At 40.4% G+C, this 121,896-nt stretch overlaps 1 protein-coding gene across 1 annotated transcript; it reads right to left on the reverse strand.

Annotated features, from left to right (window-relative positions):
• Nucleotides 1–13,476: 13,476 nt before the first annotated feature.
• Nucleotides 13,477–109,551, reverse strand: xrn2 (5'-3' exoribonuclease 2). Its single transcript, XM_059648347.1, has 30 exons — nt 109,241–109,551; nt 96,114–96,241; nt 95,921–96,032; nt 94,387–94,498; nt 94,113–94,171; nt 93,921–94,010; nt 87,724–87,796; nt 87,592–87,642; nt 87,048–87,205; nt 84,880–84,957; nt 84,656–84,789; nt 82,859–82,916; nt 82,667–82,774; nt 82,069–82,113; nt 77,718–77,849; nt 66,840–66,952; nt 61,576–61,711; nt 60,863–60,970; nt 56,647–56,736; nt 55,506–55,578; nt 48,275–48,358; nt 46,058–46,152; nt 45,898–45,977; nt 45,276–45,332; nt 45,081–45,149; nt 43,423–43,554; nt 41,712–41,848; nt 31,668–31,731; nt 20,670–20,805; nt 13,477–13,903 (listed from the first exon to the last, which is right to left on the reverse strand). Exons 1-30 carry the CDS (start codon nt 109,313–109,315, stop codon nt 13,844–13,846), a joined length of 2,847 nt encoding a protein of 948 aa, XP_059504330.1. The 5' UTR covers nt 109,316–109,551; the 3' UTR covers nt 13,477–13,843.
• Nucleotides 109,552–121,896: the final 12,345 nt, after the last annotated feature.

The raw sequence follows: 121,896 nt of genomic DNA on the forward strand, positions 1-121,896 counted from the left end.
ACTTTGGAAGTCCAGAATTTAGTCCTTTCCAGAATCACACATCTTGCCAAACAGAAGGTGTGTGTTCAGAGTAAAAAATTGTCACCACCAAGAATTAATTATCCACTATGATGAGAAGGGTTGGGATCAAGTCACCAGGTGACATCATTGCTATAGTATCACATACTCCCTTTAAAAAGAACTACTGAAGTTATCTGATAATTTTAAACTGGCCTTTTATATTTCTATTCTCAAAACAAAATTTCAAGATTTCTTTGAGACCACCTTCAAAACAAGCAATGGGTGGAACTGGCAAAATATTTCTTATTCCTAATTCTGAGTTCAAATTATCTTCCAAAAGAGTTCATCTATGTTTTGAGAACAAACTAAATGTTTTATTTTCACAGCATCTCTTCCACAGCGGTTTAAAAGAATACATTTTAAACTTTTTGACTAAAATGATGCAAAAGACTTTTAAATGAGTAGTCTTTGTGGATTAGTGATGGGAAATGCAGGGTTACAGGGTGAGTTAGGGCAGGTGGGTCTGGCTGGGATGCTGTCCACAGGGTCAGTGTGGACTTGATGGCCCAAATGGACTGCTTCCATGCATTGAGGAGTCTATGACTTGAACTGATGATGTTTTTGGTATTACTCATTGTTTTAGTGCTGATTTCAGTCAAATGAAAGGGATAGTCTCATTGTAACTGTCATGGGAACTCTGTGTGAACTCAACATAATTTTTATAGGGGGCTCCTTTAACTTTACTGGGGAAAAGGGACTTGTTAACTTCTTTCTTAGCTGTAACTAAGTTCCTACTCCTTCTCCCACCACCTACATCACACAGATGATGTTACACACTGGCTTTGTTTCACTACATAGAGGTGGAACAGATGGAAACACTCAATTACATTCCAAGGTTTGTACCTTGTCGTGCAAGTTAACAGTCCCTGCTTCTGTCTGTTTACAGATTTCTACTTGCCCTGTTTTAATTTTTGTTCAATCAGGGAAGAAGTCTGTTTCATCATTGGTTTCAATGTCAATGTTCACTTAGAGCCCTGAGTCTACCTGCAGCCTTTTCCATGTATTACACATAATGGGTACCTTGCACTCAATGTTGGCAATCATTTTTATCCTGCAACTCCTTTACCAATTTTCACAGCTTTCTATTTTCCTTATCCAGTTGGATAGCACACAAATGGGCACCAGAGGCTTGTTTATTCTGAAATATTCTTAACTCATTTCATAGCCTCTTTTGAAAGCCCATCAATGGCACACTCATAATTATCATCACACATTGCTACAATTTCCAGAACAGCCCCTGATGCCGATGATCCAAACTTTTCCATTTAACGGAGAGTTGCATTTTAGAATATCCCAGTGACATGGTAACTTCAATCGAAGACTGCTGCTTCTGCCAGCTTCTCAAATATAAGGCCAATTAAACGCCAACTCCTACGGTCATGCTACTGACACCAATTTGTTGATTTGCTGGGGTTTGCAATCACAGTTAATTAGGCAGGCGATGATTTGAAAGTATTTTTCAGATAGTTTATTGAGTTTGTTAAGCAGCAGCAGTTTAGGTACTTGTCACTGTCATTGGCAATCACTCACTAGTGAGTGTGATTCTTCACCGAGAAAATTCCATTCACTGGACATGGATTCCGTGGGCCCTTGTATGGCTGATGAACCTGAAACTAGAGCCGCATCTCCATCTGCACAACTGACAGGTTTTTTTTAAAATTAATTGTGGGATGTTGGTGTCTGGCTGGCCAGCATTTCTTGCCCATCCCTAGTTGCCCTTGAGAAGGTGGTGGTGAGCTGCCTTCTTGAACCGCTGCAGCCCTCCAACTGTGGGTTGACTCACAATGCTATTAGGGAGGTATTTCCAGGATTTTGACCCAGCAATAGTGAAGGAACGGTGATATATTTCCAAGTCAGGATGGTGAATGGCTTGGAGGGGAATTTGGAGGTCGTGGTGATCCTATATTTCTGCTGCTCTTATTCTTCTAGATGAAAGTGGTTGTGAGTTTGGAAAGTGCTGTCTGAGGATCTTTGGTGAATTCCTGCAGTGCATCATGTAGCTAGTACACACTGCTGCGACTGAGCGTCAGTGGTGGAGGGGGTGGATGCTTGTGGATGTAGTGCCAATCAAGCGGGCTGCTTTGCCCTGGATGGTGTCAAACTTCTCTTCAGGAGGTGGAATTGGTCTTTGGCCTCAAGATCACTGGCATTCCCTTCTCCAATTCCTTTTCTGTACTCCCTCTTGCTAACAGGAATTCTCCAAGAGTTGTGCCCCCTCATACAACTTGTATTCAACTTGGTTTCTTCTGAACAAGGGTCTCTCCCACATTGACATCAATGTTGCATTTCTTGAGGGAAGCTTTCATGGACTCTTTGAAATGCTTCTTTTGTCCTTCTGACTTTTGAATTCCTTCCTTGAGCTGGATAAAGAAGATTTGCTTTGACAGTTGGAAGTCAGGCATTGTAAGCATGTGGCCAGCCCACGGGAGATGGATTCCCATGACCATGGCCTTAATGTTAGTGCTATTGGCTGCTGTTGTTGTGAGTACACCTGTCCTCTCAGCTGATGTTGAGAATCCATCTCAAACAGCATCGATGATACTTCTCAAGGGTTTTGAAGTGGTCTCTATACATAGTCCAAGTATTGGAAACATGTGGAAGAGTTGTAAGGATGACTGTCTTATGCACAAGTTTTTGATATCAGTGCAGTTACTGTGGTCATCAAGGACTCTCATCCTTAAGCTTCCAAAGGTGACACTCACAGATTGAATTGTATCTCTACACTGATGTCAGCCTTGGATGAGAGGTATCCTCTCAAGCTAGGGGACATTTTCCACATCTGGGATGTTTTCTCTGTTGGTCTTCATGGATGATGGACCAGAGCTTGACCTGGGATGAGTTCCTGGGATGATTTGATAAAGAATTGAGCTTTCTTGTGGTAGAGGCTGAAACCAATTCTTCAATATGCTTCCACAAAAGCATGAAGTGAGGCTTGAAGATTCTCTGGAACTTCAATACATGGGTGATAGTCTCTGCTCTCAGGTATACTAGGTTCAATCATTAGATAAAGAAAGTATGCAACAGTTCACTGATATCAAAGGACAAACAGGCTATTGGTGCAGAATGTATTGGTCTCATTAAAGTTGTAGGGACAGCTATCCTGCTCTTCCCTGTGTCTTCCTGCTCTTCTACTGGTCCATCTTCTGCCTGCCTGCTGCGGACTACTTGATGAAGATGGCTGTCTCAGGAACCCACCCACCATAAACTGCTGCCAATATCTGATTGATGAGGGCTCTCCAAAAAGAAATCACTCTGTCACTGAGCACTTATTGTTATATCATGTTACTAAGGGCAATTAACTTACACTGTGCCAATCAATTGTCTGAATTCTTTTGGCCAATAGATGTGGCACAGCCACTCATGATGTTGGGTGACCATTGTCCCCCTGTCCACCTTCATCTGAGGGTTAGTAATCATTCCTTCTACGAATAAAACCTTATTTTGAAAATGATACACAGATCATAGATACATCAGATAAACAGTTGACACTAGCTTACTACACATTATGACCCTTGTGTTTCTCAGTTTCTTTCTTTTGTTTTCTGGGCTGGAATTCTGCAAAGGTAATTACTGTTGTAATAGCTGTACAATGAAATCTCATACCACACGGTAACTACTCAGAAAAATCAGTTTTTAATGCACCCCATTATTCAACAGCTTGGAACTGCTTGTTGTCTGCTCAAATGCTAAAAAAAAAGTCTGAGAGAATAGTTCAGAGTTGTACAAATAACACTGTTCAAAATCTACAAATTTCAGTCATGTAACGGGGTCCTGTCAAACTAGCAAGGTGGTTTCAAAGTCTATTGACAAATTATCATGTGTAACAGGTGAGGCCATTAGCACCATTTCTGACATAATGATTATCCTTGTCTTTTTTCAAGCCAAACCCAACTGGGATGATGCAATATCTGTTGCTCTGTCAAGTAAGTTTCATTGCAAAGTTCACACAGTGGGGAGTGGGAAATTTCGAAGTGATGAGGAGCTTGTTTGTGCACTGGTAACTATTGGAAATTTCTACATGCAGCTTACTTGCCAATTATGTGCTCACTAGCAACCATTTTAAATTCAGAGAAAGTCCATTTTAATAATAAATGAAACAATATTAGGGAATCTTCCTTATCTTTAATTAAAAATCAAAAATTGTTCTTACATTCTAAAGTCACTTAATTATTCACATATCTACTCCAGTTTACAGAAGAAAATTCCAAATTTCTAACATCTTTGTATGGTATCTCCTGAATGGTCAACCATTTATTTTTAATATTACCTCAAGATCAAGACTCCCCAACTAGTGGAACAGTTTCCCCCAAACAATTATATTTGTTTCTCACAATATATTTGTACCTTAACCTTCTAAATTCTAGGTGAGTGCTCTCCAATATTTTACTAACTGTGACTGCTTATGCAATGAAAGTTTGAGCAATGCCAGAGTTGGACTAGGAAAGGGAGAGACTTGTTCAGATAGTACAGAAGGGTGATAAAGGTTTTGAGCAGGTGAGAGTCATTGAGGGAGCCAGGGAAGCTTGTTGCTGAGTGGAGTCCAATGGTTTTGTCCCCATTGTTTTGAACACCCAGAATAAGTCTCAGAGATGAGAGCAGCATTTGTGTACACAACAAAAGCCTCAGCACCAATCCCGGGGTTAATCCACTGAAGTGTCCGCTCAACAGCTGTGGCCATTCCGCAATCCCGGTTTTGAGAACCCCCATTCAATGGAATACAGCCTTGCCTTGCTTAAGCTTTATTTGTCGTTCAACCTTTGCATTCCTTCTAAGAATAAAACCTTATTTTGAAAATGGTACACTGATCATTGATACATCAGATAAACAGTTGACACGAGTTTATAGAAAACATTGTCTTGCACGGGTCTGAATCACCAAATCTGCCACTAAGGGTCAACCTAATTCCAAACTTCCATCAACAAATATATCATCAAAGTTTAATGAAAGCATAGCCTGGCGGATTCATTGTAATTGTAAATGCTACCCTGTGTGACAGTTAATACTTGAACAGTATAATTTAGTAAACCATTACTGATTTATTCAGCAGAGAAAGCAAATGAATGATCGCTTACAGTACCAGGTTGCAGAATTTTATATTTTTGGTTTATTCTCATGTACCATGCATAAGGCCAGTATATAAACAGGGACAGTAGTCTCCAGGGAACCTACCCCTCTTCTGAGCTAGAATTGTCTGACCTCTTCCCACTTGTCTGTGCCCTAGACATGGTTCCATCACGTAGTAATTTCTTGTAAGCAAGACAAGGCAAGATGACAAGAATAAGTGGAAAAACCAGTAATCAATAGTGATAATGTAAAATGAATCAGTAATATTTAGCAATGATCTTTAAGCAATGTTCAGCAACAAGGCTAAGTTTATCACTTATTTTGTAGTTATGTTTCAAGGATAAATCAGAAAAAGGTACAACATAATTATGTATATAACTATGGTAAAATGCAAAACCTCAGACTAAAAAAAGAACTTGATAATTTAAAAGCAAATCTTGGAGAAAAAGAAGCAAAGTAATTTGTATATAATCAGCAATTGATTCTGACATATGACAATCAAAGATTCAACCTACTTCATTAATTGTGCAGCACACATTATGCAAAACTCTCACAGAACCGTTGAAGAATTTTGCTTCCATAGATAGTATTTTTAAATTGCTATCTGCTTGAAGCAACACGGGGCCAAGTTTCAAATTATACTCTGGCTTTGTTCAAAATGAAACTTTGCTGGTATCCTGCTGATTAAAATTTAACATTATGGGCTAGAAATTAGTCTCAAGCGGTTGTAGAAACAGGTGATGTCACATCAGCTGCAGCTTCCCTGTCGCCCATGATGTTTAGTTTAATTGACAGCGACGGGGCTGAATATCGAGCAAAAAATATAACAAGCTTCTCCCTGTAACCCTGCACATTCGTCTGTTTCATGTAATAGTCCAATTCCTTCTTGAATGCCACAACTGAACCTGCCTCAACTATATTCTTAAGCAGAGCATTGCAATTCTATCAGGAACAAAGTTGCTGGAAAAGCTCAGAAAGTCTGGCAGCACCTCTGAAGGAGAAAACAGAGTTAAAGTTTTGGGTCCAGTGACCCTTCCTCAGAACTGCTGGTGGCTGGGAAAATGTCAGTTTATATGCAGAAAATAGGGAGGTGGGTGAGGTAGGGACTAAATGATAGGATAGAGCCCAAACAGAGAGAAAGACAGTTGGACAAAGGAGTTGCTAACGATCAGGCTGGGAGGGTGAGTAGTTGTTAATGGGGGCTGTTAGTGACTAACAACAGGGGGGTGTGTAGTGGCAGGCAATGTGGTAACAAGGCCTGGTGTGTGGAATGGGGGGCTGGGACACGGGAGAGTTTAGGCCCTAAAATTATTGAACTCAATATAGAGTCCGGGGGGCTGTAGGGTCCCCAGGCAGAAAATAATGTGTTGTTCCTCCAGCTTGTGCTGGGCTTCACTGGAATATTGTAGCAAGCCGGGGACAGAGATGTTGGTCAGGGAGGAGAGTGGTGCATTGAACTGACAGGCAACAGGTAGTTCAGGGTCTTTTTTGTGAGCAGAACATAGATGTTCTGTGAAGCAGCTGCCAAGTCTACACGTGGTTTCCCTAGTGTAGAGGAGACCACATTGTGAACAGCGAATGCAGGAGACTAGATTCTTGGAAGTGCAGGTGAAGTGTTGCTTCACCTGGAAGGTATGTTTGGGCCCTTGGATACTGGAGAGGGAGAAGGCAAATGCGCAGGTGTTGCAACTTCGCTGGTTACAGGGGAAGGTGCCGGAGGGCTGTGGGGAGGTGTTGGGGGCAAAGGAAGTGTGGACCAGGGTGTCCCAGAGGGAACTGTCCCTGCGGAAGGCAGACAAGGGGGGGAAGGGAATATGTGTCTGGTGGTGGCATCTTGGTGGAAGTGGCATCTAATAATCTTCTGGATGTGGATGCTGGTGGGATGGTAGGTGAGGATAAGGGGAACCTTATCGCTGTTGTAGGTTGGAAGAGAAGGGGTGAGGGCAGAAGTGCAGGAGATGGGTCGGACCCGATTGAGGGCCCTTTTGGCAACGGAGCTGGGGAATCCTCAGTTGAGGAAGAATGTGGACATTTCAGAGGCTCCCTTGTCAAAGTTGGCCTCATCTGAGCATATGAAATGGAGACAGAGGAACTGAGAGAATGGGATGGAGTCTTTACAGGAAGTGGGGTGTGAGGATGTATAGTCCAGGTAGCTGTGGGAGTTGGAGGGTTTGTGATGGATATTAATGGCCAGTTTATCCCCAGAAATGGAAGCAGAAATGTCGAGGAAGGGAAGGGAGGAGTCAGAGATCGACCAGGTGAAAGTGAGGGCAGAGTGGAATTTGGAGGTGAAATTAATGAAGTTTTCCAATTCTTGACAAGAGAGGGGAGCAGCAGATGATATCATTGATGTATTGAAAAAAGAGCTGTGGGTGGGGGCCAGAATAAGACTGGAACAAGAAATGTTCCACATACCCCACAAAGAGACAGGCATAACTAGGACCCAAGCGGTACCCATGGCAACCCTTCTTACATGAAGAAAATGAGAGGAGTTGAAAGAGAAGTTGTTGAGGGTGAGGACAAGCTCAGCCAAGCGGTGGTGGGTGGGGATGGTTCAGGACTTTGTCCCACGAAGAAGCAAGCCCCAAGACCCTCCTGGTGGGGAATGGATATGTAAAGGGATTGCACATCTGTGGTAAACAGGTGGTGGCTGGAGCCAGTAAACTGGAAGCTTTGAGACTGGCGCAAGGCGTCAGATGAATCATGGATGTATGTGGATAGGGATTGGACCGGGGGAGAAGACTGAGTCAAGGTAGGAAGAGCTGAGTTCTGTGGGGCATGAGCAGGCTGAAACAATGGGTCTAACTGGACAGTCCTGTTGCAATTCTATCATTGTGTGAAATAGATTTTCCTTGAGTCATCTTTAGACAATTACATTACCTTAAATCTGTGCTGTCTTGTTCTATATTCTTCAACTAATGGGGACAGTTTTACCCTCCACTCATGGTAAGAACCACGATGATTAGAACACCTCTATCAAACCTCCCCTTCTCTGATGAGAAGAGTCCACTCTGTAACTGAAGTTCCTCACCCCCGGAAATATTAGTATGAACCTTTTCTCTACTACCTCACATTCTTCTTAAAGGCACGATATCTAGAACTGATCTTAATACTGCAGTACATGAAAAACCACGACTCTATGACATATCCTTCTTATTTTTCAACTCCCTATGAATAAAGGACAGCCTGCTTTTGCCATTCTCTCAACTGGAGTTTAAAATGTTATTGACTGCACTGTCACCATGAGCCCAGGATGCTGCATGTTTTATAGCCACTCCCTCATACTGACACTAAAAATTAGCCATGAAAGATATGAAGTTTCATTTATTCAGGTATTGTTGGAGATTTTTAAAATATAGCTCTTTTCAAATAAAAGATTCTCCTTTCAAACCCCCTCAATGCAAATCTTTCCCTCCTTTTATGTATCAGATTTAACATTAAATTCTTCCACTCTTGCTGCTTATTCATCCTTGCTTAATTCCATAACCTTTCAGTTCAGTTCGTTTTGGAAATAGTTACCTGTCCTGTTTCCCTAGGTTCCAGACACCCTATTTGCCTTGTTAACAGCTTGTATTTTAAATAATTTGTCGCACTGAAAAACAGAATGGCCTAAACTTGCCTGGACAAATCCAATGAATGGGCTGACAGCATTAGATACCCTTCCACCAAATGTGGGCTAATATTTCTTGATTATTCAGCCCTGACCAAATTCATACCAAGTTTGGTTAAAGAGTTAGTTTATATGGTTGCTCTGCACAGATCATTTAAGGTAACCTGATTTTTGAACTTACTTAACTGCTTATTAATCAAAGGGAAATCTATCTCTAGCATTTGTTAATAGTGTAAAATGAAACAATTAACTGTTGCTCAGTGACACTATTACATATCTGCTATTTAACAGATTTTTCTGAGTCTTTGTTTTATTTTAGTAGAACTGCAGTCTAAGCATAGATGTGCTTGATGAATCAAATTCTATTTGAAGCATTAGATTTATCAAAGTTTTCAAACTTTATAAATTAGAATATAAAGGACAATGGCCAGTGTCTCTCGTCAAGTGTATGGATATTAAATTTTAGAAAACTGGGGAATTACTTTACCATTTTCTTTATAATTGTGACTTTCTGAATAGGTGATTTTATTGAATTGGGCATACATGTTGTGAAGAGGGAATCTTGTTACTTTATTGTTGATTATGGCCTAAACTTGAGGGAGGGAGGGAGTGACCAGCGTAGGATTGGAATAAAGGTATGTTTTACGTATCCCACAAAGAACAGGCACCTATGGCCATACTTTTGATCTGAAGGGTGTGAGAGGAGTTAAAGGAGTTCAAAGCAAGTTCAGCCAGTTTGAGGATGGTGAGTACGAATCAAGCTGCTCTTCCATGAAGAAGCAGAGAGCCCTGAGGCCATTCTGAAGGGGGATAATGTGTGAAGGGAATGTACAATCACAGTCAAGAGGTGGCTGGAGCTCACAAACTGGAACACGCACCATGGCCATGCCACCCCTTTACAAGTCCACCCCCACTCAGGACGTAATGCTGCAAGATTCTCATGGTCTTTATTTCATGGAGAGGATAAAGGGGAGTTTCAGTTCTTCCATGAACCTCAGAACCTTGAGCAAATTAGGAAGAAAGTTTAGTTATAATAATATGGGAAAGAAATGTCTAGCAGCATAGGATATCCATTTGCACCAATATCTTGTGATTCTTGTTAGGACACTGTCATTTAATCTTTCTTCAGCTCCTATGCATCTTCCAGATGAAGGATTGAGTCATATTACTAGTGCATGATTTTGACACCTAGTCTCAATTCCTAAGTGAGGATCTTATTCCCATTTGTTTATGGATTTACCACAGTGGAAAAATGAGGGCTGCTTAGAAGATACATCCCTCAAGTAAGAACAGATAGAAACCAATTTCCGTGCAGGTGCACGAGCTGTATTTTTAGGGAAATGCCTTTGTCTTGTGCTCATGGCAAACAAAACTGCATTTACCAGGCAATAAGTTGTAAGTGGTAGAGCTGAAATGGGGGCTTTAATTGTGCATCTGTAATTACCCTTGAGAAGGTAAGCTTTGCTCCTGTGTAAGGATTTAACCCAGTAACGAAGGCAACAAATTTTCAAGTCAACATGGTGAAAAATGGTATTCCCATACCAATTAGAAGGACATGGGTAAGTAATGGGTTTAAGAAGTGTTGCACAACTGACTCCTACAATTTAGAACAAATTTGACTGGTAAAACTAACACACAGGCCCACAGCAAAGGAAAAGGCACAATGTGGTTCCTCTATGCATATTTACTTTAAATAAATTTGCATAAAATAGAGTATAGGGCAGATAGGCGCTTACAGAAATGCCAAGGAAAACCAACCATGAAAGAGCTGTACAGATTTTTAGAAAGGATATTAAAAATTGCAGCTGCATCAGCCACAAAACGGCAGGAATCCCAAAAGGGGTAAGGATTAGCAACTACCGTAGAGGAAGACATTTTCGTTTTGAGTGCGAAGATGGCTGGACAGGATGGAACAGGGAATTGTACCAAGAACAGTTATCTAGGGACAAACGCCATAATAAACAGTAATGGCTTGAATTCTGAAATCCAATGCAACGATTTAGATCGGTAAAGGATACCGATTCGGATTAGAATGAAACTGAACCAAGAAGCAAGATATACAAAAATTAAGAGCAAATGGCCCAAATGACAATGAATGAAATTCAATATCAGTAGTCACAAGTCATACTGAAAGCAAAATTAAATGTTATAGTATGAAAATTAAAAATGGAGCAAAAAGTGATATGCCAATCATATTAGTAGAGTATTAAACAAAATGTAGAAGATACAAATAAGTAGAATAAATCAGAATATCCTGCTAATATTGAGCAGTACTCTGACCAAACTCACCTCAAAAATATTGTGTTCAATTTTGGCCATGAAGCCAACACTCATGCTGCTAGCAATAATTTATTTATAAAATGCTTTTGATGTTTCAAACTGATCAATGCATTTTCCATATAGAAATCAGCACCAAACATAATTAGAATGAAAGTTAGGGCAAGTGGCCAAAAAAAGGTTTTTAAGAGGGCTTCTGCAAAAGGGATGACATATAGCAAAAGAGAGGTTGGAGTGTGAGCATTCTAAAAAATGGGGTAAATGCTGAAAGGTACTGGAAAACCAGCAACTACAATTGATTAGCCTGACATCAGTATTATGGAAATACTGAATTTTTACTAAAGAATGTGGTAATTAGGCACCTAAAGAGAATTATCTATTTGGGCAGAGTCAACATGGATTAATGAAAAAGAAATCAAATTTAGGAGGCATTTTGAGGATTTTATCAATAGAGTAAAAAACAGGGAACCAGTGGCTTGTGGTGTATCTAGATCTTTAAATGGGTTTCAATAAAATACTACAAATATAGTGAACAAATAGTCCATGGTAGCACAGACCTTGAGAATGGCTGAAAAAGGCATTTATCAAAGCATTTTGCCATACACTCATCAGGATATTTGTAAGAATACCAATATATAAAGGGAACAACAATTTATATGAGAAAGTGCTAATTGTCTGGCAAGTGAACTCTGACTTATGCATCCTCTGCGACAGCACGCCTATAAATTTACGATGGATGTTAACATCCAAACTTTGATTATGTCTAAATGAGGCAAGTTGACCCTGACTGGTTAAGGCATCACCCTACAGAATAAGCCAGAGAATGAATGGCTGTCCCACATTTTGTAATGTTGAAATTGTCATGGTCCATTTACAGGTTCTTTTTGTCTGCAAAGCACAGAAGCCCTGTATATTCATACAGAAGAGATGATGCACACCAGAGTCTGAAATGACAACTTTAAAATCCTTAGCACTCTAGATTACTTGGCATTTGTAATTCAATTGTGGAATCAAATAAAATGCTAGACACTGTTTTGAGTCTTGCAATTACAGCCTGGGTGGATGCAATTAATACTTTGCCTGGTGTGAATTGTTGATGGAAATGCTGTTGGGAATGATCCAAGTCTTTGGGACATGTTGCCGATATGACTAATATCATGACAGCACTGAAATTCCAATATCATATTGCTAGTTTGTGTGACAGGCAAAATGGCTTTCTGATAGCATTGCATTAGAAGCAAACACCACTCATGGTCCTACTGAAAAGTAGCAGTGTGAAAATAGTGCTTCACCTGTTGCTCAAACTTGTGAAATATCTTATCCTTCAAATATAATCAAATTTTTCAGGACCAAAAGTGGCAGCCTATTCATAATGGAATAAATACTGAGAATCAATTTGATCAGGGTACCAAGATCTTAGGAAGGCTTGATGTGCCCCATTTCATCATCAAGCTTGGAGAGTGATCAATGGCTCAGGCTCTCTATACTATGTTACTGTTAAGGCCAATCTTGCAGTGCCTTGAACCATGGGAATGATTAGATTATAAGATTCTTTTGGTTCCATGTGTAGCATAAGATCTGCCTGATTGGCAACCTTGTAAATCCCAATGAGTCTACTGACCAGTGAAGATAGGCTTGTGACAGACAGTAATGCTGAACCTTGGCAGAGTTCTCAACTATGATGTCAAGGAAAGATAACTGATTTACTGCATCTCAAAGGTGAATTTGAGGGCATGATGGAACCCATTAAGACAGACAAGGAAATTCTGACATACTGCTGCCGATTTGGATATATCTAACATATCATCTGCATATAAGAAAGTGTGTAAGAATGTTTGGTGCTATTTCATCGAAGAAACATTTCTCATAAAACCCAAAGATGCTTGCAAGAGTTGGGTCTGGATGGGATCCCGAAGTAACACCATCTGTTTAGGCATACATGGTATTATTAAGACTGAACTCAACTACTTGAGGTAGGGAGTTCATACGCTCACTGAATAGAGTTTAGTATAATAGTAGCAAGTACACAGTACAATCTTACAGCTTTCTTGAATGGTGCATTGGTGAATAGGCTCACAATACCAAATGAGTACATGGACAGTGCACTGTCATTGATGTACAAATTCTGCATGGCCTTCACAAACGTGAAAGGATCTTTCACTGTGAATGTTAAAATAAAGTACAAGTTTGGACATGATAAATCCACCCCAAGCATTTGGCCAAATCATGTTGCGCACAACTGATCATAAATCATATTGGCACAAAGGGGTATAATATCTATCTTGAACAGCATGTATATATGTGGGTGCAGTGAACCATAAAGATAAATGCATACATCATCATCATACGACAGCTTTGCTCATAGAAAAAAAAATACATTGTTCGGGAGAATAAACTGCTCCCAACCGAAGTTGGGACTGGCTTCAAAAAAATTACAAAAGAAACAATGGAATAGGAGAGGAATAGTAAATCAAATATTTTAAAGCATTTACTAAAGATCACTTTTGATGTACAGTGTACAGGCATAAAAACTCAATTTCTCTAAACAGTTTTGAGATAGACTAACTCATTATGGTGTTAACAACTAAACCTGGCTGTATACATTCTGCAATATATTTATCACGCCCCATCTTGACAATTTAAAAGAAACGGAAACTGCAGAATCCATTTTACAGCAAGTGAAACATTAAGCACAAAAGTACATACAAACACGTTAAAAACTACGTCAGCACTCTTTACAGGTGTAATGGTTAAAATTCAGCTTGAGTGTACGCTGATCAGTTAACTGGACCCTGTAAGGCACAGCTTGTGTTGCAGAGCCAGATAAAGTTCTTAATTCCAGCTGTATCTTCCAGAATCTGGTGGCAATGGGTAACGTCTGTCAGGATACCCCTGAAAGATAAAATGTTGCCAGAGATTTAAAATGATTGAACAAAGGCTACAACTAAATACAATGCACAACACATGAATTTTGATCAAAGTACGTGTAATCATACAAAACTGCATACCGTCACAGAGCCTTAGTATTTTCTGACCATTTTTCCGTAGAAAGGATTTGGAAACAAGTTGTATATGAGTAAAAGCTCTTTATTCATCCACGGGATGAGGGCATCGCTGACTAGGCAGCATTTATTGCCCATCCCTGATTGCCCAGAGAGCAGTTCAGAGATAATCACATCGCTGTGGATCTGGAATCACATGTAGGCCAGACCAGGTAAGGATGGCAGTTTCCTTCCCTAAAAGACATCCGTGAACCAGATGGCTTTTTCCCCCACAATCAATAATGTTTTTGTGGTCATCATCTTAATTTCAGATATTTTAGTGAATTCAAATTCAACCATCTGCCATGGCTTGATTCAAATCCTGATCCCCAGAACGTTATCTGTGTCTCTGAATTAACAGTGCAGAGATAATAGCACCAGGCCATCACCTTCCCTTAAGCTGTTCAGAATTCTTTTGAATATCACACTGCTGCAGCATTTATCTAAGAGGGAATTGACATGTAAATGATTATCCAAAATGACTGGAGTCGACTGATTTGTTACCACAATTCAGAGTGCAAATAGATATTCACTTTGGATTATTCTTAGCAGGGTGCATGCTGAGAATGAGAGCTTCAGGCATAGCTAGTTTGGTTGATAGGCTCAGTGGTGAATCACCAAATTAAAAAAAAAAATCACAGTAAAAGCAGGTCAGCTAACAGTCCCATTCCAAATTAACTCAAAGAGAAAGAACAAGGGATCCAGCAGTTTTAATGTGTCAGGTTCTGTCACAGCTGCAAAACTGCTCAGGAAAGCTCAGTCAACTCAACTTGGATAAGTGTAATGGCTTTTACAGAAAGAAAATACAGGAAGGTATTTGAATTTACATGGAGCTGCAATTATAATTGTCACTTGACGATTCACATGTGATGCCACTTTGCATGTAATTAATTTCAGTCTACCTATTGAGAGATTAGGAAAGGAAATGAGCCTGGCCACGTGATTGAAGTTTCGAAGGTGGAGCATTTTGCCAACAGTGATCATAATTCCATAGGTTTTAAGACAGTTATAAATATGACTCGTCCTTGGGTGAAATTACTAAACTGGGGAAGGTTAATTACAACACTATCAGGCAGGAACTAGAGAAATTAGATGGGGGGGTCGGGGGTTGTTTGAGTGTAAATCCACACCTGCCATGCAGAAGTCATTTAAAGGCCAACTGCTGAGCGTTCAGGCCCAGCATGTTCCTGTGAGGATGAAAGACAAGGATGGCAAGATTTGGGAACCCTTGATGACAAGACATATTGAAAGTTCAGCAAAAAGAAAAAGCAGGCATATGTAATGATTAGGAAAATGAAATCAAACAAAGTCCTTGAGGAATATAAAGGAAGCAGGAAAGAACTTAAAACAACGTAGGAGGAGGGCTAAAAAGGACCATGAAATGTCCTTGGCAAGAAGGATAAGGAGAATAAAAAGACATTTTATACGTACATTAGGAGCAACAAGTTAGCCAGGGAAAGGGTAGACCCACTCAAGGGCGGAGGAGGGAATTTATGCATGGAGTCAGAGAAAGTGAATGTAGCTTTTAATGAGTAGTTTGTTTCTGTATTCACCAGGAAGAGAATGATGGCAAGATTAGGAAGCGATATTCTAGGGCGTGTTGATATTGAGGTAGTGTCCGATGTATTGAAAAATATTAAATGTAGATAAGTCCCTAGGACCTGATGGGATCTATTCCAGGATATTGAGGGACGCAAGAGAGGAATTGCTGGGATTCTAACAGAGAGCCCAGAAAACTACAGAAAAGTCAATGTCATTGCTTTGTTTAAGGAGGGCCACGGGGTAATCCAGGAAATTATAGGCCAGTGGTAGGGAAATTATTGGAAAATACTTTTAGGGACAGTGTTTACTCACAGTTGCAAAAGAAAGGGCTTATTAGAGATGGTCAGCATGGCTTTCTGCAGGGGAGGCCTTGTCTTACAAATCTGACTGAGTTTTCTGAGGAAGTGACAAAGATGACTGAAGAGGGTAGGGCAGTAGATGTCGTCTACGTGGACTTCACTGCAGCATTTGACAAGGTCCCTTACGTCGATTGGTCTAGGAGATTAAACCAAATGATCCACAATGAGTCGGTAAGTTGGATATGAAATTAGCCTGGTCGTAAAAAAGAGGGTAGCGGTGGAGGGATGTTATTCTGACTGGATATGTGTAACCAGTGGTGTTCCAAAAGGATTAGTACTGGGACCTCTCCTGCTCTGAAAAGGAAATGAAATGGATGAAAATGTAGATGGTCAGGTTAGTAAGTTTTCAGACGACATGAAAAATGGCGGAGTTGTGGATAGTGAGTAAGATTGTTGAAGGATGCATTAGGATATAGATCAGTTGGAAAGTTAGGTGGAGAAACAGCAGATGGAGTTTATTCTGAACAAGTGTGACGCAATGAATTCTGGAAGGTCAAATGAAAGAGCAAAGTATACAGTAAATGGCAGGACCCTTAGAAGCACTGAAATACAGAGGGATCTTGCAAGTCCATAGCTCCCAGTAAGCAGCAAAACAAGTGAATAACCATTTAGCTTGCTTGCCTTTGACATCGGAGGATCAAGTATAAAAGTTGGCGAGTCATGTTGCAGGTGAATAAAACTTTGGTTAGGCCACATTTGGAGTAATGTGTGCAGTATGTCAACACACTATAGGAAGAATATGGAGGCCTTGGACAGGGTGCAAAGCAGGTTTACCAGGATATTGCCTGAACTGGAGTGTTTTATCAAAAAAGAAAGGTTCGACAAACATGGAGATAGTAACAACTGCAGATACCAGAGTCAGCGATAATACAGTGTGGAGCTGGAGGAACACATTAGGCCAGGCAGCACCAGAGCAACAGGAAAGTTGACGTTTTGGGTCAGGATCCTTCTTCAGAAATTAGATGGGATCCTGACCCAAAACGTCAACTGTCCCGTTCCTCTGATGCTACCTGCCTGCTGTGTTCCTCCAGCTCCACACTGTTATCCCAGACAAACATGGATTGTTTGTGCTACAATGTTGGAGGCTGAGGGGCGACCTGAGAGAGGTAGATAAAATTATGACACATGTAGATAGAGACTGTTTCCCGGGGTGGAAATCTCAAATACAAGGGGGAATTAGTTTAAGGGAGGGGGAAGTTTAAAGGAGAAGTGTGAGGCAAGATTTTTTTTTGCACAGATGGAGGTACTTGCTTGGAATAATCTGCCAGGAAGGGTGGTAGAAGTACATATAAAAGTAAGAGGCATTTAAACAAAAATGAACAGTCAGGGAATACAAGGATATGGATCATGTGTAGGTAGACAGGATTAGTTTAGAAAGCATCATGGTTGGTGCAGACATGGTGGACTGAAGGTGTTCCTGTGCTGTATTATTCAATGTTCTAAGAGAGGGAAAATGGAACAGTGGGATGAAAGTGGGATCTGGGAGAGCGAGAGAATAGGAGGAAGGGCTCACAATGGTGAAACAGCAAGAGCAACATTCTGTATAAGAGGTGTATGAATGACATTGATCAGAAATTATCTGTTTATGCATTACTTGGATCTTTTCATTTTGTCTGTATCAGACACGATTTACACTTTTAATGCAGATGTATTTTTATTAGTTTTATTAATTAAAATTGTCAACACTGGCAAACTGAAGAGTGTTAAATGCTCCTTTCCAACAATGGACAAATGGAGTGGGGTGGAATCTCATAACCAATGCACCTTCTTTGCTTTCCAATTTATTCATTTTGCACAGCCATTTAAAAAAAACACTGCGATTGGCTCTTAGATTTCTTCATAAAAAGGACACCGTTGAATGGTCTCCTGTGCCATAAATTTTCTACGTTCCTATGCTGCACCATCTGATGTAACAATCGCATGAACAGAATTGATACTTCATTTAATTGAAGTACTGAGTCATGAGAGGCGGTATTCAAAATTTACCTTCCTAGTAACTTCCTAGTTAATTGGATATTACAATGTAAATTATGGAGAGTTAAGACAGATTCTTTTCCAGCATAATCTGCTTTGCTGGAGATCAAAGACATTCAACAAATAGCATTGGATGTGCAAGGTATAACTTCAAATTCTAGGGATGATGGTAAATTGGAAGCATTGTGAAACATAAAAAGTGTGAGTCTTCTAAAGGATATGGACAAGTACATGAATGGGCAGATAAAATTTAATGCAGAGGAGTGTGAAGTGACATTTTGCCAGAAGAACAAGAAAAGGTACTATAAAAAGAATATTTTTAAAAGATGTTTGGCAGCAAAGACCTCCAGTTGGGAGCTGGAATGCACTGCCTGCATTTGTTGTGGATGCAGATTCAATCAAGACATTCAAAAGAAAAATGGCTAAGTATTTGAAAGCAGTGGAGGAGGACTAGATGGGCTGCTGCTGCGATGAGCTGACAAGGACACGACAGACAGAACAACTATTCATACGATTGTTACAATGATGTAAGTCAGCCAGACGCACTGCTTCAACGAGCCTTCTACAGTGCACAGAATAAGACAAATATTTCTTTGCCCATCCTGTCATCCAAACAGCATGTTGTGACTTCTAAGGGCAGAGGATATCAGCTGTATTAAGAAAACACTTAACTCGTTTCTAAGCAGCACTGCGGTGGTTCAAAAGATAGCTCAACATGACTTTCTCAACGGCAACTAGGAACGGGCAATAAATGTTGATGCAACCAGCAATACCCATATCCCATGAATGAATTTGAAAAATATGAATTATCTGTATTTAGTACATTTATCAAGATTCTTCAGAACAGCTAATGGCACGACTCAGATTTAATGCAAAGTTAATTAGTCTGTCAATTTCATCACTTCTAAAGCTGTGCTGGACAATGTTTCAAGTTTAGCTTATCACTCTAAAGGTAGTGTTAGTACCAAAGCTGCCTTAAAAGTTTTAAGTTCCTACAATGGCGTTTCATGAAGGAAAGAGTGACAAAATAGACATCAGTTTTCAAAACAGGATTAAATAAAACAAAATTCAACATGTTTTGTGATTAATGTGAGCAAGATATGGAATATAAGTCACAGAAATGTGGTTCTGGATGTGAGTTTGCTCGCTGAGCTGGAAGGTTAGTTTTCAGACGTTTTGTCACCATTCTAGGCAACATCATCAGTGAGCCTCCGAAGAAGCGCTGATGTTATGTCCCGCTTTCTATTTATCTGCTAAGGTTTTGTTGGGTTGGTGATGTCATTTCCTGCATTGGTGATGTCATTTCCTGTTCTTTTTCTCAGAGGATGGTAGATTGGCTCCAAATCAATGTGTTTGTTGATGGAGTTCCGGTTGGAATGCCATGCTTCTAGGAATTCTCGCGCGTGTTTCTGTCTGGCTTGCCCTAGGATGGATGTGTTGTCCCAGTCAAAGTGGTGTCCTTCCTCATGTGAATGTAAGGACACTAGTGATAGCAGGTCATGCTGTTTTGTGGCTAGTTGATGTTCATGTATCCTGGTGGCTAGCTTCCTGCCTGTTTGTCCAATGTAGTGTTTGTCACAGTTCTTGCAAGGTATATTGTAAATGACATTCGTTTTGCTTGTCGTCTGTATAGGGTCTTTTAAGTTCATTAGCTGCTGTTTTAGTGTGTTGGTGGGTTTGGGGGCCACCCTGATGCCAAGAGGTCAGAGTACTCGGACGGACAACAAGCAAAACGAATGTCATCTACAAAATACCTTGCAAGAACTGTGACAAACACTACATTGGACAAACAGGCAGAAAGCTAGCCACCAGGATACATGGCCATCAACTAGCCACAAAACGACATGACCCACTATCACTAGTATCCTTACATACAGATGAGGAAGGACACCACTTTGATTGGGACAACACATCCATCCTGGAACAGGCCAGACAGAGACACGCACGAGAATTCCTAGAAGCATGGCATTCTAACCAAAACTCCATCAACAAACACATTGGCTCCAAATCAATCTACCATCCTCTGAGAAAAAGAACAGGAAATGACATCACCAACCCAACAAAACCTAAACAGATAAATAGAAAGCAGGACATAGCATCACGCTTCATTGGAGGCTCACTGATGATGTTGCATAGAATGATGATGAAACGTCTGAAAACGAACCTTCCAGCTCAGCAAGCAAACTCACATCCAGAAACTCAACCTGAGCTACAAATCTTCTCAAAACTCGCTAGAAATGTGGTTCCTAAGACATAAAGAGTATTATTTAGGCAACGTGCACAACGAATAAAAGTTTTGAGGAAAGCAGGTACAGAAGTAGTAGCTTTTCAGAACACCAAGACAGTGTCACAATTTATGGGAGAGAAACTCAAGTGTCTGGCAGCAATTGGTACAATTGAGCATCATAGGGCAAGAGGGAGACATTGGAGGATCTATGCCAAAAGCTTCAAAAGAACAAGTCTAAGATTAGAGCCTAATGGTTGCTATCAAAGAGCGGGTGCCATGAAAGTTTGGACAGCCATGATTTTCAATCACAAAGCGTGACGTCTGAAAAAAAGAAACTGCGCACAAGGGGAATGGAACAGCCACTGACTCAATACACAGAATTTGAAAGTTGGATTTTACACACATTAAAGTTCAGGTACTTCAAGTTATTTCGTTACACCAAAAGGATATTAATCCAACATCAAATAAACAATGAAAAGAAAACAATTTGTTAATATCATTGTTTGCTTTGTTACCTGTCGTCCTCTACGATCATGACTCTGGTAAGGGTTTGGTATTATTGATCCAAGCCTGTGATGATTCTGCTGGAACATACCAGTTTGAGACTGTATGATACGATTCCATGCTAACTGCTGCTCAATCCCCTGGTTTCTGTGAAGTAAATAAAAGTAGTCTTCCTGTTGATACTTTCTTCCAAAAACAGTGGATGATATTTAATTCACAAAACCAAACTTTATGGCCCATTAAAAGTACACATTTTATGGATGACTGGGGGGGGTCAATGGATAAATCAGAATGCAGACCTTCGCAGACAATCTCTAGCAGTTAGTCAGATTTGCGGACAGCAGAATAGGAACAGGCTATGGAACTGTCTTCCAATATTATGAGGCGTCGGCCGGTGTGCGTGTGCGCGTGTTGGCGGGGGGGGGGGGGGGGGGGAGGACAGGAAATGACCAGATATTCACATGAAAGACAGACAAAAGTAAAATATTTCAGACTTCTAGAATCAGCAATAAAAATCGAATATTCGAAAAGTGCTCAGCAGGTCAGACTGCATTTGTGGACCGAGAGAGTTAATGCTTCAAGATCTAGAACTTTTCATCATAATGCTGACTATTCCCATCATTTTCTGCTTTTGTTTTTTCCTTATGAAAGAGTTTCCTGAGAAAGAACTCACTGCAGTGGTCTGTTCCAGGATCTCCATCAATAAAATTCTAGATTATTCATTATATCTTCAAATAAATAGCAAGATAAACTTGAAAAATCTACATTCTCTTGCTCCAAAAAAAGTGACTCTGCAATGCAGCAAGAGACATCAGTAACATAACAGAGGGAAAGCTGTACCTTATACAGGGAAAACTGAATCTAAAACACTCAAAGGTCAAATTCTTGTGCCAACTGCTCAACTCTTCAAGAATATAACACTAGCAAAATGTACACATTTCACCCAATCCATGCTCTAATTTGTGACTGAAATGCTTTTCTGAATTCTGGCTATGTACACTATTATACCGTATAGAAAAATCCTTGAGCACTAATTAGTATGGGGCAGCATGGTGACTCAGTGGGTAGCACTGCTGCCTCACAGCACCAAGGACTCAGGTTCAATTCCAGCCTCGGGGAACTGTCTGTGAGAAGTTTACACATTCTCCCTGCACCTGTGTGAGTTTCCATCATATGGCCCGGTTTACCCCCACAGTCCAAAGATGTGCAGGTTAGGTGCACTGGCCATGCTAAATTGCCCAAGTGTAGGTTAGGTGGTTTAACCATAAGAAATACAGGGTTAGAGGGTAAGGGAGGGTGAGTCAGTGTGGACTTGTTATGCCAAATGGCCTGTTTCCACACTGTATGGATTCAATGATTCAAGCAGATAATATGTTTCACATTACACTCCAATCTTCAATTCCAGATTTTGTCTGAAAACATTCTTTCTGAACCACGCTGTGGTGCTGTGTGTTAAATCGCTATCTTTTCTGCAATCAAATAGCGATAATCAGTGTTTCATGAATGCTTAATTGCTAGTTTTCCAAGCACATGTCTCCCACACTCGAAAGCTTAGAGCCCCAAAAAAATACCAAGGACACAATTAGTCTAAACATCTCGGATAAAAAATATAAATTGTTGATCAAACTACTGAATTCAAACAGTAGCCTCCATAACAGTCTGATGAAAGCAGTGATATATGATTAAAGTAATAAAGCATATAGTAAAACTTTCACTTTGTCCAATAATTTTACATTAAATCCCTTGGATTAACATGTTAACATACATAATTTATAACTGATGAACTCAAGCCCCTTCTGATAGCTCCAAGAAAGGGAAAACCTTTTTGGGCCGAAACCAAAAAGGATGACAATCCTCACAAGTAGTAAACAAATCCAACCATAGAAGGGGGCTTTATTTTCCAAATAGCCAGACACTTTCATGAAGCCTATTCTTTCCAGTTAATTGCAGGTTGTAAATGAATCCTTACTGCTGAGTATTTTGAATCTAGGGTAGGGCCATGGCTGTATTTTCCCATCCATTATGCTACTCAATATGTCAGGAGGTCTGATCGGGAAGAAACCTTTTCAAGTCCTATTGATGCGGTTTCAATTGACCGTGGTGACCTAGCAACACAAGCACTAATTGGCACAGACTGACTGACATTAGGTGTACAGTTTATATGGGAACAAGAATCCACTTCAATTATAACCCAGTTTGTCAGCCGAGATTCCCAACAAGAAATATTTAATTGTCACCACCATCCTTAAGATGGATAAGGAACAGGTATGTAAGGCCTAGAAAAGCACCAATTGCAAAATAATTTAATTGCATCTATCTACAACATTAAAACTACCTTTTTGTTTTGTTTGCAAAAATTACACTGCAAATTCAAGACATTCAAAGCTACTGATTTTATATGCAAGTAATTGGTTGAAACATAATTCTCACATGCTTGTATCTCCAGGTTGTCTGAGCTTCCTCAGCTTATTTATGAACATAAAATATATATTGGTTTTGCACGTGTATAAGTTTAACATTTCTTAAGGGGTCAGAGTTCCACCCTCCTTGACAAAGATTCCTTCATTCAGAATAAACAGTTTCCCAGATTTCAAAAAGGTGCTGTATGTTCTGTACCCTCCCCCTCCACTTTATGGAGCTCATGCCAAGGAACCTCCCTTGTTCTCACTTCACGTACAACGAATGATAGACAAGTATTTCCTTTGAAAGAACTTAAAAAGCTTAGATAAAACTACTTTGGATCTGCAAATATCAAAAGTTCTTGAAATAACTGCAATTTGTTCCTTTATATTGTACTGAAACTGTAAAACTGCTCACTTTGGAAGGTGGGATTTGAAAAGGTACATCACTCATCAGGGTTCAGTAAATTCAAGTTGGCCACGTACAAAATGCATGTAACTGTGATGTGGTGACAGTGGCTACTTAAGTAATTTCACTGAACTTTAGAAAACGAGATCAATACATGATTTGTACATCCCTCAAAATAAACCTGATACATGCAAAACAAATATCCTCAGATTACAGCAGATAGAGTTAGGGATCACATTTCTTAAATTTAGGACAGACAGTCTCTTTTTATTTTGCAGTCACAAATCAACAAGACAGCAAACAAGAGTTGCTGGATTTACTTTAAAGACTCACAATGGAGTTCAAAGGTGGACCTATTTTTTAAATTACAAAGTGAAGAATAGCATGCAATCCTCCATTGAAGATATCTATTCTGTTTAGAAATATAATACTGCATGAACATCCTAATAGCATCCTAAAGCTGTTAACCTTAGTATTATTTACATGAATTCTTCAAAGTACAATATTAATATTCTGAAAATGAAGCTAGTAAAGGTGCATCACACTCAGGAAACATTTTCACTTAAATTTACAGAGTTAAAACAAATTCTAATACAAAAATTTCACATTCATGCAACATTCCATACAAAATCCCTTATTACAAAACCATGTCACATTCATTCTACTGCACAGTACTATTGAACTTTACAAATTCAGTAATCCTCCTTCAGGTTTCTTCTGTATTTAATTCAGTTCAAACTTAAGTAGTTAAAGAAACTGTTTTCGGTTGTCACTAATAACTACTGACCTACAGTGACACTGCTCCACAATAGGCTTGTCAAGCCTGAAAAGTTGTTCCAAAGAAGCTGATTAGTACTTGAAGAGGTCTGTAGCAAGAATCAATGGTTCGTCTGTACTAATACTGTGGTTCGAGCACAAAATGATAATGGCAGAACACATTAGTTATGCCTCATTAATCTTCACAATTCTCAAAAGAAATTTACTTAGCCTACCCACAAATCTCATGCAGATTTAAACTACCAATACTGAATTTTATAATTACACACAACATGGAATTGATATACGCAACAGGCCTTAAAATGACCAGCTTTCAAAGTAAGAGCAATGATTTTTGTCAAGTTTAGTATATAGCAGATGCATTATTTAACTTGCTTATTGAAATAAGACTAAGGAAGTTAATCTTTTCTTGTTGCATTTGGGAAGTTAAAGCAAATTCTATTTTAATTATGAAGAATTGGCCAAAACAAAAGAAAATGTTAGAGAGGGAAGCATGTACAATATAGAAGTGATTTTTGAAGAACACTCAAGTAAAAATGCATAAATATTAAAATAAAACTTAATGGTACCTACAGGAAGTACCAAACGTTAAATGTTTTATCTTTTTCAAAATAAATGATATCAACCTAATGTTCTTTTACCTTTAATTTATTCATGACTGTCCAGTTTAATAAATCCCCACAGTCAAGTTCATTAACCCAACAGATTGAAAAGATTCAAACAAAGCTGAGGTACTTTACTAAATTCATTCTCCACCAATGCTGCTTGCAAAATCTAAACAAAATGATGATCAAAGCAAGAAGCAGCAATTGTTGAATGAAAGGCCAAATCTAAATTATCTACATACATCTGACCATTTTATTCTTCAAACCAAACCTTAACTGAATGAACAAAATATAGAAATGAAGCATACTTAGAAAAAATAAATTTTCGTACACAGAATTATTTGACTTTAGTGTAGAGAAGTTCAGGGTTACTTAGTCTAAAATAGTCTCCATATCAGAAAGGAGCACTGGAAATTTCTTAATGGACGAAGAATTATTTTTCACAGAGCTGATGGCAATAATCAGTTGATCTGAGCACTGACTAAAACTAAGGAGCTCCTGAAGAATAGAAACTTGGGACGGGGGGGCGGGGGGTTGTAATTTGAGATTTTAATCAAAGAAAAGCAAACAATCTCCACTTTATATCAGGCAATTGAGAAACCTCAATCAAACATCTAGAAGTCAGGTAATGATATAAAAGGGAAGGTCTGTTTGCAGCATTTTCCGAAGCAACTGCAAGTGATGCGGATGCTGCCTTTTTAACTCCACTTTTCCCACCGTTCAACACTATGAACATTCCTTCCAAGTGAAGCTTTCCTTTATTTGCACTTTTCAAATTAGTATTCAATGTTTGCTGTTCACCATGTGGTAAACTCTACACTGGGGACAGCAAACAGACTGGGTTATTGATTTATGGAACATGTCCAATCAATCAGCACTATCCTCTCATGCAGTATTAATGGTGGCTGTCAGTCTGAATTGGTATTCTTGGGAATTGTCCTGATGAGTGCTAGACAAAAAGCCTTGATAAAATGTATTTTCTCAGCAACTCACTCTGTACTACCAAATGATTATTTAAAGAAATTTAGATCATAACCTCTTCGTCCATTTTACTTTCCTACTATTTTTTCAGTTACTGCTTAGTCTTTTTTACTTTGCATTTTGATGGTCGCTAGTCTACCAACTGCACTGATCCAATTAGACAAATCTTTTGTTTCATTTTGTCTTTTCCGCTCCCGTTGGTTTCTGTACCACGTAACCATTTTTTCCCCTCTAATCTGCCATGTCCTTCCCCTTATCACAGGCCTTCCTTTTTTGTTCTCCCACCACACCCTTTCAGCTGGCAAAATCTAATACAGGCAGTTCTCCTATAGCCCAAAGTTGCATTCTTGTGTGACCTAGTGTTATAGAAGATCATGCTGCAGGAAATCACCACACCTGTACAGCTGAAAATGCGTATTATCCAAACAGTGTCCACTATCCATCAATCATGTTACAGCCAATTCATGTTAACGAAATACATGTTATTGTGGAACCACCTACAGGTTCTAACACTCCACCTTTGTGATGCAAGATCACAAACTTAACTTGTTAACACAGCTTCTTTCCCCAAATGTTACCCGACCAACCAAATATTTTCTGTTTTAATCATTATCAAAATCTATGAAATTAAAAGCAAATTATTGACCTGATTAGATACAGGCATTTCAGTTGTGCAACTAGAAAAATATTCTACAAGTTAGGAATTTTGCTCTTTCGTCAACAAGGTAATGAATAGAACATCAATTATTACCAATTTTTTTGATTCACTTGTGAGACGTTGGTATTGCTGGCTAGCCACGATTTTTATTGCCAGTCCCTGGTTGCCATGAAAAGGTGGCAGTGACTGACAATATCCTTAGAATCACAGAGTCCCTATAATGTGCAGGCAGGCCATTCAGCCCATCAAATTCCCGCTGACTGCCCAAACTGCCCCATCACACTCCATCGCTCCCCGTACCCCACCATGACTCTAGCCCCATGACCCTGCATTTCCCATGGCTAATCCCCGGCTAAACCTGCACATCCTTGGACCCTGGGAGGAAACAGCAGCACCCAGATGAAACCCGCGCAGATACGGGAAGACGACAAACTCCACACAAATAGTTGCCCAAGGCTGGAATCAAACCCGATTCCCTGGTACTGTGAGACAGCAGTGCTAAATAATAATGCACCGTGCCACCCTTAGGTAGGGAATTACTGGATTCTGACTCAGGGACAATGAATAAATGGCAACATATTTCCAAGTCAGGGTACAGAGTGGTTTGGGGGGGAACCAACAGTGGTATTTCCATATATCTACTGCACTCTGAATCCACCCCCCCAACCCCACTTCCTGTCAGGTATTCACCATTCCTCCTAATCTTCTGCTCTCCAATGCTGAACATTCTGCGCTCAGCAAAGGCCTCAGCTTTATTCCTGTGTTCCACCTTAATGAACTTCAGGCACGATGCAACGTTTAACTCTTCTTCTGCCATCTTCACCTCCATGCCCATTTCTTCAGACAAGAGTCCTCTCCCTGTCCCACAGACCATTTTGCCTGGTTCCTACACTCTCCCTCCACATGGACCCTTCCCTCTGGATTTTTATCTGCACTCGATATGTTAATTGTGAACTGCCAACATGATACCGGTTGCCTCAATTTCTCTGTCCTCCCCCTCTCAAACCAAATCCAACCTACTTCCCTCCAAACTGACTGCACTCTGTGCGCTTAGATCTAACCGTAATTTTGTTATTAAGCCTGCTGATAAGGGTACATTGCAGAGGCTCAGTGCCACTCTCAGACACCTCCTCCTATCTTCCCCTGGACCATGACCTCACCATGACACGTCAGGCCACTGTATCAATTATGTTTTTCCAGCATCTTTGTTTTTGTTCCTGATTTACAGCATCTGCAGTTCTTTTGGTTTTATTTAGTAATCAACTACCGTAATTGATCTCATTTCATCTGGTGACGTGACCTAACCACCCCCACCCTCGGCCTCCAAGCTGTTAGTCCCACAGTCCTGCACAGCTCACTTCTACCTCCTCCCAAAAGTCCACAAGAATGGGCAGACCCACTGTTACAGCTTGCTCCTGCCCCGTACCTCCATGATTCCTCCAGTTTCAAAATTTCCAGTTTTCAGGCTCCAAATGCCTCCTCTTCTCCATGGATGTTGCACCACCAGACACATATTCCCCATCCCTCCCTTGTCCACCTTCCATACGGACCATTCCCTCCAGGACACCTTGGTCCACACTTCCCTTACTCCCAACACACCCCCACTCCGGGCCCCTCAGCATCCTCACCTACAACTGGTGAAGGTGCAACACCTGCCCATTTACGTCCTCCCTCCCCAGTATTCAAGGGCTCAAACATACCCTCCAGGTGAAATAACACTTCGCTAGCACTTTCCTAGTATCCAGTCTACTGCATGTGTTGCTCACGTGGTCTCCTCTACATTGGGGAAACAAAGCATAGACTGGGTGACCGCTTGACAGAACATCTACATTCTGCCTGCAAAAGAGACCCTGAGCTACCAGTTGCCTGCCACTTTTACATACCGCGCTGTTCCCGGGCCAACGTGTCTCTCTGGCTTATTTTGCTGTTCCAGCAAAGCTCAATGCAAGCTGGAAGAACACCACCTCATTTTGCATTGCAGCCCTCTGGTCTCAATATTGAGTTCAATAACTTTACAGCCTAACTCATCCATTTCCAAGTCCCCTACCCCACACACCAGGCCTTGTTATCACATAGAATAGGTAGTGTGTAATGGCAGACTAAATCACTAACAGTCCTCTTTAACAACTATTCATCCTCCTAGCCAGATGGTTATCAACTCCTTTGTCTATCCAACTGCTCTTCGCTCTCTTCAGACTCTCTATTCTTTATCCTATCCCGAATCCACCCCTCTCCCTATTTTCTGCATATACACTGATGTTTAACTAGCTACCATCAGTTCTGAGGAAGGGTCATCAGACCCAAAACGTGAACTCTGATCTTTTTTCCTTCATAGATGTTGCCAAACCTGTTGAGCTTTTCCAGCAACTTCTGTTTTTGTATCTGCTGCCCCTGTCCTTCTGGCTGGAAGTGGTTGTAGGTCCAGAAGATGCTATTGAAGAATGTGTGGTGAATTTCTGCAGTGCATCTTGTGGTTAGTACACACTGCTGCTCCCCAAAGTTGGTCGTGGAGGGATCGTGGATGCAGTGCCCATCAGGCCAGCTGTCCTGTCCTGGATGTGTCAAGGTTCTTGCGTGTTTTTGGAACTGCATCCAACCAAGTAGATGGTGACTATTCTATCACACTCCTGACGTGTGCTTTGTAGATAGAAGGCAGGCTTTGAGGAGTCAGGTGGGGAGACTTAATCGCTGCAGTATTCCCAGCCTCTGACCTGCTCTTGCAGCCAGTCACTGTGTTTATGTGGCGAGTTCCCGTTGAATTCCAGGTCAATAGGAATCCCAATCATGTTGACAGCAGGAGATTTAGTGTTAGTAACACCACTGAATGTCAAGGGGCAGTGATTAGATTGTCTCCTATTGGAAATGGTCGCTGCCTGGCATTTGTGTGGTGCAAATGTTCTTTGCCACTTGTCAGCTCAAGTCTGGATAGTGTCGAGATCTTGTTGTAGTTCAACATGGACTGCTTCAGTATCCAAGGAATCTCGAATGGTGCACTACACAATCATCAGCAAACATCCTCACTTTTGACCTTATGATGGAGGGAAGGTAATTGATGAAGGAGCTGAAGAGGGTTGGGCCTAGGCCACTATCAATCTAAACAAGCTAATTTAAAATTATCTATAGGGTATGAGAAATGAATCAAATATGGTAAATGGAATTAACTCTCAGATTAATTGTGATTTCACTGAACAAGCTCACAAACTTAAGGGGTCAAATTGCCGATTCCCACAATACTGCTAATTATCCCTGAAGTTGCAAACACCCATGTTCCAACTTCATAATTTGCATAAGTAACTGGAAGTTTCCAGTGTTTCTGCAAATTTGTGTCACTTATGTTCAGGTTTGAGCTGTTTATTCATACTAATGAAGTGGGAATCAGCAAGTTCAATAGGACATTCTCATTTTTACAACGATTGTTTCTGGGCTGCCTTTTGCCAGAACCATCAAATCTCACTGAAATACATTTGGTCAGGTTATCGGTGTTTCATTAATAAAAACATGAATGCAGTATTGTGCTACTAAATTTACAGAGGCAACTAGCACATAACTGAAAGTTACAAACAGCAATGGAAATATAGATACCAAAACCTGATATTAACAAGGTCTTGCTGGGCAAGTTGGAATAGGATTACTAAAGTTTAAAAAGTTTATGATTATGAGTAATGCAATGAGCATTAATTTTCATCAATATGCTTTCAATGCACAGGATCTTTAATAGCAGACTCTCAAAAACAAAAACTTTACTGTCATTAACCGGCCTCTGAATAGGTAGATACCCTGTTAGTGGCTTTGTTGTTTATTCCTGCACATCCAGGCCTAGTAACTGTGCAAACTGAAGAATGGGAACATTTTTGTGCTCTTTTGAGATCAACAAACAAACAGTCCAGGATATTTAAAGATCACTTTTATTCAGTCTTGTAAACAGGTTGCTCATGCAATTTCATATCCAGTTGAGCAGTGACACAAAGATCTATCTTTGACCATTCAATTCACAAAAGGGTGCATATATCAGAGATTTTAAAAACAATTTCAACCAATGCTTTGTTGCAAATAATTTAATACAAATTGTTTAGGAATTTAAAATAGTTTCTCGCAAGTAAGCACCTTGTCAAATGTTGCCCTGAATGCAAGCACAGCACAGATTACCACCTCAGTTTTATTGCACCCTAAATAATGTGCGGTGGTAAAGACATCGAGCACCATCAAGTAACTAATCTGAATGGTCATTGTTCATGCATCAGCCTCAAAAGGATATCAGGCCATTGAAGGCATCGCTGTTAGCATCTAAACGACCAGGCAAATGATATGGGTCTTTAGATAATTACTGGAACATTATTGGAAATCCTCCCAGGTTGTTTTGATATTCTGAGGTAAACAGCAATGACTTCTATGGTCAAGATCAACTCCTGAATCATGTCCAATTCACTGGATATACCTACTTAAAGTAAGCCTGGGTGATTATAATTCCCAACACAGCAAACCAGGTATCAGTACCTCTACCTACTCTGTGCTTGGAAAACAAAGAATTCAGGGTACCCGGAGTCAGACAAGACTGGTACACTCACCACCTGAATGCATCAGCAACATAGATATGCTTTTCTAAAATAAAAATGATGCACGATGACTTAAATGAGACACTGTTTTAAAGGAAACTTGGCTTGAAGTAGTATGATATAGATAACATACCCAAACAGTCAAACATGGCAAAAGAACAATTATCCTTGCCATTAAAAGACAACAGTGTTTCCTTTAAACACTGCACAGCATAACTTCAATAGTGGCAGGTTTCACAAGGACTAGTTGAAAAAACAGAGAATCAATGACTATAATGTACTTATCACATGTCATCACGTGCCCCACGAATGCTAGATCAAAATTAAATAAGGTTGATACGAGATACAGAAAAAGAACCTGAAAAACACATTTCCACTTATAAGGTGCTTTTCACACCTTCAGCACACAAGTGATGCAACATAACGGCCAATTGTGCACAGTAGGATTCCATAAAGAGGAATAAGAAAAACGACTAATTAATCTCTTTTTGGAGATATTGGGGTCGAGGGATTCTGGACAGCATAAAAGGCAAAAAAAAGGTAAGGAAAGGCAAATACCACACTCGTTACATTAGTTTCTGGGTAGATTGAATAAATAAAAGCTTTGAAATTATATGTTATTCTTACCTCTGAGGTATAAGCTGCTGAAAAAGCGGTTGTGGACCTCGCCATGAATCTTGTGGTCTCAAACCTGCGAATGATACAATGATGTTAATAGAATTAATATTTTTAAAAACATCACATTTTTGCATGAGAAATCTTCAATACTGGGGTCTTATGAAAAAGGACAACATAAAATCTATCAAGTCTTCACAAGGAGCATTACAATTAAACTTCACTTTATTCAACATAAATCAGTCAATTAAGCTTTCATGAAATCCCACATACTAAATAGATAATCAATGCCTTTTTACTGCCTGAGATTACCTTCTAATCGACTGCAAAAATTTGTTGCAAAAAGCCTTACTGTTAAAAGAATTTTTAAAAATCCATTTTCCCATCATGGCATGTCGGTATTGCTGACAAGGTCAGAATTTGTAGGCCTTGCCTAAATACCCTCAAGGTGGTGGTGGTGAACTGTCTTAAAGAACCACTGAAGTCCATTGACGCAGGTGTATTAACAGTGTTGCTGGGAAGGAAATTTTTAGAATCTTAACTGGGGCAGTGAAGAAACAAACGTACAGTTCCATGTCGGGCCAGCTTGTGGCTTCGAGGGGACCTTGCTGGTGGTGGTGTTCTCCCATGTTCCTGCTGCCCTGTCCATGAGTTAGGCAGGTGCTGTTGAAGGAGCTTTGGTAAGTTGCTGCAGTGAATCATGCATATAATACTTATTATCACGCATTCGTGGTGGAGGGAGTCAATGTTTAAGTTGATGGATCGGACACCAATCAACAAAGTATTTCATCAAAATCATTCCTTGTGCCTTGTAGATGGTGGGCAGGCTTTGGACATCAGTAGGTGAGTTACGTGCTTCAGAACTCCAAGCCTCTGACCTGCTTTTGAAACTGCAATACTTACATAGCTAATCTAGTTCAGTTTCTGGTCAATAGTGGCAACCAAGATCTTGGTGGTGGGTAGTTCAGTGATGACAGTGCAATGGTATGCCATGGGGAGATGGTGTAATTGTCTTTCACTAAAGATAGCAACTGCCTGATAAACATGAGGTACAAATGTTGTGTTACTTCTCCACTCAAGCCTGATTGTCGCCCAGGTCTTACTACTTATTGGCTTCCACATTTGAGAAGTGGTCAGTGGAACTGGTAATCGTCAGCAGTTATCATCAATTCTGACCTTATATTGGAAGGAGGATCTTTGATGAAAGTATTTGAAGATGATCAGTCCCAGTACACTATCAAGGAATGGGGCTCTTATGGTGCAGCGGTAGTGTCCCTACCCCTGAACCAGGAGGCCTGGACTCAAGTTCCACCTGCTCCAGAGGTGTGCACTGACACTTCTAAACAAGTTGATGAGAAAGCACGGTAGAGTGAGGAAATCCTGCTCAAATGACCTGGGACTGAGATTATTGTTTTCCAAGAAGCAAAACCATCTTGCTTCATGGAAGTGAGATTCTAACCAGTTGACAGGGGACACCCCCCTCCCCACCACCACAATGTCATTTTGTCAAATGCTGACTTGAGGTCAAGGCTGGTTCACTCCTGCTCTCCTCTCTTGGGTTCAGCTCGTTTCTCCACTTTTAGATCAAAGTTGTGATGAGCACTCTTGAAATTGCTGAAACTCTTTCTGTTCTTCATAATGCTATACTGCACTAGCTTGGACATGCTTGGTGCTGACTGCAGACTCCCAAAATGGCAAATGTTAAATTCCTACCTCAAATCATCCTCACCTTTGGGACAATATTTTGACAGAAGTTTCTAATTCAGTTTAGCTGACTTTATTGTGCTTTGCATTCATTTATGTCACCTTTATGGTCAGGCATATTAAGCACACCATTCAATTTTGTTTGATCTTGCCAAGTGAAAAGCAGTAGGAGCAATTTTAACTGAATGGGATTACATTCAGTAAATTATCTGAAGTTCATGCAGTTATTAAGCAATCTTGTCATTTACAAAATGACAATTTCAGGTTATATTCTCAAACACATTATAAATCATAAATTTTAATACTCTAAATCATCCATTAATCAAATTCAGTTCTACACTTAATGCTGGAATTCAGAAGTACTCTCAGATATATCTAAAGCTGCAATGCTTTCTTCTCCTTCACCCATTCCTTTCCTGTTTTGTGTGATAACACCTAACCTTGACTTCATTTTATCTATTGGGAGGTTTACCGTGGCGCAGACTAACAATCTTCTACCTTTGAGAGATACATGCCTTTCACTTAGCATTCATTACATCAATACTGCAGAAAGAACTCAGCACAAGGGTGTTGGGAGTTCCCACCATCCACTGTTGTGTCACTGCACATCGACACTCCAATATATCATGGCATAACAAGGCACCTTTTATGTAAGAGAAAATCAATGCAGTCAGAGGCAATCTGTACTGCGTCCTCAACTATTCACTGTATTTATTAATAATTTAGATGATGAAATAGTAATCGACATATCCTAATTTGACAATGATGCAAAGATAACAACAATGTATGTAGTGTAGAAGGAAGCATAAAATTACAAAAATAAAACAAAATGGGTAAAATTGTAGCTAATGTAGGCAAACATGAAGCCCAATACTTTCAATGTAAAAAGGATGGAATGGTATTTTTCAAAAGTAATAAAAAGCTAGAAACAGTGAATGCTTGGAAACGCACGGGTTCCAGCTACACAAATTAAAATTTCATGGATGGTTACTTGGTGTATCAAAAAACACTACAGAAATGCTGCCTTTATACCCAAAGGAACAGGATATATGTGGGTAACAGAGGAAATGGTAATGCTGTGGTAATGTCACTGAACTAACAATTCATACAATAGGACTAATGCCCTCGGGACACAGGTTCAAATCCTACCATCATAGCGGCTGGATTTTAAATTCTGGAAGATAAAGCTCATTCTCAGAAATGAAACTATCATTGATCGTCATAAAAACCCATCTGGTTCATTAATGTCCTTTAGGAGAGGAAATGTGCCATCTTTAGCTGGTCTAGCCTGTCCGAGACTTCGGACCCACAGCAATATTGTTGACTCTTTACTACTCTCTGAGCAATTAGGGATGGCGGATAATTGCAGACCTTACCTAAAGAAAATAAGTTATGCTTCAGATCTTTAAACCTCTGATTAGGCCACACCTGCACTACTTCAACCAATTTTGGATACCACACCTTTGATAGGATATAATGGTCATGCATGCAGTAGGTATATCATATCTAATCTTCAAGGATTAAATTTATATGAGAAATTACACTAGCTGAGATGGCATTCCCAGATGTTAGCTTATTAAGGGACAATGTAATCAAAGGTTTCAAAATATTCAGGGAGGCCTATGGAGGAGATAGAGGTAAATTATTTCTGCTGTTTAGGGGATCTAGGATTGTACGGCATAATCTAAAAACATAGAACCAGACCTTTCAGATGTGAAAACAGGAAACACAAAGGGTAATAGAAGTTTGGAATACTCATTAATAAATGACAATTGCTCCTGAATCGATTGTTAATTCGAATCTGAATTTTTTTCATTTAAAGGCTCAAGGGAAATGATGCAAGAGAAGGCACACAGGCACTTTCAGTGCAGATTAGCCACAATCCGATGAGAAGTCTGTGACCTTTTAATTGTGGAATGGTTGAATCCCATACCTTTGTTCCCAAGCAACAATATCAATCTGAGGAGGTACAACATAAATTACCTTCAATGGCAGCAATAGGATAACTCTGTGGAAACAAGTTTGAATAGTTTCATGCTGCAAATGGTATTTTGTTTTCAACATATTTTGTTCAAGTCACAGAAAAGTTCAGGAATTAAAAAATCTCAGAGATAACCATTTAACTTTAAGGTGTTTGTCTTTGACTACTTATGCTTGGAGTCTGAAACTGTTGGCTTCATTCCACCCACCAAGCTCGACAATCCCAAACGAAGACTTGAGCTTCAGAATCAAAGAATCCCTACAGTGTAGAAGCAGGCTGTTTGGCTCGGTGGGTCCACACCACCCATCCAAAGAACAAGCCACCCACAATGGGTGGAGCTCCAACAGTATTTAAGAAACTTGATAAAGACTGCTTGAATGGAACCCCATCGACCACCTTCAACATTCACTACCTTCACCACCAATTTTCTGTGGATTTGAGAAGTCCAAGCTCCTCAGTGTATACATGTAATAGATTTCCACATGCTGCCTGCCACACCCATTTGGGAGTTCTGCTCCTTCGAGATTCTGATTACACTTCAGACCCTGGTCCTGATCTTTGGCCAGGTATAGCAGACGACAATTTACATGACTATATTTAAAGCATTATTTCCATTTTGGAGACTGAATTTTGATGTGGTTTCCCTTTCTAAGTGGAATCTTAACTGTAAGAAAAATACAGTACCACTCATATTGCCAGTATGAATGAGAAGTCTGAAGTCTCCACCAGCTGCTTGGATTGTAACCTACACAATCCAGTTGTTTACAGCACAAACAACTGATTGGAGACAAAACACGTGGACACAAAAGAGAGATTGAAAAGCAAACTGCAACAGGGATACAAACAGTTTGCAGAGATATATTGCTGGTTCAGAACGTGGGCAAAAAAATTGACAAATGTGAAGTTTTCAACGGAGGGGAAACAAAAGACCAGGAAAACGGAAGCACAAAGGGAATTGGGCATACTTTCAATGTGCCCAAAACAGTGAAAGTCAGTGCACTGGTATAGCAGGCAATCAGGAAAGTTAGACTAAAAGACCATAAGACATAGGAGTGGAAGAAAGACCATTCGGCCCATCTAGTCCACTCCGCCATTTAAATCATGGCTGATGGGCATTTCAACTCCACTTCCCTGCACTCTCCCCGTAGCCCTTGATTCCTTGAGAGATCAAGAATTTGTCGATCTCTCCCTTGAAGGCATCTAACGTCCCGAACGTTCATTGAATGTTGCACCTTACTTCAAGGAGGTTGGAGTATCACAGTAGAGAAATCTTACTTCAACTGTACAGGATGTTGTGGAGACCACATCCGGAATACTGAGGGCAGTTGTGGCCTCCTTATTTAAAGAAAATATATTTCATTGGGCCCATTTCAGGGAAGGTTTATTAGGATGATCCTCAGAACGAGAGGCTGCTTTATAAGCAAAAGTTAAATAAGGTGAGACTTATTGGAATTTAGGAAATGAAAGGTGATCTCATTAAATACACAGGATTCTTAAGTGGCTTGACAGAGTAAATGCTGAATGTTTCCCCTCGTGAGACAAGTCTAGGATGGGAGGACATCATCTCAGAATGAAAGGTGCCCAAATTTATTTTATTAGAGGGTTGAGTGTCTTTGGAACTCCTTCCAACAGAGAGGTGTGGGGGCAGAGCCCTTGTGTAAATTTAACGCTGAGATAGATATCAGTTGGGGAATCAAGGACTACAGGGAAAGGGCAGGAAAATGGATGCGAAGGATGTTGGCTCAACCATTATACAATTGAATGGCAGAAGGGTCCAAACCTGTTCCTATTTCTTATGGTCTGAAGTGCTGAAGAACTTTGCTTCAAAGTCATAGAGCGTTTATATCAATAAACATTAGACTGCCCAAAATGGCTGGTGAATGGGATAGATTTTAAGTCGTGTTTTTGTAAGTGGGATGACAAATGGTTGCGAGAGGGACTGCCCACGATGAGTACAAGTAGTAGTAGTAGTAGTAAGGTCTATGTCCTAAAAAGATACAACACCACCTTTTACTTACGCAGAGAACTTAAAAACAATTGCTTATTAAAACAGTACTCTCTCCTCATCATTCAAAAAATTTTGGAGACATCCTGATCTGTAATCCTATCCCCATTCCCAGGCCTCACACTGTTAAGTGCAATCAATGAGTCACTGTGGGCAAAGTTAATTACAATTGGTATATGTCTCCAGATGGACTTTAAGCAGTATTCTGTTTGAATATACACTATACAGGAATGAATTTACCTCATGCTCGCAAAAAAATAATTCCAGCAAAGACCATACATTGAAATCTTGGTAATAAGGTATTATAATCCCCAACATACAGGAAGGACTTCCCAGTAACCTTACTGACATTGTACTATATCGCACAATGACAAACAAAGAAACGCAAATATATCTAATCCAAGTTCAAATGTATGAATATAGTATTTCTGGAAAGATGAAATTGCAGCAATTCCATGTTTAAGCGTATTTAAAACAGGCAACTGAGACTTGCTTTTTGAATGTTTGCGGAATTCTAAGAATATAGAAAGCACTGTTTCAAATTGAATATTTCCATAAATTTGCAACATGATGCTAAACATGCTGCTCCTATACAAGCTTCTTACCCATTCTAATAAGGATTCAAACTCAAAACTTTTCCATTACTCAAGACAGAGGCTGATTAGGTTTCAGGCTTATGAAAATCTTGGAACAATTACCCATATTTTTACAGGATGGGGGAATACAAATCAAGATACCAATCTGTAAATTGAAAATGCTGATTTAACTTCAGCAGCATAGGGTACATTACAGGAAAAACACACTGATTCAGCTGGTAGCAGTGTCAAGTTTAAAAAAAGCTTTATTTTATACAATTGAACATTAAATTGCAGAAAGAAAAGCTCATCACTGTTCAATGCTATTAGACCACATTTTTAGTTGTTTGTTAACATTTCCACTGTGAACTGAAGTCAGAACTCTTCCAATCAGTGTGACAATCAGTAAAAAGCCTTTGTGTTTACTGATTGCAATAATCAAAACCAATTTTCCAATGTAGTTAATTGGCAAGCTTACAGAATGAAAGCATGTCATAAATCAGATTCAATTTTGGATGGCAAAAACCAAATACGCTATTCACATTGAGTGCTTGCAGACAACACTTGACTCCCACAAGTTATCAGCACTCAGACAATTCATCAGCAGCATGCAGACTGAAATATCCCAGGAAAATCAAAGATTACTGATGGAAACACCCACATTATATATTTTTGGGTTGAGGGGGATAGAAAATAACACTGATTGAGCGTTCTGTCCTTCCAATAAAATTCTGAGCATCACAAGCCTATAATGCAATTTTCCAAAGGCAGTCAGAGGACTATTGGGGGGGGGGGGGGGGGGGCATGGAGGCTGCAGATAATAGAGGAATTATGATGATTTTATTGTGTTAACCATTTCAGATGAAATGTAGAAAATGGGAATTAACTGGTTGTGTTCTATGCAAATTTCAATGTGCACTGGTGACATAAAAAAAACACTATTACACCATTACTGAACAGAAACATAAAAGATGCACTAATGGCAATGACAACAATACAGATGTCATTGATTTGCACAAAATGAATGAAATGATAGCTGGAAAAGACAATGGCAAGATCACGTGACGAGATATTTATAATCTTCTTTAAAATGCAGTGAACATTAAAAACGAGTTCTCCTCAATGGCTACCAGAGAAACTGCAACATGTGGGTTTATATTTGTGCAATTTAACATTCCTGAATTCTGAAACTGCTTTAAAAAACACTCTTTCGATCTCTCCCTTCACCTTACTTCTTTGATCAGAGCTCATTTCTTTTTAGGTTGTCTGCATTTAATTCTTTATTTATCTGTGTAACAATTCCAAACAGCGAAAGAAACTGGGAGGTACAGAAGTCAAAAATCATCCTGGGCAACGAATCCCAGCTTCTTTTTGTGGTCAATTCTGAATATCAGACAGGAGTGCAAGACAGAAGACTAATTTTCCACAGATCATTTTCCATCACATGATTCTTACCATATCGTATCAATAAAAATCAAAGTGCCAGGAAAATGAAATATTGTTTGGTTTATGGTATATAGTCAGCTCTAATATAACACAATAGTTCTGTTCTTCTGTTATCTCGTGTTAGAAGAAAATTGTTCAATAGCTGCACGATTTAAACTAATGGTGCTGGAATTGCGTTGGAGCCAATATAGTTTAGGAAAGTTCACGTTTTTCAAATAGCTGTCTAAATTCTTCAATCGCATTAAAGCCAATTTGCGTTGAAGAAACAGGCGTTATGACAGAACAGATTATATTGCAGCATATTTTTAACTATCAGAAAGCCAGGCAAAGGTCTCCAAATTGCCAGGATGGGTAACAATCACACATCTTTCTCAGGGCAAAATACCAGAGTGAGAAGCACTGGCCTTTCAGTACACACAGGTACAAAGGCATAGAAAACTACACAATGAGGACCCGCTTAAGCATTATAGTTCAAAGACTGAATCAGCTGTTCAGCTGAAACCCTGACAGAGATACTGGATGAAGTATACGAAAGTGAGATTAGCGTGCATTTAAAAATGTCTAAAAACTTAAAACCCCAGCTTTTTCATTGTGTAAGCCCTCTCTGAAGTCGACTGAAAGATGCTTACACATTTAACTTCACACTTAAATGCAAATGACTTTTTTTTAGTAAACAAAATTTTTGGATGAACCAACAACTCTATTGCCACAATTCCCATCTCACGTCTGGTGTGCAAATGGGTCAAGAGGAGGTCAGGAGTCTTATGGATAAAACAACTGGATTCTGTGTGTATGGGATCAGATTAAGTAGGTCTCTATCAACACTCCACAGGCAAGAAAATGGCAAACCAAAGTGTCAGCCATGCTCAACAACTTGCCCTGAGACAGTACAACTGGCCCAACAAAACGCCTCAAAAATGCTTCAGACTCTAACCAAACAAACTTCAACTAGTCACTTAGGCAAAAGATCGGATACATGGTCAAAGGCTTCTTCAGATGCAGGCTTCAAGGAATGTCTTAAAAAGGAGAGAAAGATGGAGGGTCTTGCACAAAATTCTCCAGAGCTTACAGCCAGGGAGCTGAAGACACCGGCATGAATGGCACAGGGATCAAAACCGGAGATGTGCAGGAGACCAGAATTAACGGAACACAGATCTTGAAAGGTTGTCGGGCTGGAGGAGGTCGCAGAGGTAGGGAAAACAGAAAATGCAAATCTCATTATTATAACTTATACTTGCAGAATGTAATTAATATAGAAAAGCTCCTAAAATTGCTCAAGTGATACTGAAAGATGGAAATGGGGGCCACCTGAAAAACTGATTTTGGTTAAAGAACTGCATTTCAACAAAGATCGTGAGACAGAAAAGGGATAGGAAAGGATTTCCAGAACTGCAATGTTGCCACGTGATGCTCAAGTTGTAAACAGTGATGTAACCTAAGACAACGCGCAGTGAGGAGGAAGTTGTTCAAGGAAAAGGTGCAGAATCTGAGGTAGAACTGGATACATCTGTTGGCTCTTCTGAAAGCTTGGCTGTAATTTATTGCAGTTCATCTGCAATGAAGACTGTATGCAGGACAAGCAATCTGACAATACAGCAAGAATGCAATGGCTGAGATTTTACACAAATGAAGATATCACTAACACACGAGTGTCATGTGTTCAGATGCAGCTGTCTGTAGCAGAAAAAAAATTGAACCTCAAAGGATTCTAGAGTTCTTATACTGAGTTAGCAACAGAGGCATCTGCTCTAATATTGTATATAGAACTTGACAACTGAGAGTCAAATATATCAAGAGCAGCCCCAGTAAGACGGATAAGACAAAGGAAATTATGCTTGACTATGTCAAAACCTGTAGCACGGTTGAGCCACTGAGGTGGAATAAATACAAGATAATCACCATCTTAAGAGAACATTATTTGGTTAGGACAGCTTCAATGTTGTTGCAGGAGAAGATTCCAAGTAGAGTTCCAAACATCAAGATGCAAGAAAAGTGCATGTTCTTGGAAACCACCCAACATATACTAGCATTTGGAGGAGATTGGGTATTCACTTGCTAGGGCAGTGTGAATTTGTTGAGGTGAAACATTTCCTATTTCAGCCAGCATGGAGATCAGCAAGGAAAGTTTAAATAGGTTTACCAGTTTTTGCAACTCATTTTCAAAAGGGCCACTAACTAAAATGCCAAGAGGCCACAAGTTTACCACTGCTACCTTGAGTGCTTAACTATTTACACAAGTTTTATTTTTCATATGTAAAACAGAATCCTAGATTTGTCAATTTTAGGCCTTACTTTACATATTATTTACTACTTAATCTGTAAATCAGGTTTGTCAAATAACTTACTTGGCAATGGGACAGTAAGAGATGGTGGTGCTCTCATCAATGGGGGCCGAGAATTTTTCGCTTGTTGATAAAGAAGTGGAGGGGTGTAACTGTAAACACCACTTCCTCCTTGAGAGCGATCTTTTGACATAACATGGCTAAAACAAAATTAAAGAAACAATATGTACACTTGGTCCATATAATACAAACTAGGTTTTTTTAATGCTCAAACAATTTAACAAATAAGAATGTAGTTTGCTATGAGTGATTGGAACTGAAGCCAATAGCTTTCTCAATGATCCATATCCTGCAGCTTTGAAGGATGTGAAACATGGCTCCCAAAACTAAATATTAACATCTGAGCGTCCAAGTTCAATATCCAAAACAGTACTGTTGAATTTTCCACAAAAAAACTTGATAACGAAAGCCAAGTTTCTACTAATTTATGACCGCAAAACCAAACTGAGTGGCTAAGCCTGAAGGAGGGATTGAAAATTGAGTTATTTTCTCCAGATAATCACGGTAGGGAGATCGTAACGGAGGTCTTTAAAATTATGAAGTAATATGGCAAATTTGACACAGGAAAGATACTTCCAAGTGCAGAATTAGGGGCATAAATGTAAAACGTCACTAATACCTCCACGAGAGCTACACTGTATATTTATGAACCAGTCACAAATAAACACAATACAGAATTCAGAAGGCGTTGCTCTAGCCACAGAGTAGTATAAGGAGTAGTTGAGATGAATTGCACCTATGCATTTCACTGGAAGCTAGATAAACAAAGAATCAAAAGAATGTCACATGCTAGAAGGGAAGGAAGAAGCTCATGAAGAACACAAACACTGGCACTGTTCCATTGGGAATGTGATATGCAATGTCACACAATGTGACTTTTCAGTCTAGCTGTACCCACATAGGTACTGGCACATAGTCTGTACATTGCAAAATGTTAAAATTGCACAGGAGCCTGCAATGTGCAAGTGGAAAAAGAACTATTTTCATACCAAACACATCTAGGAGTTTGGGTGCTGCTTCAAGATCAACTAAAACCTGTATTAATACCACTACCTGGTTGGCAATAAAGGATTTATATATTCTGCTCCCTTGGCCAATCTCGCAATGAATTTGAGGAAAGGCTGATTTCTAACTAACGACGGAGAAAATTTATGTCCCTTGAGTATTTACAAGATCAATTTTGCAAACATTCCAACTCACATTCCAATTTCTGTTTAACCTGCTGTTGAAAATCAAATGCCAAGGTCGTTGTGCCCAAAACTATTAAAACAGCAAATGTATTGAACACATTATCTCAACTCTGGGTTGAAAACAATCACATCAAACTCTGCAACAGGTTTCACTGTGACAAAAAGAGCAATGGCTGCAGTGATGACACCTGATTGACTGACGGTTATCAGAATAGGTCATCATGTGAATAATCTGATTGCCACTTCACTCTTCAGAGAATAAACGTTCTTAAAAACAGGATGTTTAATTGTGGAGTTAGATCCATGATTAGGTAGGGGTGGTTACGCGTGAGTGCATGCATGTGGCTGGGAGCGGGTTTGGTCGTCAGTATTTTGGGACATAATTCCCGCCTTAACTCTGTATCCCAAGTGAATTAGGAAGAGACATCAAAGCAGCTGGGATAACACGAGAGTTGCTAAAATAATCCTGCTGGTCAAATTATTTCACTGAGCTCTTACATTTGCTGGCTTGGAATGTTACATACCCCAATGTTCTGAACGCTGCTTGGTCCAAGTGTACTTGATGCCGATTTGGGTTAAAGCCGAGTCGTGGCCTCCAAGGCTGCTTTGGGTTAGACTGCTCCCAATCAGATGGTTTCAACACTTTGGGAGGTTTTCTGAAAGAGAAAAGTAAAATGAAATGACTGCAGATATTGGAGATCTAAAATAAAAACAAAATGTTGAGAGAAATTCAGCAGGTCTAGCAGCATCTGTAGGACAGATACAGAGATAAAGTTTTGAGTCCAGTCCATTCTGACAAAGCATCACTGGACTTGAATGTTAACTGTTTCGCATTGGAGATGCTGCCCGAGCTGCTCAGTTTCTTCAGCATTTCCTATTTTTGTTCCAAATGTTCAATAATCATTGCACAGAAACATAGTACAGCTCAGATACAGCTCATTCAGCCTGTCCTGCTTTTGTTTGTAGAAAGGGCTCTCCAAATTTAGTTCCACACTCCAAATTTCTCCCTGTAAATTTACAAATTAATTCTCTATAGGCACATGCCAACTATCTTTTAAAATGTTCTTTTGATATCTAATTCTACCAGCCTTTCAAGCAGGACATTCCACAACATAATTTGTATGAAGAATTTTCTCATTTTCCATCTGGTACTTTGGTCAATAGTATTAAATCCGAGAGCTCTGGTTATCATCGCACTTTGTACGGGAATGCATTACTTCCTACTTGTTACGATGAAATCTCTAATAGTTTTGAGAAGCTGTTCCTGAGCTCTCCTTAACTTCGAGTGCTTTCCTCTTCAAATCACAAAATGTACCTCATCCTGGGCACCTCCATGCTAACATCCCGACTAAAATCAGGTCTCCAAAATAATACAAAAAACATCAGCCAGAGATCTGTAAAGTTGAAGTCAACTGCAAAGTACAAGTATGTTAATAATGCCCTCTGTCTGCAGAAGAATTCTGAAAGCAGTCCCAACAGTGACTTAACTATCCACCTTGGAGATAAGACCTTTAGAATCCTCTAATTAATCCATTCATCTTTCCTCACGTTCCCTTTTCTGTTCTGACATTTTTGCAATTGTTACTTGCACAGTGTGCATTTTTCTATTACTAGATCACTCACAACAACCAGAAATATGGCTATTAAATGAAAGAAAGCAACATTTCAAGCATCCAACATTTAGTTGCATCCTAAGTATTAACTTCCACTGACATACTTTTTGTTCCCTTCTATATGTTCTTTCCATAAATTAGGTGGTTAATAGTAGAGTATAGTTATGCAAGCAGCAGAACCTTTCTCACCGCAGCCCAGATAACACTGTATGATTATATGATTTCAAGAACTGAGGCATTTACAGGTGCCCCACAATAACGTTATTCAAAGAACTGTGGTTTCAACAGGTATAGGTGGACATTCAGCAAGCCTTATTTCTCCTTTCTAATCAAATCACCATGAGAAACTAAACTGGCTAACTCAATTTAGACCAGAGAAAGTTTTTGGTGGCTGAATGATTCTATGGTTTTCATAAGCAAGTGCACATTGACATTTTAACAGATTTCTCAATGCATAAAAACCACTGGCAGTCAAATTGTTTTCATGATGCAAAGCTTCTACCTTAAATGCTATATTTTTAAACAAAGTTCAAAAGTCAGAAAAGTTAGTTTTGAAAAATGCTACTTACACTGCTCCAGATAAGAAAGCAGCTTTGAATATATAGCCATCTTCAAACTGAGGATCCTGGAATAACATACTGCAAGGAAGGAAGTGAAAGTGTGCATAAAGCAGATTTCTTTTATCATGCATAACATCAACCAAAACAGAATAATTGGATCCCTAAAATCAAGAGTAAGTACAGTGAACAAAAATTTCCACTCACCTGCAAGTGTTATTCTGGGTAATGTCTTGCAATGCTGGTATAGTAGATGTCACTGTTCTAAAAGTAAATTTATATACAGAGATTTATAGATATACATATATACAAAATTCAGGCAATCATTTACAAAAGATGTAACTTCCCATGCTGATTTATCTTTTTAAGCTCAATTACTTCTCTCTGCATTCACATTCAGTTAAAACTGGAGCATTGAGCCAGTGACCTTCCAAATTCAGCAGAATTTATGTGCACAAGTAAATAGACCCTTTTGCCTAACTGTGCCAGCACCACCTTCAAAAATGCTTTTTCTTCCCAAGTAGAAAATTATTCAAGCACATATCCAAGAATACATACAAGCTTGTTCAAGCAACTATTAATTCTGATGCCAACTTTCTAGTCCAAAATCAAGCACTAAATTAGTCAGGGTGTCTTTAGAACTGAAAACAACTCTTTATAGCAAATTAGTCTTAAATGCATTAAATGATCCTTAAACATTTTGAAGACATAATTCTCCTCTGCAATTGTCAATACAGGCAACCATAATGGATTACAAAATTAGCAATTTTTTGATATATCTGTATATTATTAAGAAATCCCTGTATTTTAAACAAAAATGAAGACTTACTTTCCTGGCTTTATTACATCATTCTGTAATGTTAGAAGGCCTTTAATACCATGGCAAAGTTCAGGAGTTATCTCTACACCCTATAATTACAAATTCAATTTAGTCAGGGCACTTATTATAAAAAGCAGTGAGAAACAACAAAATTATACAAATTACCCACCTGAGCATCACTATTTTGCAATTCGACAATGAAGTCAAACAACTTATGGTGTTTTCCAACAAACAGCTCATCACTTCCAAGACTATTTCGTCGAACTAAAATCAAGATATTCAAAAATTCAGTTCTATTCAACTACTTCTAGCATCCATTGTTCAGGATTCAATCATAGCGTCATGTTTACTTATGAATATTGTAACTGGAGCAGAGATCCACAAGAGGCTTCTAAGCAATCCTTTAATTTCCATAAAAACGACTGCCATTTTTAAAATATCTCACACCTTACACAAAGAAGCTCAAGTACTGCTGAAAATAATACGTTTTGTCAAAAATTTACATCTCACACTCATCAGGACAATATATGAAAAATAAATATAAACAGAAAACAACATATATGTAGTATGACAAGAGTACTTATTGGATGACAAGTTGGCTCTGACTAGCATTACCATGGAAAATCTCAGTTACACAATGACACACAGTTAGTTGCCAAGTTTTGTTTAAATTTTAAAACAGGCACACTGACTGTTTGATAAAGGCACTGCCTGGAAAAATAAATCAAAATGGTCATCACCTATTTTAAGCTGAAACAGACAGTGTGCATATATATATTTTCTGCCTTAAAAAAAAAGACAGTCCTGCGTCTTCATTATGTAGCTTCTAGTACATTCAAGTGTGCCACACTGCGAGTCCAAGTGACAATTCTAAATGACAATCCCAAATCGGATGTCAATGTAATTCTTCGTGTATTCAGGGTTATTTAGCAAGTTTTGTCTGATCACTGAATCACATCGACTGCTTAACAATGTGTTGAGGGTTTACAACGACTAGCCAACTGGTGTGACCTTCACTGGCTAGTACACATCTGCAGTTTCTGCAAGATTGACCAGAGCAGAAAACAGGGTGTGAGCAAGCTAGATGCTGAAATAGACCACATCAAAACCAAACTGCAGGATAATGTCTACCCATAATTTCTCTACTGCACAAACTCACGAACAGATCCAGGGCCATCACATTAGGTCCGAGAAGTATGCAGGCTGACTCGGATAAACTTGGAGGGGTAAAATCTCAACGGTCTGAACAATGGGTAAAGTTAAACCTTTTGTATTGCTAACATGCACCACTAACAATGCTGCCATCAAGCCAAAAGGATGTCAACCCATCACACAAAAGATCAGTGAGGTATATGAATTTTAGCACTGGTGTGATGCTAGATATTGAGGTCATAAGTATCAAACCACACATCCCTTTAGCTGAACTGCTTGCTATACCCAACCAGTTTGTGCTTGCAAAACTCATTGTAGTGCCATCAGTCGACATGCTTCAGTGACTGGGCAACATGTGCTAAATAATCTTGTGTGTGCAAAGAACTGGCTGACAACCACTTTAGGACTGTTAGTCAGTCTCACAGTATGGCACATGTGTATACTAAAAGCTACGGACATTCATACTCTGGGCTCTTCTTTGCAACACAAAGAGCATGTACACTAACTGTGCATGCTTCAATTCAACAAAACAGATATCAGTGATTTTTTTGATTGACTTCTCAGTGTAATACCTTGACCAATCAGGATCAATTTACCTGGTTTAAAATTTAACCAAAGTTGGCAGTAACTGTCAGTCATCATTTAATTGGCATACTCTCCGTGGTAATGCACTTACCAATCAGAGTTCAGTTGATAAGCAAACAGCACCCTTCTCTTAAACAGTGAAAATATTGTAAAAATGTCCAAAGAACTGCAAATGTTGGAGATCAGAAGCAAAAATAGAAACTCAGCATGTCTGATAGCATCTGTGGAAAGCAAAATTAACATTCTGGGTCTCGTGACCCTTCTTCACAAAGGAGGCTCTGAAGAAGAGTCAAGGGACACTAAATGCTAATTCTGCTTTCTCTCCACAACTGCCAGATGTTTCCAACAAATTTGTGTGTATGTGTGTGTGTACACGGACACTTGTGTAAATCTGGTTTCCTCTTTACATTAGTTTTAGTCCTGACTAGTGCAAGATGAAAAAATTTGACAAAATGGGTCTTTTTACAGCAATGCTCAAGTACTGTGCTATCAAACAAAAAGTACATATTCAATACATCAAGGGCACATCAGTTATACTGAATCAAAGACATCAATCCATTATTGACTTTTGGAAGCATATTAATGCAAGCAAAACACATAAACCTCAACAACGACCCAGTAAATCCAATGCAGTTATTATAATTCTTACTTTCATCAGGAGTGAGATCAGGGTAAACTGTTTCCAGAGCTGCTCTAAGCCGGCGTTCATCAACAAATGGTAAAAGTGCAACACCTAATGGCAAATGAACAATAAATCAGTGCTGGAAAATAAACTAAGCCAGCTGAGCTTGAACAAACAGTTGAATTTCCAGTTAACATCTTAATTTTATAAATAATGGTCATCCAAGCTGAATTTAAGTGCTATCAAATGTACGGTATTTGCACATCCAGAGGGACATGTGTCTGAACTATGTAAATAAGTAGACGGTGATACTAGTATATAAGGCTAAATTAACATCAGCGTTGTCTTGTTGGAGCTCAATTCTCCAGCAACTGCTCAGCAACATGATTAGCAAGCCAGCAGTCGTAGCATTTAAAGAGGTCATTTAGTTGATTTAATTATCAATCATTTTCAATCATTTTCTCTCCTGCAATTGTGGGGGAATGGTTTAGTGGTTTCCAAGATTGACTAAAGGTGAAATCTACAAGGGAAACTTGCAATGTGTGAAGGGTGTTGGTTTGACATCAAGGATTATGCACGTCACTTGTTTCCAGACATGGCTTGGTATTTTGCACTACCTTTGACCTACAGTATTGATAAGGAGAATGAGCAGAGGACACATACTGAAAGCCAACCTGCCGCAAGAGGAATCAGGTGGGGAGGAAGTGTTCACATTCATGGTTATATCCATTTTGAATATTCTGGGAGTGATTCCTTGAGCAGTGCCTCAGTGAGAAGCAATCCACCACCATTTCACGAAGGACGTCCTCATTAAACTCTTCCAAGTTACAGCCTCTGAGCAGAGAATAAAAATGGCACTGCCAGTGGCTTACAGGTGACCTTGTCCACGAGCTATTATTTATCTGGAGCCCTTTCTTAGTCATAGGTCATCACAGATGCAACATTAGACCATACGACACAGGAGTGGAAGTAAGGCCATTCGGCCCATCAAGTCCACTCCACCATTTATTCATTGCTGATGGGCATTTCAACTCCATTTACCTGCACTGTCCACATAGCCCTTAATTTCTTGCGAGATCAAGAATTTATCAATCTCTGCCTTGAAAACATTTAACGTCCCAGCCTCCACTGGACTCCGTGGCAATGAATTCCACAGGCCCACCACTCTCTGGCTTAAGAAATGTCTCCTCATTTCCATTCTAAATTGACCCCCTCTAATTCTGTGGCTGTGCTCACGTGTCCTAGTCTCCTCGCCTGATGGAAACAACTTCCCAGCATCCACCCTTTCTAAGCCATGCATTATCTTCTAAGTTTCTATTAGATCTCCTCTCAACCTGCGAAACTCTAATGAATACAACCCCAGGATCCTCAGCCATTCATCACATGTTAGGCCTACCATTCCAGGGATCATCCGCTGGACATGCTCCAGTGCCAGTATGTCGTTCCTGAGGACATGTACTATTAAGCCATTCACTACTGCATACAGTTAGTCACTTACATTTCATTCTCTCGTCAGCAAGAACCCAGAAATGAGGATGCAATTTGATGAGAATGAAGGCTTCCCAATGATACAGAGCACCTTTTATTGCATGCTTACAGCTTTGCTTATGTTAGCCCTAAGCGCAACTGTAATATTCAACTTGAGAGTTATTAAAACAGAGCCCATCACTCAAATATCTTCACAGCAGTCATGGTGCTTGCACAGCTGCATTTAAACTACCCGAGAAACAAAAGGCTCACTCCCTTAAGCAAAAGTACATTCCTTGATGACACAAATCATAAACAATTATCCAACAGTCAAACATGGACAGTGTGCATACCACAAATGGGCAATTAGGAATGCCGAAATAGACTCACGTATGCGCAGACACAGGAGTGATGTCAGCTGGCTATGTGGAGAAGGTTTACTGGATTTGAAATGTTAACTCTGCTTTCTCTCTACAGATGCTGCCAGGCTGACTGAGATTTTCCAGCAATTTCTGTTTGTTTCAGGTCTTCAGTATCCATAGTTTTCTTTTATTTTAGGCTCAATGGGAACCAGTGGGGAGAAGATTCTCTGTTGGTTAGTCAGAAGATGATGGTTGTGGAGATCAATCAGCTCAGTCCAGGATATTTCACCTTCTGCTCCTGAAGAAAATGTCCTAGGGACAACAATCTTCAGTAGCTTCACCAATGATCTTCCCTCTAAAGGTCAGAAGTGGGAAAGCTTGCTAATAATTGACAACATTCAGCACCATTTATGACTCCTCAGATATTGAAGCAGCACATGTCCAAATGCAGTAAGTATACCCAAGACTTGGCTGTCAAGTAGCAACTGACATTTATGCCACACAAGGGCCAGGCAGTGATCATCAACAACGAGAGTGCATCTCACAACACTGCTCCTTGACATTACCATCACTAAATTCCCATTGTCAACATCCTGGTGGTTACCATTGACCAGAAACTCAACAGGACTAGCCATCAAAATATTGAGGCTACAAGAGTAGTTCAGAGATTGGGAATCCTGCAGCAACTGAAATGCCCTCTTGAAACCTCCTCCCCATCTACCATGCACGTGATGGAATACTCTCTACTTGTCTGGATGAGGGCAGCTCCAAAAACACTCAAGAAGCTTGACACCGTCCAAGATAAAGCAGCCCACTTAATTAGCACTCCATCCACAAACAGCCAGCCTCAAGATGACCAACGCCTAGTAGCACCAATGAGTACTATCAAAACAATGCGCTGTAGGAATTCATCAAGGCTCCCTAGACAGTCCTTTGGTACCCTTGGCCATTATCATCTGGAGGAGTGGCAGATACATGGGAAGCCATGACTACAAGCTCCCTCATGCCACTCAAAATCCTGACTTGGAAATATACTGCTATTCCTCCATAGTTGCTAGATAAAAAGTCCTCTAAGTTTCTTCCCAACAGCACTGTGGATCTAACTACACTCAATGGGAGATACGACAGATGGCCTTGCAGTAAGGACCTAGATTAGATCAGGACCTTTAACGATCCAGCTTCAGACTGCACCAGTTCAACGTAGGGAGCAGCAGTCTGGGCTGATCAGTAATAACAGAGACATTGGTAGAGTGGCAGTGGTAGTGAACAAATTCTGTAACCTCAAGAGAGCTCCATGGATTCATTGCCAAGCACAGTCAGCAGTCCATCAGCAAATATGGCAATAAACAAGAGTACAGACTGCTGGACTGCAATGTCTTCTTGAAAGCAACTCTGGTTTTAGTAGCCAAAGCTTGTTTGTCAGAAAGCTGGGTTTGCATAATGTAAACTATTACAACAACTTCCAGACATCAAGTGGCTGTTGTTTGTGTTCCAACTGAAGTTGAGATCATCAGCTATGAAACGATGCATCATGGAGTGATCCACAAGTCTTATCAAGAAGTTGACCACCACCCGACACGACAGAGATTGGGTTCTGAGCTCTGCACAAAGCTCAATACACAACGTAAAATGGTACCTAATTATCTGTACGAGGATAGGGAATATGATCAGTACGTCATTCTGCCCATTGCACCTGCCCCGCCATGTAGTACCATGATCAAACACTGTAATGCCTTTTACTTACCCCATCTCTACTAACATGTAAATAACTGGTAATCAGAAATCGATCAATCTCTACTTAAATGTACTCAAAGGCTGAGCTAGCTTCCAGAGTCCTCTGTGGTAGAGAGCTCCAAATGATCAAAATCCTGAGTAAAATGGCATCATGGTGGCTTAGTGGTTAGCACTGCTGATTCTCAGTGCCAGGGTTAAATTCCACCCTCGGGTGACTGTGTGAAGTTTCCTTCGGGAGCTCCATTTTCTCCCAGAGTCCAAAGATGTGCAGGCTAGGTGGATTGGCCATGCTAAATTCCCCACAGTGCTCAGGAATGCATAGATGAGGTGGGTTATAGGGAGATGGGTCTGGGTGGGATGCTCTGAGGGTAAGTGTGAACTTGTTGGGCTGAAGGACCTGTTTCTACACCGTAGGGATTCTTTGATCTATGAACCTAAGGACATCCCACTAATTTTTAAATAAGATCCCCATGGCGCTGGAGCTCCCCCAACCAGAGATAATATTTTACCCAAATGTATCCTGTCCATCCATTTAAGTATTTTGCTGGTTTTGATCAGGTCACCTCTCATTTTCAAAACTCAGAAAGCAGGCCCATTTTGCCCAAACTCTCTATCCTGCAAACGCCTGGTGAACTCTCTGACAATAATGGATTTCCTGAGAGAAGGAGACCCAATCTGCACATAACATTCCAGGTGTGGTCTAACCAAATTCCTATAGTTGCAGCAAGATCTCAACTCCAGCACTGAAATCCTCTTGCAATAAAGGCTAACATTTCATTAACCTCAGTAGTAGCTTGCTGCACGATAGCCTTCAGTGACTTACCAACAAGAATATCTAGATTCCAGATTACATTTGTACTGTCACGTTTTGCCATTTAAGAAATACTGTGCATATCTGTTTCTCCAAAGTGATTAACCTCATTTTCCTCTCATATTCCATTCTCTGGCCCATTCACTAAGTCTGTTCAAATCCTCCCAAAGGCACTTGACATTTTCATCACAACATACATTGCCACTTAGCTTTCTATCATCTGCAAATTTGGAAGTGTTATATTTGGTCCCCAACTCCAAATCACTGATATGAACAGCTGGTGCCCCATGTATTGATCTTTGCAGCATCCTATTAGCCTGTCAATGCAAGAATAATCTGTTTCTTCCTACTCTATTTTCTGTCTGTTGGACATCATTAATCCATGCCAATGCATTAGTTCTTATTCCACATGTTTTAGTTTTTCTAACGAATCTCATGTTGGGAACTTTACAAAAAGCCATCAGCTAATCTAAGAATACAATGTTGCCAAGTTCATTAAACATAGACTTCCCATTTGCAAATCCATGATGACTTTGTTCTATTAGATCTTTATAAACTAGGTGATTATTTATCCCATCCTTTGAAACGGATTCTAGCACCTGCCCTATTACTGTTATGAGGCTAACAGGTCCGTAATTCCCCATTTCCTCTTTTCTTAAACAGTAAGACGACATTTGGAATCTTCAAATTACCGAAATCATTCCAGAATCTATTGAATTTTGGAAGAGGATCATCAGTACAAGGGCTCTCTCTATAGCTAACTTCTTCAGTGATCCAGGATGTACATCATCAGGTCTTGGAGACACACCAACATTCAGTCACCATTCTTTTTTCCAGTATAATCTTCTACTGATGTAACTTGCCTTCCTCATTCTCCCTAGCCACTTAGATCTTTCATTCTGGGAGATTTCTGGTATCTTCTTCAGTGAAAACAGGCAAAAAGTAATCATTTAGCTTCTGTGCCATTTTCTATTCCCATGATTAAATTCTCTCTAAGCTTTTACAGAACATTTCTGCATTTTCTATAGATTGCATGCATTTGCTATTCTCCCTTTTCTTCAGTTTCATGGTCAATCCTTATTGTTTCTTATTAACTATCAATCCTCAGAATTACTGCTATTTCTGGAGACTTTACAGGTAGTTTATTTATTGTTATGCAATCTTGAACTCCTTTGGTAGGCACAGCTGACTGCCCTTTTTTTGAAAGTCTGCACATTGAAGGAATGTTAACCTGCTCTAACGCATGTAATAATTCTTTGAAGATTATCCACAGCTTACGGAAGAATCTGACTGTGTACCAGATCAACAATGGAACTGACTAGGAATCAATGAATATTGGTGAGGTAGCAAGATGGCACAGAATAAAAGAAAATTAGTTCACTTTTAGAAGTGTGTTTTGATAATCAGATGTTTCAATAATGCCTGCTCAGGAAACTGTAGATAAAGTCCTAACTGCCTTTGTAGTTTTTCACATTTTTAAAAAGTTTTCTACTCAGAAATTGCTACGTTGAAGTGCAAATGATAACCAAATTAAACTCGTCTAGTCTTTCCGAGTTTCCATGATGACGTCAGCGTAACCAAGTCAGGCAAGATTGTCAAGTATGCTTTGAAAATCAATTACAACAATGCAAAAACATACTGACATGTGAGAAAGCTCCATAAACACATGTTGAGTACAGGCTGTCATTATTGCACACAGAGACACGAGTTTGTCCATTAACTATCGTAACTGCAGCTCATTCCAATCAACCATGGAGAAGGAATGACACCATCATCCAAACCACTTTTGACTTGCAACAGGAAATAAGTTACAACAGAAACGCAGATTATGAAAAACTACTTGAACATTTTCAAGCATGTCTGTTGTGCATATTTCTTGAGATTTGCATACAATGAATACTTCTGCAGTACAGAAACAGGATGTTGAGTCCAGCAGGTCTGTGTAACTGTTTATCCGCTACTCAAACCCCCCTCACCTCCTACAGCCACCCCCAATAACATATCCTTGTCATTCTTGCTTCCTCTTGTATACCTAGATACCCACAAGTGTGCCAATGCTATTCAACTTAACTATTCCTTGTCATCGCAAGTTCCACACATGTTGTCTGCTGGATAACAAAGTTCTCTTTAGATCCTTATTCATTTTATCAGCAACTAAATTTATGAGCTAAAAAGTTCTGATCTTATCCATAACTACAAGCATCTTCTCTACACCCACTATTTAATCAATTGTGGAGACCTTGAACAGGTCCTATTTCAGTCTTGACTTTTCTCAAGGTGAGAACTCCAGAAAGGTCAATCTTTCTAAACAGGTAGAACATCTTAATTACTTAATTTTGCCAGCAATTTTTTTTTTGGAACCTTCTCTGTTGGCCCCACGTTTTCTTTTATAATTTGGAGAACAGAATTATTTACAGTACTCTGAAATCCCACCAAGTCCAAAATTTATAGATCTAAAAACCTAGTTCTGAATTGTGCATCAAGCAGCTTAATATTTATTTGAGTCTTTCACTAAATATCTAGATATAGAGAAAATAAAAGTATTTAAAAATCCAATTATAATAGCCCAGTCAAGTAAGGAACAGCAGAAAAAGAATTAGTCCATTACATTCTCAATCATCTGTCAATAATACCAGCCATAATCACCCTCTCATTGTTGATCCTTGTTCAGCTCATGAATCATAACAGTCAAATTACTTTCACAACTAGACACGTTGCCTCAAAGCTAGTTCTGGTTTTAATCTGAACACTGGGTCATGCATATCTTAATGCTTTCTCTACAAATGCCTGCAAAACACAGCTGTCTTCAATTTATATTTAATATCACAATACCCAGACAAGTATATTATGATAATAGACTATATGCTGAAATCCAAAGTCCTACCTTGCCAAGCATATTTCTTTCCATTTAAATCAATAGCAAAGTCATCTGGATAGAAGTCAATGATTGAAGAGTCCTATTTAAAAAAAAGGTATTTCTTTCATATGCTGTCTGTGAAATTTTAAATTATACAAATATACTCAGGAAATTCCACCTGCCCTCCCACCCCACGAAAGAGAAGCTTATATTAGTACATGGAGCAGATTCAAATAAAAATCATGGTCTATACATGTTAAATTTTAAGAGGAATCATTCAATATATTCCTGTCAGCCTGTCAAGCAATTAACAAGGATATGCATTTACAACTACTATTTATACGAATCCTCGTTCTCATTAGGACACATTAGCATTTTGTCCAAAAGATCTATTATTTTCTTATGAAAATTAAATGACTGAAGATTTGCAAATCACAGTTAAGATTAAAACAGTGTTTCACATGCAAAAAAAAATTCAATGTAATGGTAATTAGGATAAGAACGATCATAGTTCAAGGGATATTACATATTATACTTGCAGTAATGTCCTTGAGGCTTTTTGAACAAAACTCAGCATTAATTGTGTTACACTTAGTTAGCTTTGAAACGAGTGACGGTTAGCTGCAAGTCGTGCAATTGTTAAAAAAAATGTACAAATCTTATTTATACATTGTTTGGGTTTCCTTTACTGTATACGTTAAATTTTATTTCAATCAAGTCATGTCAACATTTATTTTTGATGAGCTGCATGTTAGTGAAAGCCAGGTTACATAACCCCTCTAAGAGAAGTACAATAAGTACATCACTTTTTGTATCATCTAAACCTCTCATCTCACAATACGCTGCAAGCTATTATTTGGTTTGACTATTCCCACAATTGATTGATTACATTGTACACTTAACCTTAATGTAGAGGGAAAATGAAAATTTTAATTTGGACACAAAAGTCAAGAAATGAAATAAATGTGTTTTAATGTGATCGCTGTGAGAACACCAAATTCTGTACTTCACATCACAAATTAGTCAATTTTAAAATCTGTTTATAAATTTGAAATATTAATTTTCATCACTGACAGTATCTATGTATACATTTACATAGGCAGATCACACAAATTATCCATTCTGAACTACACTCATGCCATAATTTCATTATTTGAAAAAAACCTACCGGATTCTCCATCAGGGCCCGCCATGTCTTTGGGAGAAAGTTGCCACTTGCTGCAGGAAACACTCCCATCAGTTGTTCCAGTGGTTTGAACTGCATACAAAAGATTCATGCACGTTTAAGTGTAAACATTCAGAACACCACAGCTTATATTCACAAGACAAAACGTTCCGCTTAAAAATATTAATCTTCTGTATAGAAAGAGAAGCTGGGCAAGTGAAAAGAAAAGAAGAAACGAACGGAGTAGAGAACAATAGAGAGCAATGGTTTAACAAATGCTGAAACTTGGCTCATCGATTCTTGGGGGTAGGAGAGGTGCTCGAAGAGGCTATGAAAATGTAAAGCTTAAATTAGGACTGAAGATAGACATCTGTGGTGAACAATCTACCAAACCATGCATCAAACTTGTAAGCTTATGTAGCTCTGAATATTCACAGACACTAGGTAAATGAACGGTTAGAAAATCTGTAGTAACAGGATATGAATCCAGCTTACTTACAAATCAGTTAAAAATTATATGCCTTGCATACAGAGTTTAAAAAATTTATTCACAAACAGATTAATAAAACGCAGCTCCATAGCAAACTTCCCTTGAATCAGATTGGTCAAGACCAAGTTAACCTTAAAGTTTTCAAAGGAAAGGTGCATCAGGCAAAAATTAAGGGAGACTGGTACATTGTCAAAGGAAGAGAGAACTAATTTTACAAGTGTTAAATTAGCATTTAAAAATTCACACTTATGGATCCTGAACAAATTTACTGGTACCACTCAGGAGGGGGTCTAGGGCCAACTGCAAAACACAAGACAGTCCAAGGAGGTGAAAGGAAAATGATATCTCATTTCAAATTTTTCAAAGAGTGGGAAAGGTGAAGAGAACAAAGGGGTTTCTGGGCTCGACAAACGCTGTTATTAACAATTTACAAAAAAGTTGACAAAAAAAAAGAAAAAATAATTAATCTGACATGAGAGGAAAGACAGATCACTCTTGCCCCTCCCACCAATGGAGTATCTCTCTCTTGATTCTATTAATCCCAAGCTGGAAGAACAGCACCTCCTTTTCCACTTGGGGACCCTGCAGCCTTTTGGACTCAATATCAAGTTCAATAATTTTAGGGCTAGAACTCTCTCATGTCTTTGCCTGTATCCCCTTACACCAGGCCCTGCTATCAGAGTTTGCCATTATACACAGCCCATTGTTTGCCACTAACCATCCCCGTTAATAGCTATTCACCATCATAGCCAGATCGTTATTCATTCCTTTGCCTATCTAACTGCTCTTCTCTCTCTTTGGGCTCTGTCCACACCTTTACTCGTTTACTCCTTATGCCCCCCTCACACCATATCTTCTGCATATCGACTGACCTTTTACTTGCTACCATCAATTCTGAGGACCTGAAACGTTAACCTCTGATTTCTCTCCACATTAAGTATTGTTAAGTCCAATGTTAGGCTGCTGAGAGGTTAGTATGCTTGCTGGGAAGTTCATAAGCCAGATAAGTAAATTACAAAATGGGTAAAGGATAGGATGTCAAGTGTGTAGTGGCAAGGTGTCATGTGGGTAGGATACCAAGTAGGCAGGATGCGATAGTGCAAGATGGCAAGGGTGAGTGATGAGGTTGTCTGTAATTTTTTTTCCTGTATTTTTGGTTGTGGACTTAAATGAGGAAGTATTACTGTGTTTTGAAAGTAAGTAAAGTTACACATACTGCAAGCACCATTTACTCAGCTACATATTCCAGCAGTAGTTGAAGCTTGTGGACTTCATTGCCGCAGAGTGCAGTGGAGGACGGGACGTTGGATGCCTTCAAGGCAGAGATCGACAAATTCTTGATCTCAAAAGGAATCAAGGGCTATGGGGAGAGTGCAGGGAAGTGGTGTTGAAATGCCCATCACCCATGATTTAAATGGCGGAGTGGACCTGATGGGCCGAATGGCCTTACTTCCACTCCTCTGTCTTATGGATATCTTTAAGAGTACCTGGAGCTAAAAGATGCTTACAAACAGGACTGTAAGTCAGCACAAGTAGTTGATTGATAACCGGTCACTAGACCACAAATCTTTGATAAAGGCCTTCTGCTTGCCAACAACTATATGATTAGGTGGTAGCTGAACAGCTTGGGGCTGCAAACAAGACATTGAGAAGATGTGAAGACATGGTGATAAAAATCAAGCTGCCAGATTGCAAACCAGCAGACGTCACTCTGGACATTAAAGAACGCTTTCTTGCTCTTCGATCACCTGACTAGTAAGTGAGAGACATTGCTGAAGTAAGGCCTTCCTGTGAAATGTCAGGAAGTCTGCCCGAGGCTGTGGGTGAAGAGACACAAGGCAAGACCTGCTTTCTCAACTTGCTCTGGTGACCACAGCTCAAATCTGACAAAACGTCACTCACCCTCTCGTCAAGTTAACACATTCAGATACTCGATTCTGATAATGGTTGGTTAGAAAATAAATTGGTTTACCAGTGTAATGGAGCTGGGCTTCTTAAGATGCAATGTTGAGAATTTGAATGAATCCAGCATTTATCCTTGTGATCGAAGCATATCCTTGTGTACAAGATGATGAGAGGCAAAGATAGAGTGGATAGTCAGAGACTTCTTCCCAGGCCGGATATGACTATTACAAGGGGGCATAATTTTAAGGTGATTGGTGGAAGGTATGGGAGAGATGTCAGAGGTAGGTTCTTTACACAGAGAGTGATGGGTGTGTGGAATGCGCTGCCGGCAGTGGTAATGGAGTCAGATTCATGAGAAACTTTTAAGCGAATCTTGGATTGGCACATGGAGGATAGTAAAATATAGGGGTATGCAGGGTAGTTTGACCTTAGTAGGATAATAAGTTGGCACAACATTGTGGGCCGAAGGGCCTGTACTATGCTGTACTATTCTATGTTCTATGTTCTATATCCAGTCTCCATCAGCTCAGTGGCTCTTTCTGGTATGTGCGGTAAAAGCCCTTCGAGCCTGAAGAAAACCAGTTTTCCTTAGGCAGTTGCTTTAAGTTGTGACTTTTAATTAATTAACATGTCATAGAACTTGAATAAATTTTTGAACCAGCCACCAGTGAAAATATCCAGAGAAGGAAGACCAAGAGCTGCATTCTGACCAGGACAAAAATCATCTTAGCAGATCCTGTGAACAGGGACCACTAAACTGTTTTCCTTTTGTCCATAACACCCATGTGTTTTTCCTGTCCGTGTCTGATTATAGCCATGTTTAAGGGAAGCAAGTAAGAGGATGAGTGTTTTAACCAGTAGTTATTTGCTGACAGTTCATAATCATTTACCTGCAGCTACAGTCTAATTATTTGTACTAAGTAGTAATGCTTGTTATGTTCAGAAGCCTGTGCTTTCTGTCAACCTGTATTGGGGAAATAAAATTAGCTAAACTGGAGAATTACTAACATTTTTTTAAACTTCTGTGACAATTCTGGAAATATCAGGCCTTGATTACCAGCACCCTAACCCAGTGAGATATAACAAAGGGTTTAAGGTAGGTTGGGAAAAACCTGGTCTTTTGGGCGGGAGAAATCTGGTCTGTTGATAGAGCAGGGAATGGTGTCAAATCACATGTGTTGGCTGTCTCAGGAGATATAGTTGGCTTGCAAGACATAAGAATGGGGAGAGTTCAACAGTTACCCTGGAGCTAGACTAAGTATTTAATTGCCTAACATTACATGAGTAACAATTTATTTAATTTCATCAAAATCTTCTAATTGTCAGATTAACTTAGATCCTCTGGAAGAGTTCTAAGAATGGTGCGATTGCCCAGTGTAATCTTCAATTTCATAGGTAATTCGTTTTGGAGTCTGCAATGATGGGGATTCTGCAGGATCCCCGTTTGCAACTCCAATATACACTGAAATAACTACTGTCTGGTCAGCAGAATATCCATGCCCACTTCTCAAATATAATGAGCCACTGTAATAATTCTGCAACCTCTAGCTATCAACACTATACATACAATAATGGAGAGACAATCATTTTCATTCCTGTATATAGAGGTGATGAAATAACCAGAAAAAAGTTATCTTAATCTTTATGTGGCAATACTAGGAATTCCTTCAAATCACACTCAAAGACCAAGTGGTTACCAGTGGTAACTCAAAGTTCATTAACTTGCATATCGTGAGGCTATAACTTTTCAGAAAGCATTTTAACACAGTACACGATACATTACCATAAAGTGCAGCACTCACATTTCTGAGAGTTGAATCTTACCGGTTTTGTTCCTTTCTCAAATGTGGAAGGCATGTCTTTAATGTCCGAGAAATCTGAAGCAAATGGTGCATAATGGAATGGATAGAACCATTTCCAGGAAGCACACCCCTGTTAACAGAATTACACGCTATCAAATAGAATCATTCACCACATTTAGCTTCTCTAGGGGCATATGTTCCAGAGCATGCACTGAATTGTTACATTGCAAACAGGAGTTATCACAACCTTAGAATGTTCCGAAAGGCAAAAACATCCAGAAGAAATTGTTTTAATAATTGAGAATGCAGACTTTCCAGCCTGGAGTACTTTTTCCTGGCTGGGTTACTCTTGGTTGCTTTTAAATCTCTTCTTATCCATCTCCTGATGTTTGCAATGAAATGTTCTGGGACACTTCCTGTACCTTGGATTATCAGAGGAACATAGGAGAAAGACAGTGTCCAATCTGACAGTGCCCAGTTCTGAGGAAGAGTCACCAGACCCCAAGCATTAACACTGTTTTTTCCTTCACAGATGTTGCCAGACCTGCTGGGCTTTTCCAGCAACTTTGTTTTTGTTCTTAGTCTGATGAGTTATTTTATAAGGGAAAGATAAATGCTCAATTCCACAATACTATTCCCTCCCCTTTGATGTCCATCAGAATTCTCAAGTTGGAATCTATTACATGCTGCAATTTAACTCTGATAAAACAGATCACAAACGAATAGGTTACATACCTGGTAATAATATTGAAGAACCCAGCACAGACCTTCAACATATGATGCCACAACTTTTCTGCGGAACTTATCATCAGAAGCATCAACGTCAAATTTGTTTTTATAGTAACGTTGCTTCCAGCCCTCTTCCCAAAGCCTGCATTGTAAAAACAAGACTTTTTTGATGAAATGAAGCACACCAAATTTGCTGGAAACAACCCAATTTAAAAAGTTGACCGAAATGTAGTTATGTTTCAGCTTCCCTTACTCTTCAAATGCAGTTTATCCTCAGCATATGTTAAAGCAAGATCAAGATGCATTCTCTAATAATCTAGCCACTGAAACATAGGCAATTTGATCCTATTTCATTCATTTCTTATTTGTTCGTGCATCCTAAGACAATTGCTGCCTGGAACTAAACACATCATTTAACACAATCATGTCATCAGTAAACCAGTCATATTTAGACAAACTAGGATCAACGACTTGATATCTATAAAAACCAATGGAAAGATTTGTTGAAACCTCACTCGCTCCCCACACTGCGCCGATTGTATGGTCACACCAAAAGTTTTCGAAGTACAAAACTATTGCCCACTCCACCTTAAAGTAATCAACATAATTCAGTTCAGTCAAGTGGATGGAGACAGGGAAGTATGTTAAAATAATGCAGCATTTTGCTTTCATTAAATGGAACAATTTCTCCGTTTCAGGAACTAAACACTCATACAAAATGCCCCTAGGTCAGATACGGCATAGAAATTAGAATGGAACCGAACAGAAGTCAGATTCTCTGTTCATGCTCCATAATCACTGCTACATTCAGCTACCATGCTGGGGGATTGCAAGAGAGGCAGAAGTACTCATTCTGCCTTCCCTCCCGCTGCCCAGTTGTTGCCACTGACGTACACGAAGCAGGCCTTTTTGGGTTGCATGTAGACTACATGAGGAAAATTCCCAATTGCAATCCAAGTCAGAATGCCATGGGAAAAGCAGAAATCACACATGGAAGGGGAACCCCCAAATGAAGATCACACATCCAGTCATACTGGCCTACTGTGCACTTAGCAAGACGCATGTCAGAAATGTCTATCAGGTAGGAGATCTTAGGGTGCTGCTAATAATAAAGTTGTGCCCACTCTTTTAAGGTAAATATACTTAACCCCAAGATTTGTGTCAGTTGTGGCATAGGCAAAGTAGTCAGAAGTTCCAGCCTGTTGCACATCTAGCAGTTTAATGGCTCTCCAAGGAAGATATTGCAGCAACTCTTAGAAAAAGCCCCAAGAAACCAATCACTTATCTAAACACTGGTCTAAAAGAAAGCCAGTCAGTACAAACAGCACTCTATACACATTCCAGATACTTACTTCAAGTCAAACAGATGGTGACCTTTGTGCTGACAAAACCTTCAGTTTATTGATTTGTTTTGTGTGTTTTCTATCCTCACAAAAACAAACACTCAAGGTCTGCAACTACTACTGTGAGAGTGCACAACTGACTGGAACAATCTTTCCAGAAAGTGACAAAGAAACAGGATAAAGAAAACATACAAGAACAAAATAGAGAGCACAAGCTGGTCTCTTGAGGGAAGCAGACGGCAACAAGGATAAGAAAAATTAAACAGGACGATAACTTGAACCTGCTATTTTTATTTGCACCTTCCACATCTACAAGAATTCTTAAGTTGTCCTGGTCAATGAAATACTTTTAATGTCACTCATGTAGAAACTGCAACAGTAAGATGCACACTGTCATCAAACAGACCAGCGTGCCAACTATACAGTGTGGAGAGACCCCAGTGCCATCTGATGGCAAGAGATGCAGGGGAAGGTCATGAAGAACTTTCAAGTGATAATAACCTGAAACATGCCACCACAATGATTTCAAAAGGAAACTCGATGGGCCCTTGAAATACTGCAGAAATCAAGCGTAGGAGCAGGACAAACTGGATTACTATGGAATTATGGACTCTACAGGCAGAACGGCTTCCTTCTGTTTCATAAATGACACCGACTATATCCATTTTTTCCTTGATAATACAAAATGAGTACAGTTCAAAACAAACCATTTCTCAAATATGTAGGACATACAAAGCAGATCCTCATTATCTAAACTGCCCGTGATTAAAGAGTTAAGAACATCTTTTGGATTAGACAGAGAAGTTCAAAGATGCCGAAGGCTTTAACTTGTCCTCAATTTACCAAATGAAAATTATTTCTAGAATTATCTTCAACCTCAACTCACTCAATATTTTACAAAAAATGTTTGAGGTACAAAACCTTTTCTACAAGTTGGTAAGACACCTGTACCTATGCTGCTCTAAATCAAATTGTGGTGTTCTTGCAAGATTTGGTCCGTGTGCTTAATTATATCTCGTCGCTCAATCAGAATTTCAGCTCCAGGGTAATCACAGAAGATTAAGAATTAAAATACTGACCACATAATAGACAGGTATAAATTAGTTGGATCTCTAATTTGAGATTAGCATCATATTCATAGTGATAAGCATACGAATGTTCCATCCAGCTCATTTGATATTGGAAGGTAAACAGAGTAAAAATTATTTTAAGTGTGTGAATATCAAAAGTAAATGTAGAAAATGGCAGACAAAATGTTTCACGGATGTATCCCCAACTCCCAAACAATATCTGCTTCAACTTTCAGAGATTTATAAAAATACATAGAGGGAGTCAAGTACCCTTTAGAGAGAAATCAGGAGGTCTAAGAGGAGACTTGGAGTGGCTTGAGCAGATAAAGGTGAAAGAGAATCCAAAGGGATTCTACGAGTACACGAAGACAAAAGAGAAACTCGGGAGAGAATAGGATCTATTAAAGGTCAACAAGGTCATCTATGTGCAGAGCCACAAGAGATGGTTAAGATCCAAAATAAATATTTTTTGACAGTATCTACCATCAAGAAAGGCATGGATGCTACAGAACTTAGTGAAATAAATAGTATTGTCTTGACAACACTCCACATTTCAGAAGGGGTGGTGCTGGAAGTCTGAAAAACACACTGAAGGTAGATAAATCCCAGAACCTGAAGAAGTGTATCCCAGGACTTTTGAGAGAGGCTAGGGAGAAAACTGCAGGGCCACCTGTGGACAGGTGAAGTGCCCAAAGATCAGCGGGTGGTTACTGTTGTCCTATTGTTTAAGAAAAGCTGCAGGGAACTGCCTGGCAACTACAGACCAGTGAGCTTAACATCTGAGGTGAGTAAGTTGTTCGATTGGATTCTGACAGACAGGATCGACAAGCATTCATTTCAGACAGTCAGCTTGGCTTTGTGCACGGGAAATCATGTCTCACAAATTTAATTGGGTTTTGTTTTGAAGGGATGACCAAGAAAATACATGAAGCCAGTGCCTTCTTGCATTTTAGCAAAGCTGTTGTCAAGGTACTGTAAAGTAGGTTGTTGAGCAAGGTGACATCTCACGGGATCCAGGGAGAGCTAGCCAACTGAATACAAAACTGGCTTGACAGTATAGACAGATGGTGGTGGGAGAGGGTTGTTTTTCAAACTGGAGGCCTGTGACCAGCAGTGTGCCACAACGACCGGTGCCGAATCCACTGTTATTCATTATTTACTTGAATGATTTGGATGAGAATTCAGGAAGCATGGTTAATAAGTCTGTGGATGACACCAGAGCGAAGGCGGTCATCTGGGAATATAGCGAGATCTTGATCAACTCGGCCAGTGGACTGAGGAATGGCAGATGGAGTCTGAGATAAATGCAAGGTGCTCCACTCTGGGAGGTCAAACCAGGGCAGGTCGTACACATTCAACAGTGGGGCCCTGGGTCATGTTTTTGAACAAAGAAATGTAGGGGTTCAGGTTCATAATTCCTTAAAAATGGAATGACAGGTAGACAGGCAGTGAAGGTGGTTCTCAGCATGCTTCCTCTCATCAGTCACAGCACTGAGTATGGGAGTTGGGACATCACGCTGCAGGTGTAAAGACATTGGTAAGCCACATTTGGAGTAACGCGTGCAGTCCTGGTCTCACTTCTATAGAAAGGATATTATTAAACAAGACAAAGTGCAGAAAAGATTTACTAGGATGCTCCCTGGACTTGAAGGTTAGAGTTATAAAGGAGAAGCTGGACAGGCTCAGCCAAATTTCCCCGTAGCACAGGAGACTGACCTCAAGAGATATATAAAATCATGAGAAGTATTGATAAGGTAGATAGCCAACAGCTTTTCCTCATGGTAGGGGAGCCTAAAACTAGACAGCAGAGATTTAAGGTGAGAGGGGAGAGATACAAAAAGGTCCAGAGGGGTGGTTTGTTTTACACAGAGGGTGGTGACTGAACAGTTTGCCAAAGTTGGTTGTGGGGTCAAGTACAATTTAATCATTCAAAAAACATCTGGACAGGTACATGGATGGGATAGGTATGGAAGAATATGGACCAAGTGCTGACAAATTCAAATAGTTCAATTGTGAAAACTGTGCAGCATGGGCAAGTTGGGCAAAAAGGCCTGTTTACATGCTGTAAACCTGTAACTCCATCACTCAAACGCAGACATAAAACGTACAATAGCAAATTTCAGACAGCAAAGTTTGTAACATGTCTTAATAGATTCCTTTAAAAGTAGAGTGTGATATATTTTAAGAAATTATCAGGTTCATTTGCAATAATGTCTAGTTTGGAATAATCAGCTCAGAAGAATCTGTGCAAATCTCTGTACGTGTATAGTACTGGTGATAAAATAACAAACTACAAAATAAGCCATCGGTATACAATGACACCACTGTTTTTATTCCAGCCATTAAAGCTGTCAATTATTTTAAACTAAAGTCAATGCTGCCGCTTAAAAGGTCAACTACAGTTCATAATACTTAGTCTTAAAGTATTCTCCACCAAACTCCAGCCAAGCCCCTTCCACCGCCATGCAAAAAAATGGTGCACTATATGCATTTTTGTAGTACCCAGTGACAACCACAAAGATGAAGTGGAAGGAATGGGTTAATGTCAGTACTAGCACTCAAATTGAATACTCATATATTTACATAAAAGAGGGAAATGTCTAATTGACAGTTTGATCTCAAAGCGAGAAGGGACTTTTAATAGAACAACCTACTTGATTGATAAATTTGCTCCTCAATCAACAGCTCCAATGTCTCAAAATGCTTTGCTAAGTGTTCCTGTGCCTCCACATTAATTACTACTCGATAAACAGAAAAGCTGTTGATTATTTTCCTTCAAATTAAGTGGTATTAATTAGTGCGGCTATTTTAGGAATTTGCTGAACAGCTAAAGAAAGCAACCAGCCAATAACAGCACCTGATATTATCTGGTGGTTCATCGTCATCATCATCATTATCCCCATTCTTCCTCTTCGTTCCTAGAGGTACTGGGCTTCCATCTGAATTAGAACTGTTATTGTGAGCTGAAGTCTACAAAATTAAAGAGAAATGAAAATTTCCTTCATAAAACTGTAAATGTAGCAAGTGACATGACTGGCACAAAAATCACAGCTCATGATGAAATGTTACCTGCCATATTAGCGTCGTATGCACTTATTAAAGCTATAAACCAGCAAGTCACAAATGCACCTCAACATGAAATGTCACTGAGCCTGATGGATCAAAAAAAAGGCCTACAAGCCCACAATCAAAACTATGTCTAAAAACGATAAGCATCACTTCAGTTAGTGAAGTGAACTGCTGACTTCTTGAAATAATGAAGAGGCGCCTGATTTCAGACAAAGACTTGTACAACATTTTTTCATTCTGGAACATTTCCTTTTACGATATTTTGTAAAGGGAATCATCACTTTGAGAATATAACGTTTTATCAATTTTATACATCCATGTGTGCACTTTTGTTTTTAAAAAATGTGTTGAACTCTGGATGAAAGCAAAGTTTCTTCCGTTCCACCGATATCCGCCAGATCCAAGTCAGCAACAGGTGTGTGCAGTTTAAAAAAAACGCAAAAGTTGGAGGAAAGATACTCTAGTAATTGTTTCAAGTACATCCTTTAATAATGAAGTGCCAGCATTGATTTCTTCTCCTGAGTGAAATGCAGTCTGACTCAATAAATAAGAATGTTTTAAGTGTGCCCATTTGAATTGTTTGAATTAGATATGCATACCAATGACTTGGCAACATTGCTATTTCCAAGATGAAATGGCTGAAACCAACACTATTAAACTGCTGATTAGCTGGCAGTATAAAGCCAATTAGAACCAATTGGGGTTGTGGGGGGGTGGGGGGACGCAGTTTCAATCCATATATTGTGTTGAGTTTAGATGATCTCGAATGCATCAGCACAAACAATTTTAACACCAAGTGTGTGGAGAGAGTAAACAAATCTCTTCAGGTAGGAATTCCAATGCATATTACAAGCATGCCCAGTGAGTTAATTTAAAATTCAACAATGAATTCTTTCTGTGTTAAAAAAGAAATGAATGAAACAACAGGCCATGGACACCATTAATTTTCCCTCTGAGGTGTGCATGGCTATGCAACAATCAGAAATGTACAGATGCTAAAATAAAAAGGCAACTTGCTGAAAGGAGCTCAAGTGGTTGGGGAGGCTGAACAGCAAACCCCAATGAGAAAAGTCTGGGCAGCCAGACAGAGTGGAAAACAAACAGCTACAGCGTTTAAAGGTAGTGAGTCTGGAACCAAATATAAAGTCTGATTAGCATCAATTGCTCTCAGTCAGGATACAAGCTATTCTAATTAGGCCTTAAACAGATCTGTGCTTCTAACTCTGATATCCAAAACCAAGAAGAACTGTGAGAAAACAAGGTGTCGAGCTGGATAAACACAGCAGGCCAAGAGCATCAGAGGAACAGGAAGGCTGACGTTTCGGGCCTAGGCCTTTCTTCAGAAATTCTAGGTCCGAAACGTCAGCCTTCCTGCTCCTCTGATGCTGCTCGGCCTGCTGTGTTCATCCAGCTCTGCACCTTGTTATCTCAGATTCTCCAGCATCTGCAGTTCCTACTATCTCTAGAACTGTAAGAAAGTTGGGATGTAATCAGCTGCAGGAGAAACGGAGTTTCAGAAAATGAGAACACTCTAGATTCATCATGTCAAGGGGTGTAGCACAGGGATAGAGGTTCCTACTGCAGACTGGACTGTGTGCAGTTGTTAGTCCCAAAGTGAAATGCGCTTCATTTCGCAGTTCTCAAGCGCTCTAGACACAGTCTGGATTCAAATGATCCAGAAAGGCGCTCAGCAACAAAAAGTCAAAGCTATTGGGTACAATTAGTCATGTTAAGATAAACACAGTCCTGGGTGAAATGGATCAAAGGATTTCATCTTGATGAACACAATGCACAAGTTTATTGAACCTCTCCAGGATTAGGAATATTGCACAGGAAATCAGATTTTGTGAAATTTACTTCATAAATAAATGAATGGCGATATGACAGAATTAATTTCCAAATCCAACTTCCAAGTTGTTTATATATGACATCAAAAATACATCAGAAACAGCAACCACACTCCTTAGACCCCATAACATCATGACTGCACACAAACCTACATCAACACTACGTCAAATGCTATCAAGGACTAAAGATCCCGTACAGACAGGAAACAGGACTAACATAATATACAGAATCCCACGCAGTGAGTGCAATAAACAATACAGTGGGCAAACCTGGAGGAAACTGACAACCAGGATACATGAACGGCCAGTTGGTAGTAAAAAGACACGACTAATATTCAACTTGTCTCAATACACAATGAAGGCCATCAGTTCAACTGGGACAAAGTGACTATAATGGGACAAGTGAACAATAGACATGCAAGGAAATTCCTGGAAGCCTGGTTCTCAACACGGGACTCCATTAACAAACACATACAAACAGACCACATATACAGGCCACTGCTAAAAAAACAGAACTTGAAGTGACAAATCTCACCACACCAGAGGATCATATAATTTCAGAACGGAACAGAACACCAACGCTTCAATGAGGGGCTGCACTGATGATGTTGCTGAGAACGGTAATGAAACATCTGCACGCCACGGAACAATTGCACCCACAATGCAAGCCACAAATTTTTGCTAAGACCTTGAAAAAAAACTCCTTTTATTTTGCAATTGCAGCTATCCACCTCAAAGCCTAAACCCTTGTCTCAGGAAAGGGAAGTTAATCTCCCAGGAGAGGGCAGAGAGGAGAGCGAGTGAGAGCACATGACAGTGTGTGCAAGAGCAAATATGCAACCTCTGGGAGAAGGCCAATATTTCCCCAAAGGTGCAAATACATTCAACTGGTAAAGTGAAATGTACTTGTTAATTGAACTAAACAGGTATCTCACAAGTGAATAAAAACAAAGTTGCTAGAAAAGCTCAGCAGGTGTGGCAGCATCTGTGAAGGAGAAAACAGAGTTAACTTTCCAGGTTCGGTGACCTCCTTCAGAACCAAACTGAATGCCAGTTGGCTGAATTTTATAATGCGAGCGGCCTATGGGCAGGAAGTGGTGCTCAGATTAGATGCTAGTTACTAGTGTAAATAAAATTTCAAGGTAAGATTCTTTACTAGCAACCAGTATAAGTAAAATCATGAAACTTTGATAGGGAATTCATTTCCTGCTTAACTACCTGGCTGCCCATTTTAAATCAGATTACTAAAATACATTTACTCTTCAAGTGACTACAGATTATCAATTATTAAATCTGCAAAGTGACTTGGGATCCTTGCTAGAAGCTAGTGGAGTTTTCTAATTTCAGACACACTATCTTCCACATTAAGTACTGCAAGTTCAGGTGGTGGACAGTGAAGTGCAAGACCTCTACTCTCACAAATGAGATTGCCAGATTAGTGTGAAACGAAGTACAATATTAGGAAACAGCCTGCTTAAGGGGACTGGATTGAGTCTTCCTAAACTCATCTGCTCTTCACAGCCTCAAAAAAATTAATCCCACTGGTCCAGAAGTGAATTGAAATCTTAAAAAGTGAACCATCCACTCCCAAGCTTTCAAAATCTGAGCATGACACCAGCAACTCAGTTGTTTCATCAGACCCTTTTGTGCCACTCTGCATTCAAAACTAATCTTCTCCATTATTTTTGAAACAACTAAAAACCACTTTCAAGGAGCTCCTGAATAAAATCTACATTACAATACATGTATCTGGCTAGGTCAGGCCACCACATAAAATCTGTTTTCATATTAAGCAGGTGAAATAATGGCGGTCTTATTTCTTATTTTTGTTTTGATTTTGAAGTGTGTAAAGTCAACTGGCACAGGCTAATACTGAAGAAATTTCATATCAACACCCAGACTCTTGGCCTCATGAAACATCGATTAAAGATTTCAAGTTGTACAAAATTCCTTCATCGATCTCTGTTGTAACTCAAATGGAACGAGGGCAGTAACAATCAAGTCCCATTATTCTACAAGCTGTTATAAGTATGTAAATCACCAATTAAACCACTACGATGAAAACAACAATTGCTGGAGATCCCAGAGGGTCAGGCAGTATCTGTGGAGAGCGCAAACTAACTTTTTCAGTCGAGATAACTACATTAGAGCTGAAGTGAAACATGTAGGGGACAGCATTTATGCTATAGTTTTGAGGGACGGGGGGGGGGTAGTAGGAGTAGGGCACTGGGGGAGAAAAGGTGTTAATAGTTCAGATCAAATTGATTGGAATGAGAGAATGGCAGAACAATGGTGTGTTGCCTGCCAGACTCGAAAGGACAGCAACTGAGATGGGGGGTGGAGAGGAGGGGAAGACACGAAAAGAAAAGGAAGAAACGGTTCATAATTTAAAGGTGATTAATTCAATTTTAAGTCTCGAAGGCTACCCCCACACTAGTCCTCATCCAAACTATAGCATAAATGCTGACCCCTTCACACATCACTTCAGCTTTGATGAAGGGTCATCTAGACTCGCAACATTAGCTTGTTCTCTCTGTGGATGCTGTCTGACCTGCTGTGCTCTCCGGCATGGGCAGTAACTTGTTCCTATGAGCCACTATGACATTCAACTTATCTGACTTCAACTGCTTTCTGTAACAAAAATAATTCACATCAGGTTTCAATCACAAGAAAACAATGCAATTGGTAGGAACAAGGCCAAAAAAGTACTAACTGCTATGCAACTCCTTTAAAACTTCAAACACATATACACAAATACAACAGAAAAAGAAGTGTCTTATACAAATTCTGAGAATAGTAAAACAGAGAGAAACAAACTCTAAAGTTCATGAGTCCAAGTATAAGAAAAGTTGACTTTTGCAGATTTTTGACGTTTTAAAGCGATGTTTCAATAGCTGACTGGGTTGGCCTAGGTCCTGTCTTGTGCTAGAATTCTCTTCTTCCATCTTCCTCAAGTATTGTCTTTTTCATTCACAGAGAATGAGCGAGAGACATTTCTTCGCTGCAGCCACCCAACAGGTCTGTGAAAACTGCAGCTTAAAAAACAAATCCATCTGCCATTACAAAGCATTTTTTCTCCTTAACCTCAAAAGACTCCTGATAGAAACCCATTCTGTCAAGCAAATTCATTGCTTTCAAAGTAACAAGCAGTGAAAACATACACCGCACAATGCCACTTGACTGTGAATTTGAAACAGGATTTACTTTTTAAGCTAGATAACTGTGGTCAACTTCCATTTTCCAGTGTAAAGCCCAAAACTTAAATTACAGCACCTAAACTCCAACTGGAGAGGGTGAGAACACAAAATTTATTCTGTAGCTTTGTGTCCCTTAAATCAGGTACCTGTATGATATCCTACCACAGACGTTATACATAAAAATCTACAATCAAGGCAAGTCTCCAATTATGCATCTCCTCTGGAAGAAGTTTAGACTGATTTCAGGAAGAAAAGCAATACAATCACTAAGGTGGGAGTTAAAAAAGGACACTTGGTTCATCAAGTTTGCTTGATCTATTATATGCACCACAACATTTTTACCTCTGCTATTTTGTTGAAGTCCTCTTCTGTTTATTTAATGTATGATCAAAAATGATATGATATTTTCTTTTTAAATGCTTCAATCATTGATAAGGATAGATGCAAACACAGGACCACAATGGTACAGACTTAAGGGCTAATCAGGAAATGGGCCTGAAAACTTATAACAAGCTTCATTGTGATCTAAAAATTAGTGCAACAATTATTACAACATATTCTTCTTCAACCTCAAATCTCATTATCTTGGGGTCCATGGCAACCTCAGACTTGTTTATAGTACATACAAATGCAACACGTTTCCACTAGACTGAAGCATTAATGTTTTAAAAAGCCAGGGGTCAAATGAAAAACAAATCAAATGTAATAAGTTATTAGTCTTTTGAGGACCATACGAAGTGTTTCTGATAGACAGCATCTACTAGTCTACAAATGACCGGAATTCTTCTGGAAACAAAAATTTACGTACTATTCATTTCTCAGAAAGCTATGATAGCCTATCTCAGTTACATTCAACAGTCTTTCTCATCAAGGATGTCAAGCTAACACAGTTATAACATTCTTTGACCAGTCTTTTATAAACTGGAACATATTAGTCAACAGCATGGTACTCAATAGTTTAAAAATTATTTCACCCTGACTTCTTTGCATTGTCAATTTTTTGCTGCTTATACACAAGAACTCAATTTTCCATTATGGCTTTACTACTGACTTATTTTCTCCACACATTCAGATGTACCTAGTACAACGCCAACTTCTATTTATACAGTGCTTTTCAAGTAATGCAAAATCCCAAGGTATTCATAGAGGCATTGCGTCATTCAGTACAGAAGTAGACTCTTCGTTCTAATGCATCCATGCCAACCAAGTTTCCCAAACTGAACTAGTCCCACTTGCCTGTGTTTGGCCCATATCCCTCTAAGCCATACCTATTCATATATCTGTCCAAACGTCTTTTAAATCTTGTACGGGCATCTACCATTTCTTCTGGCAATTCATTCCACATATTCCACATTTCTCTGTGTGAAAAAGCTGCCCCATGAAATCTTTTTCCTCTTACCTTAAAAATATGCCCAGAGATTTGAACTGCCAGTCTTAAGGAAAATATCTTGGCTATTCACCTTATCTATGCCACTCATGATTTAAAAAGCCTCTGTAAAGGTCACCCTCAATCTCCTACACTCCAGTGAGAAAAGTCTCAGCCTTCCAGCCTCTACTTATAACTCAAACTTTCCAGTCCCAGCAACATACTGGTAATTCTTTCTTGAACCGTCTCCAATTTAATTTCTCATTTGGAAAGGATCAGTGTACACTTCTTCAAAAGTGGCCTCATCAACATCCTGCACAACCTCAACATGACATCCCAACTCCATACAAAATTGTTTGAGCAATGTAGGCAAGCGTACTAAATGCCTTAACCACCCTATCTACCTGTAATGCAAATTTTAAACAACTATGTACCTGAACTCCTAAGTTTGTCTGTTCAACAAGACTACCTATATGACAGTTGATATTATAGCAGACAAACAAAATCTTGAAGAGAAAGATGTTCTCTGGACTTTCTTAAAAAGCAAAAATGAGATACAGAGGGAGAGTGGTTTAGGTAGGGAATTTCAAAGTCTACTATCTACTTTGGAATCTAATTGAAAAGTATTAAATCATCTCACACTTAAAGCATTTCCCCTGGCTTTTCTAGGAAATGTCAATTTCTCATAGCTACAATTCACTAAGCAAACAAGTTTCTGAATTTGCAAACTACAAATTTTAGTGTGATCAACGACATTATCCCCAGCTGGCTGACAGGGATATATACAGGCTAGGTCAAATGCTCACAATTCCTTCTCCTGTCTAGTCAGGTATGCCAAATTGCTCAAGTTTTTTACACCGGAAAACATGTCATGCTTTGCAAAGATGATCTATCCACATCAGTTAAGCCAAAATCACATTAAAGACATCAATATTACCATGCCAGAGGCAGGTGTCACAACTAATTATAACATTTCCAGACATTTATAGTTAGTTTTTTACACAGTGAAAAGACAGTATAATAAACTCTGAATTCACAGCAATTTCAACACCGCCACTTATCAAATTTCCATGTTGACAGAATACCTCCATTCAATTTCATTATCCCGTTTTAAAAAAAACACATTCAATGTACATTCATGCTCTTTTCCTGACATCAAGGCTTTTGTTAATATAAATGAAGCAGTTTAAAGAAGCGACAGTCACAAATTACAAGTCTACATGATGTCTTTTGATCAGGTGTTTTCCAAGCAGTTTTTTTTTGGTGCAGGGAGGTTTGGTGAAGGAGAGGTGTTGAATGAGAAAGTGAGTGGGAAGGAAGGAATACTTGATACAGAATCATCCCTTCCGCCTAGCCTTTCAAATTCCTTCAAATACAAACTCTTCATCCATAGCAGTTTACTTTTTCCAAAATCTGATTTTTTCTAAATTCTGAGACTTTATCAAGCTCTAGTTAGGCCCCATTTAGAATACTGTGTCCAATTTTGGGAACCACATCTCAGGAAGGACATACTGGCACTGGAGCATGTCCAGCGGAGATTCACACGGATGATCCCTGGAATGGTAGGTTTAACATACGATGAACAGCTGAGGACCCTGGGATTGTATTCATTAGAGTTTCGAAGGTTGAGGGGAGAGCTAATAGAAACTTACAAGATAATGTATGGCTTAGAAAGGCTAGACGCTGGGAAGTTGTTTCCGTTAGGCAGGGAGACTAGGACACGTGGGCACAGCCTTAGAATTAGAGGGGGTCAATTTAAAACAGAAATGAGGAGACATTTCTTCAGCCAGAGAGTAGTGGGCCCGTGGAATTCATTATAACAGAGTGCAGTGGAGGCCGGGACATTTAATGTCTTCAAGGCGGAGACTGATAAATTCTTGATCTCACAAGGAATCAAGGGCTACGGGGAGAGTGCAGGGAAGTGGAGTTGAAATGCCCATCAGCCAATGATTAAATGGCAGAGTGGACTCGATGGGCCGAATGACCTCACTTCCACTCCTATGTCTTATGGTCTTAAATAATCCTGTGATGCATTAGCTCAAAGTATGCAATGTACCTTTAGGGGAAAGACGTATTCTGTCTTTCTGCCAGAAGTAACTTTTAAACATCAAACAAAAGAAATTTCAGATTTGACATTTAAATGATCAAATAGGTTTTAATCAGAAAACTGAAGGATTCCAACATGCATGTTTTAACAGTTCTGAAATCTATGCTCAACTCCAAATCAAGTGTCAAATGCAAGATGCTCAAGGCAACATTTTTGAACTCCAAATCTGGATTCATAAATGGTGTGGCACCAGTATCTGTAAAGGTGTATCAGTGTAAACGGAGCCAGGTTTTGTAACAAAATAACACAGGTATACTTATTGCTAGAAATTCAGACACTAGAGTAATATCTGTGGTTATTCTGTGCACAAATAACCACAACTAGAATATGAATAGACTTGAAAGGCGAAGTTGAAGTTAATACATTTGCAAATCACAAAACTGTTTTAAATACCAAATGACAGAACAACATACAAATTAACAGCAGCCAAGGTAGTTGGCCTACGTAAATAATCAGAAGTTACTTGCAAATCTTCAAACTCTCACAAAGACACAAAACGAAACATCAATGAACTTCTCTAACTGAAGTTTGTGGGCCAGGGGAGCATAATCAGACCGACAATGTACAACTACACTTTTTTCTGAGATAGCACTACTTTTTTTTAAGACTAAAAATCAGTTGTCAAATTGAAGAAACCAGAAGTCTTGCATCAGGCTGCATCACAAGAAGAGTACAGACCATCAAGCATTGACATTGAGGGAATTTGACCTGGATGTCATGAGCAATTTTCCACTTTAGGGAGTTACCTCATTTGAGGTCACAAAGAGCAGATAGCAGACAACAGATCTTCAAAAGCAAACAATGCATCCAGAAGACTCAACAAATCGTGTAGTTTCAGTGCATAGAACAAATTCAGTATACAAAAGTCACAGCCTTTATCATTATGTTCTATATTGCAGAGTCATTGGTTCTGTGGTATTGTCATTTACATCCCCTACATTGTTTCCATTACCACTGCCTCTGCCACATCCTCAAGATCTACTAATAAGACTAATTCACAAACACCGTACTCTCGGAAATAGCTTACATCAGCATCAAGGGCATCCTTCTGCACTGAGTGGGTCACATTAATTGCCAAAATTGGGTTGTTCAAATTGAACATTCGTAAATGAAACAGAGGGACTCTCTGAAAACTTTTTAAAGACACCCTGAATAAGATCCATTCGTGTGCTAAATCAATTGTCACCAGTGGGAACGGTGTATACCATACAACATGATTCCAGAAACATTTATATCAGGAGAGTCAGAAACATCTTTGAGACTGAGCAAAAAGCCAGCATGAACGAGAAAAGGATAAGAATAGATCTAATTACCCACAGGAGTAGATACATCTTCAACTACGGCAGAACCAACCAACCAGATAGGTCTCATTAGCCCACTGATGGGTCTGCAACTGATAAACAGTCTTCTTGAAATTTCACGTGGGGAGAAATGCCAGAAAATTTCTGTGATATGGTCAAAGTAAAAGATATACCAGAGGGAAATAATCAGAACCTCTCATAGCCAGGCATGTTACTTGGTGAGAGATAAAAATGAAAAGGAATTTGTTGCTGTAAAGCCAGCGGTTTAAACTAACAAAATTATTAAATAGAAAAATTATGAGTCAAGGATTCATACTCTGTTCGGATTCCTCTCCCCAGGTTTAGAATAACCTTGCCTGACAGCCTTCAAAAAGCCCTGTAAAGCTTTCTTACAAGCTACGGAATGAAATAAATGTATGGAAATAGCGTGCAGCTAGAGGAAGTGGCCTTCAATGAGAATGCTGTATAAAGGGCAATATGGAACAATTTTCAAAAATGGCAGACACGCTTAAAATTTGAGATCAGCAAACAATAATAGCCTATTCTAGGATGCTCCCAGAAGCTTGTAAAGGAACTTTTATAATTAAAATCTAAATGCTGGTCATGGGGGTACATTCGCTTATAAAATATAGCACTGCTTTTTAGGAACAAAAGCAAAAACATTTTCACAACATCATACTTAAACTTGAGGCAGCTTTGTAAACCATAGAAGAACTGCAGCATCTTAGAACATGATTATAAATGTGATCTTTTGATTCAACAGTTCTATCATTAGTTAATAAAGAGACATATATTTATATCTGGTCATAATCACATCTTTTGGCACCTAAAATCTACGACTGTCTCACCTTATTTTGTACTCTCATTTCATAAGCTGTTTGCCTTGCATTCTGCAGGGGCTGTGGTTTGCCTCCATCATTCCGTTGACCTACAGGCTGTGGGGCAAGCTGTCCACCAAGAACAAAAGATGCTGCTTCTGTCTAATGAAAGAACAAAAATGGCAGAGTTGCAATGGTTAAAAAGTGAAAAGACTCTAATTTATGCAACAAACTACAAATCAAGAAGTGTCTCAAGATACTTCAATAGGATACAACAGAAGGAAAAATAACAAACTACTTCCATGACAAATCAAGAGAAAAAACTGACGCAAAATGTAAAAGTTTTATTTGAAACAAAAATCAGGTAAGCTTGCTATGGACAATTGTGTGGGACTTTGATTTATATAAACAATGGACAAATCAAACCTTCACAACAGTTTCCTGGTACATATTGAGAAACTAACTAGGAATTAAATGATTTTAGATTTGCTGCTCTGCAACAAGGCAGGTCTAATTATAAACCCCAATTTAGTATAATTCAAATCCATGTTAAGTTTGAAAGCAACAGGCTCCAACCCCAAAAGACTCCAAAATTTTAACACAGCCAACTACAATTGATGTAAACGGAGAACTGGCTAACATTAACTGGGCAATTAAAGTAGAAAGTACGTCAATAAAAAAAAAGTGGGTGATACTTAAAGAAATAACCTGAAACATTTAACAAATATACATGCCATTAAAAGTAACAAACTCAGAATGATATATCCAAATTGGGGCTTCCAAGGAAATTTAAAAATAGCATTACATTTTCAAGATAGGCTTAAATTGTCAAAAAATTGTCCCAAGTATAAGCATTAGGATAGTTTAACAAACAGCACCAAAGTTATTTAAGAAAAGAAAGAATTGAAGGAACGTTTCTATTTTAATTGGTCATAGGGTGTGGGTGTTGCTGAGTAGGCTAGGATTTAATACCCACTCCTTAAATACCCTCCAGAAGGTGATGGTGAACAGTCTTCTCGAACTGCTGCACTCTGTGGGCTGTACTTATGCCCATAGTGCTGTTAGGAAATGAGTCCCAATGGCCATGAAGGAACAGAATCCCAAAATGAAACTTGGTTCACAGATCATATGCTTAATTGTTGCAGTTGGTTACCATGGTAGACAGCCACCGAAACACATTCACAGGACTAGATATTCTTAAACCACAGGAAGAACGTTTATCACACAAAAGAAAAAAATTATGTAATTTAAGACTGTTGGAAAGATGCTGCAACATACAAAGTTTCAATGCGTTCTCCAATACCATCTTTTCACAGATACTCCTTTCCAGAGAAACTTCACTTCTATCTGAAATTTATACTAAGGAAAAACTGACCACTCCCAGTTTCTTTTCCTTGAACTGTACAGACAAATTTAAGATTCTCAGTCCACTGTCATGAACCCCTCTCAATTCCGATGGTCTAAACTTCATCAATTCTAACAACTTAAAGACTTCTATGCAAAATCTCCCAGCTCAGAAGCTGCACAAACTCACTATACTTTGGTTTAGGCAATTGGTTCATCTAGGCAAACAATTTCTCTTGTGAGAAGAGACCTTTCTCCTTTTTGAAACATAATCTTGGTTCTCCTGAACAGAGATCCTGAAACTTCTGTTCTGAAGATAAATATAAAGTAAAAGTATTCCAGTCTGTTGTAGATGCTACAATAGAAGCATTCCGTCTATAAACAGCAAAAGGGGTTCACTCAGGCATTTGACTGTAGTCACATGCTTTCTTGATATTGGTACATGTAAACTACTCATCCAGAATACTTTCTGGCAAGTTTAAAAAAAACACAGAAATGAACCTCAGCCATCTGCTTCTATTTTAAAAGGCAACTTGCATAATATACATTTCATCACAAAGTATGAGAAAAGGATGGGAATAGTATAAGTAAGCATTGGTCCAATAGAGACATTATTACAGGAACCAAGGAAATGAATGAGAAGTTGAACAAATTTGGGGCTGCCTTCACAGCTGAGAATACAAACTGCAAAGGAGGAAAAGACAGGAATTAAGGAACAAATAAGAACGAGAAAAAGTAAGAAGAAACTTAAGGGATTAAAAACTATCAACTCTCTGTGAACTAATGCTGTATATACAGTGGTTCGAAGTAGTTGCAGGGACAGTGGATGCACAATTAGGATTTTCCAAAACTGCCTGGATTTAATTATGGCTCCAACAGATTGTAAATTAGCATATGTAATACCACCATTTAAGAAGGCGTTCATGTTTTTTTTTGGGGGGGGGGGGGTGTTTGGCGTGGAGACGAGAAAGAAAAGGGGAACTCCAGGACATTTAGCCTGACTTGGCTTATCCGGAGAATATTATTAAAGAATGCTTAATCATGCGCTGAAGCAAAACAGTATAATCAAAAAGGGAAATAGTGTTTTAACCAATAAAAAGTAAATAAAGGGGAGTCAGTAAATGCAATACACCTCGACTTCCAAAAGGTATTTCAAAAGGTTTCTCACAAAACATGAATAATAAAGATAGTGGCTCCTCAGCTGAGATAATAATCAGCATGGAAAGGGGAACTGCGAACAGAAAGGAAGCAGAGAGTAAAGATGAATAGACATTTCCAACTTGGCTATGAACAGTAGTCTCCAGAAAGATTAGTACTGGGGCTTCAGCATTAATAGAACAAGAATAATTTATGCAAATTTTTTGACAATACAAAGTAGCTGAAAATGCAAGCCATGAGAATGACAGAACCTGTAAAGGCAAACCAAACAGGTTAAGCAAATGAACAACAAGGTGGTATATGGTAGTACAGAAAACTGAAGGGTTAACTATTTGAGCCATTTATATTTCTGAAGGGGATTGACAAGGTAAGAACTGGGGCACTATTTCTGCTGGCTTGGGAAAGTAGACCATGGCAGTAAAACCATTTTAGGACTTAGATTGAAATAAACTGTTCCAAACAGAAGGTTGAGATTCTTTCCCTGAACATCATGACTGAATTCTCTATTGTTCAACATATTCAAGACAAACTTAAATTTAAATGATCTTTAAGGGAATTCAGGGATATGGGGAGCAGATAGAAAAGTGGTATTGAGGAAAATCGAGTTGAGTGTGACACAAGGCTTCAGAGGGATGGCATGGTCTACTCCCACTTCCTGTGTTTGTAATGGGCAGACAGATCGGACTAACACAGAATAATCAATGTTTCAGAGGCAAATTTTGCCCCCAGGCCTCCATTTTCAGATTTAACCCAAATAAAATTAAATCAAAATTTGTGTTTCTAGATATTCTGGATTAACAGAGCAAATCTATATACTTTGTTACTTCAATAAAAATTAACAAATTTTAAAAATGTATCTCTGCAAACTGAACTTAGTTCTTTTACAGAGCTCATGTTCTGATTTTTTCCAACACGTTAATTTTGCCTTTCATATTACTATGGTACAAATCATTTCAGTTTGAAACTAGCATATTATAAAGTACAGCTTGTGATCCTGTGCCTACCAGGCGAATAACTAGTGAAAGTGCCAGTTCATCTGTTGACTGGCTCCTACCTGTTACTCTCCTTTCTCTTCTGAAAAAAAAACACCCAGCGAACGAGCCAACTGTTGTTTTCCCGTGATTTTCAATTTAAAATTAGTCATGCTGGGGGACAGGGGATATTTCTTAGGTTAATTGATGTTTAGTTTATTTTATATGGGAAAGTAGACCAAATAAATTAAGTGAAATTTCCACAGAAATGACTTTTGAAGGCATTTGCAGAAACAATTTATGAAACAATGGAAACTTGGGGCCTCACAGCCAGTCAATTGCAGCATCACTTTCAAATTACACCTCGGAAATGAAAACACTGCCATTTTTACACAAGTCCCAACATTTCTCTTGAACTGTACATTATCTTTTAAAAAACTGAAACAAATAAAGTATCAAACTTCTCAAAAGTAAAAGCAGAAACGATGCACGATAATATCCAAATTACAGATATGGATCCTGACCTCCTAACTGCATTTTCTTTTGCAGACCAATTCAAACACAGACATTCAATAAAAATCTGAGAATTGCCTTGCATCAACCTTACAAAAAGGCAGAAAAGGACAATGGCATTCTACTAGCAAGTGCAAGTTTGGCAATGTTGAGTATCACTCTCACTTTTCCTCTTATATGAATGTAAATATCTGCTGAAAAAAATTCTACCAATTCAATCGTATGGTACAGAAGCAAGGTGATGAATTTTTGCTCTGATAAATAAACAAAAATCAATTCACCTCCAGATAGAAAGATTTGAATGAAAGTTTGTCCTCACATTAAATGAACAAAATACTGGACACTCCTACAACTGTTAAGATTCATCTCTATAACAGAATTAGGGAATGACTTACTTTCATCCTTTTGTTTTTTTCCTTTTGCCTTTTTCTAAATGACACCTGTGAAAGAAGTAGATGCCAATCGTCTTACTTGCATGTTTAAAAGATCATTTAAAAGCAGCTATTTACTGTAGCTTCATGGAGTACTATTCCATAAGGGCTCACTCACTATAACTATAGTGTGGAACATTTCCTGTAGTTTGACTCCACACTGTAATTAAAACACAAATACAAGCCTGAATTCAGGTGGAGAGCAGAGAGGAGTAAGACTCCCTTGAAATAGCAGTCTCAACTAAACTGTGAAGTTAGTTCAGCCTTGACAACCTTTCACACTCCACAATTTTAACAACGTGAAACTAGATAGACAGCAAACTTGTAGCGTAAAAGCAAAATTTACCTCGCCAGCATTAAACAATTTGGCTGTTTCATATGGCCTTCAACAAGTTTAAAGTGTGCTTTTAGTTTTGAATGGAAAATGGATGTTTACTTGACAATTTTACGGTAAAATAACTTACCTGGAGTATTTAATAAGAATATAAATAACTTTATCTTTTACTAATAACACAGTATTAAATAACACATACTTTAGGCTGCAAAACCAGAGACAGCTTACATCATCATCTCTTCTCTTCTTAAAGATGTTATCTTCAGCTTCTCCAACTGCGACCATTATCATCTGCACTCGTTCTAAGTTGACAAAACCATTCTCGGTAAGATAACCCTAAAGGAAATAAAAGCTTTGCAGTTTATCATATTTCTTTTGCCATTAAATACATAGGTTGGCAAGGCTATTCACGTCACTTACCCCTGTCTTGTGTACTACGTTCTTGTAAATGCCAACGAGTCGATCAATTGCACCCTCCCTGAGAAAGAGACATAGTGCCCAAGAATGAAATGTTAAAGTCAAAATTTTTTGTCATCAGTTCAGTTCATATGGAACTACAGTATTTTATGAGTTCTTGCAATACACAACAGTTACACTTTCAGTAAGACAATGCAGCCTACAAAATACTGCACAATGTATGCAGAATCAGTATGACAAATGGTCATCTCTCTCAAACACTTAGTTGCATAATTATTAAAAAACTTGCTGTGATTCATCCTATATCAATAAGCAACAACTACTGTAAAAACAAATTTGAAACATCTTAAAATTTACTCTCATTGCACAAGAGAGTTTTTCTCAAAGTTTTTGGAAGTATTATTCATTGCTCTGCACAATTCCTACTCTTTAATGATTGACTGCAGCTGAGTTCAAAATAAGTCAGTGAATGCATTCCAAACCCAGTGGGTATGCTGCTGTGGTCATTTTTACAGCTCCATATCATGAGGGGGACAGACTTCATGTCATTAACAGAAAGAACTCTTTTGTTATTAAGTGTATACAAATCAGGTTCGTGACATAACTAAGAGCCTCCACACAAGTTTCATTACAAGCTCCTGAAACTCAAAAGCAAAAGGGAAGGCAGAGCTAACAGACTTCAAAAATTACTGCAGTTTAGAGTGACTCCCTTTGGCCTTCAGCCTCCTTCCTGCCAATTACTGCTGTTTCTCATTGATGTGCTCAGTAGCCCAACAAATGATGAAGCCCACACAAATCCCTGGGCTTTACAGATTCTACCATGCAAGTAATTCATAACTATCAGGGACTGGAATTTTTTTCTCCACGTCTCACGTCTTAACAAATCTAAACACTACTTATAGATTATAACAGCAGTTTCAGTCCAGTAAAATGCTATTTCACACGTGTACAAGCATTAATTATTAATACATTTCCGAACAAAGTTTGCCACTTAGAATCTTGAAATTTCAGGGTAATTAAATTAAATTATTTGTGAGAACTTACTAAAGTCACCTCAGATCTAATTATCACAAGGTAGTGCAATTGCACTGCTAGCCTATGCGCCTATTACTTGAAAATGTCCAGCTTCCAGCAAAATGCGGCCCTCGCAGGAAATGAGCCAATATTGACTTTGTTTCCTCCTTAGAATAATAAGAACTCTTGTATATTTCAGATAACAAGGTGTGGGGCTGGATGAACACAGCAGGCCAGGCAGCATCAGAGGAGCAGGAAAGCTGATGTTTCAGGTCTGGACCCTTCTTGATGAACACAGCAGGCCAGGTAGCATTGGTGGAACAGGAAAGCTGACGTTTCGGGTTTGGACCCTTCGTCATTTCTGAAGAAGGGTCCAGGCCCGAAACGTCAGCTTTCCTGCTCCTCGGCCCACGTGCATCCAGTTCTACACCTTGTTATCTCAGATTCTCGAGCATCGGCAGTTCCTACTATCTCTTGTAAATTTCAACTGCTTTTCATCAAAACATCAAACAAATCCAACAATCTGCTCTGTAACTCTTTTCAGCAAACTTTCCAGAATTTATCAGAACTTACTGAATAACACCATTTTAATTTAGCAAGATCAGGATAGCTACAATTATTTACTTACCTAAAAATGAAACAATGAAACTGAAAACTCATAAAAGTTAAAGTGAAAAACTGAGGCTTCCAGAAAAGTACAAACGATCCTGACAATATACCTTCAAGTATTCCAAGAATACAGAGAAAAGTCAAACAATATTGAAATAATTAATTGAATTAGCATACCTAATTTCCAGCGATGGTAGATGAGGCAAGAAATCATTTCCCACAAAAAAACACATAAACACCCAATCATCAATGCTCCTCTCAAAATCGAACTTGAAGGGGAGGCTTGCCATAGTTAATTCTCTTTCCAAGTACTAGATAAAACGATTTAAAACAAAAACTATGATTTATGTTATATGCCAAACAAACATTTTAAGAGTCTTAATATTTTGAGATCAACCCACCTCGCGCAAGACAGCAAGTCGAATAAATATGAATTCCACTTCTGAGCCAATTGGAGGATTACTTCCTAATTGGTCAAACTAAAGGCAGAAAGACAAAATAATAATTTTGACAGTGAAAAACCCACTAATCTTATCTCAGCAACCTTTTTACTAAAACTAAGACCACACTTATGGTTATTAATATATGTATGCCCAAGGAAATATCTTCACTGTATAGCAGCAAACTATGGCGGTCCCCAGTATATGAACATCCGGCTAATGAACGCAATCCTATACTGAAATTTAATTTTAAAGATCTCACGTACGAACATTTCCTGTATATACAAACAGCTACTTTAGACTGTCCTGCATTGTGTTCAGACTTCCATATGGACTCAAAAACAGAACTTGTTCACAACCCAGTACAGCCTGTACAGGTTATCACACCGTGACTTTTCTTATCTCCATCACTTGATGTTGTTTTCAGCTGCGCAGTACCAAGCTCTTGGAACATCCTTCTGAACATCTGGAACTCACTTAAAACTTTTCTTAAAGCCTACCACATTGAATAAGTTTTTGGACATCTGTCCTCATCTCTTCTTATGAACACAGTAAGCATTGCAAGTTTATTTGAGGGCACTTCTATGTTGCTATATTGCTGAAAACAGACAGCACATTGTCAAAGGTTTTAAATTGGACTCATCAGGACAATTCAGAAGATGACCAATTCAACTGGAAACCAAAGTTTATACAATATATGAGAGGATAGTGCTAAATGGATAGAAAGTGGATCCTAATTGGTATAGCTGTTGCCATGGCACTGTTCACTTAGCAACCAATTGGCACGTCGCTCTCATCATCGGTATAAACAGTGGTTTTCTCCTTGATCTGGTATTCTTGCAATTTGTAGATGAGTGCAAGTCAAAAAGCTTTGACAAAATGCAGATAACACAGTGGAGACCTGGATGAACACAGCAGGCCAGGCAGCACCAGAGGAGCAGGAAAGATGATGTTTTGGGTCTGGACCCTTCTGATGCTGCCTGGCCTGCTGTGTTCATCCAGCTCTACATCTTGTTATCGCAGACTCCAGCATCTGCAGTTCCTACTCTCTTTGACAAAATGCACCTTTTTTCAGTAATACTCAAGTTCTGAACTACCAAGTGGCTATGTGGTTGGTGTTTTATATCTTTTGTGCCGCTTGTCACACAAAATTAACAATGTAAACCATATGTCAAAGAATCGCTACTTTTGGAGTAATGGTAACAGGGCAACATCACTATAATAAAATGAATCTTTTGGAAAGCTGCACTGTGTGGCACGTAAAGTTTAACTTCCAGGCTGTAGTACAGCTATCTCATTCTCATTGGCAGAGGAGTAGCAAACGTAAATTCTGAAACCAGCATCGCCGTCTTAAGAGTGGCATTTAAGGAAAACCACTCTTAAGGAAGTAATAGTAATGTGCAATGCACTCCAAACTTTTTTTTTAAAGCAAGCATTCAATTTACAAATAAAAGTATCAGTGTTGAGTCAGCATTCTCTGTAGGAGTAAACGGAAATGTCATTAGTGTGAAATGATAGTCAGAAAGCATCAGCGATTTAAGCAGTTAAATCTGGCAATGCTGCAATGAATAAGGTTGAAGTGATGTGCTTCAAAATATGGGTTGCTGCTGATAATAGGCTGCAGGGATTCAGGTTTAATAGCACTAATAAGCTGAAAAACCTTTGCTTATCAAGCCTTTCTCAGGTATAAAGAGGGTTTTTTGGGGAAGAGGTGCAAGGAAAATTAAGAAGTGAAATCATGCAGAGTATATGAAACACGTAATTTTGCCCTTGCACATTAAAGCCAAACTTTTATTTGTGTTGTCCACATCCATGAACTGAGGGTGAAATGTCTTAAAAATGAGTGTCAAGTTGAATGTAGGAAACTTGTGGCTGAAATCAACTGAGACACTGCTGCTAATCGATTTGTACATATGAATAAAAAACTCTCTGTATAAATGTTTTTATTGCTCAACATTTCAATATCTAAGGGATAAAAGAACCAAGCTGCTCTTGTCCTGTAAAGTAATATACAAGTGAAATCCTTTCCCGTTTGACCAATGAAAGAAATTCCACATTTTATTTTCTGCAGATATTAATATTCGTGAAAGTAGTTAACAGCAATATTTTACAGGCTTTAATTACAGTACCTCTCCTTGCTTTTCTTTCGGCAAACCCTGGCATTCTTTGATTTCATGGCCAACTTGATTACAAAGAGCACATGGCTTAGGCTGGTTGGGTTTGAACTCTTCCCTGATTATAGTGAAGTTTGGTTCATGAGTTGCCAATCCCAACATGATAAGATCAGCTGGTGGAAAAGAAACAGGTTTAGTAGCAGAAAAATAGGCATTTATATAATCTACATTATTGCAGTATAGATTCTGAAACAAAAGCAATCCTTAACAGGTTACAAGATACTGAAAGCTAATTTTCCTAAGAGCTACACAACTCATAGAATCTCGACAGTGTGGAAGCAGGGCATTCGGCCCAACAAGCCCACACCACCCCTCCGAAGATCATCCACCCAGATCCATTCCCCTGGTCTAACCCAGCTAAGCTAAACATCCCTGGATACTATGGGCAATTTAGCATGGCCAATCCACCTATCCTGCACATCTTTGGACTGTGGCAAGAAGCCAGAGCACCTGGAGGAAACACACACACACACACAAAGACAATTAGATAACTCCTCACCATCAGCTCCACATAAACAATGCTGTGTGTTTGGATCGTGGTGTGGCTGAGCTGCAAAGTAAAAATGAACATTTTAAAAAATGACCTCCTCAGCAGCCCAATCTATCTTCCAATCAAATATCGCACACATACCTCGTTGTCTTCTTATAAAATCCATGATCTTGTGTTCACCCTCACCAGGAGCACTTGCATCTGACAAAATAACCTAGTATTTTTTTTAAAAAAGGCAAATTTTAATTACGTTATTGTGACTGAAACTAATTCCATATGAACATTATAAATATCACCACTCCAAAGAGTGTTTTCCACTTAATAAATGCCAATATTTTTACCTGTAATTTCCTATCTAACATGTAACACTGTTATCTTTCCAAATTTGCCCAAGTCAGAAAACTAGCAGCACTAAAGACAGAAGAGAATTTTTTTCATTTGAGGACCATGAGTCTTTGGAACTCTGCTCCTGGAAAGACACTGGAGGCAGAAGCTGAAAAATGTTTTAAGGCAGAGGTAAATAGATTCCTATGAACGAAACCAGGAGAATTTTGTCAAGGGCAGGCAGGAATGTGGCATAAAAAGGTCAATCATGATCTTATTAAATGGAGCACAGTTTTGATGCACTCTGCTCCTAATTTGGACATACTTAATGTGGTGATAATATTCAAATTGATGAAGAAGAAAAATGCAGACCGTTGCTGAATAAAAGTGGACTGGGCAGAGGGAGCAGACAAGTTGAAAGTGAAATTGATCCAGAGAATTAAATGAAGCAAAGTAATGCAGTTGGAGGCGGGTGGACTAACAGAATGGAACACACAACAGAACGGTGATCTTGAGAAGAGTAAACAAAGGCTTTTGAGCATATGCACTCAGACCACTGAAGGCAGTCGTACAGTTAGACAAAGGGATCAGGAAGCATAGACAATAGGTAGGTCTCCTATAACGTGGTAGTTGCATTCTTGCATGAACTGCACTATAGAAAATCGTGTTATAGGGAAATTGCTATAGAAAACTGCTATACCTGTACCTCAGAGTTTGTGTTATCCAAACAGGGTCCACTATACATTGATCGTGTTACAGCCAATTTGCATTAACGAAACACACACTATAGCAGAGCTACCTGTAACTTCCTTTATTTACAGAGGCTAGTGAGTACAAAAGCATGAAGTTATGCTAGAACGTACAGAACTCTAGTGATGTGGTCACCGCATAACAGGAAAGATGTGATTTCACTTGACAAGAGTACAAAAGGAGATTTATAATGGTATTTTCAGGGATAGAGAATTTTAATCAGAGAAAGATTGAACATACTGCTGTTGTTCTCCCTTGGAGCAAGAGAGGCTGAATGAAGGTTTAATTAAAGTGCGTAAGATTGAGGCAGCTATGTAGATCAGGAGGTGCCTATTCCTATTACCAGAAAGATCAATAACTGGGGTCATAGATGTGAAGTAATTGGTAAAGAAATTACAGAGTTCCTCATCTTGCTGCTGCATCCTTTTGTAATTCCACTTGTTGCTTGATTGGAATCAGAAATTTGATCGGAGATCAATTTTCCTGTCAGCCAGGGAACTACATTAAATTGACGACAGACACCAAAACTATTTCTCCAAGTTATGTATTAATTATTTGGAATTTAATGATTTTTTTTAAAAAACCCTTTATATTCCTATAATTTGGTTCTACATCAGACCAGGTTTTGAAAGTCAAGTGGCCTTCATTAATCTTGCAATGTTTCTAGAATTATATACGATGCTTGATTAAATTTTCAGGAGTCAGATATATTAGTTACCGATTTAAGCTGCTAGTTTCCAAGTTCCTTCTGCTCAGAATAATTGCTAACTTGCTGAACTCACAAACAATCTGCTCTCCAAAGCTTTTCGTATTTTAGGTTCTTAACCTGTACGATAGCAGCTTTGAAAATGTAATTAGGTGCTGGGTCACAGATGTGGCCTCTGTTGAGCTGAATAGATATCTTGTGTTAAGTGGTTAATGCTCATAGTAGTTAGGGAATAACAGTCAGTTCCTTCTCTTGCTCTCCATCTCAAGTTTGTACTCTGCGTAAGCACACTAAGTGAAAATGTATTCTGTTGTCAGTAATGGAAATCAAATCCAACTCTCATTGCTACATTAGTTTAATTCCATATTCCTCTTTACTAAAAGAAAATCACTTTTGTTTTAAGTTTCCATCTTGGATTCCTGCCCTGCTGTCACCACCCACAGTCTTGCAGTCCTCCGATTTCTGTACTCTTCCAACTCTTGCCCCTTGCTCATCCCCTCACATTCCATTGTGTCTGGTTGTGCCTTTAGGTACCTAGGATACAAGTGCTAGACCACTCCTACTCTTCCCTGGATCTTACCATCTCTACCCTATCAAAGGAAGTGGTAGAGATGGATATGATTAAAACATTTAAAAGACATTTGGACAGGTACATGAATAGTAACAGTTTTGAGAGATATGAACCAAACATAGGCAAATGTGATGAGTGAAGTTTGGGATACGTGGTTAGCATGGACGAGTTGGACTGAAGGGTCTGTTTCCATACTGTACGACTATGATTTCCCCAACCAGTCTGAGGCACAAGGTGCACCACCATCCCCCACCTAGTCAAAGCAATTCAGCTTCATGCTACAACTCCAAGAACAACACTTATCAAGTTCTCTCCAAACCAGATACCTAAAACATGCAGCACAATAACTTTTTTTTTACCACGTTATTTTAAAATAATGATCCCAATTCTAGAATTCCCACAAGATAAGACATCGACTCCGCATCAACCTTGTCAAGGGCCCCCCCCGCCCCAAATCAAGTCACTTCTTGCCCTTCTAAACTTCAGTCAGTGAACGAAGCCTAGCCTGTCCAATCTTTACTAAGTCAGCCTGCCAATTCAAGGTACCAGACTAGTCAGCATTCTGAACTGCTTCTAAAGCACTGATGTCCTTCCTTAAATAAGGAGACCACATCTATGCAAAGTACTCCACATGTGACCTCATCAGTGCCTTTTACGGCTGAAGTATAGGGGATTTGAGTAAGGAAATAAAGATGTCTTGCTACAGCTATATAGTGTTTTGGTTGGACATCTCCTGGAGTATTGAGGCGAGTTTTGGGTCTTCTTATCCAAGGAGGGCTATACTTGCCAGAGAGAAAGTACAATGATGGCTCACCAGATTAATTCCTGGGACAGTGGGATTGTTTCAAGAGGAGAGGTTGAGGAAACTCTCAAATGTTATGAAAAATGACAGTAATCTCATTAAGATAACCAAGTGTGAAGCTATGTGAACACAGCAGGCCAAGCAGCATCTCGGGAGCACAAAAGCTGATGTTTCGGGCCTCGACCCTTCATCAGCGAGTAATCTCACTAATATTTCTTTTTTAAAAAGCCATGACAGGTTTGATATAGTTACGCTGCTTCTTAAAACTGAGGTGAGGAGGAATTCTTCACTCAGAGGTGGCGAGTCTTTGTAATTCTGTACCTGAGAAGGCCGTTAAAGCTGTGAACAGATTCAAGGCAGGAGTTGAAAGGTGACTTTAATGTTAAGGGATCTGGAAATAATGTGACATTGAGGAGATGATTAGCATGATGTAGAATGGCCTGACAGGTCAGATTCAATTGGTTGAATGGCCCACACCAGATCCTATCCTGTCTCCCCCCCACCCCATGGCTTGTGCATTCAATTCTATTTGCAAAAAGCAATAACATTATATCTTTCCTAATTAATCTCTGTACCAGTCTTCTGCAATTCACACACTCATCAATCACCTGCTAATGAGTATGATTGCCCACCATGGAAATTCGTTGTGTAGCTTAACCAATTCCAAAACTACGTCTCTGATCACACATTTGGCAGGCATTTCCAAATGGTGGAACTGATCTGTAGCCTTGAAATCACTGGCATTCCTTGCCCCGGGTCCTTTTCCATACGTCCTCTAGGCAATGGGCATTCTCAAAGTATTGTGCCCACTCGTACGGAGGTCCCTCCAGAATGAAAATCTCCCACATGACGACGTCTATATCATATTTCAGGAGGGAAGCCATCAAAATGCTTTCTTTGTCCTCCTCTCATTCGAAAACCTTCCTTGAGCTGGATGAAGATGATTTGCTTTGATTGTCAGAACTCATGCATCATAGTCAGCCAAGCAAAGTTAGTTTCAGATGATCAAGGCCTTGATGTCTGTCCTCCCAGATGATGCAGAGAATCCATCTCAGTGAATATATTTCTCAAGGGTTTTGTGGTGGCTTCTACCTATAGTCCAGCCATATAGAAGATTTGGCATGATGGCAGCCTTATACACAAGGATCTTGATTTCAGCAAGGATGTCACATCTTTAAATACCTAAAGGTGCCATTCAGATTAGATGTGTTCTGGATCTCCACAGAGGTCAGTCTTAAACGAAAGATGCTACCCAGATCAGGGAAATGTCCCAAGTTTGAGAGGATTCTCTTTTATCTTAACAGAGGATGGACTGGAACTTGGGTAGTCAAGGGTAATCTTCTTGATGTTCTTTGGTATGCTTCTGCATCTTCAACGAGATTTGAAGATCCTCTTCCAACAGTAGAAGGGTTGACATGGTCGGCCACATACTCAAGTCCAATGAGTGAGGTTGGTGTCATTTTCTTCATGGGTTTCAACCATCTGAAGTCAACAGTCTCCAGCTATTCTATAAACAACATCCACACCACCCGGAAGCCTGTTCTTGATCAGAACAAGTATGGTGGTGATGATAGTGGGACAAAGGGCAGGAGCAATGACATACACCAGGTTGACTCCTGTCTTAACTCAAAGGATTGTCATTTTATTCCCCATTGGTCACGATCATCACCAACATCACGTCACAGAGGAGACAGGATACTGATGAATTTCTCTGCACTTTCGGCCTTTGACGGGGTGTTCCGAAGCATTTCCCTAAATGACTGAGTCAAAAGCCTTGGTCAAATTGATGAAGGCCATTTAGCCCTGTTGGTGTTGTTCCTTGCATTTCTCTTGGGAATTGCAAAACAGTGAAATTCATGTCCACAGTTCTACAATTTGGCTAAAAGCCACAGTAGCTTCCAGGAAGGATTTCTTCAGGGCATGGGGAAGGTATCTTGCGAGGATTTGGTGATCTTCTAGGTGGTGGTGAGTAGGGAAGATTATTCCATAGTTCCAGAACTACCAAAAATTCATACATTAGGCTGTAATCTCCACAATTTTAATCATAGGTTAATTTTTTACTCTTCCCTAAATTAAAACAATTTCATACTTTTCACACTATCACTCCACTTGCCAGATCTTTGCCCACTCGCTTAACCTATGAATATCTCTAGCTCCTATGCCCTCAAAAGAATAAAACTTATTTTCCCATCTGTCTTCATATCCTCAGCAAATTCAGCTACCTTATCTTTGGTCCCTTCATCCGCTTCATTTAAATAAAATGCAAAAAGTTGAAACCTCAGCACAGATCCCTTGAGGACACTATTCATTACAACCTTCCAACTAAAAAATGACCCACCTTGTCTATTGTATCCTGTTAACTAGCCAGTCTTTTACACGTGACATTAGCCCTTGTATCATGAGCTCCTAATTTCTGCAGTAACCTCTCATGTGATACTTGATCAACCTCTAATGTAATATTTTATCAACTTCTGGAAATCTATATGCAGTCCATCCATTGGTCTCCTTTAACCACAGCAAATACACTTCTGCAAGGAACTCCAATAAGTTGGTAAAACATGATTCTCCTGTGTAAAAGCTTGTCAACTCCGTTCAATTACCTTGTATTTCTCCAAGTGCCCTGCTATGACATCTTTAATAATCAGCTCAACGTATTTCTTGTAAGAGATGTAAAGCTGAATGCTCTATAGTTTCTAGCGACTTCATGTTTTGAATAAGAGTTGTATTCACTATTTTCTAATTGAGTGGAACCTTCTCCAGTTCAAGAGAATTTTGGAAAGTTAAAACTAATGCACCAACTACATCACTAGCCACTTCTTTTAAGACATGATATTTCTGTTAACATTTTTGGTAAAACACGACACCAAATTTGAGAAAAAAAAATCATTGACAGGAATACAGAACATCATTCCTACATTCGGGAAGAATAGAGCAATTTGTACAAATAATAATCTGAGGGCATGATTCACAAAACAGTTCAACATCTAACGCAGTCGATGCTTGGATGGGTGACGAATTCAAAGCAGGTAAAGAGAAAAAGATTCATTCCTGACTAGAGAAACAGTAGAACAATGCAACCGAAACAGCACCTAACATCCGAATTAGTGAACATGACAAAACAAACAAAATAGGTTTTCCCTCACAGTTCTCTAAGTACGAAGCTCGAGAAATGAACTGACACTTACAGTCAGGTTTTTCCATCCGGGGTCACTGTTTAAACGATCAGCAATGTAGTACCTAAGACACTTTGCTAAGTTATCCATGAATTCAGTTCCCTGGAATAAATCAAAAGGAGTAATTCAAAAGTAATACTTTGCAACAAGAGAAACAACACAGATTGGAATTTCAAATACCATTTACAAATGATTAATACTTACTGGAGTAATGCAGTTGCTATCAAACCGTTCTTTTACTTCTTCTGGAGGTAGGCATCCACCTGCAAAATAGGAAAGCCAGTTTCGCTCAGAGTGGAGAATAAGCACAGAAGCAAAGGTAATCTATACATTATATCTTAGAAATGCTACATCATTCATGTTAAATTTAGTCAAACATTTGACGCATGATTTACCAATAGCAGATATCCATCAAATGTCACTTTCAACATTATGAATTGGGAATGCAAATAAATGTCATAACACAAATACACCATACCTTTAGAAAGCACTTCTTCCCTCATTTGTCTCTTCTCTTCAACCAGTTCCAATCCTTCTTTAGATGCACGAAACCGTCTGGATCGCTGCTGGTTCATTTTGGCACGAGGAGCCTAGAACATCGAGTTCACTAGTTGCTTATATGCTTGACTTAAATTAGGTTCACTTCTCCCAACCATTACGTGCAACTGTGGCTATATTTTGGATAATATTTACATAGCCCCGTTTTTATCTTTACTTCTAATTACTGGTATGCATTTTTGACCATTATGAGAATTATTCCATGAATGTGTTCACTTATATAGTCTTTCACACATATTAGAAATGTAACTTTGACAGCCAACATCTTGCAAGGTAATACATTTGCTAAAAGGATCAAAAAACTGTTAAATTGCTGTTTCTTTGCTAAAATCATTCAAGAACAGGTCAGAAAAATACCAATGTGCAATGCCCTCCACGATCAATACATGTGCAAAGGTAAGTAAAAATGGCAATTACGGTTTATTGTGTGGCAGGTTAGTATTTATGCAATGATATCTTAGATTTATGGCAATGGAGGATTTCTTTTTAAATGACTGAACATGAATAATGAGATATTCCATTTAAAATATGAACTAACTAGTTGCAACTTCAAGAAGCCACAATACTACTAAAAACTTGAGAACATGTTATGACCACTTTATACTTGCCATTTTGTTTTGTCATTTGCACATTTCTGTGGCAACATCCAGTCCAGTAAAAGATATTAATTATGTTTTCATGCTTTGCACTCTTATTTGGTATTGTTAAGCTATACAGAGCAAAGAATCTACAAATCTCAGTTGGCCATTTTTCCACAAAGGTGTACTGATTTGTAATGTGGCTGAAGTTACAAACCTACAATATTATTTTTATTCATTTGTGGGATGTGGGTGTCATTGGTTGACCAGCATTTATTGCCCATCCCTAGCTGGCCTCGAGAAGATATTCACGAGCTGCCTTCTTCAACACCTGCAGTTCACCAGCTGTGGGTTGACCCAGAATGCCATTAGAGAGGGAATTCCAGGATTTTGGCCCAGCAGCAGTGAAGGAACTGTGATTAACTTGCAAGAAAGGTGTGAGTGGACAGAAACTTGAAGGTGGTGCTGTTTCCACCTATCTGCTGCCCTTGTCCTTCTAGATGGAAGTGGTTTTAGTTAAATCAATAAGTACACATTCTGGTTAACAGGATAATTAAGCTACTGGCATTCGTAATAATAAACATTTCAGTGACACAGTGTTTACAAAATTTAAAATCCCACCTAAATGTTCACTTCCTACCACTCACTACAATTTACAAGTAAATATACTTTCGAGGACTGTTGACATCCACAAAAACACAGCCAACAAAATCATCATTTTACAGAATGGTCCAAAAGGTTTCTTTTTTCAACAAAAAAGTACCAAAATTAACACAACTGTACACGTCACCTAAAGGCTATGACATCCAATGACCCTATTAAACACCCTAAACTTTCATCTGACTAACTTTGATGTATATAAAAACAGAGACTTACCACTCCATCTATTGCCATATAAAGAAGACGCCTTGGTCTAACTATATTAAACAATCGATCAATATATTCGAATATGGCCACCATCATTTCATCCTCATTCTTAGGAGCTGGCCTGCAAAGTTCATTCAAAATTGAATCAGAATTTTGCCCTAGTTGACAAAAGAATGAAGAATTATTTTAAGAGAAATATTACTTGTTTTCTGGATGTGTGCATGGATGAATAATGCCATTCATGTCCAAGTACAGATTATCAAACTCCACTTCATTTGGATTAGGTTTGCTGCTGTCCACAGGAACTTTAACTCCATTGACTTCTTTAGCCTGCATAGGGTCGAAAATAAAAAAATAAATAAGTTCTTACAACTGATCCTTAGTTATCCCTAAAAAAAACTAAATAGGAAATAAACAGTCTGCAAAGTATCGTTTTAACCACACAGGCAATGTATCACAACCATGGTGCAATGACAGCAAATGTGCAGGCTACATCCACTACGTACTTGCTAATCATTTGACCTTGGCACATAGATACCAGGAAAGATATCCTGACATTTTTTAACCAGAGATTGGGAGGAAGGGATATAGCACAGATTTACCAGAATGAGACGATGGCCAACAAAATTGACTATAAGAAGAAACAGCATAGATTAGACTTTCACCTATATTCCCTAGAGCACAAAATGATTCCAAATAGAAATGTTTTGAAGGTGGATAGACAAGCTATTTCTTCTGGTCATGTCGAGAACAAGTAAAACCTAAAAATTAGACCTGTGCTACCTCAGTTACAGCTGTATGTACTATTTCCATTTCGCCCAATTCCCTTAGTAACCAGTCTGATGAGATCTCACCTGAATGTACTCAACGGCTGAGCATCCATAGTTTCCTGTAGTACAGAATCAAAAAGGTTCGCAATCCTCTCAGTGGGAAATAAATATATTTTGTCTCAGTCCAAAATGGCCAATTTCAACCATTTATAGTCATCACTTATTCTGCTCTGTAACCTTGAATTCTCAACTTCAAACTGAAGCAAACAAATATTTTGTCGGGGCCATTAATAATTTGGTATGCTGAGAAAAGATTCTCATTCTTTTATTTGAAGAGAGTTAGTACGTTTCCGAGAATGCTGTTCACAAGTTAAAAAACTTGGCTTTTAAGGAAGAGGTCAATATAATGCAAACTAAAATAAGAGTAACAAGTCCTTTTAAACCCAAGCTGTGCAGCTGCTCTGCATTCATAAAATGAGTGGTGGTCTCAAAGAACTTGCATTTATGTATTACTTTTCATGATCTCTACTATTGCGATGTAGGAAATGAAGCAGGCAATTAGTGTACAAAAGTCTCAAAAATACCATGTAACAAATAATCGGATCATTTGTTTTCACGATGCTGATTTGAGAAGTAATTATTGGCCTAGATTTATTGTATTTCTTCACAGTCTGAAAAATACACAATTTTTTGACATTACAGGTAGTGGCAAACTGTCCCACAACTCTCCAACATTAAAATTAAAACAGTATTCTGATTAAATACCTGCATTGATACATTCATGTACGAAGAGGTAGAATCAGAGTCACCAAGTCAAAGTCATACAGCACGGAAACAGAACCTTCGGCCCAACTCATCCATGCCAACCAGATTTCCTAAACTGAATGAATCCTATTTGCCTCTGTTTGGTGCACATTGCTCTAAATCTTGCCTATTCACGTAATCTGTCCAAATGTCTTTTAAATGTTGCAACTGTACTCACTTCCATCACTTCCTCTGGCAGCTTGTTCCCTCTATGCACCACCCTCTGTGAGAAAGAAATCGCCCCTCAGGTCCTATTAAATCGTCTCATCACCTTAAACCTATGCCCTTTGGTTCTGGGCTACCCTACCCATGGGAAAAGACCTTGGCTATTCGCCTTATCTGTGCTCTTCATGATTTTATAAACCTCAATGAAGGTCACCCCTCAGCCTCCTGTGCTCCAGGGAAAAAAGTCCCAGCCTTTCCTTACAACTCAAATCCTCCAGTCCCAGTAACATCCTTGCAAATATTTTTGCACCATTTCCAGTTTAATAACATCCTTTCTTCAGCAGGACAACCAGAATTGTATGCGGCACTCCAAACATGGCCTTACCAATGTCTTGTACAGCCGTAACATGACATTGCAACTCCTGCACTCAAAGTTCTGACCTACGAAGGCAAGCATGCCAAATGCCTTCTTCAACACCTTACCCGTGACGGCACTTTCAAAGAACTGCTTACCTGCACCTCTAGGTCTCTCTGTTCCAACAACACCATTAATTGTATAATTCCTGCCCTGGTTTGTCTTACCAAAATGCAAAAACTCACATTTCTCTAAATTACACTCCATCTGCCATTCCTTGGACCACTGGCTCAGTTGCTCAAGATGCCACTGTACTCTTAGATAACCTTCTTTGCTATCCACTATACCACCAATTTTGGTGTCATTGGCAAACTTACTAACCATGCATCCTAAAATCTCATCCAAATCATTTACATAAATGAACACCAGTGGATCTTGCACACATCCTTATGGCACATCGGTCATAGGCCTCCAGGCTGAACAATGAACCTCTACCACCACCCTCTTCTACCATCAAGCCAACTCTGAATCCAATTGCTTAGGTCTACCTGGATCCCATGTGATCTAATCTTACTAACCAATTTACCATGCAAAGGCCATGTCCATGAACACAATGTCTTCTGCTCTACCTTCATTATTCTCCTCTTCAAAAAACTCAGGCAAGTTTGAGAGACAATTTCCCATGCACAATGCCATGCTGACTACCCAAAAGTTAGTCCTGGCCTTTCCACATGCAGGTAGATCATGTCTCTCAAAATCTCCCTCAACAACCTGCCCACCACTGATGTCAGGGTCACAGGTTTGTAGTTTTTCCTGACAGCATTTCTTAAATAATGACACAACATTTGCCACCCTCCAGTCTTAAGGCACCTCCCCCATGGCTATTGATGATACAAATATCTCTGCTCCAGGCCTCCAATTTCTTTGCTAGTTTCCCAAAATGACCTGAGATGCATTTGATCAGGTTCTGGGGATTTATCTACCTTTATGCATTTTAAGACCATCAGCACCTCCTCTTCTGTAACGTGGAGTCTTTTCAAGATCTCAGTATTTATTTCCCTGCATTCCCTAGCCTCTATTTCTTACCCCACAGAAAAACATGGACATGAAGTATTTGTTAGGATCTCACCCATCCCTGTGATTCACACAGAGATGGCCTTATCTATTGCTAGTTACTCTTTTTTGCCTGTAAAATTTCTTCAGATTTTCCTTACCCTTATCTGCCAAAGGCTATCATGTCCTCTTTTTGCCCTCCTGATTTCCCTCTTAAGTATACTCCCACAGCCCCTCCATTCCTCAAGGGATTCACTTGACCTCAGCTATCTACATCTGACTTATTCCTCCTTCTTTTTCGTGACGAGACCCTCATCATCCAGTGTTCCTTACTCCTGCCAGCCGTGCCCCTCACACTAGCAAGAACACGCTGTCCCTGAATTCTCAGTATCTCGACTCTGAAAATCTGCCATTACCAGATGTTCCTTTACCTGCAAACTGCCTCTCCCAATCAACGTTTGATAGTTCCAGTCTAATACTATCAAAATTGGCCTCTCCCCAATGTACAGCTTTAACTTGTGGATTAGGCCTGTTTATTCCTATAATTATTTTCGAAGTAACAGAACTATGTGAACTGATGTCAACGTGCTCCCCAGCTAACACCTCAATCACTTGTCTTGCCTTATTTCCCAACAGGAGGTTGCATCTTGCCCCTTCCTACGTAGGTCCATCTGTACAATGAATGAGAAAATTTTCTCATACTTAAATCCCTCCCCATCCAAGCCCTCAACACTATGACAGGCCCAGTCTATGTTTGGAAAGTTAAAATCCCCTATTACAAGCTTATTATTCTTAAATTTATCTACGATCTCCCTGCCCATTTGTTTCTCAATTTTCCACTGACTATTGGGGGACCTATAGCACAATCCCATCAAACTGATCACCCCCCGTTATTTTTTAATTACTTATTAATCTTTATTTACGAAATCATTTTGCCTAAACTTATGAGTATTGGTTCACAAAGAAAATTGTAAGTACAAGGCTATTTTCTTACGATGTTGGCTTCAAGCCATCACTGCAAGGTAATTCAGGCTTATCACTTTTTAAAAAGCTTGTTGCAAAAAATAATTTTGAATTTCTTCAACACTTATGAAATCAAAATTACTTTAACACCGAAGATATAACAAGCACTTAATCTAAAATTTATCAGCAGCACACAGGCAATTGGCTTGCGTGCTCGGGGTCAAGAGACATTTTTACGTGGTTGCAAACATGGCGGATGAATGGGGCAGATTTGGGGGACAACCTCGCCACAATCTTTCGGTTGCTAAATAACACAGAGGAACACTGGCTACAGTAATTCAAAAAGTAATATTCTCAGTTATTAGTAACATTGATAACCAAATCACGGTTATATCAATAAAATATCTCTATCAAGTACAAACTTAAATTCAAACCGCAGATCACATTTGGACTTCATACTCCAAATCAACTACACAGTTAAACCAAATAAAACGCCCAGTAAGTGTTGCATGTGTAATTGCCTGAATCTCCCAAACACAAGATGCTTTGTCCAATGGTGACACGACCTAAAATGTTCAAACACTACAAATGGTGCAAACAATTCTGTCTTGATCATTTTCTATGGCAATGTGTGCCCTGCCCCAACAGTTTGCCATGAAAAGAAATTTCTCAACACTCTCTCTGTACTTGTTATTCGTGTCTCAATTGTGTTAGTAATCAGGATGGCAGCTGCAAGGTGCTAGGTCCTGACAACCCCACCCAAGTTATATACTGAAGCGTGATTCATGCCTACCAGTTGTACCTAAACCGATGCCAATTTGCCAGATGCCAGCATAGTAAAACAACCTTTTAACTGAATAAAAATCCTTCACGATTCTAACATGAATAAACAGATAAACAAATTAACAGAAAATGCAGGAAACACTAAACAAGTCAGAAAGCAATAATTCAGATTGATTATATTTCATTTCAACTCACAAATTTTGGAGACATCATGAGTTTTAAGCAAGAGCCAGGAAGCTGAGGTAATGTAAGAAAGATGAAAAAATGAAGCGGTGCTTCCGAAATGTTTTTCTGATGTGACCTCAATTTAATGCCCCATCATGCATTACTAAGAAATTGAAAGGTAGTCAGGGCACATATTTCTGAAGCAGGGGAAGGGGTTCCTAACTGTAGATGAGAAAGTGGGATTTCAGATCCTACGCAGTGGAAGAGGGAGACATTCAGTGCGGTAGGAAAGGTTTAAACTGCTAGGCACAGGCTTTTCTTGTTGCAGGAGCAACTGATCCACAAAAAGCTGAGAGGCCAAGCCCACCATTAGAAATAAAACAAGTATTTAAAAAGGCCTTACAACTAGCATTCAGTCTGGCCTTTACGATAGGCAATGCTGTCCCGGAGGTCAGGAGCCCAAGGTTCAGTCTGGGTCATAGCCCACAGCTTGGGAAGTCCCGGTCTAGTGGTTTAATAGTAATTGTATAATCAACAGCTGGCAACTCAAAGAAAAATCTCAGCTCTGAGCCCATACAGCTGTAATTTAGTTATTCAAAAGATAAAGCTCCTCAGCAGTTCAGTGAGCTTCACCAAACAAAGTGGGAAGTAGAGAAGTTAAGAGCCAGGGAGAGAATCAAAATGCCAAGCAACTGAAAACTCAAGGCTAAACAAGGACTGAATGGGGTCTTACCACAAAGCCCAATTTGCAACTGGTTTCCCCAATTTAAAGGAGATGCCATTTCCTGCACTTGTTTAGGAGGAGATGCCATTATAGGAGGTGACTGAAGAATGTACCACGGTTACAGTAAGTTTGGAATTCAAAAAGGGGACAGAAAGACACAATTAGTACATTATTACATGGAAAGCTGTTGACTGAAGATGTTCAGAAGATATAGTCAGTGCCAGGCTTGGAAATAATGGCTCAACGTTCGGTAGAGGGGTCACTGGTTTGAAATGATAATGGTGAGGATTGGATCCTAGAAAACAGAGTACGTGAAGTTTATTCCTTCCCAGGATCACAATGAAGTTCCACCGCCGTTTCAAGCCTCTCTCAACATTTATTACACCTACATGATGTCACCACCAATCATACTCCAATATTCCATCAGACCTTTTAGCATGTTGCAGAACTGTGGTCCACTCCACCAATACCACTTCCCATGCAAGTGCATGAAATGAAAAGTCAGCTTTCTTTCAAAAAAAACACTCACCTCTGGCCCTCTAATCATCAAAGAACACATGGGAGAGATATTAACTGAATATTTCACATCAACTTTTACTGTGGAGAAATAAATGGAGGCTAGAGAATGCAGGGAAATAAACATTGATGCTTTAGAAAACAGTTCATGTTACAGAAGAGGAAGTTCTGGAAGTCTTCGAGAATATGAAGGTGGATACATTTACAGGACCTAATTTAATGTATCCCTGAATGCTCTTGGAAATTAGGGAGAAAATTGCAAGACCTCTTGCAGAAATATTTGCATCATCTAAAACTACTGATGATGTGCCTGATGACTGGAGGATGGCTAATGTTGTACTTTGCTTTAAGAAGGGTTGTAAGGAGAAACTGGGGAACTATAGGCCTGTAAGTCTGACTTCAGTAGTGGTAAATTGTTGGTAAAATTTTAAAAGACATGCTATATAAACATTTAGAGGTTTCGTGCAAGGAAAATCATGTATAACAAACTTGACTGAGTTTTTTTTGAGGAAATTACCAAAATGTGTAGATTAGGATATGTGCAGTGGAGTTGACATACTTTACTTGAACTTTAGTAAAGCCTTTGACAGGTCATGGTAGACTAATTAGCAAAGTTCGGTCAGATGGGATTCAGGGGGAGCTTGCTCACTGGATACATAATTGGCTTAACAGCAGGAGACAAGAATGGTGGTGGACGGTAGGTTTTTGGAATGGAGGCCTGTCACTAGTGGAGCTAGGTGCTCTTTTGTTTCTCATTGACATAAATACTTTGGACAAGAATATAGAAGGTTTGGTAAGTAAATTTACAGATGACACCAAATTGGTGTCATCTGTAGACAATGAAGAAAGTTTTCTGAGATTACAAAGGGATCTTGATCAAATGTGTTAAAGAGCTGTAAAATGGCAGCTGGAGTTCAATCTGGATAAACACAATATTGCTCTTTTTGTTGTACCAAATTGCAAGATTTGTACAATTAATGGATAGTGTTGTAGAACAGAGGGATCTCGGAGTTCAGGTATATAATTCTTTAAAGTTTGCATCACATATAGACAGGTTGGTTAAACTGGCATTTAGTGCGCTTGCCTTCACTGCTCAGATCCTGGAGTATGGGAGTTGGGAAATCATGTTCAGGTTGTACAGGAAACTGGGGAAGCCTCTCCGAGAGTAGCATGCCCAGTTCTGATCACCCAGTTATGGGAAGGATATTATTAAACTGAAGAGGATTCAGAAGAGATTTACCAGGATGTTGCTGGATAGGCTAGGATTTTCTTCACTGGAGAGTAGAAGGTCGAGTTTATAAAATCAGGAGCATAGATACAGTTAATGGTAGGTGCCCTTTCCCTGGGATAGGAAATTTCAAGGCTAGGGAGCACATTTTTGAGGAGAGAAATTTGAAAAAGACATGAGGGGCAATCTTTTTACACAGTGAATGGTTCATGCGTGGAATGAGCTGAAGTAGTGAACGTGGACACAATTACAATGTTTAAAAGACACATCAATAAGTACATGAATAGGAAAGGTTTTGAAGGATATGGGCCAGGAGCAGGCAGGTGGGACTAGCTTAATTTGCGATGGTGTTTGGCATGGACTGGTTGGACCGAAGGGTTTGTTTCCATGCTGTATGACTCTATAAATTAAATACTCTTTCCAAAGAAAAGCAATCTATTTGAATTGCTTTCAATCTTGTATATTCTCACGATAAAGTCTCTTATACTGTGTAGACCAAATGCAGCTTACATCACTTGGTTAAGGTGTGTACTCGTTACGGAAAGTCAGCATGGACCCCTTAAAGATGAACCATGTTTGATTTTTATCAAGTTTGGATGACATAATGGTCAACAAGGGTGATGTAGTTGATGTGATGTGTATGGATATTCAAAGGCATTTGATAGAAGTGTCAAAGAATGTGCTTGCAGCCAAGTTTTAGCCTATGAATAAAAGGGACAATGACAGCATGGATAAAAATTCAGAGCATCGATTGGAAATAAAGCACATGCAAAGAATGGTCCCACAAGAGTCATGACACAGACTACTGATTATCTCGATCTATATTAATTACTTATACTCTGTGCATGCAATGATGTGCAGATGCCAAAACATTGAAGAACTGTAAACTGAGATTTAAGGGCAACATCAGCTGCTGGAACTGAAGTACATGTGACAGATGGAATTTAATGCAAAAAAGGTTGAATTGACGCATGTGACTGTGAACAATAGGGTATGATCCTAAAGGAAATGCAAAAGCAGACTCCCTGGGGTAAATGGGGACAGATTGTTGAAACACACAGGGGATATTGCGAAAATGGTCAAAAACGCCCAGAATCCAGGTTTCTTTTATTCATTGACAGGATGGCTGGGCAGCATTTATTGCCCATCCCGAAATTGCCCAGACAGGAGATCAGAGTCAACCACGTTACTGTGGGTCTAGAGTCACAGGTCGGCCAGATTAGGTAAGGATGGTTGTTTCTTTCCCGATAGGACATCAGTGAACCAGATGGGTTTTTACAATTGACAATGGATTCACAGTCATCATTAGACTTTTCATTCCAGATATTTTACTGAATTCAAATTCCACCATCTGCTGTAGCAGGATTCAATCCAGGTCCCAGAATACTGTGTGGTCTCTGGATTAACAATCCAGCAATAACACTATTAAGCCATCATCTCCCCTGTCATTGATAGGTGATTCACCTGTAGCTTTCAAAAGGAACTGGATAAGCCCCTGAAGGGAAAAAGGTGCAAGGTGATGAGGTATAAATAGGGAACTGACACGTATTAGGCTGCTCTTCTAAAGAGTTGGCATTAATGACAGCTGAATGGCACCCTTCTGAGTTGTACTGTGACTACTGATACTTTTCTTTGTTCTTTTTCATGACACATGAACATGGCAAGCCAGCATTTGTTGATCATTTCTATTTACCTTGAACCTGGAGGAGCTGGGCCATTTCATAGGCAGCTAAGAGTCAACTCATTACTGTGGGTCTGGAATCACATGTATACCCAACTCTCTAAGAATAACAGAGTCCCTTCCTGAATGTGAGAGTGATAATGGGAACTGCAGATGCTGGAGAATCCAAGATAATAAAGCGCGGAGCTGGATGAACACAGCAGGCCCAGCAGCATCTCAGGAGCACAAAAGGTGACGTTTCGGGCCTAGACACTTCTTCAGAGAGGGGGATGGGGTGAGGGTTCTGGAATAAATAGGGAGAGAGGGGGAGGCAGACCGAAGATGGAGAGAAAAGAAGATAGATGGAGAGGAGAGTATAGGTAGGGAGGGGATAGGTCAGTCCAGGGAAGACGGACAGGTCAAGGAGGTGGGATCAGGTTAGTAGGTAGGAAATGGAGGTGTGGCTTGGGGTGGGAGGAAGAACAGGTTAGGCTGGTTGCGTGGTGCAGTGGGGGGGGGGGGGGGGGGAGAGAAGGGGACGAACTGGGCTGGTTTTGGGATGCAGTGGGGAAAGGGGAGATTTTGAAGCTGGTGAAGTCCACATTGATACCATTGGGCTGCAGGGTTCCCAAGCGGAATATGTGTTGCTGTTCCTGCAAGCTTCGGGTGGCATCATTGTAGCACTGCAGGAGGCCCATGATGGACATGTCATCTAAAGAATGGGAGGGGGAGTTGAAATGGTTCGCGACTGGGAGGTGCAGTTGTTTATTGCGAACCGAGCGGTGGTGTTCTGCAAAGCGGTCCCCAAGCCTCCGCTTGGTTTCCCCAATGTAGAGGATGCCACACCGGGTACAGTGGATGCAGTATACCACATTGGCAGATGTGCAGGTGAACCTCTGCTTAATATGGAAAGTCATCTTGGGGCCTGGGATAGGGGTGAGGGAGGAGGTGTGGGTGCAAGTGTAGCATTTCCTGCGGTTGCAGGGAAAGGTGCCGGGTGTGGTGGGGTTGGAGGGCAGTGTGGAGCGAACAAGGGAGTCACGGAGAGAGTGGTCTCTCCGGAAAGCAGACAAGGGTGGGGATGGAAAAATAGCTTGGGTGGTGGGGTCGGATTGTAGATGGCGGAAGTGTCGGAGGATGATGCGTTATATCCGGAGGTTGGTGGGGTGGTATGAAAGAACGAGAGGGATCCTCTTTGGGCGGTCGTGGCGGGGGTGGGGTGTGTTGCGGGAAGTGCGGGAGACGCGGTCAAGGGCGTTCTCGACCACTGTGGGGAGGCAAGTTGCGGTCCTTGAAGAACTTGGACATCTGGAATGTGCGGGAGTGGAATGCCTCATCGTGGGAGCAGATGCGGCGGAGGCGGAGGAATTGGGAATAGGGGATGGAATTTTTGCAGGAGGGTGGGTGGGAGGAGGTGTATTCTAGGTAGCTGTGGGAGTCGGTGGGCTTGAAATGGACGTCAGTTACAAACTGGTTGCCTGAGATGGAGACTGAGAGGTCCAGGAAGGTGAGGGATGTGCTGGAGATGGCCCAGGTGAACTGAAGGTTGGGGTGGAAGGTGTTGGTGAAGTGGATGAACTGTTCGAGCTCCTCTGGGGAGCAAGAGGCGGCGCCGATTGTCAATGTAACGGAGCAAGAGGTGGGTTTTGGGGCCAGTGTAGGTGCGGAAGAGGGATTGTTCCATGTAACCTACAAAGAGGCAGGCTTAGCTTGGGCCAATGCGGGTGCCCATGGCCACCCCCTTTGTCTGTAGGAAGTGGGAGGAACTGAAAGAGAAGTTGTTGAGGGTGAGAACGAGTTCAGCTAGGCGGATGAGGGTGTCGGAGGAGGGGGACTGCTCGGGCCTGCGGGACAGGAAGAAGCGGAGGGCCTTGAGGCCATCTGCATGTGGAATACAGGTGTATAAGGACTGGACGTCCATGGTGAAAATGAGGTGTTGGGGGCCAGGGAATTGGAAGTTCCGGAGGAGATGGAGGGCGTGGGTGGTGTCACGGACGTAGGTAGGGAGTTCCTGGACCAAAGGGGAAAAAATGGAGTCCAGATAGGTGGAGATGAGTTCGGTGGGGCAGGAACAGGCTGAGACAATGGGTCGACCAGGGCAGGCAGGTTTGTGGATTTTGGGAAGGAGATAGAAACGGGCCGTGCGGGGTTGGGGAATAATGAGGTGGGAGGCTGTGGGTGGGAGGTCCCCTGAGGTGATGATGTCATGAATGGTGTTGGAGATGATGGTTTGGTGCTCGGGTGTGGGGTCATGATCAAGGGGGCGGTAGGTGGTGGTGTCGGAGAGTTGGCGTTTGGCCTCAGCGATGTAGAGGTCAGTGTGCCATACTACCACTGCACCACCCTTGACTGCAGGTTTGATGGTGAGGTTGGGGTTGGAGTGGAGGGAGCGGAGGGCTGCCCGTTCTGCAGGGGAGAGGTTGGAGTGGGTGAGAGGGGTGGACGGGTCGAGGCGGTTAATGTCTCGACAGCAGTCCTCCTCTTGGACACCACCCGCAGGCCTCCTACCCTCCCTCGACCTCTTCATCTCCAACTGCCGCCGAGACATCAGCCGCCTCAAACTCTCCACCCCTCTCACCCACTCCAACCTCTCCCCTGCAGAACGGGCAGCCCTCCGCTGCTTGGCCTGCTGTGTTCATCCAGCTTCACACTTTATTATCCTTTGTGAATGTGTTCAGTTTCTACAACTGTCGATGAAAGCTTAATTCATAAGCTTTAATTAAATTTAAATTCTATCAACTGTTGGATACAACATGATGTCAACAAATCATTAGTTAGCCTCGGCCTCTGGAATACAAGTCCAGATCTTACAATCAGAGAAAAAGGTCCCACGTTCCAATTAAGCAGCCCTGTACTTCCTAAACTGAACACCAAGTTCCACAACTTCAGATCATACTCTGTCAATATTATTTTTCACTAACAATTGATGATTCTTCTATTCCTATCTACAGTCCTGCTAGACGTAGCTTTTCATTCATGTATCCCCTTATCGTCTCATCCCACCTTCGTCATTCCTCTTATCATTAAATCTCACCTGATTTTGACTCAGTCACAGAACTCCCCTTTTGTTCTTTTCCTGATCCCTTTTCCACTTTTCCGTCCTTGTTCAAAACCTACTCAACTTCCCCTTTGATAATGGGAACTGCAGATGCTGGAGAATCCAAAATAACAAAGTGTGGAGCTGGATGAACACAGCAGGCCAAGCAGCATCTCAGGAGCACAAAAGCTGACGTTTCGGGCCCAGACCTTTCATCAGGGAGGGTCTGATGAAGGGTCTAGGCCCGAAACATTAGCTTTTGTGCTCCTGAGATGCTGCTTGGCCTGCTGTGTTCATCCAGCTCCACACTTTGTTATCTCAATTTCCCCTTTGACTGGCTACCTGTTAACTGCTTTTCTACACCTCCTTGTAGACAGGCTGCTGTCAGCATTTGCACTTCAAACTACCAGCAGCCTACGAGCCCTTTTGCTTCTGCCGCAAACAAAATACAAGGACCGTAAGATATAGGAGCAGAATCAGGCCTTTCAGCGCATTGAGTCTGCTCTGCAATTCGATTGTGGCTGATGAGTTTCTCAATTCCATTCTGCTGCCTTCTCCCCATAATCCTTGATCCCCTAATGAAGAATCTCACCCTTACCAAAGTTTTTTTACGTAAGTAGAGGTATTGCTAGCAGAAAGAGTTACGCCAGTCTGCTACAGAGAGGATCACAATACTTGGAAAATTTCGGAGTAATCCTGGACTCTCAAACTCTACCTTTACAGACAGTTTAAAAACAATGGGTCAGAAACGATTTACCAACGTTGATGCGTGCCAATATGAAGATTTGAATTTGTAAAAGTCACCAACTGAGCACCACGGGAGAGAGAAAAGACACTGGCTTTCGCATTCTCACTTGACTCAATCGCTTTCACGGGGAGGGGAAAACACAAACCTTACTTTTGAGGTTTTCACATTTACCCTCTCCCTCTGTACACTTGGGGGAATCGGGGGGGGGGCAAGAGCGACGGACAGGAACAGTGGGAAGGAAGGGAGGATTTGAGGGTAAGCAGCGGGTTGGCTTCAGGCCTAGTCTCTCATATATATACACACACACACACACACACACACACACACGGCCCAGCGCGCAGCCTCGGCCATCACGCACCTTCTCCTCCGTGCAGTTCACCACGATGGACGGATATTTGCGGCTCAGCCAGCGAAAGAAGGCCGGAACTCCCATCCTAGTACTTTGGATCGGTTAGCTAGGTGGGTGGGCACAATTACTGTTGCTTCTCCCGAATGTTTTTTTTCCTTCTCCGTCCGTCTGTGTCTCTCTCTCTCTCTCTCTCTCTCTCCCGGGTCCGGCAGCGTTGGGTGGGGGAAGGGGAGAGAGCGAAGGGGCCGCCTCTCGCGCGGCTGGGCGAAATCCGGGCACCGCGCACGCGCCAAGGCCTCCGGGTCGTCTCGCGCCCACTTCCAACCAATGGGAGGGCAAGCGCCCCACACGACCCCACCCCACTAACACACCCGCCCCTGGTAACCCGCGTAGTCACTTCCTGATGGCGTCACCGGGAGGTCAGAGGTTATTCCGACCGGAAGTCACCGTCCCCATGCGCTTCCTCCCCACCCCCACTTTGAAAGGACCACTGACAAGAGTAAGTTCTGCTTTTTCGGTCTCTGCAGAGTCTGCCAGACGTGCTGGATTTCTCCAACAATCCCGTTCCTCCCACCCTCCTGCAAAAATTCCATTCCCAATTCCTCCGCCTCCGCCACCAAGACAAGACACTCCACTCCCGCACATCCCAGATGTCCAAGTTCTTTAAGGACCGCAACTTTCCCCCCACAGTGATCGAGAACGCCCTTGACCGCGTCTCCCGTATTTCCCGCAACACATCCCTCACACCCCGCCCCCGCCACAACCGCCCAAAGAGGATCCCCCTCGTTCTCACACACCACCCCACCAACCTCAGGATACAACGCATCATCCTCCGACACTTCCGCCATTTACAATCCGACCTCACCACCCAAGACATTTTTCCATCCCCTCCCCTGTCTGCTTTCCGGAGAGACCACTCTCTCCGTGACTCCCTTGTTCGCTCCACACTGCCCTCCAACCCCACCACACCCGGCACCTTCCCCTGCAACCGCAGGAAATGCTACACTTGCCCCCACACCTCCTCCCTCACCCCCATCCCAGGCCCCAAGATGACTTTCCATATTAAGCAGAGGTTCACCTGCACATCTGCCAATGTGGTATACTGCATCCACTGTACCCGGTGTGGCATCCTCTACATTGGGGAAACCAAGCGGAGGCTTGGGAATCGCTTTGCAGAACACCTCCGCTCGGTTCGCAATAAACAACTGCACCTCCCAGTCGCAAACCATTTCCACTACCCCTGCCATTCTCTTGATGACATGTCCATCATGAGCCTCCTGCAGTGCCACAATGATGCCACCCGAAAGTTGCAGGAACAGCAACTCATATTCCGCTTGGGAACCCTGCAGCCCAATGGTATCAATGTGGACTTCACCAGCTTCAAAGTCTCCCCTTCCCCCACCGCATCCCAAAACCAGCCCAATTTGACCCCTCCCCCCACTGCACCACACAACCAGCTCAGCTCTTCCCCTCCACCAACTGCATCCCAAAACCAGTCCAGCCTGTCTCTGCCTCCCTGACCTGTTCTTCCTCTCACCCATCCCTTCCTCCCACCCCAAGCCGCACCTCCATCTCCTACCTACTAACCTCATCCCACCTCCTTGACCTGTCCGTCTTCCCTGGACTGACCTATCCCCCTCCCTACCTCCCCACCTATACGCCCCTCTCCACCTATCTTCTTTTCTCTCCATCTTCGGTCCGCCTCCCCCTCTCTCCCTATTTATTCCAGAACCCTCACCCCATCCCCCTCTCTGAAGAAGTGTCTAGGCCCGAAACGTCAGCTTTTGTGCTCCTGAGGTGCTGCTGGGCCTGCTGTGTTCATCCAGCCTCACATTTTATTATCTCCGTTCCAACATCTGCAGTTCTTTCTCTCGTTTAAGGCTGGCAGGTTACCACAGTCGTGAAAAATGTCCCGCGGGTAGTTCTTGGCAACAATTGTTTTGCTTCTCGTTTACAACTTTCTTCGTTGGCGGGGCAGCTGCACCAATACATAGCAAATGTGATTAACGTCTTCATGAATCTAGAAGTGAGAACATCTTATTATGACAAGCAGGAATGCGTACGAAATTGCCACATGGCCATACAGATGCAAGAGTTGGAATAGAAGCAATACGATGGAAAATAAAGGCAAAGGATATGCAGTTTCTGAGATGTAAGATAAAAATGAGTTAGAAAACGCGTACAAATAATGATTAAATTCTGTGGAAGGCAGGCACACCCGAAAACCTTCGTGGCTGGTTCAAGAAATGGCTAGTGTTTTGGGCGTGTACATACCAGAGATAAACTCAACCCAATATTCATGCCACACAACTGCCAGGCAACGATCTCCTCAAACAAGAGAGAATCTAACTCACCAACTATCCAATCCGTGACATTGAATGGCATTCTCATTGTAGGTGTAGTGTAGGGGGGTGGTCTTAGATTAGTTCACAGATTGTTGCAACGTCAAGGGCCAAAGGACAGTTCTGTGCCGTATTGTGATATGTTGTATGACTCCTTAGGCAGCACCTTCCAACTCACAGTCAGTAACATCTAGAAGAACAAACGCAGAAGATGCATGACAACATGACCACCTGCAAGTTCCCTTCCATGTCAGACACCATCCTGAATTGGAAATACAAACCTTCACTGTTGCTTGGTCAAAATCCTTGAATTCCCTCCAGCACCGAAATCCCAAGAACAGCAATGCTTTCAGAAGGTGGATCACCACCATCTTCTGAAGGGCAGTGAGGGATAAGACAATAAGATGTAGGAGCAGAAGTAGGCCATTCAGCCCATTGAATCTGTTATGCCATTCGGTGAGATTATGGCTGATTTGATAATCCTTAATTCCACTTTCCTGCCTTTTCTCAATAACCCTTAATTCCCTTACTAATTAAAAATCTGTCACTGTCAGCCTTTGATACATTTAATGACCCAGCTTTCACAGCACTCTTGTGGTAAAGAAATCCACAGATTCAGAAACCTCTGAGAAAGGACAATTTCCTCTTCATCTCTGTTTTAAACGTGCAACCCTTTAACTGGGCCCTCAAGGCGGGTAACTTGTTGCAGGATTCCTAACCTGTGACCTCCTTTTGTAGCCTCTGTATCTATATGAGTAGTCCAGTTCAGTTTCTGGCCAATGGTAGCCCCTCAGGATGTTGACAATGGGGCTTTCTGAGAAACGTTCAACTCTCAAAGCCTACCAGTTATGCATCAGAGTAAATTTCCTTTCTCCTGTCAAGAAATGTCAGTGTTTCCACAGCTGGGTTAGATCACCCAGTCAAATCAGTCTGAGACAATTTGCCAAGAAACCCACAGTCATTTGGTTTAGAGGGATGGGGGCCAAATACTGACAGATGGGACTGGATCAGTTTAGGATATCTGGCCGGCATGCTCGAGTTGGACTCAGAGGTCTGTTTCAATGCTGTGTGACTTGTAGATAATCCCTGTGACTTTCAGATTTCATTCAGTCAAATCTCTAAATCAAAACAGAATTTTTTTTATTTTAGTTCCTTTTTCTTTTCTAATCCAATTTTGGAATGAACCTTTGTTTCACTGTGGCAACATACATCACCAAGAAGATGTCGATTTTTAAACACAACCTTTGAACTGTCAGGTTTAGGTTCTGACTTCAGATCCCCATTCTCTTTCATGATTCTGGTCTTTTAATTGTCCACGTCAGGAGCAATCTGTGAAGCAGCCAATTTCTCAATCAGCTGCATACATGGAAGATTATAGTTCTCTTTTACTGCTTTAAAAACCCCAGTGAAGTCTTGTGAGGTAAAAAATGGGAAATATGTTTCACAACCCTGTCTTTATATATGAAGCACATATCTGGCAAGGTAAATTCCTTTTAAGCTACAAAGAGCATAAATGTTTTCTGTTACTCGACTCATCCATAAGCAAGGTTCTTTCCATAATTACTTTTTAGGAGTGAATATCTCCGTTCTCAGCAGTCTGATATGTTGTAAAAAAAGTGTTAGGGAGGTTACCTGACTGGACGAACAAACTTGCCCAAGAGAGGAAGTCACATTAGTTGATGTCAACAAACCTAGTTAAGCCAGCAAAGTTGCCTGAATTCATAACGGGGCTCACTTCAAAAGGCCATCTTTTGTGGCTGCGTCCTTGTCCCATCAAGTCATTGATGAACAGTTATTAGGTGTCTACAGTCTCCTGGTTGTGATGAAAGGTTGGTGACCTGGTGGTACATGAGCTGCTGAGATTTATACCTCTTATGTTTAAATAGTGAATGCAGGCAGATGTGCGAGAGGTAGTATGTTCATGGTGCTGTTTTATCACTGATGAGATAAGGAGTGCACTTTCAACTGTGAATATAATCTTCTAAACAGGTAATTGGGTAAGGGGCCTGCATTTACAACTGGGACCTTTCTGTACTCTGTGTAGATCTGGTTGAGGCATTGAGGCACAGTCATGATAGGGGAAGGTCAGTTATTCTTGATTCAGTAAGGTGTTTTTCCAGCTGCCTGTGATTCTCAACTCTATGGAAGTTGAAACTGAGGAGAGATGAGTCTGCATCTGGTGAACATTCTCAACATATATGGACCCTCTAGCCATAAATATCCTCAGGGACAGTCACCCAAAGGTCATCCAGAAAACAAAATCCCTCCACCCAGCTGTGGATCTCAGGACTTTACGTAGATATAGTGGGAGGGTAAGGATGAAAGCCCCTCAATGAGGCCATATAGATAGCACCAGAGACCTTCACATCTGTTCATGTATATATGCATTTCCCATCTTCATGTTTGCTTAACTGTCAATTTAGCTGTAAGACCTGGTTAAGTGGCTACCACGTCAGAGTTGAACAGCCTCTTCATATATCCCAAGGATGATAGGAGTTGTACTGTTTGAAGCAGTGCTTATTTCTGAAAGCATCCAAGATGGCAACAGATGTCAGGGTTCCTTCGGCCTCTACTTTCATGAACGCCAAGGTTTTATAGTGTGAATGCATTATAATAGGGCCTGGCCTGTATTTATGTTCCATGCTTAATACCAAAGTTTATTTTTCACTGTGTGATCATTCATAAATGCGAGCACCTCCATATGAAAAGGCTAATTTTACCAAACAGTTTTACAAGAGAGTGTAACATTATTCAAGGTTGGATGATATCCAGTGCTCTATTTATTTCCAAACTCTGCCTCATGAGACATTTCTCGGGTGGGAAAAGATGCTAAATACGTAGCCTCTACCAGGTTACATGTTGTAATGAAGCATACTGAAGCCCTGAACTTTGGACATCTGAGGAAACTACAGCATAGGCAGCAGATTCTGGGTCTCCTCATTCCTCCTCCATATCCCGTGGGGCCCTTTTGCTACTTCTTCCCCCTCAGGAAGCTGGAAGTTGTCACTTTTCCTGGTCTTGCAGATACCTTTGCCATTGCTGCCTCCAGCTGTATTATTTGCGTAGGGCTGTGACAGGAACCATGGCAGCAATTGTTACTGGATCCATTTATGATAAGTGCATCAGTGTTTTTTTAGGGGATATCAGAACAAGGACAACTTCTCAGTGATGTGTTTGTTCAGCAGTCCGACCAAACAGAAATGATGCTTCTTCATAGACCATGATACACTATGGCATGGAGGCCTCTCAGGAGGACAATTTAATCCTGTAAAGCCAACTCTTATTTTTTGGAGTGTGGACTAGGAAATGGAGAACATTACTGCTTTAAACCAAATGACTGTGAAAGATGTTGCTTCTTCTGAAAAAAAAGTTACCAGAATTCATTGTGTGTTGTATCTACAATTTTGCTTTATTCAAGAAATGGGGTAGCATACTGGACACTCACCTGCATAGGTGTGAGACCAGGCCAATTTTGCCCGGTGACAGACTTCTGATTGGTTTTTCAACCAGGACCAGTTATGCATGTGCAATTGTACTCAGCCGGATAACAACTAATTGATTGGTTCTTGGGCAAACATCTACAGCTTTCTGTATGGACAATCCAGTAAGAACATCCAGTCAGTGAAGGAGAACACATCTTTCTCCTTCTCTCAGAATACAAGGTGCAGAGCTGGATGAACACAGCAGGCCAAGCAGCATCAGAGAGCAGGATGCTGCTTGGCCTGCTGTGTTCATCCAGCTCTACACCTTGTTGTCTCAGATTCTCCAGCATCTGCAGTTCCTACTACCCCTCCTCCTTCTCTGTCTGCCTTCTGACTGGAGAAGTAAAAGAACATTCCAAACAGTTAGCTACTGTCTTTGCATGCAAATTCCTTTATTGAAAGAATAAAAGAGAAACCACCTTTAGAGACACTTAAAGGGTGAATCCTCAAACAGTGAATGAAAGGGTGAGAATGAAAGGGTCTGTCCACAACCTCATGTTCTCCTCAAAGAGCCAAGAACTGAAGGTAAACATCTCATTGATGCCTGTCATCCTGACTAGTGCCAGAACTGTGCTTCACTGATTTTATTTTGTTCGCCCTCCATCTGAAATATTTGTGTCGTCTCATCTCTTTGTGCGTCTGCATGTATGTGTATGGAAATTTCTAAAATGGGTAGAAGGGGTACCCTTTCTCTTGCCCCGCCTCCCAAAAGCACACAAGAAACATAGAATAACAGACAACGTTCTTACATGCTTCTACTTCAGTGTGTAAAGATAGCAGCTCCATGGTGTGTACCAATTAAACCTGTCAAATTTGTTTGCAAATTGGCGAATGCGGGTAACACTTCAGTTCACCTGTAATCACATCAGCCTTGCAGAGATGCTGAGGATTCAGTTGTTATAAACAATGGAAAGATCATGGTTACTTGAGGCCAAGACTTATGCATGAAATGCTGTTTGATGGCAAATGTGGGACATCACTAAATTTATCGATGCCTGATTAAAGCAAATGTCTGTACCAGGTCCTCAAAGCACAAAAATGTTCATGCTGTCTCCACGGACCAGAAATAAACCTCATTTTGCCCACTGTGAGTGTGTGAGCAGCTCAAGATCTAGGACAGAATTCAAGATTTAGGAGCAGAACTCTCATTTTGTGCTCATTTTGTCTGCTCTGCCATTTATTAGATCATTGCTGACCGAATAATTCTCAAATCCACTTTCTTGCCTTTTTCCCATAACCCTTGATTCCCTTTATTGATTACAAATCAATCTCAGTCGTAAATATACTTAAGAACCCAACCTCAACCACCCTTTGCAGTGAATTCCTCAGACTGACTCTGAGACAAGGAATTCCTCCTCATCTCTATCTTAGCTGGGTAGCAATTTACTCTGACATTATTCCCTCCAGTCCTAGACTCTCCTACAAGAGGAAACAACCTTTTGGCACCTACCCTGTCAAGCCACCTAAGAATATTTTATAATTCAATAAGTTTACCACTCATTCTTCTAAACTATAATGAGTTTAAGCCTACTCACTGTTTCTAATGAGAAATTCCCTCCTTACCTGGAATCAACCGTGTGAATATTCTCTGGACTGCCTCCAATTTCTTTACAAAGGGAATCAAAAGTATTCACATTATTCCTAGTATGGGTATAAGTGCCTTGTATAGTTCTAGCAAGACCTCCCTATTTTTATACTCTCTTCCCTTTGAAATAAAGGCCAACAGTCCATTGCTTTCCCTATTAGCTGCTGAAGTTGGATGCGCACGTTTGTGATTCATGCAGAAACAGCCCCAAATCCCTCTTTGCTGCAGCTTTCTACAGTCTTTCCCATAAATATTCAGCTCCTGTATTCTTCCTAATAAGGTGCATAACCTTACACTTTCCCACATTAGATTCCATCTGCCCAGTTTTTTGCCTATTTATTTTACCTGTTTATACCCCTCTGTGGACTTTTTCAGTCATCCTCACTATATTTACTTTCCAACTTCATTTTGTGCATTAATCTGGTGAGGTCCTGCTATCATAGTCGCCTTGCTATCACAACCGAATGCAGCTCATCCCTTGAGTTGAGTTTTTCACTTACCCCAACATGGACTCTGGCCTCGTAAGATCTTTCATTATTACCCCATCCCCTGCACTGATTTGTGGTGACAGCCCCAACTGAGCATCGCCTAGCCTTAGTTGGATATTTTTGCTGATCCCTGACTTGTGTGCCTATAATCCCAGGACTATTTGGATATCACTTACGGTACTGATCATGGCACATTCTCCAGATAGCCAAGAAAATGATGGTCAAACATTCATAACACCAAGTCACTGACTGGCTGTGTTCAACCATCTGCATTATAATCAGATGAGCCTCTTGACTGACTATGGTGACATCCCAAACTGGCCATTGTTCCTCTTTACCTCACAAAGGACTTACAGTCATGGAATCATTGATTTATAAGGCACAGAAACAGACCCTTTAGTCCAAATTGTCCATGCCAACCAGATTATTGAATAAATCTAGTCCTGTTTATCAACATTTGCCCCATATCCCTCTAAACCCTTCCTATTTTTATACCCATCCAATTGCTTTTTAAATGTTTAGTTGTACTAGCCACTATTGGAATACTGCATGGAATTCTGGTCTCCCTGCTATAGGAAGGATACTGTGAAGCTTGAAAGGGTTCGGAAATGATTTACAAGATGTTGCCAGGGTTGGAGGGTTTGAGCTACAGGGAGAGCCTGAGACTGAGGTTATTTTCCCTGAAGCATCAAAGGCTGAGGGGTGACTTTGTAGAGACTTATGACATCATGAATCACATGACATCAAGTTATAGTCCAACAGGTTTATTTGAACAAGGTTTTGGAGCATAGTCCCTTCGTCAGGTGAGGTGCTATGCTACAAAAATTCGTGTTTACAAATAAACGTGTTGGACTATAACCTGGTGTTGTGTGATTTCTGACCTTATCCACTCCAGTCCAACACCAGCACCTACACATTATAAAGTGGTATGGATATGGTAAACAGGGGAGTTCAAAAATAGAAGACATAGGTTTAAGGTTTAAAAGATTTAGAAGGGACCTGAGGGGCAATGTTTTTTTCTAGAGGGTGGTGCATGTTTGGAATGAGCTGCCAGAGGAAATGGTGGAGGCTGGTACAATTCCAACATTTAAAAGGCACGTGGATGGACATATGAATAGCAAGCGTTGAGAGGGATTTGGGCCAAATGACACTATATCAATTTAGGATGTCTGGTTGGCATGGGCAAGCTGGACAAAGGGTCTGTTTCCATGCTGGACAGCTCTATGATTGCCTATTCCCAATTCCTTCGCTTCTGCCACATATGCTGCAAAGATGAGGCATTCAACTCCCGGACATCCCAGATGTCCTCATTTTTCAAGGACTGCAATTTCCCCTCCACAGTGGTTGAAAACACCCTCGACTGCATCTCTCGTGTTTCCCACAACCCATCCTTCACACCCCCTGCCCGCAATAACAAAGACAGAAATCCCCTCATCCTCACGTATCACTCCATCAGCCTCTGCCACTTCCGCTCTCTGCAATCTGACCCCACTACCAAGGACATTTTTCCTTCCCCACCCTTATCTGCTTTCCAGATGGACTCTCCGTGACTTCCTTGTCCAATCCACACTCCCCACTAGCCCCACCACCCCTGGCACTTTTCCCTGCAACTGCAGGAAGTACTATACCTGCCCCTCACCTCACTCTCGTCCCAGGTCCCAAGAAAACCTTCCACGTTAAACAGATGCTCACCAGTACATCTGCTAATGTGGCATTATTGTATCTGCATTCCCAATGTGGCCTCCTCTACATCAGGGAAACCAAGCGGAGGCTTGGAGACTACTTTGTGGAGCACCTATGCTTGGTTCATGACAAAGGACTACACCTCCCAGTCGTGAACCACTTCAACTCCCCCGCCCACTCCTTGGATGACATGTCCATCCTCGGCCTCCTCCAGTGCCACAATGATGCCACCCGAAGGCTGGAGGAACAGCACCTCATATTCCACTTGTGAACCCTGCAGCCCAATTGTCTCAATGTGGACTTCACAAGCTTCAAAATCTCCCCTTCCCCCACCTCATCCAAAGATCAGCTCAGGTCGTCCCGCCTCACCTACCCGCCCCTCCCTCCCAACTCCCTACATACAGGCACTTTTACTGGCTCCACCCCCACCTCCTTGATCTGTCCATCTTCTCTCCACCGATCTGCTCCTCTATCCACTCTCTATCATCGCCTCCCCCCTTATTTATTTGAGTCCCCTTCCCCTCCGTCGTTTCTAAAGGAGGGTCCTGATCCGAAATGTCAGCCTTCCTGCTCCTCTGAGGCTGCCTGGCCCGCTGTATTCATCCAGCTCTACACCTTGTTATCTCAGACTCCAGCATCTCCTACTATCTCTATGACCCTGTAAATGTTATTAGCAGGGAACGAGGCCGTTTGGTCCATTGTGCTTGCACCAACTGTTTCAAATGAGCACTATGATGCAGGGCAATTTCCCGCCGCCCACGCCTGCACATTTATCGAGATAATGATCGAATACCCGTTGATCGCCTCAACTGAACCCGGCGCCACCACTAGGTGGCAATAATCCCCAGAATTCGAGTCGGTGCCCTCAGCTGGCGGCGACGTCGGCAGGGTTCTGGATCGACAGCGTCTGCGCACTCCCGTGGAAAAGCGCATGAGCGCGGGTGCAGACGTCATTGAGGCATGAGCGAAGTGCGGGCTGTGCACGTGCATGGAATACGTGACGGGGGGAGGGGGGGGTTAATGACCGGAAAGACCGCCCAAGGGCATCCGGCGCGGGTGGAATTGGGAGAAGACTGGACTGGTGGTGGGAGGGTGTTGATGAGGCTTTTCCCATTCTACCCCACGGCCACCCCCCACCCTCCTGGTACCCGCTGTCAACTACCCGTGCACCCCACCAATAGAGATAAGGAAACATTTTTCCTTCAAGAGGGTTGAGAATCTTTGGAATTCCCTCCTCAGAAGGATGCAGAATGTTTTAATATTTATAAGGCACTGGTAAAGAAGATTTCTTGATCACCAAGGGGATAAAACATTATCAGTGGTATTCAGGAATGTAGAAAGAAACTTAAAATCAGATTAGCCATGATGTTATTGGATAGTACGCAAACTCAAGGGGCCAAATGGCCTACTCTCATTCCTTGTGATTATGTTGTATAAAGCAGGCAGAGAGAGGTTGTGGTGTGTTTACAGTCAATGGGCTGTCACTGCACCCAACTCACATCTACTGGAACTGGGTATCATTTAAGTTCCACTCTGCGGCACCCGATGCTGCAGGGCTTCTTCTTCATGCTCAATGTCTCATCTTCCTCCGCAGAAGACTGCTATTGCTGTCCCAGCTCTTCAGCGTCCACCACATGCCCTCTTTGCTTGTTCCAGTTGTACAGAGCACAGCATGCTGGGATTACGCAATTTCTGGCCTGTGCTGCCAAGCTGCATTGTATCGCTGCTCTGCATCTGTCAGGGGCTTGCATAACTCAATCACCAACCATACTTGCAGAGAACAGTTCTTGTCTCCCAGTAACAATTCTTGAAAAGCATTAAACCCTGAAAATGAAGCAGGAGAATGAGTTCTGAAGCGTATAAGCATCATGGCAGTTCCCAGAGTGCCTGTGCAGCCTTCTAAGATGTCGTACTTCATGACCACAGACAATTTGCACACGGAGGAACTGTTCTCTCAGTTGATGAATTCTGCTGAATTCATTATGACATGGTGCCCACAATGTGACATTTGTACAGTCTAAAGTGCCTTGCACCTGGGATGCCAGCTATGTTGGCAAACCTCACTGCCCAGACTTGTGCACTGACCTTCTCGCAGGGAAATAAGATGGAGTAGTGTAACCTGGCATCAATTGCAACAGTAACAGCCTTGATACATTATGTACTGAGGATTGAGAGATTTCACGTAAGTCTCCAGTGGATACCTGGAAACAGCCAGTTGCATTAAAACATAATGCAGTTGTCACCTTTGACTGCCACTGGGACAGGAGAGCACCCTATGCCTTCAGTTCACAGGCACCACTCCAGCCTCTGTTCTGAGCTTCCACAAGTTCCATCCAATCTTCATTTCCCCACATTACTGCTGGAGCCCTCAACCTTTAGCTTAACCATGCCAACCATTTAGATACACTGTTCCTATGATAAAGCCAGGGTGATAGGGGCCATTGTTGGCCCCTGATATAGTAATGCACTCTCACTTTTATTTGTTGAATTGTCTATTTTTGTCCCCTCTGCATCCCACCACAGTGTCTCCAATGTTTATAAGTGATTTATCCAACTTGTCTATCAAAGCAGTGGTCCATGATACCTGAACATGGCCCACTCCCCTGAACAACCCAGATGGACAGCTCTGACCAATGAGTGACCCAAACCCTGAATGATCACTGTGCAGCTCCCTGAATAACTAACCATTAGTCTGCTCACTAGATGAAGTGGACCTTCAAGACTGACCATGGTCCACTCCCCAGACTGTAACAATACTAACCTCTGACTCTGACTACCCCAAATGGCCAGTTAACCACAACTGAGACTGGACAATACCTTGATTGTGGCAAAATACCCTGACCAATGACAGTATCTCTTGACTAAAGACTGACTTTGAGACTTGGCCATTTGTTTCAAGAATATTCGATGTGCTGGTCACTTGTACAGCTGGCACATGCTGTAGGTGTGATATTGATTCACGTAGTGGCGTATAGCAATGTGACCACCCCCTTGAATGATCAATGCTGGCAAACATGACAAGCTGTGTGACATTGTGTTTGCAATAAAAGGCAAGACATAAATTCGGTGGTTGTGTAAGTTCTGA

The sequence above is a fragment of the Stegostoma tigrinum genome, chromosome 9 (genome assembly GCF_030684315.1).
Source record: "Stegostoma tigrinum isolate sSteTig4 chromosome 9, sSteTig4.hap1, whole genome shotgun sequence".
In the NCBI taxonomy this organism is placed as follows: domain Eukaryota; kingdom Metazoa; phylum Chordata; class Chondrichthyes; order Orectolobiformes; family Stegostomatidae; genus Stegostoma; species Stegostoma tigrinum.

Coding starts and splice junctions, on each gene's coding strand:
- xrn2 (XM_059648347.1), bottom strand. CDS start 109,315: ATGGGAGTTCCGGCCTTCTTTCGCTGGCTGAGCCGCAAATATCCGTCC. Junction 45,978..46,057: donor TGCAAAATAGTGATGCTCAG/GTGGGTAATTTG, acceptor TTGTAATTATAG/GGTGTAGAGATAACTCCTGA. Junction 13,904..20,669: donor ATGATCGTAGAGGACGACAG/GTAACAAAGCAA, acceptor TTTATCTTTCAG/GGGTATCCTGACAGACGTTA.